At 42.8% G+C, this 112,111-nt stretch overlaps 2 protein-coding genes across 2 annotated transcripts in view; one reads left to right on the forward strand and one right to left on the reverse strand.

The window, feature by feature from the left end:
* Positions 1-1,094, forward strand: part of LOC101918248 (trefoil factor 2-like) — a 3,962-nt gene extending 2,868 nt beyond the window's left edge. The window contains exons 3-4 of the mRNA XM_055801974.1: positions 1-35; positions 1,057-1,094. The exon at positions 1-35 is cut by the window's left edge and continues 115 nt beyond it. Coding sequence (XP_055657949.1) covers positions 1-35; positions 1,057-1,094 — 73 coding nt within the window. The remainder of the gene's footprint in view (positions 36-1,056) is intronic.
* Positions 1,095-10,402: 9,308 nt separating this feature from the next.
* ABCG1 (ATP binding cassette subfamily G member 1) lies at positions 10,403-74,404 on the reverse strand. The gene is made up of 15 exons (XM_055802733.1): positions 74,239-74,404; positions 70,963-71,206; positions 38,021-38,138; positions 37,156-37,288; positions 35,694-35,744; positions 31,806-31,951; positions 31,030-31,153; positions 29,894-30,008; positions 29,049-29,197; positions 28,764-28,865; positions 26,178-26,346; positions 25,310-25,410; positions 24,683-24,841; positions 23,262-23,380; positions 10,403-21,510 (listed from the first exon to the last, which is right to left on the reverse strand). The coding sequence occupies exons 1-15, from the start codon at positions 74,278-74,280 to the stop codon at positions 21,282-21,284; spliced, it is 2,001 nt and encodes a 666-aa protein (XP_055658708.1). The 5' UTR covers positions 74,281-74,404; the 3' UTR covers positions 10,403-21,281.
* Between the last annotated feature and the right edge of the window lie 37,707 nt (positions 74,405-112,111).

Genomic DNA, 112,111 nt, shown 5'->3' on the forward strand with positions numbered 1-112,111 from the left:
CCCCTGGTGCTTCTACCGCCACGTGGTGGAGGAAGGTAATGTCCGGTACAAGACACCGTCCCCGTGTCCTCATGGATGCACCTTGGCTCCTGGCAGGGTCCATGCCGTGCCCAGGCTTGGTGTGCTGTGCCAGCCCAGCGCAGTGGGAGGCCACACGGGAGGGATTGAGCAGGACAGGGTCTCCCCACCTTCCCGGTGTGCGTGCAGAGCTGCCTTGCCCGAAGCGTGAGCAGGAAGGGGCAACTAAACCCTAAAAAGACTGGCTTCTTGCACAGGAGGGGGTGGTGCTGCTGCAGCTGAGCCAGGGCTTGTGGCAACGTGGCTGCACGGCTCGTCTGGGCTCAGGTGTGAGCTCGTGCCCTCAGCTAACGCCGTGCAGCTGCAGAACTCACATCTACTCTATCACAAGAGGCAAAAGGCTTTGCTTTAAAAATGTGAATAAAAACTACAGAAATTTCTGATCCCCTGCTTTTTTTTTTTTTTTTTTTTTTTAATTAAGATTGACCTTTCAGCGTATCTAACACAGATAACCAATAGCATCAGACAATTCCAACCTGCCCCACAGTGTATTTTGTACTGGAAACAATTCACCGTAATTTGTTTTTACTGATCTGAACCGTTAGGAAACGTGTGCAGATAGGGGAGAGGGGAGCAACTGCTAAAAAATTGCCTTTTTGACGTCCTGCATTTAGGCAAAACACCTCCTAGCATTTTGTGTAATGTGTGGAGAAAACATGCCTCTTAATCTGCTTCTCCTCTTTACCTCCCCAGCTTGTTAAAGGAGAAACTTCCATCAAGAACCTTGTGATCTTTGGACGTACTCCAATGGGAAACAACAGCTGGAGACCCCAACTCAAACTTTATAGTTTGCAACAGCTATGATTTCTAGGCCATTTTTACCTTGTATTGACTCCTTTCTGATGAAAAGTTACTTGTATCATTTATTCTTTCAGTAGGCTAGTACTGTGCAGGTCTTCACTGTAATAAAAGAACTAAGATGCAATTTGTGAGTTCTCTGCTGTCTTTATTTTAAAGCTGTGTATTTCTGTTTCCCAGGAAATTTAGCAACCTGCCGACCAGAGAGCAGTCACTAACACTTCTGAAAGGAACAGGGCACTCAGCTTTTTGAGTTACACTTCACACTTGCAAGTGACTGCTTGTATTTGTTAGCTGGTATGTGCTTCACACAGGCCACTTGCCCTTCTGCAAGCTGAAAATATTCTTGGTATGAATCAGGATTGGTCACCAGGTCTCAGGTTTGTTGGAGAAAAAAACGTAATTTTGCTGTTTTCAAAATTTGCAAAACAAATATTCAGTGTTTCCCTTTATATAGCTACAGCTATGGAGTTGGATGGTTTTTTTCCCCCTCAAAACACAGGGAAAGGTACATTTGTTAGCTGACCACTGAGCTGGTCTGACTCAGACACCTCCTGGTCTCTGCATCACTGCTGCCAGTCCCTCAGTGCTGCTACCAGTGGGGCACGGAGTAGCACAGGAAGGCAGGTACCCACCTGGTACCCTACCTAACTCAGCACAGACCCTGGCTGCTGATGCAACATGCAGCTGAATCATAGAGGCATTTAGGTTGGAAAAGATCATTAGCTCCATCCAAAGAAGGACAGCGAAGCTGGTGAAGGGTCTGGAGCACAAGGCTTATGAGGAGCAGCTGAGGGAACTGGGGTTGTTTAGCCTGGAGCAGAGGAGACTCAGAAGGGATATTGGTGCTCTCTATAACTACCTGAAAGGAGGCTGGAGGCAGATGGTGTTCAGTCTGTTCTCCCAGATAACAAGTGACAGGACAAGAGGAAATGGCCTCAAGTTACACCAGAGGAGGTTTAGATCGGATATTAGGAAAAATTTCTTCACTGAAAGGGTGGTTAGGCATTGGAACAGGCTGCCCAGGGAGGTGGTGGAATCACCATCCCTGAAAGTGTTTAAATATGCATAGGTGTGCCACTTTAGTGGTGGACTTGGTGGTCCTGGGTTAACAGTTGGGCGTGATGATCTTAAAGATCTTTTCCAACCTAAATGATTCTATGATTCTACAAACCTGCCTGCCATTCTTACTGCTAACCAGCGTTCCCCCAAGCGGGTCCCATGGGTCATGCTTAGCAAAAGTCCCTGCAACACTAAAAGCAAGGCACAGGTCCCCTGGCCCTGACCTATACCTGTAATAGAGCCTGCTGTGTCTCACAAGTCACAGAAGAAGCTCCTGGTCTCCAGGTGAGTGTGGCTGCTTTCTCCTGGATGTCTTAAATGCTCAGCACAGCAGCTTGAATGCTTCCCTGCTTCAGCTGAGTAAGAGCACAGTGAAGAGCCTCTAAGAACACCCCTGGGAACAAAATGGGTGACACGAGACTGCCGTGGCAGTGACTCGTACTCAGGGCTTAGCAGGAAAGAACAGTTGTGCAGGGCTGTGCTGCAAGGAGAGAGAAAACGGCAGCGACACATGCCTCCTTAGGGATTTCCCCAAGTACACTTCTGTGATGAGTAAGTTTATCCAAGTGGGTAAAAATTAGTCATTCATAAACCATCATTCTCTTGCACTTACAATAGGCTTGAATAGACTTGAATATGGTGGGATATTGGGGACAATATCAACAACCGAAGGTCTTTGCTGAGCAAGGTTTGGTGTTGTAGCCCAGATGAATTTGAAAGGCTCAAGCAGAGTGTAATCATGATAATACTGCACTGCAAAATCTGGTGCAACAATTAGGTGCGTTCACCAGGTAATAGGGCCTTCATAGGAGTCTCATTGGGAGAAAGAATGAAAATGCAGCCACACTGAAAAGGGTAACCCTAATTAGTGCCATGGGGAGTCATCTGCAGGGACTGAAATTAGATGCCAGAGTCAGGGTTCTGCCAGGGCAGAGCTCTCGCTGAGCTACATGCACTTACCAAAAGTCTTTTCCTGCTGCAGAGGGATGGGGCGACATGTGCAACACAGAGTGTAAGGGAACATACGGGTATTTCAGAGGGACAGGCTCAGATGTGTAACTGCTTACTACCCTTGTCACACCCTCCAGACCTCTCTGTTGGGGCTGTGACAGTGAGGCAGGTGCAGGTCAGTGGTCCTGCTGAGCTTCTTCTGCCACAGTGTACCAGGGCTGGTTTTGGCTTTGCAAGGAAAGTTATGAACAGAAATGTCTTATTAAGGGGAGAGGGGGTGGGTACCGTGTCATCCTCTGCTACAAACCCTGACTGGGAAACAGCCCGGCGAGGCACAGCAGCTGAAACTCCTGGGAACTGCTTGAGCCCCTCTGTTTAAATGGTCTGTATCTTGGTGTGGCAGAAAAGAGCAGTGATGGTGCAGGAAAGCCACACTGACAGCAGTCTCACCCTAAAGGTATGAAGTATGAAGTGCTGAACTTGCTCACTTGCTGTCTCTGGGCACAGTGTCCCCTGCAAAAACCATTAAGTGCTGTGTGCTGACCAGCAAACCATTCCCAACAACGTGCTAAGCCAAGGCACTGGGTCATGCAGTTGCTCTGGACATTTGAGGTTATAAATCAGAGTTAGCTGCTCACAGCACAAAGAATTATGACCTAAGGATCTGTCATCGGCAGCAAGTCCTAAGGGATGATGGCTATTCTGGGAATTTACATTAAGTAAATACTTGGGGTCTTGCTATGTAGACTGTTATCCATACCCACCCAAATGCACTTGAAAAAGCTGCCTAGTATTCTTAAAATTAACATTTTTGGTAAGAAAATAAGCTGGCAAAACCAGAATAAAAGACACAGCCACTGAGGACTTGAAGATGGCAAGCAGAGCCAAGGCAGAGCAAAGTGACATCACAAAGCAGGAACGGGGCCCAAAGAGGAGTGTGTGGGACCTGCAGAGACATGGCTGCAGAAGGAAGGACCTTGCTCTCCTCACCTTCAGAGTTACTCTGTGGTCTTCCCTCACCTGAGTCAGTCACCATGGGCCCCATTCACAGCCCTTGGAGAGAAAAAGACACCTCTGGGCTGGAAATCATCTGGCTAGTTCATATGTGCCCAGTAGGGTGAGTTGAACTGCCCAGAAAGGCCTCCTCCCTGCCCAGCTCCAAGGGCTGGCTGGATGAGCGGCTGTACGTACCCGCTCTCCTTCCCTGGGTTTTCTCATCAGTGCCTTTTGCTGCTGGGGAGAGCCACCCAAGGGACAGGAGAGAGATGGGGAACACCACAGCCCCAGCACAGATTTCTGACTTGATGCTGGATTTCCTAGCCAACCTGGTGGCAAAGGCCCAAGAAAGACAAATCACTGCACCAGAGTAGAGGTGTCCTGGTTGCTGGCAACTGATGCTTCTTGCAGCTCACAGCCTGGCCAGTGGATAGACACAAGTAGATATGTGCAGTTTGTTCATTTATTTTGCGTGAATAGATTGACAAGCTTCACTAGCTCATGTGATTGAAATGTGATTGTGTAAACTCTGTCCTTTTCTCTCCTTTCTTCAACTTCCCCCCTGCCCCCCACCCCCACCCACCCCCGTTCTTTTTGCTTCTAGGTAGCTCTATCCAGCACAAGGAAGAAAAATTAAAACAGAGACTTTAGAACTGTTTTTAGTGTTTCAGGTTGGTTACTTTACCCAATTAACCTATATAATAGAAAGAAAGCTGAGTGCAACCACAACACCTTGAGGCTGATGGTGGATAAGCATATAACGAGGCTTCTCTTCTAACAAAATGTGAATCAGTTCTAACAAGCAAATATAAGAAGCCCAAATGAAGACTCACCCTTTGTATCTCCGCAGCTCTGCTTGCACACCCACGTCACTGTACAGTGAGTGCCGAATAAGTAAACAAAGTTCTGAATATTTTTCTGGGGGGAAAAATAGTAGCTCAGCTACATGACTTTCATCAGCAAAGGTACTACCATAACAGGAATCAATTCTTTGTGACACAAAGCACCTGTGCTGATGAGGCTATTATGCCAATAGTGATTGACATTTAAAATCACAAATGCCTGTGTCCTGGTTTAATTTTCTTCTCAGTAGCTGGCGCAGTGCCATGTTTTGGATTTAGTATGAGAATAACATTGGTAACACACTGGTATTTTTAGTTGTTGCTAAGTAATGCTTAAACTAAGTTAAGAACTTCTCAGTGCCAGTGAGGAGGGGAGGGGACACCGCCAGGACAGCTGACCTGAACTAGCCAAAGGGATATTCCATACCATAGAACGTCATGCTCAACATATAAACTGGGGGGTGTTGCCTGGGAGGGGCTGATCACTGCTGGGGGATGGATTGGTTGGGCATCGGTCAGCGGGTGATGAGCAATTGTATTGTGCATCATTTGGGTTGTTTTTTTCCCCTTCCCTTTGGATTTTATTCCTCTCCCCTTCTCTATCCTTTATCATCATCATCATAATTATTATTGTTATTATCATTGTTATTATTTTATTGTATTTCAGTTATTGAATTGTTCTTATCTCAACCTTCACATTTTACCTTGTTTCCCAGTTCTTCTCCCCACCCTGCTGGGGTGGAGGGGAGCGATTGAGCAGCCGTGTGGTACTTAGCTGCCGGCTGGGGTTAAACCATGCCAGCCTGATAGTCCTAAACTGTCTGTAATGATGACAGCTGTGTGCAACCAGTGCTTCAGCTTCTAACAAAGGCTGAATAGAAAATGTTTATTATCATTGCAGATTGATTGCCTGTGTGGTTCTTCAGTGAGTAAGGATATGCTACTTTTATCTAAAGCAATTGTAGCCAAGGAAAAGGTCTCCGAAATGATCCATTTTGAAGCAATGCAGGAAAGCTGTGTTTGGCTGACATGGAGAATTAACAGAGGAGAAAACTAGGACAGACAAGTAGCTCAGAGCAGATGGGTGCTAGCAACAAAGAACAAACCTGCAGCAATGTGAAAAAGGGATGTAACTGAAAACATCTCCAAAAGGTATATTTTAATGTGCCCACTTACTTCAGACCCTATTCCCAAATGTCTCTGGAAAGGGTATGACTCCCGCTAACGCTAGTATCACACACCTCCCCTGGCAAAGCTCCCATTCAAGAGGAAGGTTTCAGACAAGGTGCTAAACCAAAGCAAAAAAAGAATACAGAAACTAAAATCTTCCTCTGTTGAGAGCAGCTAAATTGCATGGTTCTGCCACAAGTCTCCAACGGGCTATCAGTTTTACTAACCAGCTTGGAAAGCAGAAGGTAACACACAAGAACAAATTCTGATTCTCTCTGTTAAAACCCAGCAGAATGATGATCTCAAGACCCAGATTTAGTTTCCAGGAGGTTGTCCTTGCTGCCAGGCTGAGTCCAAAATGGGGAACTTGCTGCTCTGAGTTGCCAGTTGCAAAACCTTCCTTATGAGCAAAGTTCAGATGAGAGTTTCCAAAGCTCTCAGGCAAGAATTTCCCAGGTGGCTCCCTGCCAGAAACAAAAGTCCTCTTCAGGCAGAACCGTCCATCATTATGCTGTAGACTTCTATTCCGTCATCTGAACCTTCTTCTACAGCACTTGAAAGCTATCAGTGTCAGTACACAACTCAGTGAGCTGCCTGACTACCTAAGACAGAGTGCATGGTGCCCGTCCCAGTGCATTCCACCCAATGGGAGGACGGACCACAAATGTGTCCTCAGTACTAGAGAACAGTGGCCAAACAGATTTTGCTTTAAAATATGTGTGCTGCAACATATAATACATTCAAGTGCTAGAACTAAGTAGTAGTGCTCACGCATGCTATAAAAAAGGATGCTGTTTTGTTCATGTGTTTGCAGTCATTTGGTGCTACTTGCCCTGCTAGTGAATGGTAAAATTTCTGTGTGCCTATCAGAAGTGAGATGGGTAAGAAAACAAGTATTTTCTCCTGGAGACCAGCGTATCTGTTCATCTAGCTGTAATAATTTCTTGTGCTTTGTGAGCACCCTTTGTATACCCATTGTGGTACCCTGAAATTTCCCTCAGAGTAGACACTAGACAAAGACAGGCTCCTGCAGGGTCTTGCTCCCACCTGCCTCCAAGTTATGTCTTCCAGGCTTCCTTCAATGTGCGCTTCTGTCTCTGAGCGTAACAAAAGGTTGTTTTGGATTTAATACTGAAATAGTGAAATAAAACTCTGGAAGTGTTGAATCAAATTATTTCACTGCAGCTGAGCTGAACACCTTCATTGCTGAACTTCTTGCAGGAAATTCCCGGAGTATGAAGCCCTTTGTCATGGTTTAACCCCAGCCAGCAACTAAGCACCACTCACTCACTCCCCTCTGGTGGGATGGGGAAGGGAATCGGAAGGGTAAAAAGGAAAAAACTCCTGAGTTGAGATAAAGACACTTCAAGAAGTAAATCAAAAGCCACACATGCAAGGAAAGCAAAACAAGGAGTTCATTCACCACTTCCCATCAGCAGGCAGGCAGGTGTTCAGCCATCCTCAGGAAAGCCGGGCTCCATCACGTGCAATGGTTACCTGGGATTTCAAACCTCCCCTCTTTCCTTCTTCTTCCCCCAACTTCATATGCTGAGCATGACGTCTCATGATACGGAATGTCCCTTTGGTCAGTTTGGGTCAGCTGTCCCACCTGTGTCCCCTCCCCTGTCCCTTCTCGTACCCCCCCAGCCTGCTCGCTGTGGGGTGAGGAGCAGAAAAGCCCTTGGCTCTGTGTAAGCGCTGCTCAGCAGGAACTAAAACATCCCTGTATTATCAACGCCGTTTCCAGCACCAATCCAAAACACAGCCCCATGCCAGCTACTATCAAGAAAATTAACTCTACCCCAGCCCAAACCAGCACACCCATGAGTTTGTTGGGTCTGACTAAACACAGGGGTGGCCTGATGGTTTTTTGAAAGCAGGTATCATCAGTCTGATGGTTTTAGTCTATGGTGTTTCCAGAAAGCTTAATGAAAGGTAAATTTGGCAAGTAAAACCCAGCCAGGGCACACGCTCCTTCCCGCCACAAAGCAGGATTTCCCCTGCTTGTTATCCTTTTTCAGACCTGGCATTATGCCCCATCCAAGGGATGCTTCACCGAGACTTAGGATATGGGTTTCAACAAAGAGGAGGAGCAAAATCAAAAGCTTTACTGTAGCTTTTGTTTCTTCTCTAACTACTTTGGGGCTACTTTCTGATTCTTACACAGGAGAAAGACAAAAAGACTCTTGATAAAGCCATGACATTACTTAATATTTGACTCTACAAATCTGGTGGGGATGAGCAAGGAGGTCCTAGGAATGTGGAGCTTTACTCAACCTGCCCAGCAGAGCAGATGAACTGGCAGCGGGACAAGAGAATGACTACGTGCTAGAAACAAGTGGGGGGAAATAGTGCTACTCTGAGGGGTGTTCTTGCAGTCAGGGGCTGACAGTGGTTGAGCTTCATGTTTTGATACTATTTTCCACCTGTGGAAGAGATCGAGTATTGACTTCCTTCTCAGCCTTCCTATCAGCGTGTGGGCACAGGCACAAAAGTGAAATGGCAGGTATCCAGCACTGCCATCACACAAAGTTAACACTGCATAAAAACATTCACAATCTTGAAAAAATCTTCAAGACACAGGAAAAATTAAAAGAAACCAAATGAAGCTATGCAATCTAAAATAAAATAAAGCAAGAAATTGATGCAGTTAGTGCAAATTTGACTAATCCAGCCCTTGACAGCTTTTCTGCCCTAAATAGAGCTTGCAACATACAGTTCCCCGCCAAGCCCCTTATTAAGGCTCTCCCAAGATAAGATGACAGTGCCAGTGATTGACAGCACGATGGCTGCTCATTGCTCACCTGGCACTGCACAGATCCTCGTATCCTCCCATGCTGAAAGAAGCGATTGCTCTTACTGTTGTAACTTCCCTGGTTCCAGTGCCTTTCAACCTGCACTGCGAAGCATGTTTTAAATGGATAGCCAACAGAAAATATGTGAAGTGTCCTTTATTTTGAAACGCTCTTTATTTTGTTAATCCATTTGGAGTACACAGTGGATGGTAATTGCATGTGAGGTATATTAATTTTTGCAGCATTGCTAATGAGAAATTTATGGTTAGCTTATTTCATAGCATTAACTGTAATATAAAACACTTAAAGTAATTTATGCTGCCACTCAGGCTGCAAAGGACTCCTGTTCCTCCTCTTCCCTTCCTGATCTATGGAGGATCTATGGGGAGGCATCTAGCTTTCTGGGAGCGTGATTCCTTCAATCTAGTATTATTTGTAGGTCTATAAAACATAACATAAAGTATGATCTCTGTTACCATTAGAAAATTGTTTCACTGTTAGTTTTGAAAATGCAATCCTATGGTGTCCTTAGGGTAATTTATCCTTTAAGCATCACTGCTGGTGTTACCTAGGACTGGACGCTAACTTGTGAAAGTTTTATGGCTGTTACCCTTGAACTGTGGTGACCAATGCAGGTAATTTTGTTGCTGTGGTGGTCAGGAAGGGTGGCCCAAGGACAGAGATGTTGTCTAGGCTTGACCTTAAGTCCAATACACAGCTTAATAGCATGAAAAGCCACCCAGGCAAACAAAAGTAGATGGGAAAGCAAGGGACACCTACACTGAATGAAACCCTTTCTCTGACGCTGCTGTTCTTGGGGCCTTACAGGCATCAGGTTTTCCGCACAAGAATATCCCTGCCACTGCAATAGGAAGCAGCAGACCCAATGCCTCACGGACCATATTTTCGGAGACTGTTCAGAATGGAATAACCAGTAAGCACGTCATTTCTTGGACAATGTGGATGTTCAGGAGAAACATGAGAGGAAAATTACTGGCTTTCTTTTTTAAACCAGCTGAAGAGACCTTCCACGACAACAGAAATGCACGGAAGGCTGCAGAAGAACACAGCATGGGTGCTGTGGCTGAACGAGAGAGAACAGTGTTTTGTAACATGGGGAAGGGACAGGTGTGATTGGCAGAATAAAACATGGTTTCTCTTCAGCTGGGAACAAAGGAGGAGGAAATCTATACATTCCGGAGTGCTGAGCAGAAGGTAAAGAGGGAATGATTCTTTACTGCCTCTTGTAATGCAAGAGCATGGGGAACATCTGCTGACACTTGCATATAGCATGGTCAAGGTAAACAGCAGGTAAGTCTGTGGAAGAGAAATCCATCAAAGGCAAGAATATGCAAAGACAATGGCACTGATTCAGGAAGTTCTCAAATTGTGTAGGGTTTGTCAGGGAAGCACTCCCTGATGCTTGCCCTGTTCTTGCACTCTTCTCTGTGTGGTGCTGTTCACTGTCAGGCACTGCACAATACAGACCTTTGCTCTGAGCCAATGTGGCTGCACGTAACATTTTTAAGCATTTTTACTGCATGTTTCTGTAACCTACCTGTATTGGTGGTTAGCTGAAACCTCCACAATGTACATCTGAAACAGACAATGTCCTTGCTGACTGCCAGAACCTAGGAGCAGGCAGTGAAAACATCTAACTAACAATGTACCTGTCACTTCCCTTTAAAAGAGAATGGGGACAAAGGCATCTGTCTGAAAATAGTAACACTTTATTTGATTTTTTTTTTGATCGTTACATTATCATAAATGTTCTCTAGTCTCAGAAAACAAAGCCCTAGTTTGGAAAATAATGCACATACAAATCTCTTCTTACAGGTATTAAGTATACAGAAATATACAAAGATTTCTCTATCATTGTAACGTATCATCAGAATGCCCCACATCCCACATTTTTACTCAGGTCCACTGTACCAGTAAGCATAAACTACAAAGGTAACAAGCAACCTGAAAAAGACATGGTTTCTATAATATAATTATATATATGTATTTTTATATATATATCTACAACAGTGCAAATATATCACAGCGTGCAGGCAGCAATAGTCTCTAGAGAAGCCTAATAAAATTGATTCATAGTAATGCGAATGCATTACAGAAACAAGAGACAACAATGACATATTAGATATACAGAATATGCACACTTTAGCACGCTGATTTAAAATGATACCTTGCATTGACTCTTGCTTTAAAAACAAAAGAACAAATGTTAAATAATTCAGTAACAGATTCATGGGCAGTATCTCACAACAAGGTCAGCTGACTCAGGTAAGATATTTCACAACTCTTTACTAAACAGGTAAAGGCTTGGCTGCACTGCAGGACTTGTCTTCTTTTTAGATATATCGATGTAGTCTTCACCTTAAATATAATTTACTTGTAATGTAATTTAAGTGCATTTTTTCCCATTTGTTTTAAAAATTGCTCAACAACTAATTCACATTTGTAAAGGCGGGTACAATTATTGAGGCCAGGGAAGCTGTTTTTCAGAAGTAATAGAAAGGAGTTTGTATAATGATTACCCTCAACAGGCTATTAAAATAAGCTACAATGGGGTCAGAAAAAAAGACATCACAGATGCCGCTGAAGTAAAAAAACCCAACAACCGTAAAAGTAAAGACTTCCATGTTGCCTTGCGATCTGCTTAAAAAGACATTTCAGATTATTTTTCTTCTTGAAACAGTAAAGCACACCCATAGATCCAGCACATTAGGTATTCAGTAGCTCAAAGACATCTAAAAGTCATCCTTTCACCTCTAACTACCTCGGCACTGTTCCCAAGCAGCTCATTTTTACACCCCATGTGGACAGCAACCACAAATATCCAGTAAGAAGGACACATGCAACTGGTAGGCAAGGGCTGAGTTCCATGGAGGCCCCCAGCAAGAAAATGGGTCGATAAAATCTTGCTGTATCTTGAAGGCATAAATAATGCAGAGAATGCAGGCTCGCAGGCTGGACCATGGAGATTTATTGTGCCAAAGGATACCTATTTTGACTGGTCATCTTTTTTACTGTGCTGGCAATGGGTCTCAACAGAAATCTAAATCTCTTGAAAGTTCTACAGTTGACAACTGCATAAAGTTATGGTTCAGTGTAAGATTTCAAAAGAATAAAAACACTGAAGCTAGATTTTATGCTCTACAGTACCATTACTCCTTCCCAAACTCTACATGAAATGTGTACAGAAACAGAAATATGCTAACATATGCACAGAACACGAAACTTCTTATGCTTTGCAGGCTCAACCTGCAACTTTTGGACAGGTAATATGCAGAATGATTATCTGGGGTTACAAAAACTACTCAGTGGGATACATTACAACGACCTCTTTATATATTGTGAAAACAGGTATTTAAGAACTGGACAGTAGAAGCTGACCCCTGAAAATGCTACTACCTCTGTTCATGAATAGCAGAGCTCATGATTAACTCTGGTGACACTCAGCAGTTAATTTATGCACTCACTAGTGCTGTGTGGCAGCGTCATGCACACAGCAATGATCAGCCTGTCACAAACTGTTTCAGAGGACATGACAGTGTCATTTTCTGCCTCCTTCTAGTTCCCAACAGCTTTTCAAATTATCGTATGTTATAAATGGCTTTCAGTACAGAACGAAAGGAAAGAAATTCCTGAGCAACTGCAGCCTATTAGGCTGTTCTGGAAGGAAAATGGATACACGAGAAGATAATTTTCTCAAAAAGAACATAATGTGGGACAGTATCTCTGCAGCTACCACCGAGATCCCCTCTGCAGAAATGCAGACCAGTTATCTACCACAGTCAACCTGCTCTGGAAGAGCCTAAGGCTAGCTACTGCCAAAACCAGCGTTGATGTTTTCTAATATTCCTGCTTTTGGCAGGAATATCCAATAATATCCTAATACCCAATCTAAACCTCCCCTGCTGCAACTTGAGGCCATTTCATCTTGTCCTATCGCTTGCTACTTGGGAGAAGAGACCAATACACTGCTGCCTACAGCCTCCTGTCAGGTAGTTGTAGAGAGCGATCAGGTCCCCCATGAGTTTCCTTTTCTCTAGACTAAACCACCCCAGTTCCCTCAGCTACTTCTCGTAACACTTGTGCTTTAGACCCTTCACCAGCTCCTGCACCCTTTAACATTTCCTTCTCGAAGAGTGCACAGCCTTCCTCAACTCCTCTGCCCTCCAGGCCTGCCTCCCAAAGGACACTGTCACCCAGTCTCCTCAACAGGCCAAGGTCAGCCCTCCATAAGTCTCAAGGCAGCAGTTCTGCTGAGCCCCCTCCACACTTCTCCAAGAATCGAAAACTCCATCATTTCATGATCGCTATGCCCAAGACAGCCTCCAACCATCACTTCACCCAGAAGTCCTTCTCTGTTCACAAAGAACATGTCCAGCGGGGCGCCTTCCCTAGCTGGCTGACTCACCAGCTGTGTCAGTAAGTTTCTCTTCCACACACTCCAGGAACCTCCTAGGCTGTTTCCTCTCCACTGTATTGTATTTCCAGCAGACATCTGGTAAGGTGAAATCTCCCATGAGAACAAGGACTAGTGATTGTGAGACTTCTCCCAGCTGCTTATAGAATATTTCACTGGGTGGTCTACAACAGACTCCCACCACAGTATCTGCCTTGTTGGCCTCCTTTCTGATTCTTACCCCTGAACAGTCAACCTTATCATCACCATCATTAAAATCTAGACAATCAAAACACTCCCTAACATACAGGGGTACCCTACCACCTCTGGTTCCTTCCCTATGCCTTCTGAAGATTTTATAGCCACCCATTGCAGCACTCCAGTTGTGACAGTCATCAGACCATTTCTGTGATGGCAACTATGTCATGGTTTTCCTGCTCCACAACGGCTTCCAGCTCCTCCTGTTTGCCACCCACACTGTGTGCACAGGTGTAGATGTACTTCAGCTGGGCTACTGACCCTGCCACCTTTTGGAGGGGAGAGGCCTTAATTTCTATGTGACCATTCTTGTGTGCTTCGGTGGTTTCTAACACATCAATGACCCTTGTGTCTTTGCTGCTATGTAGATGTCTATTCCCTACCTCCACTGAGATGGCAGACTGAGGGACCTTGCTAGTACACTGTCCCCTCAAACACTAGCATGCTGGCTTCTCTCTAGTGAGCCTGGTTTTATCCCCTTCCCTCTTCAAATCTAGTTTAAAGCTCTTTCAGTGAGCTCTGCTAATTCCTGCACAAAGATCCTTTTCTCCCTTTGGGACAGGTGTTTCCCATCTGTCTCCAGCAGGCCTGGTGTTGTGTAGACCAACCCATCATCAAAGAATCTAAAATTCTGCCGGTGACAGCGGGCTTGGAGCCAGGTATTGATCTGCTGGCTCTTCCTGTTTCTTCCCTCATCACTCCCTGCAACTGGAAGGACAGAGGAGAACACTGCCTGTGCTCCTGATCCCTTAACTGGTTGTCCCAATGTCCTGAAGTCTCTCTTGAGGGCCCTCAGACTTGTTGCAACTTCATCACTGCCTACCTGAAAAATCAGTAATGCATAATAACCTGAGGCCATACCAGGGTAGGCAGCTTTCTGTTCACATCTCAACCCGGGCCCCAGGGAGGCAGCAGACTTCCCTAAGAAGTGGGTCTGGTCTGCATGTTGGGCCTTCTGTTCCCCTCAGGAAAGTGTCCTATTACAACAACCTGTCTTTTTATCTTTATGGAAACGTGCCATGCCGGTTTTGACGCAGCGCATAGGCCAACTTAACCTTGGCGACACCTCCACACTGGATGAACCATCACCGTCATTACTGTTTGGTTCCACTTGCAGAGCCTCATACCTGTTTATGCACGGGCACCTGGGCAGGCAGGGCAGGCACAGAGGAGACGCGCCTGCTGCACTGGGCAGGAACCTGTCACCATTGCCCCTATCCCTTCAGTCATCCTGTTCAGCCAGGTGGAGAGAGGGTAGGGAGTCCTCCGTGTCATGTCGCCTGTCTGCCTGTTGGGCCTGTCTCGGGGAAAGCAGGGTGCAATTCCAGTAGTCTATTTTAATCCCACTCCCTGATACTCCTCAACCCTCCTCGCCTCCCCTCGGCACTCTGTCACTAAGCGGAGGAGTTGCTCTCCCCGAGCGCACGTCCCACCGAGGTGCTCACCGCTGCCATCCGGTATGGACGTAAGAGCAGGGCACAGCCGGCAGCCCAGCACTGGCTGCGTGGTCCCACCAGAGCTCTGTCTGGGCAGCTGTGCCAGCCACGGTGGGCGCAGAGCCTAGAGAGGCCATGGCTTTCTGCCAGGTGGATACCACTGCTCCCTGGTCAAGCTGGCAGGGCTTCAGTGCCTGCCCTGCCGCACAAACCGCCACACCGTGCCACTGCTTATACGCCATGCCTTGTTTGCCCACCCTGATTGCTCATGCACCCTGAGGGCTTATTTTTTTGGGGGGGGAGCTGGCTGCTGTTGCTCCTGGCCCTGCCCAGGTGCCATCAGCTGCTATCATGCAAGCTGAGGGATCCTGGCAGCATTTGGCTCCCCTGAGGTTTCTCCAATTCAGGAAATCCTGTGTGCACTGTGCTGGAGCACTCCACTCCCACTCGTGCCACCATCAGAGCTGCTTGCCTCAGCAACCGAGTCCTTTTATTATTTCCTATTATTACAGAGAAAATTAGATGATCTGGGCCTCTCATTTTCAGACAGCTACTGTTCTGTGAGATAAACCATCACCAAAACCACTATCCAGTTCATGAAAATTAAAAAGAATTGAATTTCACTGGCTGAATCATGGTATCCATAGTTAGAAGCAGCATGCGTGTAATTTCCTCCTACTCCACAGCTAGATCCTAACAAGCAGGCCAGTGCTACGGCTGGCCACCTGCACCCCAAGCTCTACCCATGCATACAGAAGGAAGCTCTGCCTCGCTGCTACTCCTGCAGCTGATGCCCTTTTCAACCATGTTCATACTAGCTGACAAAGCCTGGCCCAAAACAAACACAAGTCAAGAGAACTGTTCTGTTTGGGAAAGCATTCGAGCTTGTGCTTACACCCCACTCAACCCAAGACAGTTGATGCACTTCAAAATTCTCCCTGAATGAGAATACACTGGAGTAGAGCCACTGCCAGACTGGGACAGAAAATACTGTGCTCAAGCCCTGTGAAGAAGACTCCAAGCCAGCTTCTGCTGCACTGAGATCAAGGAATATCAGAGCAGATCCCCCAAGTAACAGAAACTCACCACAGAACTAACCTGACTCCTTTAAGGAGCTGATAAACAACCCTGCGGTGCCGGTGCCGGAGGGGGCTCTCCTGCATTATGCAGGATAAACACACAAGACCCTCTCTCCCACAGAGCCACCAAATGATACTGGACCTGAAGCGCAGTGAGCAAAGGCAACGTGGAAGAAGGTGCAGCAGGGTGCAGAAAGAGGTACAAACACATCTGCACCCTCTTCACACACATCTTCTGATGAGCTCTGTCTGGAAACATCATCATTGCATCTTAATTCTCTCCCTATGCACTTTGCTATTGTTCCTGAATATGACTGTCACAGAGCAGGAGACAAAAGAATAAAATCGTTCTCCAACAACACTGAACGTTGAAAAATAATTAATTAATATCCTTTCCTGATTAGTTTGTAAAGTAAAAATAAATACTGACATTGCTCAAACGTTAAGCAGTCCTGGATTGGCATTTCTGGTACAGGAATTAGAAAAAATAGAAACTTCATTCTTCCCTACCAAAACTATGCAGGTAACAAAAGCAATTATGCAAAGCAACAGTAAATGTACAGAAAAACATACACACATCTCCATGCTTAGTTTTCCTTCTCCTCTTTCCCTCAAATGAAGTATTTTGTGATTCAAAAAGATCTATTCAAGATCACTGTAGAGCTGTAATCTACTAGAGACTAAGCCAAAGCAAACGGACTTTTCAGTACAGTCTCTCAGTCTGTTTGGACAGGCAACATCTCAGTCTTCCTGTGCAATACAGCCCTCACCCAGCAATGCACTTAAGCCTTGGCTTCATTTTAAAGACATTAGCTGTTCCTTTGATTCACAAAACACCACAGATATTAGAAGTTATTAAGATACTTGAGCGCTTTGTTGGAACAGGGCTTCAAAGGACCCCAATAGTCAAAAATACCCATCTAGTGTTGAGTAAATAGCACAGACAGGACCTCCTCTGTGAGGATCACTGGGGTGGTACAAGTCAGTACATACCACAATTCTTTCCAGAAACAAATGTTTAATGAAACATTCATTTCTGCTGGCAACAGAGACTTTGACACAAAAGAGTAGATCAAAACACCAGTCACCTGACAGATTCAGTACTTGGACCCAAGTGTTCATTATCTCCCACATACATAACCAGCTCTGCCTATTATGTGTATATATATATACATATTCCTCTCCTTTAATGAAAAAAGATACCTTGGGCTCCAAATACTTAATATAGTGAACAGGATTTCAGTACCAGATATTCTTCTGTTACTCCTTTTAATGTATAAAATGTTCTCAATTTCTTATGTGAGGAGAATCTGCTTTCCAAATCTTTTATTTAATGGTAAATAAGAATGTTTTAAGTTCTTTTTAGAGACTTTCAGGGTTCTTCAGATTATGTGCAAGTTTCCGCAAAGAAAAACAACAAAAAACATCTGAAGCACCTAAAGTCTTAACTGATGCACATAGTAATCAAAGCAACATGTCAAAACAAGTTACATTAAAACAAGGAGGCCAACAGAACACTAAAGTCTTCCTGCAATCCCAACAGAAATCATACAGTCTTCAACAGACCTCTAAAAACTTTTAGCCTCTTACATAACTTTGAGCCAGTGTGTGACTCGTTTGAATGGTAATAATGGCATTGATTGCAGCTACTTTATGGCTATTTATATATGGCTATATAAACTGAGGATCTGAAATCTTTAGAATCTGGCTGGTCTTATTATGCTTCTGTGTGAAGCCTCCAGAACTTCACAATGCACTTGCTTCACACTACAGCACATGCATGCCCAGTCCTTTAACCTGGGAATGTGTTTTATACCAGCCTGTTAGAATTTATTTATACATAAACAGAGAAAAGCCAAGCTAGATTATGTTAAAAATCTTTGCAGTATTTGAAAACATAATTGGGATGGACTTCAAATACTTCTGTCCCACAGCAGTGACAAAAGAGATATTACTAGTTAATTTTTGAGCAAAGGAGGGAAGGAATGTTTACCTCATCTATGTATAGCACTGAGTTCCAAGGGAATTAATTTATTTCTTTACTGGGATACTACAGTCTGAAAGAGTTCCTTAGAATAGGAGCTTTCAGCTAAATGCTGCTAGCAGATGGCTGGGAAAAAGCATATCTAACAAAAAAAGGAGTGGCAAAAAATACTCAGAGCATGCATTTTCTTAGGAACACCAGTGGAGGACCAAACTTTTGGCTACCATAATACAATATGAAGTTACAGTATATTGTGATAAACGCAGTCATGATTCATGTCAAAAATAGAATGTAGTGTGGTAAGTGTAATTGTTGTACCCTGTGTAAATCTAAAACCTGTATCCCAATTGTAATGAATGGGCGCGTGTGGCTCTCCTTTGAGACAAAGTAAAAGCTCCCCCTTCCCCTGAGGCAATCGCTGCTTAGAAAAGCCTGCCAAAGGAGATAAGGAAAGCCCGCCAGGGAAAGCCTGCCAAAGGAGACAAAGACCCTGAGGCTTTGAAAAGCAAGCCCGAAGGAGAGCCAACAGGAGGAGAAGACGTACCCTAACGACCCAGTGGGGAAAGAGCGGGACGAACATCCGGCGAGAAGAGATTGGTCAAGATCCGGGCATAAAAGATGCTGCTTTTAGGACTCAGGCGTGCGTGTGCGTGTGGTGGAACTAATTGAGTTCTCCACGCACCCAGCACTGTTTTTGCTTATTGTTTCTCAACCTAAATTGATTGAACCCAAAATAAAATTGTTTTAATTGTTACCGTTTATAACAGTATGAGGACATGTTGCAGACTAAAGAGGTAAAATAAGAAAGCCTACAAACAGAGGAACAGGCACAGAAAACAAGACAGCATCCAAGGAAATCATACTGCTAAATTGGTCTAGATGGGAGAAGACAGCATTGTCATTGTGTAAATTAACAGTCAGTTGTTACTTCACTTGGTACACTGCAATGGATTTTCAATGTGGTATTTGGTAAATGCAAAAGACGAACCCTGAAGGTATTTAATGCCATGGATGTCACGTTCTTTCATACTCAGCTAGCCTACAGCTGGACCAGCTGTGTGCAACAAAAGAGTAATTTGGCCAATGTACTCTTTTGTCTGCTTGCAAACAGCATCTGAACTGCCTGTAATACTCGCAAATATTTTGAGTCATGAAACAATCAGGGCACATTGTGCCAAGGGATTTCAGCTTGTGCCTTATATAAAACAGTTCACAGTTATGAGCATTATTTAGAGTAGCCAAAATTCTTAAAACTTCTCATATCAGACAGCCTTATATATCCATACCTGCTTGTTATTATGCCTGGAAAAGCAGCACAGCTGTACAAAAGCTCTTTTTGGGAAAAAACGGCAAGAACCTATGCAAAGAGGTTGTGTAAGGATTTTTTTTTTTTTTCTTACAGTAAAGACTGACCTTGCTTTCACAGGTCAATCTTATTTTCAGGGAAAGTACAGCTAACCTTCCTAAAACATGTGACTTGACTTAAAGTCTTCCAGAACATACGCTTAATGTGTTTAACAGACACATGCGGTCTGTGTCTGTATTGGTAAATTAAACACAGCCTGGGCGTGGGCCACGAAAACTGGGAAACAATTGTCTTCACTGCTAAATAGCACGGCTGTAGCTCAGCACAGCCAGAGGTCTTCCAGACAATGTTTGGGCTCTACCTAGAAGTTAGTATGGCACAAGGATCATTCCTTTTAGCCCCAGCTGTCTGAGGACTAACAGTCCTTGCCCTGGAACCATTTAGTTTACTAGTACAGACACAGCCATGAAGTTTTCAAAAACAGCCTGTGAACTGTGACTGCTAGTGGTCAGCTAATGCGCAAGGTTTCTCTTCATCTAGTCTACTGTCATGGACTGCTGAGCTCCTCAATGATTTGCTGACACTGAGCTGCTTCCAATCTACAAGACTTCAGCATCCTGATAGGAACAACATTTACATAATTTGTAGGTCTGACGCAGAAGTCTGTGACACTACAGTAAATGCACAGTAATGACAGGAGGTAGTGGAATTCGCACAGAAATTCACCAAGGTGTCCAACCTGAGTATGGGTCCCACAACTTCGTTTTGGGTTGAAAATCCAAACCCATGAAAATCAGGGACAAAATTCACATCAGCTTGGAACCGGAATTCCTTCTGCCAAGTTTACAAAGGTTGAGATATGCAAAACAAATGTATGCTTCTTTTAACAGTTTCATTGGTGTTTAAATCAATTAGCTATTAATTCCCATGTCATGAATGTAGACTTCGGGAAGAGAACAAAACTGCTTGGCATGATCAGACCTGCAGTATTACAAGGTATTTTGTATATTTTGAGAAGAGTTCTACACGTGGTGTGCTGCTGATATAATGAACACTGCCATATGAGGCAGTCACAAATGTTTTAATACAATATGCCAAGCTTTGAGCTGTGCATAGCTCTTGCACTCATCACGCTTTAACAATCACTCAGTCTTTAGGGAAAGATTCTGCTTTCACAATTTAAGAACAAATGAGCCTTGGAGTGCTTTGATGTTTTCAATTGCAGGAGGTAGATCAAACAGATAACAAGCAGAGTTACTATTTTAAATATCACAAATATTGAGGATTTAAAAGACACCGCAAAATAATGTTTTTTCAATCATTCAGTGACAGTTTGAACATGTCTGCCTGTGCTACCTATTGATGCTTCCAAATATAGACCACAGGTTAGGGCAGACTCAGAATCTGCCTTTTCCTCCTATCATTACAGTTTTCAGATATGAGACCAGCTCGACAAGTAAAGCACCAGAATTCTAAATTTAGACAGAAACAAAAATAACGACCTGAATCACTTTAAGTGTGTTTTTAAAAAGTATCCGTATTAAAAAGTTATCTTTACCTTATTAATTAATACATTTACAGGCTTTCGGCCATAAGGGGTAATTCTGTGGAAAAGAATTGCAAAATAATACATAGAAAATTGCAAAGATGAAACTCTGAATTTAGAAAGATGAGAGAATTCTATTGTCTTTGCATCCCCCATTTTGCATCTCATTATCTTGTCAACTATAGATGACATTATACTACTCTGGCTACCAGGACTAGTATCCTAGTGACTTTATCATGAAATTGGTTTTCATAAGGAAGGTTCCTGCAGCCAGGCTTTAAATTACAGTTACACTGCCTTGGTATTTATATTCTGTGGTGTAAAATTCCCTTCTATTTCTTCTTCCTAGTTAAAGCCAGAAAGTGTAATGAAAACATGACCCAACCCAACTGGATTGATTGGCTTAACACTGTATGTCCACTATCCCATTGTGGTTCTCTATGGGCTAGGCTGTAACAGCATCTAGCTGGGCACTGGAGACCGGCCTGCCACAGTGAGACAATGTCAAGTGCCCTCTATTGCATATCTAAAGATCTGCCTACTGCATTGTTTTAGCTGTTTTTCCTTTACCTCTCTGCTCGAATTTTGTATCTGAGAACAAAATAGGCAATCAGGCGCAGAGAGAAGAAGAAAATTCCAAGAACAATGAAGTCCAGGTAAAGTTTGGCATTTTCTACATCCAGTTCTCTCAGAATGGCCTCTGATTTTTGAAAATGGCAAGTGTCATCTTTGTCACAATGCAGATCTTCTCGATCCAGTCCATAGATGGAGAGAATAACTCCTTCAAAGCCATATCTGGAAAGGACAAGGACAGATTACAAGGAAAAGTCCTGATGATCTGTTTAGAAATACTCCAACAGCAATACAATCCCTGCAAGAGCTTGGCTGAAACACCAGGGGGTTCAATATCATTCTGACACGTGCGGCTCAGGGCAAGCTCTATCCCTGTTACAGTCAAATGACATGCCACTGGCATTTTTCACAAGAATAAACAAAGAAGTTTTGCCGTTAACCACTACCAGTTAGCATAATTTCTCCAAAGAAAACCATTAAAATAGAAAGCAGGCTAATTTCAGCTCGTATTCAGAAACTCCCCTTTAAAAAGTGACATAATTAATTCATTTTTAAAAAAAATAAGCAAGAGGGGTACAATTACGGTTTGAAGTCAGAAATATATTAAAGCCAGCATCAATCTAGAACGTCTCTTTCCTTCCACGCGCTGTAGTTTCACTAACAATGCACAGTTCCCATGTCTTCCCTGGCATCATGTGCACTTAGCATTTGACTTTGCGAGCAGATACACCAGCATGGATCCCACGTCTATGACAGCTCCCTCTGGCTTTGGGAGACTCCACATAAACTAGACAATGGCTTACGGCCTCATCTTGAATTCTAGCTACTAATTCAGGGGATGTGGTCTCTTAATCTCTGACAGGTCTCTGTGTAGGACCTCACTTGTCAAAGAAGAACATATTTTAGCCTGGGTTTTCTCAGTAACAGTACAGCTTGGGCAGGGCAGGGAGAAGGCGGATGGAAAAACTCACCTCACCTAATTTCAGCTATATTAAGTGTCTAGTCTAAACTATCCCCCCATGCTAGCCACCAGAGGTTCCCTGATGCCAATCATCCCATCTTAAGATAGCTGTCTCAGACAGTGAGAGTGACAGACGAAGATAGGACGTAAAATGCCTATGGTTGTTAAAACACTTGTTCAGATTAGAGATGACACAGATCCCCTATCTCTCATGGCAGTGCTACTGCAGAACTTAAAACCAGGTCTTTATCCACAAGTCTACCTAGGATACAGCAGTGATTTATACAACATTTTCTTCTGAAATGAGGTGGAGGCATCAGTTTCTCAGTTGAGTATACTGTGCCTATTATTTCAGAACTCCACTACTGCAAAATCCAGGAAGATTTGAAGAGAAGACTGAGAGGGGATCTTATCAATGTATGCAAATATCTCACAAGCAAGCGTCAAGAGGATGAGTCTAGACTTTTCAGTAGTGCACAGTGACAGGACAAGGGGCAACGGGCACAAACTGCAATGCAGGAGGTTCCATCTGAATATGAGGAAGAGCTTCTTTACTCTGAGGGTGATGGAGCACTGGAACAGGCTGCCCAGAGAGGCTGTGGAGTCTCCCTCTCTGGAGACATTCAAACCCACCCGGACACCATCCTGTGCAACCTGCTGTAGGTGAGCCTGCTTTAGCAGGGGGTTGGACTAGATGATCTCCAGAAGTCCCTTACAACCCCAACCATTCTGTGATTCTGTGATCCTGTGATTTGCACACTGTGTGATCCCACTGAATTCAAGGGGACTGACATGGACTTGTGGCCAATAATTTGTACTGAACAGTCCTATATATTTCACACCATATATAGCAAAATGCAGTGAGATAATGTGGTATACATCATATGTATAATTGTACTCTAAAAGAATGTGCTGTGAACAGTCTCTTCAGCACTGAAAACAACCAACCAAACACACAAAGGCAAATAAACAGCATTTGCAGATAGGAGATTAATGACTTCATTAGCAGTACCTGACATAGGAAATGTAAGACATCCACTGGAGGTATGTTGGGATGGTATCAAAGCTGACAAAAAACCCAGAGAACAGCAGCACTGGGATGGCAGTAACTGGGCCCACAAAAGTGGCCACCTGTGAAGAGACAGAATAGACAGTCTCTTGTCAGCCAACTAGAAGAAAAAATTAAAAACTGACTTGCTCTTTCATCTGATTTCTCAACCGCCAGTGAGGAAACCAGCCTTTAGAAGAGCAGACTTTCCTTATGGCAAATCCTCTGTTCTGCGACAAACCCAAATACACAGTGCAAACTTACTCTTCAGGCAGTGGGCAGCTATGCTATTCAAGTTCTTCTTATAATGCTACTTCCCCAAATTACTACAGTTCCAAATACTAGGAAATTATGGATATTTTTTTTAAAATGAGATTTCTTCTGAGGGGGAGGTTTGATCTTGTTAGTAGAAGAAAAGGGGTCCCTCTCCTCTTCCTAAACCATTCTACTAGTTGACAACACTGCTGTGATGGGACCTGTCCTTTGAAGGACTTGAACATACCAAGAAGTTTACAGAGAAAGATGGGCACTGTGATCCCCTTGCTTCTCTGGGTATGAGACCCATCTTTCCAAATATTATCCTCTCTCACTCACTCCCCACTGAGGACACAGACCTCCCTTCTCATTAACCCCATGTGAACAGTAGCTTCAACTGGTCCTAAAACATTGTGAAGAGGATAAGGAACATCTCCAGCTGGGTGGCTCTGGTGGGAAAGTTAGATCTTGACCCAACTCCAGCCTGTCCTCTCTATGTCCCCTCCACGGCAAAGGGCCACGTAGGTATCTCTGGGGAAGGCTGATGCACAGGGATCACGCAACAGGGCTATCTGGTCTCCACCGGGGGGCACAGAGAAGGAATCAAGTCTTCTACTCCAGAAATCTTGATAGCATCAATGTGTATTAATGTCAGTATCATCTGTTATCACAAAACAGTTCTGCTGTGGAATGGTCACCTTAGCACATCTCCTGTCAGGAAGCAGAATGGAGTTACATGGCCAGCTTCCAGTGTGACAGTCATGCCAACAGCTGCCTCTCTCCCTCCCTCTGCAGAATGTTTAGTTTCTGGGCATGCCTCTTCCTACCTGGCCTCCTGCAACCTTTTTGTATGTGTATGAAAGAACCCTCTCCTGAGTTACTGATCCTCATGGCCTACCTCCACTTTGTAGATGCACAGAAATGCATCAGTTCTGCAGTTTCTAAGACCTGCTCAGCCTGGGATGAACATCAAGCGACAATCCACTCAAGCAGGGGCAGGAACAGCCCCGTTCAGATGGGAAAGGAACTTCAGAGCCTCACATCCAGTGTGTGTATATGCTTTTTATGTTGATGCAGTCAATGCTAGGTAGCAGCAGGGTTCCCCTGAGACCACAGAATACTGTCAGTACCTGAAGGGATGTAGAGGCTGCACCTATGAGAAGACCCAGTGACTGAGCCACCAGGGATGTCATGGTTCCCAAGGCTGCAAAGAGGACAAATCGGAGTGCATCAGACGGCTGTGAAGTCATCCAGTACACAATGCTGCAGTAAGCGACAGGAAACATGATCTGCAAGGAGATACACTTGGAGTCAGTCCATTAAAGCCAAACATTCCCTGTTATTCTGAATAAGATAAAAGCATGGTGAGTTTTAGCTAATCCACAGCTCTCAGCCTTTTAATTACATGACAGGCATAGCATAAGAGAATAAACACATCTGCCACAGACTGTGACATCTATCTTACTACTTAGATATTAGAAAATAGATCCCATTCACTTACAGCCCTTTTCAATTCCCCTTCTGCAAAAAAGCAAAGATGGTCATCTGATCCTAAATAAATACCGGGTCAGGTCTCAGTTTTTGTCCTGCTGTTTACTGTGAGGGTGCTTACCAATTTGGACCTGAAGCTTCAGCACACATATCTGAACAATTTCTCCACTACTCAGATGGATAAAATACCAATACTGATCTTCTTAGCAAGTGGACTTGCCATAAACTTAAATGGTTCTTGTTTTATTGAAGAATAGAGCATATACCTGAAAAGGAACATCAGCCATGGTTTTGGCGAGATAGTAGGCTTTCAGGCTGTACCAGTAGTTCAGATGCTCTCTAAGAAATACTCCCATCTCAAGAGGAACTACAGAGAACACAAATTAATAAGTTAGGTTGTCAGCGTGCAATATTGCACATAATAAAATAGTTTATATTTATCTAATCCTGCACTGCTGCAGTCCCACAGTGGGGCTGGAACCCTGAGGCCTTTGACAGACCAGCAGTAGTTTCAAGGATTTGTAACGAAATGTAAGAGGTCAGCCCTGAAAGTTGCTCACTGTTTACACTACGTTCCAATCTATTCAGATGATCTCAGCCTCCCCTAAAGAGGCTTTTTGAATTCAAGAGGTGTCAGAAATTAGAGAACCTGGTTATTCCTTTTGGTCCAACAGGGAATCCAAAGTAACAAGCGTTCCCAGAGGAAGTATGCAACAGTTCATACTGCAGGAGTTTGCTTCTGACACCACATGAATATGCTATCCTGTGCAGGAGTCATGACTTAGAAGTCCTAGGGAAATTATTACATCCTTCCTAAGACCAATCACGAGCTCGTGACACAGGTGAGAAGCACTGAAGCAAGGGGAAATTCCAGCCCAGGACTGTAACATTGACCTGTCCAGGCTGAGAAACACTGGCAAAACCGGGGAGAGAGGTGCCATTGGACAAGCCTATCTCTTGTCTGCCTCTACACAGCAGTTTAGTCAGTGCAAGACTTATCTCCACACCTGTCTTAGAAATACAAGTCAAATGTTTATCTTAACAAATCAAGATACATAACAACACCCTTCCAGCCTACTGCAATCTCCTTCCCTGCTGATGTAATAGCAGGGTGATGTAATGACTGGTACTCACATGTAAGGACAGTTGGCATGAGCGCAGCAAACATAAGAAACAACATGGAAAAAAAGAGGAAGCCAGAGTTGCTGAGGACTTTCTTAGCTTCATTGCCAATGCCTAAGTAGAGCAAGCCGATGAGTAGTCCAATGCCAATGTGTGAGGTGATACGCAAGTGTGTCAGGACCTACAAGCAAGGGAAGAGTAGTATTTCTGAGCAGAAAGTCTGGGCTCAAAACCAATGGCAATATGACTGAAATCAGGTATACAGATTGCAGAAAAGGAGTGTTTATGTCCAGAAGAACTTCCATAAAAATGCTACTTTCCTACTGGCAAACTGGGCTTCAGTTAAGGAAAACTTACTCTAATGAGTTTCCCAGTGTCGATCAGACACATGGCTATTACATTACAGAAAATTTCTTCTGCCTGTAAACACAGGCAGAAACTGTAAATGCCGCATCCTGAAATCCTACTGTCTTTGACAGTGTCATGGAGCCATTTGCCCTCATTCACCAGGATAACAGACTTTGTGACTAAACGATAAATTTCTCTGAGCAGAAGAGAGGCAGAAAAGGTATTTCAGGCTTATACAGACCAAACTAACTTAATCAAGCATAAATTAGCCTTCTGTACTTTCTCTGAAGTACAGTATTCCTAGAAGAGGTATGGAAGAACAATTGGAACAATTACAAGCCTTTACAGTTGAGCAGGAAAAAAAAAAGTATCACATTCAATCTATGCGTCAGAAAATAAGTTAAAGTTTTCCCTTGGTAAAGATGAGGACAGGACCATTATGCTCCATGGTTAGGGCTCGCACACCTCTAGAGATGCTAAGTGCACCAGAGACATTCTGATCAGCTAGTTGAGCAACATACAGAATGTGAAGCTGTATGTAAGCTTTTGGATTACAAGAGCCCTCCCACACAAACATGTCAGTTTATTTGTGACCAAATATTTGGTACGAGACCAGATGTGCAAACTATTCCAGATTGCAGGAAGGCAAAACTCAACAACTTACTTAATCTTTGAATGACAAATGCACTATCTGCAATGTAAAACAGCAAGGGAGAAGAACAAGTTATGGTAAAGAAATGTGCTGGCGAAACAACAAATGGGCATAATATGTATGGTCTGGAAATAAGCAGGTGCTTCCTAACCACTACTATTGCATCATTCTGCGATATCTTCCCAACCAGAGCGGGGGGGGAAACATTTGCTTGCTTTTACTATGGCATTCAATGCAGTGTGTCCCTTTCTGAAAGGGAAGGAATACTGTGGTTATCTGACAGCAGAGGCCTGGACAGAGTGGTCCAGTAGGTTTCTTCCAGGCCTGTGGTTCTGTGTGGACATGTCTACACCAGAAATGGCAGTGTCCTCAAGAGACACCTGCCTGGGTGCAAGGCAAACGCAGTGTCGCTGCAGCACCTGGAGCTCAGTGAAGCCCAGCTTACCCTGTCACAAGGGCAACTTGCTTACCCTGAGCTCCACATGGCTCAACTGCTTTTGGTTTCCAGCCTTCCTCATTTGAATCCACCACGTGCCCACCAGTATAAATATATTCTCTGGCCTTCCACTTTTCTAATGACAGGTATGTCAAATCAATATATCAATATATATTAATGTATATATTGTCTTCCCCCCCCCCGTCATGTAAAGCACTGAAAACCTTCCAACATGCAGGAAAAGCAGACAAACCCTCCTCATACTTATCAAATTCCAAATCTGCCAAGAAAAGCACTTGGCCAACCAGTACCAATTATACTATATACTGGTGAGTTCCCTGGACAGGTGTGCATGTAAGGTCTAGTTGAGGAAGCTCACCTCCTTAACTCATCCCTGTTAATGAAGGGACAATCCCATGTAGAGGACATTTCAAAGCATCAATCAGACAACGTAAACAGTCCTCCCTCTTAAATACACAAATTCCTCAGCTACTTAGAAGAAAAATTTGGAGTAAAAAAAAAAGTCCCACTGCATTTTGTTAATGCCAGCTAGGCATCCAAAACATTTAATAAACATACATGAAAACTGTAGGGTTTGGAATTTGAATGGAGTTATTTTTAAGAAAAAAGGTGAAAGATAGCTTTTTTTCCTTGAGAATGAGAGTTTCATTATGTTACTTACTTCATCTTCATATTACATGTATGAAAACAGAAATGTTCTCTTTTCAAAGAGGTAAACTTTTTATTTACCAAGTTTCTGTTTCAAAAATAAAGACTTAAAAAGTACTGGCCTTACATCACACTGAAATGATTCTCTCTGCCACCCTGGGTTTTCTGGAAAAACTGATTTTGTGACACACCAGTACAACTTCTCACACATTTTTCAGTAGGATAAATGACTGTGTAAAGGACCTGCCAGCACAGAGGGGATTTAAGCTTTAGGTTTTTAGGCCAGATGCTTCTGAGTTCCTCTGAAGAAAAGTGTTCACAATGAAGACGGTACAGTTAATAGCAAAACTTGAAATATCAGTCTCTTTCCTTTGAAATTCTGTGATGATCTTCATGCATGGGCTGTTGGACAGGACCTTTAAGGCATTACACTATCTCACAACCAACTGAATAGACCTTTTGGCTTCAAAAGTTATTATAAAGGCAGCCTTACCGAATCCCTCATGATGGTGAGAAAAGTTCTTTTGAAGAGGATACAGAACTGGGTTAGGCAGCTGGCAGAGAAGCTGTGGCAGCCTTCTGTGGAGGAGGAATCCTGCGGAAACACATAAAAGAATAAACTTCTTTCTTTGCAGTATCTTGCTTAGTTTTCACTCACAAAACCCCACTCTCAGCAGCCAAATGTGCCCAGAAACCTGCTCCATTGACTGAAGATTTGAATTTTTTTCCTCCCCCTCCAGCCTCAAGCCATGCCCATTAGTTGTGGCACACAAAATACCTCTTCAGAAGGACGGTGCCAGAGGAAGGGATTCAACTCATTCTCACCACCAACATCTCTCTTGTAGTCTGTGTCACATATCCTCTCCCGTACTGCCCTTACCAGTCGACCATTCTGGTCTCCATATTCACCAGATGCTACTTCCATAACTACAAAAACCAGAAGGAGAGTTACTGGTTTACACTACTGACTAGTTACAAGCCTTATTATTAGATCCCCTTGATTCAGTAACATTGACAGAAACAGGAGTTTTGTCTAGAACACGCTCTAAAATGCCACATGCTAATTCATATGTATACACACATTATTTACATGTATCTTTCTATAAATCTTCAGAGTTCTCTTCAGCCTGAAAGTTAAATGAACCATTTTAGAGGAAAGACAGTGAATACAGGATAATTTAGGTAATAAAAAAATCACGAAAATCTTATTTTTGTGGTCCTTACTGCTTCTTCGGAACTAAGAAACAACAATTAAAAAAACCCTTAATGCTATTAGCTGTACAATACCACAATGGTATTGGGCAACATAAAAAAACAGAATACTGGAGCCACTTTGAAAGGCCACTAGGACTAATTACTATGAAACACTAAAGAATATGTTTTATCTTTCATTTCCTGGATCTGGGCTTCCACCAGAGAGAAATATTCACTAAATTTTACCACTAGATGGCATTCAAATTACTTAGATCTGAATAATTTTATTTTTAATTTTGGTACATATATGTACACATGCACATATGTATAGATGTACAAAAGTCTAAAACACACCATGCACCATGGTCCCCATGACCCTGAAGGTGCTAATCAAATACAAAATAAACAAACTATTCAAATTGTCCTTACCAAAATCTGCTGGATTGTGGTAGGTTGGGCAATTCAAACCCAAATCGCTCAAGTAAGGGACTAGGTTTAATACCTTCCCACGGTAAATGCACTGACCTTGACTTAAAACATAGAGCTGGAAAACAAGGCAAAGAAAAGAGAGAAAAAAAAAAAAGAAAAATTTGAAATAGTATCAAAATATTTAAATCTGCTATCTGTATGACAGCAATCCATGAATTTAATGACCTCTTTCTTGTCCCTGTGGGAAGAAAAACACCTTGGCAAGATTTATCACCTCTTGGAACTACCTTTGCATGGAATTAAAACTATTGGAAAATGAAATGATTAAGGTTTAAATTCTGCAAACATTCCCTCCGGGACTTAAACCACATTAATACAGAGACAGACTAATTCCAGCCTTTAGACACATGCTGAAAACAGGCAAGCAACTAGAGCTGAGCCATCTAACTTCCACACATTATGGATATTTTCGGCTGGGACACGAAGCTGGTGAATGCACAAATGCAAGGAGAGGTGGAACAGCACAGCAATGGGGAACAGCCTCATTACTCTTTACTCTTACTTTTAACCACACTATTGACTTTAAATAAACCTCCTTGCCAGACTGGCAATCTGCAAGAGTTTATTCACCTATGGTGTAGTAGGTTTTCTTTTACCTCTCTCAAGTGTAATTTAAATTTCCTAACAAGGTTAAAGCACGGTCTACATCCTGCTGTTAAGACTGGAGAAAAGATCTCCAAGTGTCTTCATTTCAATTATAACTATTTCTCCTGAATATACTCTTCTGAATTGCAGACATTGGTACTAAAGTTCTCTTGCTCTTAAACTACTCTACTCTACTGACAGCCCTGTGCCCAGGAGCAGCAGTGGGTGAAGGCATGAAAATCAGAAGTATGACAACCATGACTCCACAAACATATCAGCCACATTCTTTACCAACATTACACATAAATAATGGAAACAGGCAGAGAAGAAAAAAACACAATCAAAAAGTACTATTTTGCTTTTACTTACTTTATTTATTTATTTGATTTGAAACCACAGACTAGAATTATTCACGGTTTTACTTAAAAAGTGTAGCCTTGAAGGTATAACCTACCCAAACCACACATAGGGAAAGAGTCTGAGAATAATACCTGATCGAACAACTCGAACAACTTAGCACTGGGCTGGTGAATTGTGCAGATGATGGACCTGCCACCCTGGGCCAATGCCTTCATCAGAGAGACAACCTGAAAACATGATGCACTATCCAAGCCACTGAACAAAAAAAAAAAAAGTTTGTTATCCACATGTCCACAGGCACCACTCAAAACTAGCGCATGTATTTGCTGCTCTGGTCTCGCACTATTGTCCTTTTATAAATTTTCTCTGTAGCAGTTTAATTTTATGATATGCCAACCTTATGCTTGTATCTCTCCATCAGTCTTTTTAATTAAGTTGGAAGCATGCCTGAGAATGAAAAACAGTGTATTCTCAAAGCTGCCTTAAGGGAGTTCTACATTTTAGGACTACAGATTTAAATGCTCCCAACTTTAATGAATAGATACATATTCATAGCTCTCCCAGCCTCCTCTTAGACTGATCACAGAATCTGATTCTATATATGCTACATTCATTATTAAGTCACACTTCAAAAAGCTTATAGTCAAGCTAACTTTGCTTGAGAAAGAAAACTCATGCCACAACCTGAAAATATTTTCCTCTCCCTTCCTATTTCAATTTGTGTCTCGCTTACAAATTGTTTACAGTCACATGGTCTGGTGGCTACAGCATTGTGGCCTTATTCAGTACCTACAGGCAACACAAAATGAGCCTTTTCCAAGGACTCAGAGGTGAATAACCTTTCTGCAGCACTGTTCTACTATATAAAGCAGTAATTGTCTGTCTTTAATTTTTGGTCTTGAAGTACCTGGTTGGTTCATCAAAAAACATGACAGGAGGATTGTTCACCAGCTCCAAAGCAATGGCAAGACGCTTTCTCTGGCCTCCAGAAAGACTCCCAGTCCTCGTATTGGCACATGTCAGCAAACCAAGGGCTGTCAATATTTCCTTTACCTAGAGGAAACACAACAATGCATCACTTAAATTGGTTAGCACAAAAGAAAAAACCTCTTTACTGATTTTCATGGAGAATGTAAACTGAATGAAATGAAACTTTGTTTCACCATCCATACACCACAGCCTTTTTCCATCTTATGTAGCATTTATTAGATAATTAGATTAGATTATTATTAACAGCCTACACTATTCTGACCCAAATTCTACTTGTTTGTCCTACATGACTCGTCTCAGTCAGGAAGCCTTGCCTGTGAAAATGGAGTGGAAATCAGTTCTTCTATAGCACCCCTTGGATATGGCACAGATATCAAAAGAGCTTTGCAGTATGTGAAGAGTACACAGCGAAACCAAGACGCTTCTTTCAATATAACTTCTAGGCTGTATTTACAAGGGACTGAAGAACTGTTCAGCAAAAATCAGTGATTTCTACAGAGTAATGACCTGCTCTTATCTGTTCTTCACAGTCTACTCTTTAAAGTGCAGCCATTGATTTTAAGTGTTTTCATCCTCCTCAGAGCCAATTCAGTTGTCACATGTGCTCTCAGATGTTTGGGATTTCCTCAAGGCACAGCCTCAGGAAGGGCACAGCTTGTCCCAGGGTCTTTGGAGCAAAAGGAGAACAAACCCAGCTGCTATGAATTCTTCTGTTTCAGTGATTGTAGATCTGGCCTGATAGCCCTATATGAGGAAAACAGCTCTTTGGCAACAGTAAAAACACGAACATAAAAATGAATTAATCCGAGCTACATTGCTCATGTAATTAAAAAATCTACCACTTAAAAGGTAGAAAGAAAGACCAGACATTTATTACTTCACTGAAATATAGGAAGAGGAGACTGTAATTTTTTAAAATAATGGTTGCTTAGATGGAGGCAGTCTTCCAGAAAAGATGACTAACATGGTAAAAATTGGTTAGACTAACCAAAGCCTGACCCTTCACTTGTCCTGATTTTGATTTCCAGGAGCTACCTATCCCAGTAAGAGGGAATGAAAAAGGAACAAAACTCACTAATCCTCATTCTCAGAACAAAGAGCCCAACTACCTCTTTCCCTTTATCTTCAGGAAGGTTGCTAAGGTCCTAGTTGACAAGCTAGGTCAACTAGAAACATAAATGATGATTCACTGGAGGATATTTTACTTGTCCCTCTTTTAAACAAGCATATCTAATATTGCTAACACAAGTGCATGCATTAATAAAATTCATCTATGATAAATACTTACAACAATAAAATGAATGATCTAGTCCAGCACAGGCCAGTAACTATCAGAAAATGGCTGCCTTTCTAATATGTGTTGAATAAATGCATACAGCACAGGTTTTTCCTCCAAGAGCTGCTTGTAATTACAGTTACAGTGTGAACAAGTGAATTAACTTGCTTGGCCTAAATTACTGAAGTGTAAATATCTTCAGACTTTCAAAGTACAAATAAAATTAACACCTGTTTCTAAACAAATGTATTTTCCAATTAATAAAAATATGTGTTTAGCTTATTAAAAAAAAAAAAGTATTTGAGAGAATCAAAGTAATCTTAAGCTACCAAATGGATGTTGAGTCCTGTAAGTTTCCCTCTCTGGAGCTCCTTCTGATTTTCAAGGACTCTCTGAGACTGAAGAAGTGCCAAATGTTCCGATTTGGAAATAAATACAGACAAAAGACTGCCAGAGAAATGGCTTCTCTACCTTTGAAGTTGTCACAGTTTTCACATCTCAGGCAAAGAGTATACTTTTCACCAGGTGGGTCAGAAGCAGTTTCACCTTCTGCTTTATAAACCTCTGCTCAAGAACCACATACCACCTACTGTTAGAAGCATCTTTTACTAGAATAAAAGACTCCTCTGAAATGATTAATTCCAACAAGTTCACATCTTCCTCAGATTAAAAAAAAGAATTAAACTGGCATCTGGGAAAACCAAGAAGTCTCTCATATTCCTGAAAAAGCAGGCCACAATCTTCTCATGTTCAGCCTTCACTCACACTCGTATGTCGCCTCATCTCCTTCTTCCTCCTGCACATCTTGGTTTCAGCTGAGTCCTGCAAGGTGGCTTCTTCCAGTCACCTGCATGATTTCCTAATTTGCCCACAGAGGATCTACTCAGTGCATGACTTTGGGAGCACAAAATGCACCAAAATGAAAATCTCACGCTACTTTCTATTTATCAAAAAAACCCAGTGACAAATCATGGAAAGCCCAAAATTTGAACTTTACAGAACTAAGTATAGCAAAAACATTGCAATCTTTCTATACCAATTGTAACTCCCCTTTCATTGGTGGGACAACCAAGTTACTAAGCCACTAAAAGACTTGTCGAGAGTATTGTACGTGTCCCTAACAAAGACAGAAGGAGCAGCCAGCTGTCTTGGAAGGTAAATCTCAATATTAGCCATGGGGCCATGTTATCACATGAGCCCCATTACCCCTCAGTGTAACTCCCACATAACAGAGGCTTCCTCCTTGAGGAGGCAGTGTATGAGAGATCATACGGTCTCCTTGCTGGTGCTGTCTTACGCTGGACTGAAACACAGCTTGAGGCCAGACAAAACACCTCCAAACAGTTTCTGAGCTACCACTTCACTTTTCATGACTCTCAACAACCTGAACCATCTCTGCTTTCACCAGTGCCATGATCTTTTGTCTGTGTTTAGCTCCAGGCATCATCCTCCCTGGGCATATATGGTTTTGAAACACACTGTGCAGCACCAAACTGTTCCTCTCCGAGTCTTTGGCATGCTCTGATAATGCTACCTAAGCACAGACAGACTTCTCAGCTCTGAGTGTCCTTAAGAATACACAGGCTCAGACACTTTCAGTGCAAAAAAAAAAAATGTGTACAAAGGGCACATTTCCAGCCTTTTAAAGTGTAACAGAGGTAACCAAATTTAGTTCAGAAAGCTGCCTCATGCACAAGCTAACACATCAGAAGCCATTCTGTCTGGTCACACACCTCCAAGGTATCTTCTTTAAAAGGACAGTTCTGTGTCACAACAAAGGATGAAAAGGAATCGTGGCAGTAAGATGGGGTGGAAGAAGCACACTTCCTAGTGCAGGTCCAGCTGGGTTATAGGTCTCCATGGGCAAAAGCACACCAGGACTTCTCTCCCACTCAGGAAAGTCATACGTCAGCTGCAGACCCAGGACAGTGCAGCAAACGTGCAAGAGTAAATTGTGCAGCTCATTTCCGATGTTTTAAAAAAGGCTATGTGCATGTTTTAGCTTGTTTCCCTACTTGTCCAAACCTCAGTTACTCAACACAGCTTCAAAATGCATTATTCTGCACCTTAACTACATTAACTTGCCCAGTAAAACACGTCCACCAGTACAGCCATGAAGATCAACACTTTCAAACATGAGCACAGAAATTTCTGCAGCAGTTACAGGGACTGCTAAGTTTTTTGTTAGTCCTTTGAAAAATTAAGGTGTATGCTCCCTAGTGCCAGACATGACTGATTTATCTTGCCACACACACAAGATGTCTGACCCCTCAGACATGCATGTAAGAGAATCTAGTGTTTCAGTAGATCTTTTACAATTCTCTACTCAGTCTCAAACAGAAAGCAACTTTCATAGAGACTGTAGTAAACATTCCTTCATAATGATACCTGTCAACTTTGAGGTTGATTTATTCTATCATTGGAAGTTCAATGCAATTCAATGTTAGATAAAAATGCTTTACACAGCTCACTTCATGGAACTCTCTTGACACCCCCAAAAATTCTCAGTTTGATGGACAGTATACATACCATTTCTCTCCTGCCTTCATCTTTCTCTTGAAGTTTCAGATGAGCAGATACCTGAAATGCAATACAATAGAATTTGATTTTGAATTGGTCTGAAGTGCAACGACCAGTTACAGTGGATGTTTCAGACACAGCATCCCAATGTACCATTAAAAAAACTTCAACCCAGTCTGAAAAGTTTAAGTTGAACTGTATGTTCAAATCACAAGCATCACATATTCCTGTGCCGTAGGTAACTGAGTAAGATCTGATTTAAGCCATCACTCAGGCATCTGACAAAAAGCATATTAGAAAGAAAGGCCACTTTGCAAGTCAAAGAGCTTAAGAGCAAGATGACAGAATCATGTTTTTTGCACAGCCACCAACTTCCCAGGCAACACTAGAATCACAGTTTATTTGTACTTCATCCATATCATAAGGGTAACCAAACTCTGCCACTCTCCAGGATGTGAACAAGTGAGTACAGAAATAAATAATTTTGCAAAAGATGTAATCTGCTGTCTTAAGAAGCAGCTCCACAAAACATTATGATTAACCCTTATTAGAAGCAATTAAACTGTTAAGCAATTATTTTTGCCAGAGACTTGATTGATTAATTTAGACAACAAGTATCATATCATCTGGGCCCAATTCTACAAAAGTGGTCCTACAGGATTCTGACTACAGTGTTCAAGTAAACAAAATAAAATAAAAACATCCTCACAAAGAAGAGCCTTTGCAGAAAATGAGCCATATAAAAACCACAGTGATTTCTTCTGGCCTTAAAATTTGTGAACTGATGCCGGCATACAGTATGAGCAACCTTAGCCTTATTTTGAAAACACCCTCTGAGAAACACTAGCTTGTTTCTCAAACTGAGCAACATGTGCTTCTAGACGGATCGGTCCAGCTGGCAATTAGTAAACTTCTTGATGCTATGAAAAACAGTAAGAAGAATTTACATTGCCTATAAATCTTGGGATTGTTCTTTCTGTTGTTTTCCTGTGAAGAACTGGAAGAGATATTACACAATGCCTTTATTAAAGAAAAGGCACAAAAGAGCAGATGTAGCAGATAAACCATGCTGAAGTCAAAATAGCACTTTGCAGTCAGGACATAGAAGATGGGGAGAAAGGGAGAGAGACAAGGTTTCTCATCCACCATCCAGGAGAAAAGACAGTCCCTACAAAGGCTCATTCTGTGCAGAATTTCAGGTTCCATTGCCTAGGAAGTCTAAGGAATAGAGCCTTAGTTCTTCCAATGCTGGCCATAAATTGAAAATGATAAAGCTAAATAAGCTCAGACAACCCCTACAAGGATAAGCCTCAAATGGAATTCAAGGCATCATCAAAGTCTAAGCACTTTCATGGATTAGGATCAAATAGAGATAACAGCTCATAGCATTACCCGAAATAAGAACATGTGCACACTGAGATTTTTCCATTTTCTCCTGCCCAAATACATTAGAGTGAGAAACAAAACTCACCATCATAGCTTCCTGGACAGTCAGATGAGGAAGGAGCATGTCATCTTGCATGATGTAGCAGGAGACTTTGCGAAAAGAGCGCAGGTCACGAGGCTGCCCATTGATGAGAATTTCTCCTTTCATTCCCGTCTCTCTGAAATGCACCAAGAAAATAACCAGGGGTAAATCCTGCCTTCACTTGTACTGCCACAGGCCTCAGTAAGTAGAAGTCTTAGGTAATTACTGTCCACTGTGGAATAAAACTGACACAGTAGATAGAAAATAATTTATGCTTTCTTTCATAACAGGCTTCATGCGACTTTGCTGAAAATTTTACTCAAAGTTAGTAAAAAGTCTGTGCTGTCTTATATGTATGTCTGAAAAAGTATCAAGCCATTCAAGCCATTTTTTTATGCCACTTACGCCTTGAGAACAACACAGGTACACTTGGTATTTGGCCATACAATGGGGGGTTCAGGCAGATGAACCACAGCCACTTCACACACTGCACTTTTGTCAAGAAGACATCAACATTGTAAAAGTGGCGACTAAAAAGGGTCATTTTTTCCAAGTATTTATAAAATGTGATTTTAAAAAAATATCACAAATATAAGGCACTGAGTCCATTTGTTACACAGCTAGAACAGAGACTTGCTTTTGTATTTTGGACTTCAAATTGCTTCCTGTTTTTGGATCAGAGTTGTTAACAGACAAATCCTAAATGACCAGAACAGGACAAACAGAAAAAAATATAAGCAGTAAGAATCTAATTCAAAATCTGTGAAATACTTGTTTTCTACAGACACTGGGTAAGATTTCTTCTCATCTCCAAGGAGCCATCAGGCTATGTGATTGTATCTTACTTGGGATTTTCATTGTTACTGACCTGTATCCTGCCAGAATGTTCATAAGCGTTGACTTCCCAGCTCCTGAAGGACCCATAATTGCAACAAGTTCTCCACTGCTGAACTTGCCTGAAATTCCTTTCAAAAGGGTCTTATAACCTGAAAGATGAAAGAAAAGTTCACTGAACCCTTCACAACTAGGCCTGGGGAGCAATGAAAGCTCATTTCCACTGAACAATGATGACAAATAAGCATTAGCAGGTACCTACTGGGAAGCTGACGCTGAGATCAGCACACTGCAGTAACTATCAAAAGCCAAATTCTGAGTGGGAGCAGCAGCCTCCTCCCACTACACTGCAAGTAGTATGGTGGGATTACAGGATCACACACTCTTGATTCTCTCTAAGAAAATTTTCAAACAGGGCTAAGAAGCCTTCCTGCCATTTTCTAAGTGCCTTCTCAGAATATTTTACTAGGATGCTGGCATCTCCATTAAAATATCTTAATATTCCACAGCTAATGTAACTCCACTGCCTTGGAGCAGACTGCCCTGCAATCACTGCAGCTTCAGTGCCAAAACTCTGCCCTCGTCTCAAAACAACAACTTCTTGGACATAGTAGTCATGATCTCAAAGGCAAAGCCCTATGTTTTTGTTCCTTCCCCACTGAAAGATATATGACAAGAAACACAGCAAAAGGAGACATGCAGGAAAAGACAAACCTGATTCAATCTCTTACCGTAACAACTCTCTTATCAAAAGAACTCTAAAGGTTTGTCTAGACAGGGAGACTGGCCACAGTAACTCTGTAAAAAATAATACCTACGGAAATACTTATTCCAGACTCTGAACGTGTAGGGTTTTTTTCTCATTTAGATTAATCCGCTTCAGAAGATCAGGCCACAATAACTATGCCCTCAGGCAAAGCTGTTCTAGAATAACCACAACACCAACTTCAAATTTCTCACCTTATTCCTGAGTAAATTACCTTTATCAGTAAACCTTAATGTAAATCCTAAACTCCATGTTACTCTAGGTGTAAGCACACTGGATTACAATGAGAATCCCAGATGTGGATTTAGTTATATCCATTTTATCCTGCATGATTCCCATTTTAAGGCAAAAGGACTGCGTGGGGAGGGTGGAGAGAGCCCTGACCAAGATTTAAACTTTTCAAGGTTTCTTTCCCTTTTACTTTTTTGCTTGCTTACTTTATTTTATTTACTAGCGCTGTTAGTTAAAACTTTTAATAATAACAAAAAAGTTAAGTAAGGTGTCAAAGAACAATCTCATATGTTGAAAATGTTTCTGTAATTAAATTACAACCAAAACAGTGTTGCAATTTGGCAATCCATTTTGCCACACTGGTGCATATGCAAGCAGCATTTATATGCCACGTGTAAACTACCCCAGCCCTGTGATTATCATTAGCATAGGCTGCAGCTGGAATGTTGAAATGCTGTAAAAAAATCACATTGTCTGCAAGCTCCTAGAAAATGAATGGTGGGTTATCTTCTGATTTCTCTTTCTTCCTAATTCTGTAATTTCTTGTTTTCCTTTCATCCCTGCTTAGCATTCTCTTTAAATTTTCTTCTTCACTCTAGTCTCAGTTCACACTCTTTCAATGCCAGAGAGCAAACTTCTGCACCAAATACATTAACGTCATGCTACCACAGCATCTCCCAAATCCACAGCAAATACTATTCTCTGAGCATTCCCCAGCCCAGGAGCAAAGAGGTAGCCACACAACCTCTCTAGAAATATCTGACCCTACTGTTTGCACGGCAAATGTCTTAGAAAACATAACTGACCAAATGTATCAAAATAATAGTTTTCTCAAGTGCCTTTTTTAAACAGGCCAGTCATTTTTCACTAAAATCTTGTCCTGGACCTGAATGAAACAACTTCTTTGGAAGCGACAAAATACCACGGGTGTATTCACATTGTTTGTTTATGGCACAAGTCCCAAGAACAAAAGCAAAGACAATCTATCAAATGGAACAGCTATTTCAAAGGGAGAAATCTGTGGCACACTGACAAGATCAATGGTGGCACCTCAAGCCAGTGTCAACATCCAAACCAGCATTCGAAGGAAAAGTGCAAGGAAGAAATCAGACTTTTCAAACATAACAATATTTACTAAATGGGATCTATAGAGACAAAATCCTTCACACTGCCCCTTAAGAGTAATGAGAACCAGCTACCTCCCAAGCCTATTAAATTTTTAAAGCACTGAAACATCAGGCTATACCACCAATTATTTGTATTATGCACCCACCCACTACACACACAAGTTAGACGCAGCTAGGAAACTCCTTCTCACACTGGTCAAAAGCTGGCCAAGTTGGCCTGTCATTAACTTCCACTAGGACAGGATTTCTTTCACCAGGTCCCACATGTAGTACACAGGGTAAAGTACTTGTCAGTGACTGTTCCTATTCCCTGTCTGTCCTGCAAAGCAGTTCAATGTGACAGAACATCACATGGCAACTCCATTACAACAATTTCTATTGTTACCCAGATTTCCAGGGTAAAGGGTTCTTATCAGAGTTTTGTAGCAGTCAGCTCATCATGAGTTTCAAGATCAGGACAGTAAATATTGTACAAACTTACAGGAGTGCATAAAGAACGTGTACTGCCATGAATACTGAGGAAGGTACAACCAAAAATACACACTCATTGTCTGAAAACATGTATCAGTATACATACCGTTACCTAAAACTGAAGCCTTTCCTCTCACTACATGACTGTGAGATTTAACATTACTTCCATTAGTCACTTTTCCAAATGTAATTTCACAAATGATAATCAGTTTACCTTTAATTGCAGTATCTGCTCCCTCATTAGCTGCAGTTGTTTCTGCCCCTCTGATAGATTTCCATTTTAAGTATCCTGTATGCAGTGTTACATCAGAGCACAATGTATCGCTGCAACTCATTTGCAAAACAGTAGAGGAACATAATTTAAGAAGAAATAGAAAAAAACTATGAATTTTAGATCAGGATCCCAATCACTGGCGGTTTGTGTTGCTACAATCTTAAAACCATCTCTTCTTTTGACTGGAAGTACATAAGAAGCCCTTCTATTACAAAGGTTAATTTAGCAAACCCACAAAAAGATTTGACACTGTAGCAGTAGCATGGTGCCCACTATAATCCTTTTTAAGGAATTAAAAGTCCGTAAGTAACTCCAGTCTTCACTTTCAGAATATTGAGGCTAATCTTTAACTGAATCAGTTGACCTAAAACTTCTATATTGGGCCACATGTCTTTCATGAGAAACAGATTACCTATTTGGAGGGGACTGTATCCTTACAGTACAGGGACTGTTTCATATCCGTCTGCTGTGTATTAGGAATTTCTGACCACCTTCAATTCTGGTTTATCTGACCCACCTCATTTTCCTCAGGCCACAGGTTCATGATTCGTGCAGCAAGGAGTTTTGGTCCCCCGGAGTTTAATGAAAGGCTGAACCTCAGAGAACTCACCCCAAGATGGATGCATATGATGGGCCATTCAGTTTGAGCACCACAGCAGCTGTGCCCATTTGGAATGGACTTAAATCAACACTAAGTCTAGCATTGCGATTTTGAGATGTTTCTCTTTAAACTGTTTTGATTTCCAATGAAAAATAAGTTGGATTGTTTCCGTTTTCCAGTGTCCCCTCCTGGAGTTACTGCAACGTCACCCTTAAAAATACATCTAGGAGCTGATGCCCCTAAATTTGGAATCCAAATACCGGTTTTCAAAAACTACTTATTTATGAATTTATCAACAGGACATTAATACATCGTCACCAACCAGAACAAGCACTCAGCAACTTTCTCATTCCAATCCACTAAAAATAGAACACAAAAAGTAAGAAATCGAAACTGAAAAAGAAAACTCAAGTAATGCAAATTTTTTTTGTCTTTATTTCACCCCACATTACATTTCAGAATTCAACTGCTTGTCCCGAGAAGCGAAATGTGTTTTGTTTTTCCATGTTAGGATCTCCCATGGAAAGTAAATTCCAGGCACAGTGATATTAGACCAGACTCACAACCAGAAACACATGACTGGCCTGAACACAGATGCCCATTCAAGATGTGGATTTCCCTGAATACCTGGCTGCAGTCCAAAGCTCACAGCAGCCCCTTGTTTCATGAGCTGGTAGAGGGTGACCTCTTGTCTTTGATGAAGATGCTAAGGGAGCTCTTGTTGCTCAAGTCACCAAAATTTTTGCTAATGGATTCAGCAAGGGAGAAACATGTTGATGGTTTTATTTGCTTCCTCGCGGATTTTACAAGGATTTCTGGGAAGATGTGGGTTTACCATTCTCAGAAAAATTGTATTTAATCTGGAAAGAAGCAGAACACCCCTTCCTCATACTTAGGGTAGGAGTGCATACTTCAGAATGTGTCTGAACAGGCACCAAAAAATCCAAACCAAATCTCACTCCTACCCTTACAGTGAATTTCTTCAGGTAAATACTTGTTTGTGACTAAAATGCTTCAATCATTTGCATTTCATTGCTGGTAATACACTCATTTGTTACTCAGAGAAATGTCACACAGACTCCTAGAAGTTTCTAGGTGGTGTAGCCTAATTCTGCACCCATCAATAGGCACCATGAGCCAGTGTCAGGTCCTGGGTTAGCACAGCAGGCTTTCCCTGCTCGCTACAACTGGAGCAGGATTTGCCCTTCCCAATATATCTGAACTGTTTCATCACAAGCTCTTCTGAAGGAAGGAAATAACTGCAAGTACCACTGGCCTGAAATTGCTCAAAAGTTTCTCAGAAACTTCACTATAGCAAATAGTAATATCAGAAATTTCAATTCAAACACCACAAAATAAGCAGCATTTGGCACTTCAGTGTCGAAACCAAAGACATTACAATCTGCTCTTTCCACACCCTTTACCTGCAGCCAGGTAGAAGTGCACAATTTCCTTATTAAAAAAAAATGTACACAAGGACTGTACTTCTGTGTCTTTTTGTGGTGCTTTTTTAATTGTTAAATCACAATGAGAAACCACAGCAATTTCTTGGCACTGTATACTGACCCTGTTCCATTAAAGAAACACCATTACATTTCCTATTCTGGAATTTATGGGTTTATCCCTTATTTCCTCTTGCTTCAATCAAAAAAAAAAATATGCCAAAGTCCAGGGGATTCTCCAACACAAAACCTGAACAAGGGAAAGTGGAATAAAGACGTCACATCCACATCTTTCCCCTTGAGGCAGGAGTAGGGAGTCCTTCTATTATGGAAAAATTCTCTTGGCAAATTCATGGCTTTGCTGCTGCCCCTGAGACCCACCATATGCACACCTTGATGGCTACAGACCATTCCCTGGACTACCTACTGTGCAAGAACACAAGTATGGGAAAAACAGTCTAATCTGGTCACATATCACATTAAAGGGAAAGTTAGTGACTTATGCATGAGAGAAAGAGCTTGCAAAGTCCATCCAGACATGGAAAACATCCTCATGATACCTGGCAGATATTTCATTTGTAGACATTTTAGATTTGTATCAGAAAACTGAACAGCTGGGGAATGCTGGCACAAACTCTGCAGAGAAGCACAAGATGAGAAACATACACACACAGAGAGATAACAGGCCAAGGCCAGATTTATACTGAAGCATTTGTAGGAATTAGCTAGGAAACATATTTCTTTATAATTTTTACATCAGCAAAAAGCCTTTTTGATACACTTACATGTAAATATGCCAACAAAAAATCCTCGTCTGATCCTTCTCAATCTATTATCCTCTTTCTGCATCTCAGCCCTTGTGCTCCACTCCTAAGAAGCCACTGTCATAGCAAAACATCTACACGTTTACTGGTAGAGACTACTACAATCTGCTTCATCTGACAGTTTTAATTTTGTGGAGCAGGGGTAAGCAAGGAGTGGCAGCACAGAGATTTATGTGAAGTTCCTGCAGAAAGCCACCCTGTATCACCATCCCATGGAGTCTCCTCTCAGCCTCTTCATGCTTTACTGTCTCTGTCCCCACCTGCACTGAGTGAGCCCCTTCCTAAACCCCAGAAGCAAGTAGGCACTTATAGAAGACCAGTATGCACTTACAGAAGACCAGCAGGCTGGTGTTGCAGAGCACTGAAGGCAGGGACAGTAAATACTTTCCAGTGCACAGTCATGACCACATTGTCTATTTGCACACAAAAAGTGGTGCAGGTTCCTCCTCTTGGCACATAAATAATTGTGCATGTAAATTAGTTCCTGATGATTTACAGTTTGATTTTACAACTCAGCAGTCACACAGCCATCCAGTTTGTGCATGTGAACATGACGGCTGTACATACGCCAGGAGATGCATGGAGTGACTACTAGCCATCGCAAGGTCATGGCCCAGTTTGTGGGTCTGGGCTATTCGGAGCATATAGTTTCAGAAGCAGCTTACAGCAATAGAAGATGATGTTCTTACAGAAGTGTGCAGTGGCCTTCTGCCCTCTCTCCAAGACACCTTCCCATCACCCTCCCTGAGCTGGCTTTCAAGTGCACCTACACAACCAGTGAGGACAGCAAGCCCATCTACCTGAAAACCGTTCCTGGGAAATTAAGAACAAAGAGTGCTTGTTTCCAGCTACATGGGCTGCAGGACCATCACTGCCAGGACAAGATGGCACAGTCTGCAAGCAGGGTGGGAAGGTGGGACAGCTCTTTTAGCAGCTGGGGACCTTCCAGCAGTTTGTTGGACCCAGGAATCTGTCTCTTGAGAAACCTTTTATTTTCCATTCTGAAACACAAACGCAACTTACAGTTACATGAAACTACCCCTTACACACAATTCATGCTGGGCCATTCAAACCATTTCGTTCCAAACTGGATTGCCTGTTTGCTTTGTTTTAGTGTAAGACAAAAATTAAAACACTTCCCAATGGTAAGATGAAGATACTTGGGGCTTTTCACATAAATCAAAGTTAGTTCAAAGCCAGGGTGTTTCTGTAAGTTGGCATACTGTCAGGGAGACGTTTTCCATATATTTCTAATTCTGCTGTTAACCAGCCAGGGTGCTGTGTGCCCCACTCACTGCATGAGCACAGAACACTTTCCTCTCAGTGGTATGGACAGGGTTCATTAATGCTTAGTTTACTAAGAATCTGTAAATTCTCAGATGAGAGGGATTATCTGTATCAGTTGATAATTATTTAAATAATTTGAGTTTTAAAAAAACTTCTGATGGGGATTATTTAAATGGACATTTCTTTCCCAGGCTCCTCACCGAGTTCAAACAGGCTTAAGTTAAAGTGAATTACAGATACTGATACCTGGGAAGAAAAAGCCATCTTCTAACTTCCAGAAAATGCACGGGACAGAAACAGCTTTCCTGACAGAGTGAAAAAATATACCGATTTAATAATAGGAACTTTCCTAATTGTACACTGGCCTGAATTGTACCTCCTCTATAAAGGCTGGGAGGCAGTCACACTAGAAACAGTAACATGTTTAAGGTAACTGTCTACCAAATAAAACCTTAACATAAACTCACAGATAATTGGTTCATTGCTTCCACCATCGTTTATGTATCACAAGTGAATAAACCTTTTTGTGAGCAGTTTTTCAACTTTAGCTTTAGAATCCACACATCCATACATTTCTATTCTATTCACATGTCTCTCAGGGACTTAGAACAATAGGATTTTCCATTGTCTAAGCTCTGAGCCCTGCTTTAGGACAATTAAGGGAATTTACAATTGTAATGTATTCTTGTACCTTGCCTCAGAGAAACGACCTTCATTATGTAAATGTCTATAAAACTGCATGCCAGGCACCAAAACAACAGGGCAGAAAAACTAAGTGAGTGCATGAAGTAACCAAATCAAACTCCTTGGCCTCAAAGTCCATTCCAACTCAGAAATGAGGAGTCCATGCCTCCCAACCTAAAAATATAGTAAGTCTTTCATGCTTTAACAAGAGAAAAAGAAAAAGGAAAAGAAAAAGAAAAAGGAAAAGATAAAAGAAAAAAAGAAGGAAAAAAAAAATCCCCTGGGCAGCAAAGCTCTTACTTTGCAGTGGACTAAACTGCATTTCTTCATATAGCCCACACCCAGGCCTTCTTAAACATACTGCTCTTGATCTACAGATGATGCCTCACTCATGATCACTGGACAGATTATTCATAACTCAGATGGAAAGCTTGACTATGCTCACAGCAAGCCCTGTAGTATTCAATCTACCTAATTTCATACAACTAGAAGTTTGACGCTTAACCTAAACTGACTGTTTAGGACCCATAAATTACCAATAGAGAGAAAAAGGCACACCTAACGGGTAATTAATTCTACCTATCTTGCATTTCTATTCTGGGAAGGGATAAATAACCCTCTGGAAGTGCATCTTTCTCTTAACTATAATGGGAGTGGAAGACAATTTAGCTTAGACTAGACACCAAACCTCTAGATGCCGTGACCAATCTCATCCTTTGCCAACAAAATCATGGCTGATTTCAGTATCAGTCACAAATAAAACGGGTATCAAGAAATTTTCTGTGTTTTTAAAACGTCAGTTTGATCAAGATGCCTTGTTTGATTACATGATTACAGTAATAAAGCACACAAATTGCACAGTCAAAGTCTTCAAGTTGGATTGGCACTCCACATGCTCAGATGCTTCCTACAAACATATTAAGAAGAGCATCCTGTCTGTGTTCAGAATGTACAAATGTATCAAGATGTGGTTTTACTTCATTATTAGTATTTAACATTTACTTCTCACTCTGGTAACTGGGGACAGTTCAAAACTCTGTGATTTTTTTTTGCTTCAAGCTATCTACTAGATCAAGAACACAGCACTGTATTGGTAGCACTTCGTTCAAACTTAACCAGAACATCTCAAAGCTTGAAAAATCCAAATGTGCTTTGGAAGATTACATGTTAATCAAAAGCAGTTTTTGAATTTTGTCTGCATGGGTGGCTAAGATTTTACTTCTATCAGCACACGTCCTTTACACCAAACTTATCAGCTAACTTCCGTCCATACCAAGTTAGCAAAAATAATACAGTAAACTGGAGCCTAAAGAGAGATCAAAAGCCCCCAAGCCAAGATTTATGTCATGAAATCCCTAGTTACTGTAGGCCATGTTGTATAATAGAAGAGAATGCATTCATGAGAAGATGGCAATTGAGTTCTAGCAAAGTGAGAATCTTAAACCACACTGCATATAAAGAATATGAAAAGTTCTTTTAATTTCATTGTTCTCTCAGATCCCTGGACTAAACTTATGAAAGACATTGGCTCTGACATTGTACAGTCAAACAAAAAAAGCCCTAAGTAAAGATTTCACTCCTCTGAAACTCTGAAATACGAGTTGTGTGCTCTTTCTCTATTATGCAGGCTGCTCATCGCATTATTTTAGTATCTGAATACTGCTTTTCTTCAGAATAACTGATTAGGTACGTCAGCCTGTTAGGCTGCAAGCTCTGCACCCCCCTGATTTTGAGTCTGAAGGTTTACTAGACTATACAACGTCACTCACCTTGTCTGGCTGTATCACACCTCCTGGCCAGGCAATGTTTCTCTATAAACAAGAAGGGGTTTACGTACACAGAACCCATACCACCAAGTAACATGAGACTGAAGTGCCTGCAGGTGGACACAGAATTTACAGACTTTCTTGAAACATGCATTTCACCAGCAGGACAGGGAAGCAGAACTGGAGTCAGCAGCGTCATGGGCATGCCTCCTTGCTCCTGCAACTACTGATTACACCTCCACACCATGCTGTGAGATGAATGAGTTTTGTGCGAGCCCCCTTTAAGTTTACACTCTTCACAGCTACAACCAGGCAGAGTTGAAGTAATTAAGCAACCCACTGATGCAACCTGAGCCATTAACAGGCCTAGGTATCTACTTCTTGAAATATCTTTTTGTTAAAGAAGTATCTTATATTGATTGATACTAGTCCCACTGACCTGCTGCTCTAAGCCTTTCCTTGTATTCACCTTTTGTATATAGCTCCCTTTATTCAGTCCTACAGCAAAGTTACAGCCTTCTACTGAGGTTTACAGGATGATTACAATTATATATGGGTCCTGCCTATTAATTTTAATCAGACACATCCATGGCAAGATTTGGTTCTTGTCAGTTTCTCTGTTGAATGTTTCTGCCCGAGAGAGTTAAAGCTGTTCATCTTCCATACGCATGCACATGAAGCCATATGCCTGCAACGGAGGATAGAGAATGACAACTAAATGGGTCAATGAACGAAAGTAACCTTCAAACATGAATGCAAATAAATCTGTACTTGCAGCAAGACCTGATGGCTTCAGAAGCAGTATTTACACGTTGAAACATTTGGAGATCTGGGGCATAGCTTGTACTTTGCCTGCACAGAAAATAGCTACCCTAATTTATCTTCAACCCTCAGGAAACATCAAAGAGGGGAAAAAAAAAAAGTATAAATGACACACAGCTTCATCTTTCTTTTGAATCTAGTGGAAATGTCTTTTCAAAGCAATATCCATAGCCTAATCCTTGTTTGATAATTGCTTTTTGCTGCCATTTTTTAATTGCCTTTGTTTCTGTTACTTAAGAGCGCAAGAAAGGTCTTTCCTGACAAAAGAAGAGCCAACACAATTTGAAATAAAAGACTGACACATTCCCTTGAATGACAAACTGAAGTCACGAGCCTGATACATACATTTAGAGATGAAAGCTGTTTACGTATACCAGTCAGGCAGAAAGCAATTTCTCATAACTGCAGTACCTTTCTATTTCAAAGTACAAATAGTATTATTCACAGTCTAACAAATACATAAAACCAGAACCCCTCCCAACAGCCCTTCCCTTTAAAAAAAAATCTTTTAAGTAGGAGATACTCAAAAAATAGCCAGCAGCTGTTAGGAACTGAACTGCCCCATCTGCCTTAGTTTTGAAGTGCAGATCCAGCTGGATCACTCTGCAACAGGGAGACAGAAACCCTTCCTCCCTCAGGGAAGACTACTTCAGGTCTCCTGTGTTGATATTCTGAGTCTTCACCACATTCCTCCTCCCACCCTCTCGCCCCACCAACAAGCATGCACAGAGTAAGACAGCAGGAAGGAAAAAAGCAAAAGCAAAACTTGGGCTCTCTCACCTCCTACCTACCTGTGGAAGGGCTAGGGAGGAAAGCCCTGGGGCTTTCTCGGAGTTACAGCAGAAGCAGCTGAAGTTATGTAGCACATCTTTCCTCCAAGCTGGGCCTGATGGCAATAGGTAGTCTGAAGAGCTTGGTGTGTAAAGAAAATCTTTCCTTAATACTTCTGTGTACATCTTTATCATAAACTCTAGATTAAGCTGGAATGTGATGAAATGTCTCCTGCAAACTGCATAGGAAAAAACCATACCTCTGCCCAAACTATCAAAACCAAGAGCTGTTGCTGAAAACACATATTTCTGTGACAACTTACATGCTCACAAGACAACATTTTGTCCCTAGCCCTTACAGACATGAGAAGCCACATTTCTCGTATCCTGAAAAATGTTTTCAGTTCTGGACACTGCAATTTAAAAGCTGCTACAGTGTTTGACCTTTAAAAAAAAAATCACAGTTCACAAGTCTGCTTCAATAACTCAAAATACTACATTTTACTCCAAACAAAATGCAGTTTTTCACAGCAGTCTTATTCAACTGCAATAGTGATGACATTTTGGTGCAGGAACTTTCTCTGAAGAACAGGCAACTTCTGAGCACCTTGGTCATCCAACCTTCTGAACTCCTTCTCCTGCATCTCCTCCTGAACATCCAACTCCTGCACATACTTCTCCTGCCTCTTCCACCCTCTCAAAAGCAATTCTGGGCTGCAAATTGCAAGAAGCACTTCCATCTCCTCACATTCCGATTGCTCCCATCCCATTCTCTCCCACAAGCAGGCTGAAGAACACTTGGAGCCAGGAGGACCCTCTGAAACACACTCAGAGGCAAGCAACAGAGGTGTTTTAAAAAGTAAATTTTAAACTCATGCATTGAGTCTTTAATTCTACTACATACACCCAGGAGCAGAGACGTGGATAGAAACTTCAACAACTGGCCGCCAAAACTGGAAGAGTTCTGTGAATGAGAACAGCAGTCACATGCAGAAGAATGAGTGGCTGAAGAAGCTCCTTCAGCAGGACATCTCTGTGGCCAGCCATATAGATGGCTGGAGCATATGTCCCGGGAGACTTATTTTCAGGAACAGCCATACCGATTCTGCACATTTCTCCTCAACACTCTCAAAGACTTTCATGAAACAGAAATACAGGACGATATATTTACTTTATTCTAGCACTAATCTAGTAACAGATATAACCTATGATCCTGAACATAAAAATAAAGAAAAACCTGAAGTGTGTGCAGAAATAAACCCTGGATTACCTCCAATTCTCGCGTTTTACTTAGAACAACTGTGTTTTTATCTCTCTTCTTGAATATTTACACTAATGAAGTTGCCCAAATTAAAATACTTTTTGTTGTCAGCAAACTAAATATAAAATCCTCTAAACACTACTGAACTAATTATCTTCTGTAGCATGTCAGTGCTGAATATGTTACAAACAAAACCCACTGCACAGGGCATTGCAGCTTCTGGAATGAAAATGAGTTAGCATGAGCGCCTTTCAGCAGTCTGATTTCTGCTTTTTTCGCAGTTCAGAACTGGAGAAGTTGGCAGCCTTGCAGGGGCATACATCCATTGAACTACCCTAAACTACTAAATTTCCATCCGTTTTAAAAAGCTCCAGCTGACCTACATCTTATATTATGGATTAACTGAAGCTTATAAAGTAGCATGAACAAAGATTGACTCTTGCTGCTAACCGTATATCCTAAGCACTTAAATGTTTTATCAATAATAGGTCCTGTGTAAAGATGAGTTTTCAAGACAAAAACTCTTGGACTCTTCATGCAGAAAATAGAAATAATTATTTGACAGATGCACTTGGATTGCAGTATGAATATCATCAAATCAATTAACTCTTATTTCACATAGTAAAATTGAAATGTACACTTTAAAATTATTTGAAGTTTAAAAAAAAGGCTAATGAACTTTAATTCATAATTTCAGGACATGCTCAAATAAGGCATCAGAGTCATTCAGCATTTGAAAATCCTGTCTCTTCTGAATTATCTACAGAATGATTAGTAAAGCAAGGGTGGGAAGCAATAACTCATTTCACAAAAGCATGACTTCCACCTCAGGTTTCCATTTTGTTCTTATTCTGAGGCAGAGAGAAAACTCAACTTTGAGATTTCGTGGTGGATTTTTTGTGTGGCTGTACTTTTTACAAACCAGTAACAAGTCATTCCAGAGGCCAGTGGAACACACCGAGATGAGAGTGAACCAAGTCTAAGTCCTTGAGTCAGATCAAGAACTCCATCTTGGGTCTTTTATATTTTCAAGTGTCCTGGTCATCAGCTCGCCTGGGTTTTCTCTCTTCCTAACTAGAGTGTACTTGACCTAACAAATCTTCACGAAAATGTAGTCAGAAAAATACATGAAGAAACATCATGTTTCTATTCTGATGCACTACCATTTTCCAACAAGAACAGGATACTGAAAATTTCCAGAGGGATTTTCATTATAGGCTCATCAGGAGACCCTCTGTGTTAACAGTCCTTTCTCTTACACTTCATCTCTGCATTGGTTCATTTCCCAGTAACACCTTTTGACACTTCCTATCCTTTTTTACAATAGGTTACTTAAACCTTCAATGAAAAGGTAAGGGGTGAGCTATGGACTAACATAATTAAGCTGGATGTCGGTTGACCCAAGTGCTCTATTGGGAGAGGAAAAATCCAGCAGTGAAAGCAGTTGCTTCCTCCACAAACTGGAAGGCCATCAAAAGAAATCAGCCATGTTAATGGCCTGAAGGCTCATGTATACCACTAGCAAGAGAGACTCACAAAAAGTCTTAGTCTTCTCACATCTTTCTAATTAGACATTCCTGTCTAATTACATCTGGGTTTTTTTTCCATCCGTTTTTCATCCAAATTATATCTGTTTTTCAAAGTCAAGACAACATGTTTCCACTTTTTCCTGACCATCAACTAAACTGACAATGACATTTCAAAAAAATGCCAGTTGGATACATTACCAGAAAATTAAATTTGACTTGTCTCTTGAGGTTTCGTTATTCTCTTACTGCATGAGTTCTATATGACTGGTCTATCTATGCTTAACATAATTCTGTAAGTCATTTATCTATGCTACCTATTAACACACCAGTACACACAGGAGAGAGAGAGGATGTAAGAGTTCAGGCTGTTTACATGGTTTTCTTCACAAACACTGTCACTTCAAATGAAATAATGAAGGGACACAGAACAATATCCGTGTCACCTCAAAACATTTGCTTTGATCCAAAAAAACACAGGCACTCTCTGGACTCAGCTCCTGCAAATCACAATGGCACCACTGAAATCAATACAGCAGCACAGCTTTCTACTGGCTCAGGAGCTGACACAGGCTAAGGGATTCATGACAATCTAGACACACAGCAATACTGCAATATTCTAAGACTGGAAGGTGGAAACCTTCCATGTAGGAATAAATACTGATATATCAGGAACCCAAAATCTCAAGATGGGATTTATTTTAACCAGCTGCAAACACCTACAACGTAAACATTTGCATGTGAGCTATTCTACTGGCTGTCTGGGATGGAGTTAATTTTTCTTAGCAGCCCCTATGGTGCTGGTTTGGATTTGTGACTAAACAGTATCGATAACACACGGTGTGTGTTGGCTATCGCTGGGCTGTGCTTCACAAAGTCAAGGCCTTCTGTTTTTTAGAGTAGGCTGGGGTGTACAAGAAGCTGGGTGGGGACACAGCTGGGACAGCTGACCGAAGGGATATCCCATACTATATGATACTGTGATCAGCAATAACAGCGGAGGGAAAGGGGAAAGAAGGGGAGGATGCTTGAGGTTACAGTGTCTGCCTTCCCGAGTGACCCTTCCCACATGCTGAGGTCCTGCTTTTCAGAAAGTGGCTCAATGTCTGCCTGCTGATGGGCAGCAGTGAGTAAACTCGCTTTGCTTGTGCACACAGTTTAGCTTCACCTATCAAACTGCCCTGATCTCAATCCATGAGTTTTCAGCGTTTGCTCTTCTGACTCTGTCCCCTGTTCTGAGGGGGGACTGAGGGAATGGCTGCGCAGGTGCTCAGCTGCTGGCCAGGCCAACCCCACCACAGCTACTTCTCCTAGTAAATGTGGAGAGTCACTTGTTTGGCTCATTCTGGATGAAATACACTCCACTGACAGCCAGTGAAATCTTTTGTCTACGAAGAGAGCCTAGGTTGTATAACTTGGACAGACTCTTACACAGTAAAAACCTACATGGACTCAGATGAAACTATCAAGTGTGTCTCTCTGCCATGAGATGTTCAAGGGATAAATATGGTCTACTATCTATTAGGTGTAACTGCTCATGTAATCCACACTTTCAAAAATATCTGATATACCTAAGTATAACTTAAAATCCCACCGTGATGAGCAGCTTCATTGTACACAGTGACAAAGAAACTGCAGTCTGCTGGGCTGCAGAGTCCTTCAACAGGCAGTGTGTTCAGTGCCATACAGGAGATGCACAAGTTCAAAGTCTTCATGCAACTTTTTCTAAATGTACGTGACAGAACAAGGGATAGTAATGACAGTTGTAACCTGTGTGCAAGTGGAAAAATAAGCACATCTCTAATACTGCTAGTTTTCATTTCAGTGCTCGTTAGATGTTTTTGAACATTATGTGCAAGTGGTGAACGCACCACCTGAGTCTTTTTTTGTCTTTGTGCCAACAGATGAGATTACATTGTGCTGACAGGGGCTGCAACAACCTGGCTAATGGCACAAGTACAGAACATTGCTCTGTCATCAGATCATAACATTTTCAAAGTATTACTATCGCATAAATTTCTGTATGTATGTGTCAAAACCAAGTCACCACTTCACTTCTAATGAAGACCTGAGTCAAACTCAAGCTCTGCTATATGCTCCCAACAGACAAGTTGCCACTTATGTATTTGTAGTATTTGTAAGAGTTCTTGTGTGTTTTACAGTTGATACCACTGTTAGCACAGTGGCCTCCACATGCCCCGGTCAGACTCATGTTCCCATGGTCTTAAGTCAACTGACATCAAATATTAAGATCAAGATCTTGGAGCAGGGACAGAATCTGATCTACTCTATCCTTCTCTCCCACACTCTCCATTTATTTGCTGATGATAAAACTGTCCCAATACAATTAAAGGGTTTGCTACAGTATGTTTTCCTACAGGAACCCACAGCACTGATCTAAGACCTTTCTATGTCAGTAAAGTGAAGGTCACACCAGGATTAATTCCACATAGAGGGTAAACTCCAAACTTAATCAAACCCAGTTTGGCTTTGCCCACAAAAAACCCAACATCTGTTATGTTAGAAGAATGCTTGGGGTCACTGCTCAAGACATGCTCCTCTGGAAGGATGTTTGCTGAATCTAAACTAGAAAGTTATTTCAGAGCTGATGCAGAACCAAAATCAGAAAATCAAGTGTGAGTCCCAACGTATATAATGGGACGTGTGAATTGTTTAGCAACAGTCCCAGCTGCAGCATCTCCACACATTTGAACTATCTTGGTCATTTTCTGCAGTAAGGCAGAGCAACTACTGGGTGACAAGAGTCCATGTTCAGATGAAGGACCTTTTCCAGCAACTGAGAAGAATTCCCCGCTCCCTCGCATTCCCTCTCCATCCAGCTTATCTGAAGCACAGCTCCAAGTGTCTGATAAAATCTGCCTATGCCTGTAATAAAACAGTGTGAATGACTCAAAACTAGCAGACCCTCTCCTCAGGGTCTTACCCACTGAATTTCAGTGGAGCTGTTCTGTCCCTGCCCCAGCAGCCCACAGACAGGAAAGGCAAGGGTTACCCACAGGAATCATCCAAAAGTCAGTGGTTCAGACAGGCAGAAGTCTCTTTAAAGGCAATCCGCATAAGGAGAACATGCAACTGCCTTTGGGGAGGTTTACATCTGTCACTTTTTCCATCTTGCAAAGCCGCAAAGAAAATGGTGTAGGTGGACGGCTGAAGATTGCTCTTCTCAAAGGCTTCCTCCTGAAATGGGTGCCTACGCTCTAATACTGACTAAGCTGCAAGGCTTTGCTTCTGATCTAATTAGATAATGATACTGTGATACAAAAGAAGAGGTTAATCTTGACTATATCTTCAATCGCCTTTCCTTGTGTACAGTTGTAAACACCCTGGAAGCATTTGGAGCTACTTCTTTCTATGTGTTTTAGTGTCAGCACTGGCACGGAATGGGTAATTTGGGGAGCTGGGGAAGAAGAGACAGGAGAAAGTCTTCTAAAATGCACTGGGCAATTCACACAAATCCCAAGGTGCATTAGTGCCAGGGCAGCTAGCAAAAACGATGGTGACAACAACGCAGCTCTTGCCACCCTTATCCCACTCCTCTCATCCCTGTGATGAAGAGACACAGAGCACTCCTGTTCATACCTCTGAGATATGTCAGGTGTAAGGGGTACACAGTGCGGATCCCCTGAAGGCTGACCACAACCAGACAATACCCTCACCAGCCCTTTCCCTTCTCCACTTCACAGATGCTCAGGTAAGGCAAATGCAGCAACAAGGGAACGTGGGCACCCACCATATGCACAGAGCTGTTTCTGGGAAGTGCCCTCCATTTGTGGATCCTGGGTGCTGTTACTTGCCTTGCCTGGTGCTGTCAAGGGACGTTTCTAGCTCCCAACAAAATCAGCCAGAAGAACATCTCTACCATATTCCTGTTCTTTGCACCACTCTCTCATTGGCTCTTGCAGATCAAAGCACATGTTCCTATTAGTTTACATAACACCTTGGTATTTTCCTTCTGCACCCCAAGATACACACTCCTTCCAGTTCTCTGTCACCAGCAAACCACCATTTGAACAAACAGAAGTAGCACACATTTATCTGGCATACAAACATACACTTCTTTAAATCCAGCAGGAAAGTGAGTTGCAATAATGCTCAGCTAACAAAGAAGGAAATTCAGACAATGATGCTGGCAGTTATAAACAGGCAAAATTGCCCAAACATGTATGAACTGGACCCATCATTGATAAACACAAGAGCTCCAGCCCATTCTTTCTTACAACTTGTAAAGAAAACAAGAACAAGGCACAAGCAATCTGATTACAAGAGAAATGACTGAGAGTAGATACTCAACTTCTGTAATGCAATAGGCCCCTATTGAAAAGCATCAGCAAAATGCCGTCTTTTCTTTGTACCATTCTTTACACCACACGCATTCAGGTGGATAAAACAGCTTCCATTTTACAATAAATTTCCCTGCTATTTTACCTTGTTATGCTGTTAATCCAGTAGAAACAAACTTGAACCACTTCTAAGCAACGGATATTCTTTTGCTTTTCACTTAAAAATCAGGTTGTTACTGCTTTTCTATTATTATATCATCTTGTCACTACAATGGAGGAGGAATATACACCTCTATAAACTGTTACCTTCAAAATATTTGTTATATTGATATACAGCCAGTTTTTATACATAAGTAAATATACCTGAGTGTATGGGCGTATGTGCATACACACACATACGTCTATGAAAACAGAGATAATATATACATATACACTTACACACATTTACACATATTTATATGAATATATTAGATGTACCTGTATATATTGAACATATTTTTATATATATATAAAGACAACACACATACAATATACTCATAGATTACTAAAAAGAGAATTTAGACATCTTGTAAGAAGCAATACATTACTCTCCACCCTGAAAGGGGGCCTCTGATGCTTTGCAACATGCCTATACTGGATGTTGTCTGCTGCACATTTCCACTACCAAATAAACAACCCTTGCACTCCCATTTGTAATACTGATGATCAGGACAGAGTCAGAACCCAAGTCAGGACAAGTTTTCTTGTTAAAAATGGGTGATGGGAGGGAGAGGGCAAAAGATGGCCTTTGCTTTATTACCCTGGTAGTCAGAAGTCTAATTTGGCCCAAACAGTGTATTTAGCTGACATTCAACACTGACGTCTCCCATGAACTGTATTTGCTTCTGTATTTTTTTAGAACACAGTTTTAGCAGTAAACTATACTAATGAGTGAAAAACTATCTTTTACGTATTGGGCCATACTCTTCCTTCAGCAAGCTTTATTCATTTCTATTAATTTATATCAGAGATGAATGTGGTCCAAAATGTTCTATCATAAGATAATGCTTTTAACAGACTGTCAATACCTGCTCCTTGAGTAAACTCTATCCGTTATGCCATCGCAGCGATTTCAAGGTTCATTTGGCCCTGTATTTTTAAAGCAGTACAGTATGAATGCCTGAGATGAGTTGTAGGTCAGCTTTGAAGTTAGTTTTATTTATTGCAGAATATGGGTCACATTTTGCCCCAACTCACTTTGCTTGGGGGGGTTTATTTTTACTACCCGTCTGTAAGAATGAAATGCTGAGCATTAAAATGGTGCAGCCATGCCCTGTATGGGAAGGCCTGCTTTATTTTTATTTATTTGGCTGGTTTTATAATGTGTACATGGCATATTTAGAGTATATGGGATACAGGAGACTGATGGCAATACTTCTGTTTGGAGGCTAAAGAGTAAACATGTTAAGTCTTATTACGCGTACTCTGAAGTTTCACCTTTCTTTTGGTGTCCCCTGGTGTCATACTATTACTAGGCAAGACACAATCATTCTCTATGAACGCGCAGTCTTAGTAATCGCAGGGTTCATGGACTTGTGACAGCTTCAGGTAATGTATTTCTCCTTCAGGTTCACATTGTCTTTCTCCTAGACAAGAACTCAAACAGTCAACCTTCTTCAGGAACGTCTGTCAAGCTCCTCTGACTGTGATACAGTGGCTTGTACACAGTCATAACTCAGCCTTTAAGACAGCAGAACCTGATTTACTATAATTACAAGTGGCAGCAGCTTCATTCCCTGTTTGCAGTTACAACTTTCCTGAAACTTTCACATGTGACGGTAAAAATGTGCCAGTGTGACTTCCACTGCAATGATGATTTACATCATGGGGAAACTTCCCATGGGCTTACGCAAGTGACTGGCCAGCCACATTATTTAATTCATTTTAAAATAGAAAGCTTAGAAAAATCAAATTGGCCACGAAGGTCTAAAAATGGTCTTTGCAGTGTTACACGATAAAAGGCCAGTCACACTGAACACGGAGACCAAGTCAAGGCTCAAAGAACCAACCCTCCTAACCTACTGAGTGCAAACAGAGCCCCCCGAATTGGCACTCTGAAGGCGCTCAAAAGTAAAGGACAGGAGTTCCTAGAAGAAAGCCCACCAAGATGTGTCAAGAGGGAAACACTTCCTGCAACAGTGCAAGCAAGAGGGAGCAATGACTTGCTGGGGAATAGGACTCACCATGTCATGCAGGGGGAACAGAAGTTTGGGATGGTGTAAAGCCAGCCATGGGGTGGCTATTGGAATTACAGACAGTGAGAAACAGTCATCACAGGATTTTTAAGGGAATTCCCAAAGGAAGGGAAAGGGGTGGATCAAGGACTGAGGAGGATCAAGCCTGAGAAAATAGATGGAAAAGGGGATTAAAGGGGCCAGACACATGTGAACAGGCAGCTCGTCAGTACACCTGTCTGACCTATCCCTGCCCCTGATCACTGCAGTCCAACATGTGCTCCTGCTAAACACTATTCCCAACTATCTGCTGTGTGAGTGCACTCTCTACGGTGAGTCTATATTCATCAACGCTAGCAAGTATCATGATGGACTCATCAATGAGTAGCAGAAGTCTGCACATCACCCGCTGGAGTGAGAGGTTGCAAACCTGAGGGCTTGTAGGTGCAGGCATCAACAGGAGGAGACCAGAGTCTGGGCCAGTGACTGGGTTGACAAGAGTGCGCAAAACCCACTGGTGGGGAGGTCTGCCTTGTGTGCGTCTGCAACCCACAAGCAGCCAGCAGGGAGGAACAGCAGCAGTGGCAGTGAGGCTGGCGTAAGTGCTGTCTGTGTTTAGGCAGGTGCCAGAAGGGCATTTCTGTCTGTGCTGGTCTGTATGGCTGGCTGAGTATACTGCGTATATGCACATGTGTGTCTACTGGGAATATGCGTCCTGCCTCGTTACTAACTGGACCTGTACATACCGAACCAAGGCTGTCACTTACCAGTTGAGCTGGGGCAGGAGGAACCCCCTCAGGTCCTGAAGCCCCACCAGACTTGGCTACTACCAATGGTCTTGTTTTACAATCACAATTAGAAACTCTTGCAAAGTTCTTGTGAAGAACTCGTAGTTCTGATTACAAAACAGATCTGACCCAACTGGTTTTCAGAAAGGTCTCTGATCCAGAACCTGCATGCTCAATATTTATTTACTGTCAATTTGCTCCTCGGGGGCAAATTCTCATTCAGGTAACTCTTAAGACCCAGGGTCAAAGCCAAAACCCAAGAGAGTAACTTCTAATGGCCTGATGTGTACAGATGCACCCCTTTGCATTTTTCCTTTCTTTCTGACACTCACATTTCTCTGATGGCAGCAGATGACCTTCACTTCTCTGAGCAGAGAAGGAAGAGGAACTCAGTTCCAGCCAGCCACCCACAGGCTTCAGCTTTATAAGCCTCAAACAGTTACTTTAGACAGTCAGGCCTCAATATTCATATTCAATAAGCTGGCTGAAGTTCGTAGCTTTTTGACCCATAAAAAAGTTATTGCCCTTTCTCTTAATAGCAAATACTTACCTTCAATCCCCTTCCTTTTAATTGCTTATTCATTTACCAATTCTAGACCTGCCATGCTGGTGCTGTGAGCGTTTAATTTCAGAAGCACTATGGTAATTACTAGTTCATGTCCAAAAAACTTGTACTAGCCATGCTCTGTCAATGCAGCCTCATCCACTTGGTGGCTCCCACATGCACAAAACAGATGCAACAGGGCAGAATTTAACTCCATTGCTTAACAAGAGTACTAAAACCTTCCAGTAGTTTCTGTTTGGGGTTTTTTTTGTCAAATTTCATATTAACTAGGTGCATCACTTCATTTGAAATTCCTTTCTTTTCTTGTCTGGCATAAAAGCCTGCCCGCTGAAGATCAGCAAGAGACAGAGCAGCGGTCTCATTCTCATTTACCCAAGAATCTGACCACTGCACATTCCATCTTCTCCTCCCTCCTGCAGCAGATGTATTGCAATTATAAACAACATTTGTTATTATTCTAAACATGCAAAGCAGGAAGAAATATGATTCTTACACAAAAGATGTAGGCTGTAGATACTAGATGAGAGGCAGATGGTAAATTATCTTACAAAGCCAAGGTCTCTGCCATTTATTTTTCTTTGCAACAGATATGTAACAAAAAATGAACAAACAAGTGGTTAACTCAGTTTGACTATTATGTAATTCCAAGTACTCCTTTCTGGTAAGAATCTGAATGGCTTCATCCCTGTCCCCTCTGAAGAGAATTAACTCTTCAAAGGGCATCTGTTTCTCCCCCTGAAATCAGCAAAGTCTAAATGAACTGTAAATGAGAATACAAACCTAACAGTGATAAGAAAGTCCGATCAGGAAATGCAGTTACAAAAGTTCCCGCAGTGTGACTCAAGACATATTGCAGCATGCATCTCCAGCCACACCGTTTCCTAGACAGAATTATTTTGTCCTCATTCCACAGACGCTCTAATCTTCTATACACTAATCCTTCTGTATTTTATACCACCTTACTTACATTCTGTATCAAATATTCATTCTAATATCTTCGTTTCTAAGGGACAAAGTATGCAAAGGCCAAATTAAACTCAAATGTCTGCACTAAAGCACATAATTCACAATGAAGCCATTTTCAAATATGTGAATCATCACCAATGGGATATTTCAACAGGCCTCCTGATAATTATTTCAGGAACAAATTAAATATGTAAGAACATCTACTTGTAGTAAGCTACTGAGATTCAAATAGTTGCTGAGAACAATCAAAATTTCTTGGCCTTCTATCTATGTGCTGTGACCCTTAACATATTTTGGGGATGAGCAAGTTAAAGAATTTCTTGAAAAGGGCAGTAATTATTCCATATATATTTTATTATATATTCTTTTCATGTATTTGAAAGTTGGTGAAAAAATGAGTATATCTGGATGGATATGGGGACCCTTGGTCTTTCCCTCTCCTAATCAATATAGGCTTTGAGATCAAGAAGATGCCTGCTACAGCTTGGTCCTGGGCTTCATGAGGAGGACTCTGCCAGTCCTTGGCACTAAAGCTGTGCTTGTAAGTTACCTTCATCTTAGAGAACTAAATTTGCTACATGGTACAGTCCAAGTAAGGGCTGGTGGTTTTGCTGTCCTCTGCACCAAGGTTGTTAAACAAAAACTGCTAGCTTCTAGGTTCAAAGCCAGCACTGTAGGCAGACAATCTAAACCACTAACATCTCAGCTTATTACTGTCCCAATGCTTTTGACAGAGGAAAAGAAGACAGATCTTGTGCCGAAGATTCTGATACAAGATTTACTAATATAAATTGCATGTGACGTCTTTTGGAGGAAACACTTAAAAAAAGAGGGCCATTTTGTCATCTTACATGGACCTACATCTTATATTAACAAGGTTTTTATTAAAGTTCTTCAATAAATGATTCAAATGAGAAGGTAGATGGCCAGTTCTCAAATAAATGAGAAAGCAGATAAAGCAACAGGAAACAGAGGAGTAGGAGTCAGTGGTCAATCAATGAAGAGATTGTACCCCTGAGTCTCAGGGAATTTTTATGGGGCTATATACTGTTCACCTTACTCATGAATGGTTTGGAAAAGGAGGTGAACAGCAAGGTGGCAGCATGAACACTAAAAGCCTGCTTAGGTTCAGAGAGCAAGTGAAGTATTTTACAAAAGAAAAATCCATTGAGAGCTAGTAAACACAAACATACTACACCTAGTTCAGGAAACCTCTGAGCCGCGAGCTGTGAGAACCCAGGGAAACACTACTACACACTCGTCTGCACTTGAACTCTTCCCCAACCATTCAGCTCTATCTCCTGCCAGAGAAGGGACACCAGGCCAGGTGGACCTTCTCTGACTTCATACAACAGCAAGCTGACCTAAACTCCCAGCTTACTCTTGTCAGAATCTCAGTCTTATGTTAGACATATACCCTTACACACCTCGAGAGTACGCAAGTGCTGTGGTTTGACCCCAGCCAGCAACTAAGCACCACGCGGCTGCTTGCTTACTCCCCCCTGCCCCTGGTAGGATCAGGAGAATTGGAAAAAGGTAAACCCATGTGTTGAGATAAGAACAGTTTAATATTTGAAATAAAGTAAAATATACTAGTAGTAATAACAATATTAATATTCATAACTGAAAGAGAGACACAGAGGAATAAAACTCAAGAAAACCCAGGTGATGCACAATACAGTTGATCACCACCCACTGACCGATGCCCAGCCAGTCCCCCAGCAGCCATCAGTCCCTCCTGGCCAAGTCCCCCCATTTAATATACTGGGCATGATGTTCTGTGGTATGGAATATCCCTTTGGCTAGTTCAGGTCAGCTGTCCTGGCTCTGCTTCTTCCCAGCTTCTTTTGCACCTCCTCACTGGCAGAGCATGGGACACTGAACAGTCCCAGACTTAGGGCAAGCACTACTGAGCAACAACTAAAAACACCAGTGTGTTATCAACATTATTCTCCTACTAAATTGAAAATGCAGCACTGTACCAGCTACTAGGAAGAAAATGAACTATCCCAGTCAAAAGGAGGACAGCAAAGTCACAGAGGTTCTGGGGATAAGGCATGGCCTTTTTGGCTAATACATTTAGGTTTTGCCTCAAGGACATTCATCTTGAGATTGAACACCCACCCTCCAGTTTGCAAGACTTTAATTTTAAATCCAAATCAGTTCATTCCTGTGTGCTAAACTATCATGTAAATTTTACCAGGATTCTCCTTGCATGTTGTTTGGAGTAAGTCTTGAGAGGTTAGTTTTAATAGTAAGACCAAACACTGCTTTCTAATAAAGGATAAAGATAGCTATCAGTTTAATGAGTACAGTTGTGAATTATAGTGCAGATGAGTATTCCTTGTGAGGGTCTGCCACATTTTGAGTACTATCATATTCCCTGAACCCGTCTTCCCAAAGTCAGCCAGTTTACCTACAAGAACAATGCTACAGGGAAGTGTGAGTAAGTTCATTTTTTAGAGATTACTGTTGAACTCTTAGATACTAAATCCCCTGAGAACAAAAGACCTGCCTTAGTAAGCAGGTAAACTGAGACCCCATGGGCTTCCAAAAGGCACTTTCCAAAACAGCATGTAATTACATAAGTAAAAATGGACTCTACCACCATTTTAACTTTTCAGCTAGCTTCTATTCTTGGTTGCCTTTGTGATTTCTTTTCTTTTACCAAAATTATGAAGAACCCTGATCAACCATCTGATGGCTGAAGCCTTCAACTGCAAAACGACTCTTGCTTCATCTTCCTTCAGATGTATCTTCAGACTACAGACCAAACTCTACTTGGAAATGTGAAAAAAGCACACCCATATGATGGTACATGCTGTCTCTACCTCCTCAACACCTCAAACAAGACATGACTGCGTACGGGCAGAGGACAGCAAAGCATTTTATCAAATCCCACTCAGTGTACAGAAAGTTGTAGCTCAGGGCTGGCAGGGTGAGTTACAGCCAGCCCCCAACACATGCTTACTGTGAGATGTCAACAGCAGAGACCATAGCTCAAACTCCCGACAACTCATCATCACTGCCATCATCACTTCTCTGGCATATAAATTCTGAAATGTTTTAATTGGTATCTCTCTAGAACTTCCCTCCTCAGCCAAAGTTTTCCAGAACAGCAACTATTAACACTTATGGCATTAAAATACTAGCTAGAGTGAAAAACAGCCAGGTCATTGTAATGTTTAATTTTAATAAACAATATGGCAAAGAGAAAGAAGAAAAGCATGTTCTACTCATACAAAGACTCAGTGACCAAAACTCACTAAGTTAAACTCAGACACATTTCCAAAAAACAGCTCCAGGTACAAAAACAAACCCAGAAGCAAACTCACAAAAGTAACAATGGGCTCCACATGGAGGAAAAGAAGTAATGCTGAAGTACGGTCATACTCAGCTGGGAAACAGTAGAACAAACAGACAAAGGGGCTGACCAAGATTTGTCCCCAGTAACCTCTATTTTATACAACCCATGCGTGAGGACACTAGGAAGAGTTATGTATCACTTAATAAGACGCTGTGAACTATTCCGGTAACAATGACTACTCAGTGTATTTTTACCATCTTGGGACAGCTTAAGTGTTAAAAAGAAAAACTGCATGGATCCTGTCAAGGTTGAAACATGCAATTACAAATCCTCTGCTAAAAATCATGCTTTGTTTTCAATAATTTTGCTAACATTTTAAGTCACTGAAAAAGAACCCACAAAATATTTTGCTTAAAGAGCTTTTTACTAGGACTGCAGTTCATTTCAATCAGCTTAACTTGTTTATGCTTTCTAACATATGGATCTTAATTTGCATACATCCTGCTCTCTGAGATGAAAACACGCTCTCAGACAAAGCAGGCAAAAATGGAAAAAACAATACAACCCATCTGTCAGAAAAAGGCGGAAAAAAAAAAAAAACCCACCACCCAAACCCTCCCTCGGAAAGTGGGTTTTGCTCTTTACTGTTCTGCATCTTTTCCTCCCATCTTAGCAACAGCGCCTGGAGCAGCCAACCAGGGCTGGGGCGGCAGGAGCATCACCGCCGGGTTACTGCAGTGCATTGCCCGCCAGTAACCGCGCCGGGCCAGGCCCAGCCGTGCATGCAGCACCTCTACCGCAGTGCACCTGCTGGGGATGAGGACAGGCTTGGTACGGCTCCTCCTGCAAGGATTAGCAAATAATTTAGGGCAAATCCTCTCCCCGCCCCTCCTCCCCTCTTTCATTTGGGTCTTCGGATATCTGGGGGGGGGGGTGTGTGTGAAATCTTTTAAATGAAGTCACAGGAAGGATGCAGCAAAAAAGCAGCCTAATGAAATAGAAAGAAACAGGGCTGTCCAAGTGCTCATTCGTAAGAGAGCACCAAAGCAAATCAGCCTGTTTAAATCTCTGCTGACAATGTGGCAGTGGGTTGTTTCCATCTTATGCAGGGATCAATATTAACATAATATATAGGCCTCCTCACTGAAATATAGGTATCTAGTTCTGCTGACACTATCTCGGACTGTGATGGCCACTCTTCATGCTTTGGGAATATCAAGCAACTTGCCAAAGACTCCTGTCTTTCCCCATCGGACGTGACAGAGCCATCCAGACTAAGCACGGTCTTTCATTCATCTCCTTCCGCTCATGCCATTTGATGTGCTGAATCTCAAAGCTATGAAGCAACAGCCTTGGTAGAAAAGACAGCACCTCTCTGGCTTATTGTTTCCACAGGGTCTGAGCCACTAGAACAAGCCCAAAATAACAGAAATACCACATTTTCTGCTGAGCATGAACTTCTGTACTACTACTAAACCACTTAAAAATACACAGCCACATTTTGACTGGCTGGAACCTGTTCCCTCAGAGGTTACTAAAGACCAAATCCTACCAGAACTTAGACTCGAACACAGCATAAATGAGTCATTACAGTCCTAAAAATAACAACGGAGAAATTTCCAACTAAAATGTTGCCTAATTAACCATGAATACTGATGAGTATGAGGAAAAAAAAGTAATGCCTGAGTTGTGGAGTTTTGAAAGCCAATTTATTACTACAATCTTCCTGGGTGCACTCAAGTTACATAGGAACAGTATTTCCATTTCCATCCTACGTTACAGCAAAACCACCTAGAAACAACAGAACAAATGTCCTTTGGTGAGTATATAGAATGTATGTATCTTTTCAAAGTAAAGCTGAAAGAATCTGACCAAGACAGATGACTCCAAACTACTTTTCATGCCCTCTTTGTATTTGGGACTATCCGTAATTTTATCCCCAAACCATTCATTCTATTCAGGTTACTTTATGGTGCTTTTAACAGAAAAGGCAAAACCCTAGAGCACTGACATTTCTCCAAAATCCTCCTGCAAATAGTTTTCAGGCAGTCCTAGTATTAAAACTTAAACATCTATAATTTTTCTATAAACTGGTAAAAACAATATATGTTTCTGTGGTTTGCATTTCAAACGGCAGTTTAAACAAGCATTTCAGAAGCCAAAATAAGATCCACTCCAGATCTTTCTCAACCCTTACATATTTAGCTTTGTGACAAGACAGTAAAACTTTGGCCACATTTTGCACTGAAGCTCTGCAGATCTTTCTCTACCACACTTTAGGAGCCTGCACTGGATCTAACGTAGGGCTCTCCACTTTCTCTTTCCCTCCAAGCCAGCTGGCTCTCTTATCCTAAAAGAAAGGAGAAGGTATCCTCGGACTAAGCGGACATATTATTTCTTTGTGTGCTGAAGTTTCCTTTTTCTGGCTTGGCCGGTTCATCTTAATCTTACAACACAGTAAGGACTCCAGGAGTCCTCCAGCTTTCTTAAGCATATCTTGTACCTTGCTGACCCACAGGAGGCTCCTGATACATGCTTGAAGATAGGCTGGATTCAAAGACTGAGACACATTATCAGTTCTGGAAAATCCTTAACCTCACAAGATCTGGATCAAGTCATTTATCCATCTCTTTCCTTCAGAACCGAAGAAACAGTTGATTCTACCAGTTGACTAATTCCCTAAAAGCTTTATGGGGAAAATGCTGAAGTCATCTGAGACCTTCTGAAACTTTTACCTCTGTAACCTTTTCCATATTCCCGCATTGGTAAGAACTCCTACTGAATGGAATGGATCAGATACAGCTGCTTTGATCAAGGACTCACCTACCAGATTCCTTCCCGGTTAATACCAACTTCAAGAAGAATTACAAAATGAATGAATCACATCCAGAGTCATACCAGTCTTTGCTATGAATTTGATAAAACCTCATTAAAATTATTAGAGCAGCATTTATCATATAAATCTGAGAATGAAAATGTCATTTCTTATTTTTAAAGAGAAAGAGATTTAATAGATAAACTAGACATTTTAAGGCCGAGACCCAATCACTGAAAAATTCTAATTTGAAGTCTACTGTGGCTTATTTAGCTTCTTTGTTGTTGACAAGCAATCCAAATTCATGTTTCTTTGTGCTTTCAATAAAAAGTAAATTATGTTATATACCATGAGTTTCACTGTCTGAACAATAAAGCTAAGTACAGAACACAATAGCAGCATTACTAATTACTCCTCCTTTTGTTAATTTAGAGCCTAACCTTAACATTGCTTTGCAATACCTTTATTACTGAAGGGAGTCAATTTTTTTGTTGTTCTCTTTAGTTGAATTCCTCTCCAACGTGCTGGCACAAATTGTCTTTGCAAGGAAACTATGCTTCTCCCTTTGTGATCCAACACTCATAAAAGCTTTTAACTAATTCATTACAGTCATGAAGAATGATGTAGAAATAGAAGATTTTTTTCCAAGCTCTGTTTCAGAATAGAAACACTATTAATTTAAAAGGCACATTTTCATAACAGCATCCCTTATCACTTATTGCCATGACCAGCACCCAAGAACAATGTGAACTGAGAGACGAGACGTCTCCCTTTTTTGCAGCTTATGCATAGAAGTTACTGTTTTTTAAAGATCAGTTGCATTTCCTGCACCGGCCTTTGTACTTTCAGGATTGCATTTTCTACAACTCTTCCCATAAAAAAGTTAAGGTAAACATTTCACATCATGGCAATGAGATGTGAGGCAGGGAACCCACAAGGAGTGTAGAGCTATAACAAGCACCAGTGTTCGGAGGCAGAATATTGCCCTTGTGTTGAGCACAGACAGACTAAAACCCTTTGCAAAGTCCCATTTTCCCACTGGAGAAGAAACCAGTAAGATTCAAATACTCTAAATACCCAAAATAGTTTTACATGTAATATATGCATCTACAAGCCCATTGGTTTTAAACAGAGATATCCCAAATTACATACAAACAATTCTACCTGCAGAACTACAAAACAAGCCAAGGAATCTGGTAGTTTGGTCCTTACCTTCACTTGAGAATATTTAGGCAATTCGGTTTTCTATTTCTCTAACAGAAAACCTTTCCTATTATACCAATATATTGGGTCAGTCCCTGCAGTAGGCAACATGACTGGGAGGAAAGTTTGTTTCTAGAAGATTCTATAATCTGACTAGCAGTTCACTGACTCACAGAAGGAAAGGACCTCTGAAGGTCGCCTAGTCCAGCCTTCTACTCAAAGCAAGAAAATCACCAACACCAGATCAGGTCAGCTGTGGCTCTGCCCAGCCAAATTTTCTACACCCCCCTGGCAAACAGAAAGAACACCATCTCAGGGTGACCTGCCTCCAGTGCTGCACCAACCCCCTGGTGAACAGGTATTTCCTAACGTCCACCGTAAGCCACCCAAACTGCAGTATGGGGCCATTGGCTCTGGTTCTGTATCATCTGGCACTACTGACACAAGTTGGCTCCACTGCCTTTTTAAACTGCCCTCTACGTAGTATTGTATGCCAGAATGAGATCGTTCCCCAGCTTCCCCTTCACTAGGCCAAACAAGTCCAGCTTCCTCAGTCTCACTTTGTAGGTCCCCTGACCAATTTTTTACCCTTCTGACAAAGCCTTTCCAGCTTCCCACTGCCTCTGTTGATCTGGACGGCCCCTAACTGGATACAGTATTCCAGTTGTGCCCTCACCAATGCTCTGAAGAGAAGGGTAACAACTTGCCTCCATCTGGCCATGGCCTCCACAGGTAGCACATTATGTGCTTCACCTTACTTGCAGTGAGAGTACACTTTGGCTCATAGTCAGCTTGGCATTAACTGTACACCTCCCAAATCTGCTTTAGATCCTTGGCTAGCAGAAGAGTGCCAAGACCTGCTGGCAGACAGCATGCCTCACAACCACTCAGAGGCAGAGGCTGTCCTCAGTGGTCTGAGGAAAGACATATGGTGCAAGACCAGGTGAGAAGAGCAGAGTATGAACTCCTGTTCACAGAAGCCAGAAAAGTGTAATCTCCTCTTCTACATCTAAGTGTAGTGACACAATCATAGCCATGTCCTACAGCTAAATACCTCAACAGGTCCTTTTCAGCAGCAGGACACTTTGCCAGGATGTGCCATTTTGTTCAAACCAAGTCACTCAGTCATGTCAGCAAATGTGGACTGAGGTTTTTGGTATAGAACCCCTTGATCATTTCTGGCCAATGAGAAAAAGATCCAGTTAGACATATCAAGTTTTTAAACCTTGCATGAGACACTTTGGCATAGTTCCATTTCCTGGGGGGAAGAAAACTTCAGTGTTTGAGTTTTTTCTGATAAGATAAAAAATAATTTTGCATGTATGAAAATTGCTGCCAAACCCATTTGTTCTCCTATGGATAGCATAGCTACATGCAATTTTAATAAATAATTAAAAGAAGGGAAGTATGTGTACATACAGTTTTGACTTTGAAAAACGCATTAAAGCCTCAAGTCTGCATATCATTCAACAAATGAATAATTGTATGCACAGGCTGTTCACACTCAGTAGCGCTTCCATGGCCACAGCTCCAGTGTTTTTCATACCACACATTTTTAGACTATTAAAACCTCGGTGGTGTGATAATGACACAATTTCCAGACAGCAGCAAGGTACTTTGTGAAACAATTTCAAGTGGAACCTTTAAGCCAGTGGATTTAAAAATTCAGAGCAAGTGCAGGTATCAAGCATGGCTCAGGTGAGCAGGGGCTTATCTCTTAGAAAGAACTAAAGCACACAACCATACCAATTTATGTTACTAAGAGAGAATTCCTTGAGGAAGAGCAATTATGTCATTTAGTACACAAGATTATCCTGAAGATTTCAGTATTTTCTCTTGGGCTTACTTCTCTTCACTAGCAGGAATTTACCGCACGACCTAGTCTTCCTTTCAGAGATAACTAGTCACACATACACACACAAAACAAAAACTCTCTAGGAAATGCATGGCTACACGAAGTAGATGAGGTACAACAGGAATGAATACAAAGCAGATGAAAAAAGACAGAGCCACCTTACAGTCACCTTTTGGAACTAGAACAGACCAAGATCATATAAAGAAGAATACTGAATATGCCCTCCTTACTCCCATCAATAAATCAGCACCAGAACTGTCTCAGAGCCAGCCAGATGTGAAACTGGACTGTGAGAGCAAAGTGGTAACACTTCACTTCCTTGAGATATCAAGTATAATATCATGTTCAATATCTGTATTGTTTCGGAGTGCCCTGTGTTGTAGGCTGTGAACCCTTTGCTGTGTATTATTAGCAAAGTAGCTAGCAAAAGGACAGCCTGGATTCAGTCCTAGCAATAGCCAGTGATTTCATCAGTTAAAAGAAATGGTAAGCGTTAGAGAGACCCACTGTAGAACACCAAGAGACATGGGTGGGCTGACATTCACATAGCTCACAGTGTTTATTTCCAAACACAGCATTTTAAGAAAATATATTTTTTATCTTGGTTTCAAATGCCTTCTGAAATTCTCAGATGCTTGCTACTCTGAAAGAGTAGTGGAAAAAGTATCCATTTCACAAAACAGACAATTACGAAAGTGAAAAAAGCATCCTTTTTCCCCCTACCCCCACCTTTAAACTACAGTATGTTCTACCCACCCTCAATAAATTGTAGACATGCAAGATCACAGGACAGATATTTGGCAGCACAGCAATGCTATATTTACTTGAGATTCTTTAGATTTGGGAGGCAAAAATAAGCAGTTGTATGAACTACTGCATCTACAATTTCGTGGAGTACAAGGGGCTGTACACCCCACTGCATCAGGCTGTGGGAAAGTTCCCCAGTGCCAGCTGGGGGGCAGCGGATATATCAAAAAGCCAAGCAAAAAGCAACTGTGAAAACATGCTCCCTTTACTCGCTTTGCTTCACCATCCACAACTGACTCATTCCACCTATCATGATCACCAACATGGGCAATAACATTTGTAAGCCAAAACATCTTTTCCTCACCTTTCTTCCTCCACCATGGCCCTTCTTGGATAGAGTATGACAGTTCTTTAAACTCAATATTCACAGCTGGTCTGCGGGGTAGGTAGGAGAAACGATGAGCTTCTGTCAGAGTATTGTCCACTTTTTTTAAATGTCCATTCATCAGCCGAATGTCTTGGTTATCTGTGCCATTTGAGACCACTTCATCCACCGAAACACACACTGACTTTGGCTCAGCCATGGTACAAGCAGAATTGCTGCCGTTCTGGAGGGAAAAAGTTGAAGAATGGACAAAGTTCACAGACTTTTGTTTAGGAACATGTTTCAAAACCTTCTGCATTAGAAGAATTATTATTTAAATAACATGAGAATCCAACACAGTAACACACCGAAAGGTGAAAAGGGAAAAAAACCAAAATCTTTCAGTTGATCTGCCAGTCTTGACCCAAGAGGTGAAAGAGCTTGTGCACTTGCAGCACAGAGGGCAGTTCCTTTAGCACCAGTTTCCCCTCAAACGGTATATACACAGCACATTAGGAACTTTAGAACAGAGTAGCTCTTGCACCAGAGTAATACATTTGTAAGTTTAGTCCCCACTGTACTTAGTTTCTCATGCACTCAAAGAATTTGGTTCTAGTTACTCCGATTCCAGGGCTTGTATTGGGACAGAGCTGAAGGGCGAGGGAGCTCGCTGGCCAGACAATTTGTGCAGACATTTCAAAAGACAGCCACTCAAGAAGTCTAGGGGTTCTTATTCCTTTACATCAGCATATACTTCTGTAAACATGAAACTGCACTAGTTATATTTCTGTGAATTTTAAAATTTACTGGTTTGTGCCTTATTTGCTCCTGCACTGATTGTTCTCGAGACTTTGCAACCTGGAACGGTACAACTTCTTTCTTAGAGGTCTGTACAGAAAGCACAGCACTTTCCATCTGAAATCCTTGCATGCTTTTCTTACTTGACAGTGATCACTAATGGAAATCTTATCAGCTACATAAACATATTAAACCCTGCTCCAGTACTTGTACCTTTGACACTGTAAGGTCAATGCTCTATGCTTACAGCCATACCTTACTACGCTTCTCTCATCGTACCGCTCAGTGCAATTCCACTTGGCATATTTTGGATTGAATCTCTTTCCCCTCCTCTCCTGACCATGACAATGGCCTGCCACATGCCTTTCTCTTCTTTTATTTATGCAGATAAAAGCTGAACTTTTTCCACTCCTTTTAGCTGCACAGGCACCTCAAACCAGTATCAACAGGATGTGTATAAGGTCAAAAGTAAAACAACCATGAATTTTCTTCAGCTAAACAGAATTTTGAACAGTTCAGAGGGTGTTCACTGTCATCTGTGTTTGCAGTATGTCATAAGCGTAACATCTGCACAGTTGTCTTATTAGAAAATTTACTATTTTTAATGCAGTTCTGTATTGGAAAAGACTTCTATAGCTGCCTTACGTGCTAGGCTTTCCACCACCCAAAAATCTACATGCCCCCACAGGTATCTCTTGGAAACTGTATGTGCTGCACTACTTTTCAATACATCAGCGTTGAACACCCCCAAACAGACAGATGTGCTCATGCCACTGTCTCCCCCTACTTGTCCTCCAATGCAACAAGTAAGTCAAATAGCACCATTTTCGTCCTCTCTGTCATGGTTACTGGTCTTGCACTGTAAAAGCAGCACCGCTCAGATCAGTCACTTGTCAAGAATGCTGATGAAAAACATAAAAAAAAAGTCCTACATAACCAGTGATGAAAAAAATATTTTAAAAAGCAATCCTACATAACCACTATATAGCAAGTGTCTCCACATTCTTCAAGCACAAGCCCCACATTCTGGATGTAAAAATCAGCTCTGCTTACCACATTTTCTCAAGAGAGAGATTTTAATCGTGCTCTCAACTTACTCAGAGGTCAGGTATCCAGTAACACTTAGTCCCAATTTCTTAAATAGTTGACTGTAATGGTATGTAATTTGAACATAACAAGAGTAATGTGAAACATCTTAGAACTGAACAACTGAAGTAGGGGAACCTACCTCTTCCTTAAAAAATAACATAAGATGTGTTGACACTACTATTTCCCGGATGTTTTCAAACCTTACTTTGGCACTCATAAGCTGTTTGCTTCAGAGGAACCACCGAGCACCTTCACATGTCAGAGAGAATATCCAAAGACTAACTCTCAATGAGCAGGTCACCTTGAGTATTCAGGTGACAGTTGGAGCTTTTCCAGTTTAGATCAATTCAAAAAGAAACATCCTTGGGACAAGGTCCCTGTCTCTGCCTACTTAATCATCTGGGAGTAAGAAGCCAGACACTTTTGTTCCTGGGACACCGAACAAACCATTTCAATCACCCAGTGGACGGAAATGCCTGTTTTCAGCAGAGGGTGACGAGTCCTGCCAGCCCTCGGCCACCGGCCTGCCCCCTCCGGGGACCACCGGCTAGGGGCGAGGGTGTCCCCCGAGCGCCTGGGTGGTGGCAATGGCTCCCACTGGCAGGGCCGTCTTCGCTTGCCAAGAGGTGGGCAATTCCCGTGGTGGCAGCCCCAGGCTTGCCCGCGCCCTGGGCAGCCGCCCCTCAGGCACGCCCGGCCTCCCCCCGTCTACCTGCCCACACCGACAAACCGTTCGCGTCTCCTCCGGCGCGCACCTACGGCGCGGGTGTCAAACCGGAGCCCGCTGCAGCCCCCTGCCCGCCAGCCGCGAGGAGCCCGAGCTCTCACAGGCTGCGCTCACGTCTTGCTTGGTTTCATACAGTTCTATTTCCCACACAGTCCCATTTCGCCCGTAAGGCGCTGGACCGCTGGGGTGGGCCTGTCCCACAGGCTCTGCCCGCTCCTTCCCCGGCCGCCGCCCCCCCCGCTGCCGCCCCTGTGTCCCGCGCCCCGGCTGTTATGCAAAGGTGACGGTCCCTCCGCAAATCTGTTTTGAAAACGACGGGGCGCAGCGGCGCAGGGAGCATGCTCGGCGCGGCCGCTAATCCCCCTGTCTCAGCTACAGCCCGGAGGTAACTAGCGGTCAAGCCCCGCCATGCGCCGCCGTCCCCTCACACGCCCCGCCGCGGGCTGCCCCGCACCCCGCACCTGGCGCCCCGCGGCGGGACGCAGTCCCGGGCCCACCGAACGGCCCCGGTTTTCCCTCAGGCAGAGCGGGAAGGCGCTCCCCGGGAGCCCTCGCTCCGTCCCCCCCAGCGCCGCTCCCCGCCCGCCGCGCAGCCACCCCCGCCCGCCCGCCCGTAGCCGCGGCCCCGCGGGGGGAGGCGAGGACGGCAGCGTGCGCCTTACCAAAGCTCTGCCCAGGGAGAAAGCCGCCATCAGACATGCCATGTGCGCCGCTGCCCGCCCGGCTGCTGGCGGCTCCCGCTCCGCCGGCGCCGCGCGGAGCCCTCGAGTGTCGCCTCCCCGCCCAGCGTGGCTGCGGGCGGCGGGCGGGAAGGGAGGGAGCGGCCTCCCGCCGCGCTGGGGCCGCCTCCGCCCCGGCCCGCCGCCTCAGGCACGGCCCCCGCCCGCCCCCGCGGCCCTCGCCGGGGGGCTGGGGAGCGCCGGCGGGCCGGGGCGCCCCCCCACCGGGAGCGCGGGCAGGGCCGGTCCCGCGCGTGGCCGTGGCGTTCCCTGCCCTGAAACGCGCGGCAGACACTTCCCCAGGGGGCTGGGGGCCGAAGACCGCTCGCCGAGATATCCCTTCGGCCGGGCTGTCCGACATCGCCGCCACACTCGCCGGTGGCACAGCTCAGGGCCCCGCTGGCTGGCGAGCTGCCCGAGGGGTGCGCGGCGGCGTGCCCTGCGGAAACGGGAGCTGAAGCACCGTCTGATTGCCATCGCACCTGCCTGAGACAGCTTTCCCGGCCCTGGGACTCGCACGCCATTGATTTATAAGCTGAGCAAGCCCATGTTGTTCAGAAATTGGGAGCAAGGAAGGTTGTCACAGTTTTCGTTTCATTCGTTTTTTTCCTGGAATCAAAGACCTGCATTTCAGCATCGTCCTGCAGAGATGGGGCCTCAACCACACGCTTGCCCGTGAAGTGCAGTGGGCGGCCTTCACGTGCCATTAGGCTTGTGTTGGCACTGCTGACTTGACTCTAGATCCATGGTTAGGTTTTGAGTTAGATTCATGAGCCATGCTACCCGGTGGCAGAAAGCTCGGCCCAACCAGTTCACAAAAAGCCAGATACTGGAAGACCCACCAACCATCTGAAGTGCCTCCAAAGTTAACATACCTGCTGGGCCTGGCTTTGGCATGTGCTGAGGCTCCCTCTCCATTCTTCCGGAAGCAGCAGAAAGGGGGGATAAATTATAGCAAGGGTCTGAGAGCTGGCTCCAAAGTATCTACCAGAGACTATATACAAGAGTTCATAATCTGTGAGGAATCTTCTAACCAGGGAGCTTGCCATAAAGCTTGGCGTTCGCCTAGTGTTGTACAGACACTGAGGTAATTTTCACAAAGCCCCTGGAAGGCAGGCAAGTGTTAAATCTTTACTGAGCTGTGGAGGGGTGTTTACAGCAGGCAGCACAGCACTGCAGGAAGGGAACTGCTGCACAGAGCATCTGCACTGGTTTGGACAGGGGCTCATCTCCCACAGTACCCTGGCAGTGGCTGGGAGCTGTATGCTCACAGAAGAGCTTAAGCACAGGGCTGGCTTGTATCAGATGTCTCCCTGATAACTCTTTCAGCCTGCAGCTGTTTTTGGCTCAAAGACTTCCTGAGGTAGTTGTCACCTCTCAATGTGCTACTAACCCTCAGTAGATACTTCCCTGAGAGAAGACTCTGCCTTGGAAGCATGAACTTTCACCATGCACTACATCCTATTGCCAATGAATAGAGTGTGGAGACTCACTGTCCTTGACCTTGGATTCAGTCTGTGGATGTTGCAGAAAATTATTTACTTAAAATTCACGTACTGAGGAAGAAATGCCTACCTGCTGTGGAATACCAGACCAAACATGGATGGGCCTGTCCAGAAGTCCTCACTGAATGCTTGAACTGTGTTTGAGAAGAAATCTGAAATACAATTACCTCCTAATATTAGAAATAAACAGTAAATATGAAGCATTCTTCCAGTGAGGGTACAGGGGTTTAATCGACTTGATTTGGATTATGTGTCGGTAGCATCTAAAATTTATTCAAGTTTGTCTCCTTTATTTTCCCTTAGAAACATTGAGAAGGCTGCATTATCTCCCTACAGGACCCCAAAATGGCTGTGAAATGCTGCCTTATATTTTTAAGGCATTTACAGAGTAAAACAGACTGCTTAAAGACATCGTGTATTTTGACTGTGAGGTGGAACAAGATACAGAGAGAGAGCAAGACATACCCTGATCTTAGTGGAATGTGTGATACAGACCCAGCATGATGCTTACTATCCTCTGTTTTAACTTCGTAAAGGCTCAGGAAGAAGCAAAGAAAACAACACAAAGGCTGTAACAAAACTTAAATGAACAGTACTGAAATCTGCTACACAAACAAAAGTTTTAGCTCCTCCGTAAGCAGCTTACGGTACTAAGGGCTGAACTGCACCTTTCATGAACCAGTCCTTTGCAGGAAGGCATGTGCTGCCTGTCAGCTGTAGGGCTGCCCACCTACCCACCTGGGCTCACCCATGCCACCAGCGAGGCTGGGTTATCGCCCCTCATTCACAGGCCAGCAGCATGCAAGGAGGAGCATTGCACTGAGTTCATGACCCCGATCAATAAAGTGATGGCTTCTCTATCAATATTATAGCTGAAGTAGTGTGGACTCAACCACGTATTTGCCATAATGCTTTTAACCGTTTCTGTGAAAACTACCCTTCTCTATGAAGTGGCACAGAGGCACAGGTTTGAGGCATGATATGAAGACAAATGATGGCTCAACCCTGCACCATCACCTTCCATGAAAATTTTTCCTGAGCAAGAGTACGTGGTCAGATCCTGAGGACTTTTTTTTTCATGGTGGCTCTAGTATCAGTATCTAGGGGAGCTTCTTGTAAAACGCTGAGACATAAAACAGGTTTCTCAGAAACCAAGTTCTATTTGGTATCTATTTTGATACCACACAGGAAAAAAATGATTACATAAGACGAAGCATGCTAAAAATAGCAGTCTCCTGCATTCCTACATTCCCTCATTAACTCTTCCATTAACTTTACAGGTGATCCCCTGGTCCCTATAGACAAAAAGATCAAGAACACAACTCTGCAGAAAAAAAAGAAAAAAGAAAAAACGGAGGAAGAAAAAGAAAAAAAGAAAAAGAATAGAGGTATAAAACTGTGTTTAAAAAAATCCAGGACAAAAAAAAGTGAAGCTAAAAATGAAGGTGAGGACAAGCAGGCAGGGACAAAACTCTGACTCCGAAAATAGAAGAGGAAATAGCAGTAGCTTGCAGGCTTTACAGCAGGGTAAGCGATACAGACAGTGGAGTTGTGCAGCCCACTGGAAAGAAAAAGGAGACTGCAAGCAGAAATGCACGGGGAAAGGCAGGGCAAAGTGGAAACACACCAACAGCAAGAGAGAGCAGATTTACAGTACAGGTATGGGAGGTATTTTATTGCAGAACTGATAGCTTGATGTCTCTGTACAAGAACTAGTTCATGTATAGAAGTGCCATAGCCTGGGGAAATGCAGAGGCTTAACTTAAGCATGGACTTAACTGCTGAGATACAACATGCAGGAAAAGTTCAGCTGAGTAGCGTGGAAGAAGCAGGTGAGAAAAAAAGTCTTAACTTAAAAAGGCAAGATATTTTAGATAGAGCTTTCATTTAAAAAGTACCTCAGCTTTAACTATTTGCAACTTGCTGTTAATTTAATCTAGTCTGGGCAGAGTTTAAGGAATTCTATGCAAAAGATTTAATGAGCTTTTGAGAAAAATGGCTTTTTTTAAAAAAAAGAAAGAAAGTTCATCAAATAAAAACTTGGGGGTTAATTTCAGAATTATGTTTCTAAATCTACCTAAAAAGTCAAAGGAGCTGAGAGCACAAAGAATCTGAAATGCTCATGAAATTATTGACCTAAATAAAAATACTAAACCAACAGTTTATCCCAGACAGAGTGTCACTTTGCCATTTGAAAATATGCACTATTTTGGGTTGGTTTTGGAGTATGTTTTCTCTCTTCTTATGCCCTACCCCAAGTATTTCCATAGATTTAGTGAAATAAGAGTGGAAAGAGTATCAGTAGGTTTGAACAGCCTAAAGATGAAGTTGAGAAAAAACTTATGGTCTGATCCTGAGAAAGGCTGAGAGCCTGGGCTTGACAGCTAATAGCTGTGAGTCTGCATTGTGCTTTGAAGAAAAAAGGACAGGGAAAAGGAATAGTGGGGGGAGAAAATCAGTATCTTAGTTGGAAGAGAATTATTTTAACTAAAGAGATTATATTCTCTGTTTAAGTTCCCATGTATTAAGATTTGAAAGACATCAACATACATATTACTTTCAGGTGTTACATCAAACAAATAACATATCAAACTTTACTACTAGGTAGTTATTAGCAACTTTGCACACAGTCTCCAACTAAAAAGACTATTTCAGTACTTTTTGGCAGTGGGCTGGAAATTTGAAGAAGCATCCTATGAAAATACAACAAATCCTTGGCATAGAACCCATTTTTCTTCTCCCTTCCTGTTGTTCCCCTTCCCTACGTATTGGAACAACAGTCATAACCCCTCTCAATATTGTCATGCCTTTTTGTACGTGACATTAATACTTCCCTATCTATACTGGAAATATTCACATAATGCTGTTTGAGAAGAACGTGATCAGTCAGTTTCAACAGATCTGCCTTCAGATCTATTTAATATTGAAGAACATAATCAGTCATTCCTTTCATGTTAGATATATTCTGTAAAATGGGTGGGATTCATCTCTAATTTTAGCTGCCTATAAAATTGGTATTTAAGCTAGTCATGCAGACTGTCTTTCAGTCAGTAAAGAGAAATGGGCATCCCCTAAAGAAAATTTAGTTTTCTTAAATATTTTACCTTGATCTGGGATGGATTCTGGCTCTGTCTTGGCTTCCCTATCAACTGGAGAGGGCTCCAGACACCTAACTTGGAAAAGCCATGGCCAGACAGACAGACACCACCTAAGCTGTGGTCTTATGCCACTTCTGTTCGCAACTAACACTTCCATGAATAACACAAGGGGTTTCACGTGTTTATTTTATATGAAATTTAATCAGTATTTTTATGCCTAAGAGCAACAGAGAGAGAGAACGTGCACCCAGGATGAGGAGAGACAAGGAGAAGGCAGCAGAGGGACTGGCATGAAGAGTATGTTGGTATGTGATGGTAAAAGACGATGCTGCAGCCAGCTAGTTTGGAGAGTGCTGCGACAGTTGGTGCCCTGTGTGAGGCCCTTCAGATTATGAGACTGAGTGTAACGAGTGGCGACAGCGGTGATGACTGTGCTGGGGGATGTTTGAAGTTTTGAGCGGTGACAGCAGCGCCCAACAAAGCAGACAGGCAGGGATAGCCTGTGATCCAGATCATGTTGAGATAGGGGGGGAGAGCCTGGGGATCTGGATCAGACACCAGTAAAGGTGAGCTGCTGGGATCAAAGAGAAGGAAGCCTGACTGCCGTGGAGTTAAGAGACTGAGGGTAACGGGTGGTAGTGGCAGAGTACATGGCCAGACGTGACAGCAGCCCGCAGCGGTGGCAGGTCCAGAGCGGGTCTGGCCAGACAGCAGTGATGGCTGTGCCGGGGGAAGGCGCAAGAGCAACACGGTGCCACGGGCAGCTCCTGCCGTTGCTGCTGCTGCTCGGCCTGGTGGTATTCTTGCAGGCGTTTATGTGCTCGTTGAAGGTGTCTCCAGTCGAAGAAATGACGACCACAAGGATGTTGAGAAGCTTCTTGGAACATGGAGTAATGTATTAGTGCCATATTCTAGATCTGCTGCTGTTGAAAACTCATTCAGGTTACTGTCCGGTGTGTCCCAAGAGGTGAAAGGATGAGGTACTATAAGTTCATCAGAACCCCACTCTGAAGAAAACAAAATCCTAGATGTCAAGAAAGCAGATGAGAAGAAAGGTGATCAGCCCCTAGAAGCTGAAAAGCCCAAGATAAAATGGAAGAAGGGGTATGTGTATGAGTTCAGGGACAAATTGTCTGGACTGTATGAAAAGTTTATTTGTGAGAAAGTTGTGATGATTGTTAAATACCTAAGGCATGAAATGTTAAGAAGAAAAAAAGAGTTCAGGGACAAGTTGTCCAGACTGTATGAAAAGTTTATTTGTAAAAAGGTTGTGATGATTGTTAAAAATATAAGGTATGAAATGTTAAGGAAAATAAAGGGGGGGGGAGGAGGGGCAGGAATTTTAGAGGAATGAAGCTGGGTTAATTAGCATTGATAATATACAACTGTGGGCTTGCTTCAGGGGCAGCGGATTGGCTGATGTAGATAAGGTGCAGCTGTGGCTGGTTCTGTTAAGAGGTTGGGCAGCCAATGAAGAGAGAGCAGCCAAGGAAAAGAGAGGGAGAGAGAGAGAGAGAGAGAGCGCGCGCGCGCGCGCGAGCGAGCGAGCGAGAATGAATGAATGCATGCATGCATGCATGCATGCGCACTTGTGTTGAGGAGAGACAAGGAGAAGGCAGCAGAGGGACTGGCATGAAAAATGAGTATGTTGGTATGTGATGGTAAAAGACCTTGTTGCAGCTGCCTAGTTTGGAGAGTGCTGTGACATCTAAGTACTCAAATGTCCATCTTCTGAAATCCACAGACAGGAAATTCAAGAGCAAAACACCAACTTATTGCTGATCGGTTTTAGCTGCAATTTATTTCTATAGCTACTCACTGATGTACTCATGGTAATCAGTAGGGCATACAGCACTCAGATGCAAGGGGGTTATTCAAGCATTTTGGCTCAAGCAAACTGAAAAGAAGTAATAATAGGTGCAATGGATTAGCTTAGCTCTGCGAGAGATGGTGGTCCATTAGTCTGTATCTAAGTAGCCCTCAGTTGCCATAGTAAGCTGATCCCAAGACGTGCTAGGAGAGAGCAAGAAAACACATTATCAGTCTTTCTGCTCGAACAAATAAGAGTTGTTTTGTCAGTGATTGAGCATAATTTATATAAACTCACTACTTTCAGTTGATGTCAACATAGCACGCTCACAGCAAATTTACTTTCCCTCAGATACCCTGAGAGGTGATAGCGCAGTTTTTTCTGTAACGCATTTATCATGCTAGGCTCTAGAGAAAAGGTCCTCGGCACAGAAGCTATTTCAGACACGTTTCTGCATTCCTACAGTGTAGCCCCCCTCAAATCATACTGCCCTCGTTATACCCAGATGTGTGGACTCATGGCTAAGACTAATGGCTGGAAATCACAGCTAAGAGCAGCTGGATTTTAGAAATCATGTCTCCCTAGACCTAAACCTCAGGGTCAGAGTACAAGGGAGCAAGTGGTAGCACTTGTGCAGTGATAGCCAAGGGGAAAAAGGTTCAGTAAACCCGTTGTGAGCAAAGCAGGTTAAGAAAATATTCTTGCAGTCTGATGAAAAGACTGCAGTCTGAATTCACAAGGCAACTTGAAAATTAGACATGGCACAATCTTCTGAAATCCTTTGCCAGCTTAGTCTCCCCGTAGAATGCCAAGGGAGAGTCAGGCACCTGGGAAAGGGATACACAGGCATCAGCAGGAAAAGTTAAGCAGAAGGAAATACCAAGGAAAGACTCGTGCCTGGAGGACTTGGACTTAGCCTCTGAAAGCTGTTTCCAAAGGGGATTCTCAGCCGTGACACCAACTCGTGCTTTTTTCACAGAAAGCTGCAAACGGCACCTATCCCATTACACCCAACAGCCCTGGCACTGAGCACTCATCCTGGTGCTGAAAAGTGAGTTTCAAATTCAGCCTCTGCTTGGTTTCAATAAAGGTTTTGAGCATGCCTGTTGGGACAGGACAAGGTCTGAGTCACTGAAACAAAGTATTCTGCCGGGAAAGCACTGGGTATTTCTCCCTTCACAGTTTTTCTGCTTTGAAAATGCAACTGAACACCAGCTGGAGAAGGCATGTGAATGCCACCCTCCCCTTCATTTCTGTGTGAAGTGGAACAACTTCATGGAGTCTGGAGTTTCACCCCAGCATATACAGCTCTTCTAAAAAAGACAGGAGACTCCAGATACACCCCCCTGGTCCAAGTTAGGTGGAACAGTTACTGTGCCTGCCAGAAAAGCACTCTAACCATCCACATCAGAAGGAAAAACAGTCCGTTGCCAAACCCTGTCCACCTGAGGTGGTTTTTTACATGAGGGGCAGCAGAAGCACAGAAGATTTGGGATTTTAGACTCTTTCTGAGAGATGTGAGACTCAGCAGAGAAACCTTGATTATTCTGCATAGCCATGCTGTCTGGCACATCTCAAAGATAATTTTGTAAGGAACACAAACCTCCCTTGGTGCTCCCTGCAGATGTATACATTTATTCCTGTAGCACTGAAATCTCTGGGAGATAATGACCGTTATTCCCAGGCAACAAAAACAGCCTGTTGGAGTCTCAGTCTCATAGAGAAGTTGCACGTTCTGCTTCAGCTCAGGGGAAGAAAGCCCCCAAACCCCTCAAAACTGTACAGTTACTAACAAGGCATTGGGAAAGTTGTCCAGCTAGCTCATTCTAGTAGCCCACATGAGACTGACAGGGCAACAAAGCACCAACACACTTGTACCGGCCAGCTGCCAAGGCTGTATGCAGGAAGGAGCATAGCAGGAGCTGGTAAGCTTATACATACTTGTTTGTTTGTTACATGTGCTTGGTAATGCTTTTGTCCAGAACTACATCTAGAAACAAGAAATGACAAGAAAACACTGCAAAAGCTGCCTGGTCACTGGCAAGCCTCCCAAGGAAGCAGACCTGTCATTACCTGTGAGGAAGACAAACTGTAGGCCCTGAACTACACTCGAATTTGTCAGTTATCGGAGTGACAGTCTGTCACTTTGCAGAGAGGAGCTCCTTAGAGTCCCTGGCACAGCTGATTGAGGCTGGAAAATGGTGCACTTGGAACGCTGCACGTAATTTGGCACGATCACAAACCTCACAGCCATAGCATTCAGTAGTGCCTGACTTCCTTGGTCAGTCCACAGGCCTGACATTAAAGCCTTTCACAATGAGCCTTTCCTAATTCATACATATTTGGTCATTGATAGACTGATACACATCAGACTAAGAGTCCATATCTGCTAGTCTGGTCCCTTGTATCTCACCGGTCCTTCAGTCATGCTCAGTTACCCTGTGTAGGAGTCAGTAATGCTCAGCTGTGTTCTGGACAGGCATTCTAGCTTTATATGAAGGTATCAAATCAAAGAAGGGCAACGTTACCCTTGATAGTTTGTTCCACCAGTTTGTCATTTGCTATAAAATAATTTGTGGAGTATTTATGTGTCCACTCCAGTTTTCAACTATTTGTTTACATGTGTAATTAACCAGGTTAAAAAGCCCTTTAAAGTTTTGTACTTCGCCCCACCGCACCCCAGTCCCAAGAAGGTAGATACTTAGGCATAGTAATCAAGTTGTATCTAATCTTCTTTTTGATAATCTAAATGCACTGAACCCTTTAGGGCTCTCTATAAGGCAGTTTCTCCTGCCATCTAATAATTTGTGCTTCTTTCTTTTCAGCCTCTCTTTAGGGCAGTTGGTGCTAAAATTTGATGGAGCATTCCAGCATTGATCCCACTAATGCCATGTTCAGAGTTAACATTACCTTACTTCTGCCCTGCTTATGCACTGTTAATCTAAGTGTCCCATTAATAATGTTTTTTGGCCACGGTATAACTGTGGAAGCTCATGCCGATTTGCTTATGCTTCGACTGCCAAATCCTTTTCTGAGTCCATTCCTGCTGAGATGCAGCATCCTATTCTGTGGGCACGACCTTCATTTCTTATTCCTAAAAGTGTATCTGTGCTGTCAACTACTTAAATACATTTCACTGAGTCAAGCTTGTCAAGAAGTCAAGATCATTACATGCAACAATTCTAGCCTCTTTGTTTACCATTCTGCATAACTCACACACCTTAATCAGAAGTGGAGTTATATTTACTTCCAAATCACAGATGCAAATATTTAATCACTTCAGGCCTAACACTATCTCCAGTGCAATCTTAATCAAAACATGCCCATTAGAAGCTTCCCCAGTGGTAACTGCCTTGAGGTATGTTAGTTTACCAGTTGCTAAACTATTTGTCTTATTTTACGATACTGTACAGTATTGGAAAGATAGTCTTAGGATAGTAAATCAAACCTCGCAAGAATGTAGCTGTATCACACATGAGCGTGCATGTATTTTCATAAATCAGGCTTATACCTGCTCATAGAAAAGGGCGGGCATGTCTAGGGCAGACTCGGAAGAGGACAGTCTTCTCATTGCATGTTATTACACATCTTGTTTGATATTATAGTTCATTATTAAAGCCATTCAGGTATTTTGCCTTGAGCTGGTGTCACAGACCCCAACCTAATCCAGTCATTGCTCTGGACTTTTCTGGATTTTGGTGCAACATTTTTAGAAATAATGATGTTTTCCTAGGAGTCCAAATTTTATTCGACATGACCAAGGTTTGTAGAGCTATTTTTAGGAATCGCAACTGTAAACTATCCAGGCCAATGGTGTACAAGTTTAGTGCCCGCAAGTGCTATGAGCATCATCTTCCATTCTAGGGGCCTGAAAAGTATTTCTTTGTCTTCACTGATTTACTCACGCTATGCATCACCTTTCCAAATTTTATTGAATTACTCTGCTATTTTCTGAAGTGCTATGAGTCACGTCAGGTTCACAGTAAGTCTGTCCCATATACAGAGCACTACTGGGACTCTTCTCTTGTTGTTTTACTTGTAAACAGACAGACTGGCATCAGTGGTTCCTCAGCAACCACTGTCTTCTAGTTCAGTGAGACAGAAAGTACCTAGCTACTCTGTGTTGGGCACAATGCTTATAAATGTTTCCAAACTGATAGTTTTTACAATTCCGGCATTGGTTCACTACTGATGGCTGCAGAATACAGCACATCTTCCATGTTAAAATCTTTCTGCTTTTATTTCCACCAAGGTACATTCTGTGTAGTATATGGACAGTAAGCATCCCTCCATTTCCATTTCCTTTTTTCTACTTTGAACTGGTCAGGTGTACTTTCAATATCATCTGTGCATGCACTGTGGACATCTGGAGTTTTCAGATGTAGAGCACCCTTGGTCAGAAGCTCCTTGCAGCTGTGCATGCATATACTCATAGTATAACATATGCTCAGTGGCAGCAGGCTGTGTCATTAGGGGCAAGACCACACATCTGGGCATCCTGAACTAACTGAACAATTCCTCAAATTCAGCTCAGATAATTCTCCTGGGTAGAAGAGGACAGGCCTGACAGACATGACAACGTAACCCCACAGTGGATGGAAATGTCTCAGCATCACTTTGTTCAAGATACACTTCCAGTTTTGTAGCAGCCTGTTAGCTTTTTATTGGGAAAGGAAGGTGAAGAAGAGGAAAGGGTTAGGGAAAGACAGAGCCTTCAACCAAGTAATGGATTGAAGTTTTCACTGCCCATCTCCCCACCAGCCTAGCTGGTGCAGTGGATTGAAGGCCAGCACCTGAAGCCTCCCCAGCCGGAGTCTGAGCAAGCTGAGAGGAAAACAAGCAGGATCCTGCAGAGCTGTTTGGCAGTTTTCCAGTGTAATGCTTTTGGTCTGAAAAAATGACAACTAGTTGTGTACTCTGAGTCTGTGTCAGAGGTAATTCCAAAACTGAATAGTCATTTCACTCCCTTTTAAGCCCCTCAACTCCCCCAGCTCTTTTAAAAGCTGACTAGTCAACTAAAAAAATAAATAAATTACTAAATGTTCTTGTAACCTTAATGAAAGAAAGACAAATTAATGCCATCATGAAATAATTACAAACTGAGTTGTACAATGTAGAGAATGAAAAGAGAGGCTGTTCCTAGCTACCCATGGAGAGACCATTTAATGAAAGAGAATAAGACAGAGACAACCGCAATACAAGCTGTAGGACAAAGCAGGAAACTTCATTTCCTCATATTTAAGGTATCAATCACTTCTGACATTGCACAAGCAGAATAAAATCAGATTACCCCTTACAGTGACCCGAGAGCTTTCTTTGCTAGTTTTTCTTTCAGCAGTGACAACCTAGACTAAATTTCCCTGTAAATGAACTGTAAAGACACCCTGCATACATTTGCACCACCATGTTGCAAAAGGCATTAAGAATGATCCAGGCAACACCAGTGAAGCAGGAACCAGTTACTAGCATGAAACTGAATAACACAAGGTAAAGGGAGTTTTCGAGCATGGCATACACTACAAATTCACTCTCTCTTCTAAGTTTTTCACCACTTTTTGCTAGAATTGATGAAATTGTTCACAGAGCATTGTGACCACGCTCATTATTAACAACAGGCCAACCACATGGCTTCATGTCCATACAAAATATAAAAGGAGGGGTTTATCTGGTTTCCATCACACTATCAGATGAGGCATCTACTGCTGCCAGCTTGCTTGTCTGAGGCAGACCGGTCACTAGCAGCGAGAATCAGAGCAGGTGTCTCTTGTAAGGCTTGCACAGTAATCGCATGTCCCTGCTTTCTCACTGCTCTGAGGATCCCATGCAGTAGGCACAACAAACTCGCAAGGCAGCGTTTTGTCAAGTGTTCTGTCATGGAGTGAAGCAGTCAAAACTCTCCTTACCTAGTTTCCTTAGCTCTACCAGTATGTACTGACAAGTTAGCATTAAAGGAATTTTCAGCTTGTCCTTGCTTTTACTCCTTTTCTTCTGTCTTCCTCACTCCTCTTACATAATCTGCACACAAATTTACCTTTGTTAGGTCCTGGGTTGCCCAGTCTTTGCTGGTAGGCATGGTTGGCTGTAGCTTTTGATGCTGGCTGCATAGGATGGGAGGCAGCAGCACTGTGATGGAGGCAAGGGTATGGGCAACAGTGCGCTGGTGCCACTGCATACCTTCTGTAACGTGTGTGTTGTGGTCAAGATGCATTCTGACAGGCATGGTGAGAGGGATATGGGAAGGAAAGACATGAGGAATGTATATCCTATCCCACATGTCTTCTTCCAAGGCCACAGCCTGTTAGTGAGACCTCCATCCCAGTTACACTTGAAGAAAGGAGGAAAGGCACCATTCACAAAAGGCACTGTGGTAAGTAGACTCTATGGGCCATTATTTGCAAAATCCTGCAAAAGAGAGAAAAAATCCTGTGCCAGCTATGTGCTGAACTGCTCATGCTTGCAAAAATTGCTGCTTTTTCTCCATGACCCAATATAATGCCCTGTCCAGGCCTATAATACCACAGATCTGCTGACCCACCTCACCAGGTGTTGGCATGATGGAGAAAGCTGGTACCTTCTTCCAGGGCATGGAAGTTGGGGAGGGGGAGTTTCTTCTGAGCACCTACAGCTGTCTTATAATGTAGGTGTCTATGAGTTAATGTTGCTCTAGGTTCCCTTCAGAGTCATTAGAGAGAAACAGAGATTTCTGGGTGATTTCATCTCATCTGAAGTAGTAGACACCTAAAACAGGGCAGATGAATCATGTCCTGAAGGTTCTCTTTTCTTTTTTTTTTTTTCTGCTAACAATAAAAGCAAGCCCAAGGCAAGACGCATGGCCTCACCCCTGTCACAACATCACACAGCAAATATAGCTGCATCTCTGGGAAGGGACAAAGCTGGGGTTCCTGCAGGGAGGGCTCCCTCTTCCTGGACAGCCCTGATAGGTGACAGCCCCCTGTCCCACCCCTGGCCGAGGGTGAGCTGTTCTTCCAGAGCCCACTTCTGGAAAGACAGAAAGGAGAGCCAAGAGATTTTACCACATGTCCCTGTGGCCCTGTAGGGCCATTCACTAGCGTGCAGCCGTAGCGTTATAGCATATTACTTGCCCTATAGGCTGAGCGACACAGCAGTGACAAACCTGAGGCAAACAGATAGCCTCCTGTTGCTGTATATTACCAACCATGCATTCTTATTTCCTTCTTCCAAGGCAATGGTTTAGGCACTGTTCAGCAGAAGCAAAAGAAAAGGACTTTTTCCTTAAACACTAATTAGCACTTAAAAACTAATGGCACAATATTCAGACTTTTGTATGTGACACTGAAGAGCAAGCACGCTCACTGATAGCTGGCACTCTGCAGCTGTCCATTTCCTTAGACAAGGGGAATGATTAGACATGCAAAATTACCTTAGTGATAGTTAAGGAAAATGACAGTTGGAATATCACAGTTTTTAATTAGCTGAGAGCTAATATTTAATTACATTTTTGATTCATAGGGTGTTTTTTACACAGATAATTTGGCTATGCTCATAAAATTATATCTTTTTTAAATTAATTTGCTTAAGTTGCTGATTCAGTGACTCCAATGTAAAAATCTCCACAAGGAACAGCTGAGAAGATGAAGAATCCACACACTGCATAAGCCTTCTGAATGTGAGAAGAGAAATCGGATTAAGATTTTGAATGTACTTGACGTACAATTAACCTTCTGATCAGAAGGATAGAAAGTTTATTGTGAAAATGCAATGAATAAAATTTAGCAGCTGCTATCAATACCGGGCCACAGTGACAATAAGTTAGTCATTTGCGTTGTCACAACACCATGGCAAAGTCCAACAAACACATCAGTCCCTTGCCTCAGACTGCAAGTGACTGCTCCTTGCTCTCTGACTGCTGCACTGGCTCCATGCATTCATTGCCCATGTTCTCGCTTCACCTTGCACCCACCCAGAACATACAAAAGTAAGCAGAAGAGGAGTGTGTAGAAGAAACAAAACCTTTTTCTTCAAGTGTTTTCCCAGAGTTCAGGGCCATGCTTTAAGGTGGTGTTCAGGTGCTCAAAGAGGTAGGATCACACTGAGATTCCCACAAACACCTTTATCCCTTCCTTTTTTGACTGCAATTCCCTCAAGAACTTGACAATGGCTTTTTGTGCCCGTGACAGCATGGCCATGGACTCTGCTTCCGGGGCATAGCCAAGATGACCTGCAGGCAGCAGAAACCTCTGCATCTCTTTGCTCTGTGTCACCTCAGTGATGAAATTTATTTCCCAACTCATATGCCATCTCATGTGCTGGAAAAGAAGACACCTGGATAGATAGTGCACCTAAGCATTGCAAAGGCCATTGAAAGGGAAGTGCGTTTCAAGCTGCCCTGTCCCGCAGAGGGAGCCAAAAATTCAGGAATTATTGAAGATTTTAGGGCAAACACGCCTTGGAGCAGCTGATACAGGTACAGGCAGCACCATCTGGTGGCTGCTACCGCACAGTGCGGCATTTTCTTGGTTTGATACCTGCATGAATGTATAGTTTTCCATTCATGTCTAATCAAGGTATTAACAAGACGTTTGGAAGCTCAAATGTAGTGTTATGCTCATCCAATCTCCTAATTTAAATAACCACAAACCTTTCTTAATTAAGTTGGAAGTGTAGGAGGGGGAATAATTGCCACTAAAGTAGCTTTGCAGTCCTCCCACACACACCCCCTTTTCTAATTAACCCCATGGATTTCTTTGTTTGACTGCGCACAGCTGCTGTGGGATGACATGCTGACTCACTGCAACATCTCGACCAAACTGGAAGAGCACAGAACTGCAGAAAAGTAAGATGAAGTTGTCTTCAGTGTCTTGAGTGGTCATGTAGGCAATGCCTTGAACTCCTGGCAGGACCCAGTCTTCCTAAAATCATCCTGAGTTGCTTATAATCCTGACTAACCTGCATTAATGTTGCTGCCTGCACAGTATCACGGTGAGCTTATAACAAGGCATTTACAACACCGCTATCAGAAGCTTATATTTCTTTGAATTAAAACATCTGTTATTGCTGCAATTTCACATATATTTGACCATGCAAAGATCAGGTGTCCCCCAGACAGAAAGTGATGAGAGATGTGACCTACAGCACAAAAGAGCTTCAGTTGTTCAGGGCAAACTTTTAAATGGGAATATGAGGCAGCCAAATGGGTATGAGCTGGCCAAATCCCAGTTTCTCACTGCAAGCTTTCTAACCACAAGTTCAGCACAGCCCTAAATTTCTCAAATGTTTGGAAACTGAGTCCTTAAAAGAACCAGGTAACACTGGAAACAATTGGCAGATGAACATGTTTATACAGCAAAAATGTTTAAACTCAACCCCTTTTCAGGAGCAGCACTTTCTGGTTCTGCTCATAAAGTGGAAACTGCTTTTCCAGCAAGTAGGTAAACCAGCTTGATCCCGTTAATGGTAGCTGAACAGGTATGTTATTGATTTGGGTCCCCAAAATGCAATGTCCTGGGACAACTTAGCTTTCATAAAGAGGAGTAAAAATGCTGCAGGTCTGCTTGGATTACCAGCAGTAATATTTCTATTGCTAGTTTTTTTCTACGCTATTACACTTTAAAGCAGATGTCAGCAGGTTTTTTATTACAAAGTCAATCATAAGGACTAGCCACAGCTCCTAGTCAAGCCAGGCAATACCATGTGCAGGTAAGGTAGGCCTGATGGTCTGGCTGTCTGACGTGTCTGCAGCTTGTGCATGCTTCCTGGCAGCAGCTGCCAAGGTCCGACACAGACCCCGACACAGACCCAAATCACGCAGTTCATTTTTCCAGGCCATGATGCATGCACTCCTTACTCTATGGGTCAATATATACTTAGGATATCCTGAAGTCCTACAGCATCTTGCTGTTTAGGAAGAGGTAAGCGAGCAGGTAAGCTTGGGTAAGGCACATCACTATGCTATTGGCTTAGATCATGTGCAGCTTTGGTCCCTCTTGTTGCTATTTTGTCTAACTTGAGTGTCTTTAGATCCTTTAGCATCTCACTTCACTGTCTTTCAGCACACTGTAGAGCCAGCTCTCTGCAGAGGGAACTTTTGGCCCAGTGGCTTCGCCGTGTTCATCAGCCAGTTCCTTCTGTTCCTGGCTCACAGGCTGGAGGAGAGCTGGAGACAGATGACATTCCTGGTATTTTCCAGGCCTCTTTTGATCAGACTGAGAGCATATCCTATTGCTTTGCTCCTCCTTTTAAAGAAGGTGTAGTTCCCACTCTCCATCACAAATCTACAATGAGAAGGGGACTAAGGGAAATTCCTAGCAGAGCCCACATAATCCCAGTTGGATAGAAGATTGTGACTGCATAACCAGCTCTTCCACAACATGGCTAGATCCAGTCCTGAACTGCCTGTGCCCATGGAAATGCAGTGCAATAGCTGGTTTCATAAAACCATCATTTTCATCACAACATCTAATAACTTACTTATAAGCTGGAGCAAAGCTTTTGGTTAGTGGCAACAACTGGAATAATAAATTGTGGAGAAGGGAAATTATTTAAAAATCAACAGAAGCTTAAGTGACTAGCACTTAGAAGCTAGCTAAAAACTCAAACAGCAGAGACTAATACCACCCACCATAGGATGAGACCCACAAAAGAGAGAGAGTGCCTGTTATCTGGAAGCTGTTGGAGCTGGAATGCTGGGTCAGATGGGTCTTGTCTTCTGAGCCAACATAGCATTTCTCTGCAATAGCGAGCTGAAATATTTCTCTGGATACTTTTGCTACTGACACTCATGGAAAAAATAACATGTCATGAACCCGTCAGAGGCTGAAGGGCTAACACTGCCAGGGAAGAGAACATCCAAATCTTGGAATTGTTGCAAAATAGGCTAGAAGTTTAATTGATGTGGTAAACCTTATCTAATACTCTCATTTGTGTGCCAGCTCAAAGACTCAGAGGGCACACCTTGCAGAGGTTCAAGAGCAAAACATATTATCGTTATCTGGTTACATTCCTCCTGTCTCTACAAAAAATGGGTGATACAATGAGCTATGGTTAGTATGCACTGGTCAGTGTTCTACTTTCAGACTAACATGCATTTCATGCTGTCCTGCAATATATGTTTTCTAACATTTTAAAATTTCCACTTACTGCTTAGTTTATTATCTCCCACATTTATGAACTTAAGCAATTTACCTGTAATACTGTTTTGTAGAGAATCCCCCTGGGCTGGAAGCCCCATCAGTCCCACAGGGGACTGGTTCCAGAACCCTCCTGCCCTCTGCACCAGTATCTGTAGAATTTCTTCTGTTTGAAAACACTTTTATCTCCTCCTGCATGACAGACCATATAACTGGTGAAAGACTCTGACCACCTGCATCGAAGTGATGTGATAAAACACATACAGAGGGCTGAGGCACTTTCATCAGTCTTCAGTGAAACATGAGGCAGGAGAGGTCCAGGTTGCTTCTCAGATTGGAAACAATAGTGCCTAAGGGCCGAGCATGGTGCTGCATCCCAGAAGACACCGGCCCCAGTAACCCTTGTTGGCTCAGTTCCTCTCACAGCCAGGCTGCCCAGCAGGCTCCACATGAGAAATCCCCAGCATGGGAGATGCGTTTGAAAAGTCTGGGAGCACTGTGTAGCTCCCACACTGATGTTTAGCCAGGTATCGTTTAGTTTACGTGCCTAAGGAGATAAGACTTGTGTGCCTGAGCTGCCAGTCTACCAGCCCATCTGTCTGTTCAGCTGTTGATCTTACAAAAAACTGGCAAATGCTGGCCAATTGCAACTAAACTTGAAATGATGCAGAAGCCTCCAAAGAGAGGCTCAGAGGTCTCAGGGATACTGAGGTCACTGAAGTATGGTGAAAATCAGAGGCTTTTAATATTGCTTGCACTAAGAGAAAGGTCAGCCACTACCCAGACTATGCCATGTCTTGCACAGCTGAACAGGTCTAGAGGATGAGGGAGGAGGCAAGACTGGAGGCATTATGGGGGAAAAGCTGGCACCATGGAATGACCTTGGACGGAGGGCAGGGGTGGTCACAGAGATGGGAATGTGCATGACTGCAGGGATGAGGTATAGAGCATGCAGGAAGCCAGTCCCTCAGAAAACAGGCTTGCGTAGTTCTGCTGTTCAGACACCAGCTTATCCCTCTCTCTTGAAGCCAGAGCAGCTCAAGTTTTTCTGGGTAATAATGTCATTCGGTTCCAGGGAAAAATATGCAAGCCTTAAGCAGGCAAAATGCCTTTCTTCAGTCATGCAGGTGATGTAGGGGCTGCTTAAATCCCACTGATACCAGCAGGAGCCAGCTACTTAGATACCTTTCAACATCTTACCATCAGCCATTTATTTCCCTGTCCTACTTGCTGGGCCTGGATCTCTCTAAGTAGGGGATATGCATGAGTGTCATGGTTTAACCCCAGCTGGCAACTAAGCACCACTCACTCACTCCCCTCTGGTGGGATGGGGAAGGGAATCGGAAGGGTAAAAAGGAGAAAACTCCTGAGATGAAATAAAGACACTTTAGTAGGTGAAACAAAAGCTGTGCGCACAAGCAAAGCAAAACAAGGAGTTCATTCACCACTTCCCAATGGAAGACAGGTGTTCAGCCATTCTCAGGAAACCCAGGCTCCATCATGCTCCATAATGGTTACTTGGGAAGACAAATGATATCACTCCGAACCTCCTTCTTCTTCCCCCAGGTTTATATGCTGAGCATGACATCTCATGATACGGACTTTGGTCAGCTGGGGCCAGCTGTCCTGGTTGATTCCCTCCCAGCTGCTTGTGCCCCCCCAGCCTGCTCGCTGTGGGGTGAGGAGCAGAAAAGCCCTTGGCTCTGTGTAAGCGCTGCTCAGCAGGAACTAAAACATCCCTGTATTATCAACGCCGTTTCCAGCACAAATCCCAAACACAGCCCCATGCCAGCTTCTACGAAGAAAATTAACACTATCCCATCCAAAACCAGCACAATGAGCCTGTCTAAATGCTGCTTGAAAGCAAGGAAGTGATCCTTAGTCGCTCAAAGTGATCCTTCCTCGCTCTCAAGAGGAGATTTGGCTACTCCTGCTCTCATTGTCAGAGAGTTCCCAGAGTCTAAACACTAGAGGGATTTTTATTGGAGTAGGGGAAAAAATAAGGCTAAATTCATTAGATCTAGCTTCTCTTGTTTAATCTAGCTTAAACAGATCATGCCTCTGTGTAATCGTATTAATCATAATGACCAAGGTTAGCTCTGTTGTTGATAATGCTGGCCACACTCCCCTCCTGCAGGTAGAGGAGGCTCCAAATTACATTACAAAATAGGAACAGCAGATGCCTTCAGAATGAAAAATTGTAAAAATAGAGATATTACTTGTAAAGCATTTCTGAGAAGATCATTTAAAATACCACTGTTCTTCAGAGCATTTAAATATATTTTGCATGAACAAGTCCCAGGATTCCATAGTACAAGCCTTCTGTACACAGTCTTTATTTCAGCACTATTTGGAAGTACATCAGAAAGGTTTGCTAACAAAGAAAATTTGCTATTCAAAGTAGACCCCTCAAAAAAAGAAAGAAAAAAGTACTAACATAAGGAAGAGTGCCCCTATATATTTTCAACACATAGCTCACTGGAAAACTTCTATTTACTGACAGAATACATTGTCAATTGACTGCTGAGTGGATATAGCACCAGAGCTAGCTACATTTAAAACCCATGTAAAGTAAGTTTAAGAAATATCAATCACTTTCCCTCAGTGAGGTGAGCTGTGGCTCCATACCCCAGGCCTGAGCAGAAGGACAGCCAAGCTGATACTACATGGAAGGAAAGGGAAAGCAAGTCATGCAAGACCCCTCTTTCATAGGTCCCTGCAAAAAAAAATAATTAAATGTTCCAGACAGGAACATAAACCACCAACACAACTTTGTGTGCAGAGGTGCCCTAGTTACTCACACAACCTTCCCTTCTCAACCAGCGCAGCCCGTTGGCCTCACACAGTGACACTGGTGCTAAGCCAAGGACAGAGCAGCAAGGCTGGATGTGACTTCCCCCAGCAGGGTGATGATACACCCCGAACCACACCAGCCTTTCTGTAGTAAGGCCAACACATAAGGTGGTGTCAGCTTTCAGCCTTCTGTCCTCAGCGAGGTACCTCCAGGATCCATACCACAGCACAGGAAAGGAGGTATGAAAAATTAACACTGGCTGCACCCAGAGGACAGCAGGGTTGCTTGTGCACCAGCATGCTGCTGGGGTCCTTCATCTGCCGATGTCCCACAACATACTACAGTTCTGGACACCTCCTTACTCTAGCCCATGCCAGCTAACCATAATCCACCAAGGCAAAAGGGCCTGAACCGTTCGGGGGGTGTAAGCCAGGGCTTCAATATCACAGGATATTCAGTGCCTCAACATGAATGCTGAGCACAGGCACACAGACAAAATACACAGACACAGGGAGAACTGCTTTGAGGTGAAATACATAAATCCTACTGAAAAATAAGTACAGCAATGCACTGCCCTTTATCATTTGTTCAACAACACGTTCCAAGCAGAAAAAATACACTACAGGAGAAACGGACTGTAACTTCACCAGGACTGCCAGCTGAGTGGTGAGAACAGATAAAGACATTTCTTTTCATTGCTCTAAAGCACAAGGTCTGGTCCAATCCCACAGGATCCTTCAGGTTGCTTTTAGCAGTCTCGACTTTGGGATTATCAAGAGCAAGGCAAAATGGCACTGTATGACGCACCCCTTACCCAAACAACCGTTTTTGAGAGGCAAAAATAGATGAGTAAAATTCTTTGGCCCAAATTGCCCAAATTAACCTTCTGTCTCACTTTCCCTGTCTAGTAACATGTTAAAGCTATGCAATTACTGATTTCCTATTAATCCACACCTGTATTTAGCATGCTACCCATTTGTCCCATAAAGGCAGTTGTTTCTTCATAGCCCAATAGTTAAAGACACAAACCTTGAATTCAGAATCCTCCAGATCAATTTCGTGCTCTGCCAGAGACTCCTATAGCAAGGACATATATCCCAGATCTACTGCACTTCCCTTCAGACTCTTATCCAGCCTGCATAGGCTAGAACACCAATTGTCCTGGGCTCATTCTGCACTCACTGGAGAGAGAGAGGCATCTTTGTATGGTGAGGAAAATCTCAGGTGAGGTGAGTCACCCTTGGCCAAGTGCATAAAGACCAACAAGATGACTCTGTGCTCAGCTGTGTATTTGGGTGACCTGCCATAGGTACTAAGATAAGATCAGTCACTCTGCTGTGTCATCTAAACGTAAGTATTGACTAGTTCAGATCTTGCCCTTGTTAGGGTTAGGAATGGTTAGGAATCATTGCAGTACCTATAGTGACTAGTCTGAACAGAAGTTTCTCTGCGCCTCACTCTACCACATGTACAATGGGGAAAATTCTCTGCCCCATACCTGAGAGCAATATTTAAAGGCTGATTCATTAGGGGTTGTTAGGAGCTCAGGAATGTGGTGGTGAACATTGGGAAGGAGAAGGTAGCGTTGTCTTAAGTTAATATAAACAATTAACATATAATTTTAAGACAAATACATTATCTTTTCCCCTCACCCAAAATATGTAAATGCAACTGATGGCTTATAAGTGCTTGTAAACAAAATTTCCCAGGAGTCCTTTGGGTTCAACCAAATATTTACCCTCTCTTTTCTTCATATAGATGTAAACCAATGTTACCAGAAGAATCAACACAAGTGCAACTCCAAGTAAAACTCCAAGAACAATCACTGCCACTTTCCAGGTGGAACTTTTTCCAGTTGGTGTCTGAGCAGATAGAGCTGGAAATTTAAAACACATTTTAGAAATGTTAGCTGGAAACAGAAAAAAGTAGGTGTAAGAAAGCCTGGAGCCCTAAGTGACAGCTGCATTTTACTGTTTGGCAGCTTTGAAAATTTTGAACAATATTAAAATGTTTTTATATGTAGTAAAGATTTGTTATCTAGAAAATTTTTGGTCTCCTCTCTTTCTCTGAAGGTCCTTGTGATCTATTGGTGACATCCATAATTGGCAGCTCTGAGAATGCGCTTGGTGGAAAGTGTCTGGAGGGTTCTGGGAGGAGAGAACTCCAGGCTGTACTTCAACCAAGAGTCACTCCAACAGGTAAAAAAGAGCCATGAAATGGAGCTCTACATAATTTAATCCTCGCAGTCCTCCTTATACTTGCACAAGCAACTTTGTGAAATTAATTGGGACCTGATCCACCAGCTGTACTCACACCTACCCATGTCTTGCTCCACAAGACAGTCCACTGAAACCAAAGTCTCTAAACGGATAGACCAAAATCAGGAAGCTTCCTGATTGCCAGATAAAGACAATGAAAAGCCTGTAGCACATGTAAGCATACTTCATCTCTGTGGTAAAGATGCATGTAGTAATGACAGAAAGGCACACAGACTGAATTATAGTGCTCGCCAGCATTTTACAAAGGGAGGGTATTAACCAGGGCAGGAGGAGCATCTGTGTTGCATAGGATATGCAACTCATAGGAGCTCAAGGCAATAAGCACATCACCGCTACCATGAGCGTGACAGATACTGTATTTTGGATTAATATCCTTCTGCACAATTTTTGCTTTCCCTCTCAGCCTCTTTGCATCTCTGCAGTATTTTGTGTTGTTAAATCCACACTGCTTCTGGCCAGGGAAGCAAGGGCAAAAGGTTTTTGAGGGTCGTTCAAAAAGAAGAGGTGTACCCTTCCATCATGTCTCTGTCCAGAGAGAAGTATTGCAGATGCCACTAGAGAGGAAGTCTCCTCAGTCCCCTTCTCCACTGAAAGCCAATCTTTTGGGATCAGTGTGGAGGGTTCAAAGGTAATTACACTGCAACAAGAAGCTCACCTAGCCTTCCTTCTATGTGATGAGAACCCATCCTTTGAGTCTGGAACTTATAGGAACTGGGTATGTGTAGTGGCTCTTTAAAATAGATCCATAATCTGCATATATCTGGACTATCTCTTCTATGAATGTTTAATTAGGTTATCTGGTATACTTGAATCTCATGACAGAAATTTATTTATGAGCTTTTGTGAAGAGCAGGAGATCTGACCCTTTAATCCCCACACCATTACAGAGAAACTGTTTCAACATCACTTACATTGTACAGTTACTTCAGTTTGGTCACCAAACTTGCTCTTTAATATTTGACTTAAATGTGCTTGTATAACATTTACACCGATGGACACTTGTTTTTGCAGTAGAGAAATAAAATAAGCAATCACACTCCCAGGTCTGAATCCAAGCATAATGATATCGAAGTGGTCATCTTTCAGTTTAATACGCATTTCTCTAACAACCTGTGTAAATTGAAATTGATATTTGTTCCATATGTCAGTCAACTGAGACAGAGCAGGAGTGCACACATCATAGACTCAAGAGGATATTCATATTCTGCACTTATTCTTTCAGGATAATTGCTTTGGAATAACAAGTAAATGAATAAAGGCAGTAATTTTTTTCTATACCACTAAAAATCTTACTGAAGGAGGATTCCAGAACAGTGCATGGTTTGTAACTGAAAATACGAAATCAAAGTTTGACTTTTAAAGCAGTAATTTGTTTAGCTAGTTATCAATGAAACAAGTTCTCCTCCTCCGCAGACTCTAAACCCATATGGGACCCCAATTGTACAAAATTTGGAATCTACAAAGTGCACCTAACATTTCTAAAGTTATCTTTAGCATCCCTTAGCTTTTTTAACACGTACAACTAAACTTCAAGCATGGTCATGCACACACTGCCAGTGCAGAACTTGACATTAGGAGTTTAGAACAGAGAACATGTTTGGGTTTTGATTTTGTTTATTTTTTTGTTACCAGCTTATCAAAATCATGATGTTACAGTATAACTACACAGAGGCAAGGACCTGATTTGTCTCTCAATCATTCTGGCATAAACTAAGTGTAATACCATTATACCAATGGGAATGATTTCAGGTTTACATTGATATCGCCAAAAGTACAGTCTTGGCCAGTGCTTTCATGCGGTTATAGGGCAAGAACAAGCATCCCTCCCTTCTAAGTAAGACTGGTTGAAACTTTTCTGTAAGGACTAATCTTTACAGAAAATTAGGTGTTTGATTCAAACCACTAAGGTATCTTCTTGCTGTGGATATGTATATTTTACCTGAAAAGTGAAAAATTACTATTTTTTATAGATTATAATGAACCTTGTTCTGAGTCCCTGCTCAGTTGTCTCCCTCTGTCTTTCTCTGTGGGATAAACTCCCACCCACAACTACATGTTGCATTAAGTTCTCTGGCTAGAGACTCCAAAAATGCTTTTCTTTTCCTCACTATGATGAGCAGTGTAGATGGATAGGAAACCGAGCCTATGCAGGCAAAGTTGTAAAATTTCAAAACTACAACTACAGTGTGGTAGTACTGTGGAATTTAAAAGAAGTAGTTTAAATTACAAAAAAAGAAAAACCAACCAACCAACCAAACAAACAAACAAAAAAACCCCAAAACCAAAACAAGAAAACCGCCACAGAAATTGACTACATTTTCAGTTGTGTTAGTACAGCCTTTCTTTGGTTTTGCCATTTTTTTTTTTTAAAAAAGGGTGGTAAGTCATGCTGACATGTTGCACAAGCCCTGAGTTAAAGCTTATTAAAAGACAGTAAAGGGATTGCTGTTGGATTCAGTCAGGTTGGAGGAATCCTTTTAAATTCACTAAAGTAAATGGTCTATCCATGAAATGGAGATGCTAGCAGTCATAAGACAAGGTTACCTCTGAGTTGGTGTTATGAGTACATACTAATTTCTGCTTATGAAATCTATGGAGATTCTTAGCTAAAAGGTATGATAAACACACTAAAAATAATTTTCTGTGTTGGTTATTTAAAACAGTCTACCCCAATCTTACAATTGTTTTACCTTTCCAACAGGCTTATATATACCAGGATTCCTGAGAGGTGTGTAAATTAGTTCTTTTCTTTAACAACCTGCTAAAGACAGCTAAGCAGCAGACTGCTGCTTCTGCATGTCAGCTTTACTAGGCTCACCCTCTGTCTCTGAGCTTCCACTTTCTCTCCTCAGTTCCTCCCTGATACGGACCTCTTGATATTTTCTCCAGTCCTGCAACCACTACTGTGAAGCAAATTGTCAATGCTCTGGAATAACAGTACACACCTGTAAAGATCCCTTCTTTCCAAGTATGTTTTGAAATGTTATTTGTGAGTACTATTCTTTTTTCATCTCCACAGGCATCTTTTTAGTAAGGGGGGAGAAAATAAACAGATTGGTGTGTTCCTTGTGCTTATAAAAGGGTAATTTACAAGTGTCTTTCACTATCTTGTATTTGAGGATGAGTTAGGGAATATACCCCTCCTCATTGGACAACATGCTTTCTGTCCTTCAGCCAAGATAGTTCTTGTGCTTCCTATACTGTTTTATCACGGAGAGATTATCTTTTTCTCCTGTCACAGTCTTGGTTTAACAATGAGTCTGGGAGACTGATGTTGCCAATCTCAAAACTTTTCCTAGTTCATTCATGATGACAAAGAAGATTACAGCAACTTACTTCTGTTTTGATACTTTCAGACATTGTTTTGTAGCCTTCACTATCAGAGTTATAAAGCGTATGATTAAAAGTCTGGCTTTTTAACAAAACACTGCAGGCAAATGCTTGATAATCTGGGGAAAAAAAAGTGAAACCATTAGGTGAATCCCAAGCTGTCACTCCATAATTGCTTTTTGGACTTTATTATCTCATATATGTATAATACAAACTGATAAAACCAGAAACCAATCAGCACTGGCTTCTGAACCTTCAGAGTTGAATCTCTTCCTCTTCAAATTTGTCACCCATCACAATCCTCACAACTTATTAGTAATTCCTATATTATTCAGGGTGCATCCTACTCCCTAATTCAACAGCCACTCTCCCATTAATTTCAGCAGAAGCAAATTCAGTCTATTAGATTTTGCAAGGCACTGAATTTGTTTAAATCCTCCCGAGTAGGTGGATGAGCCCTAAGCTAAAAGAATTATGCTCTACGTAGAAAAGTCCGGAGTAAAAGTAGAGCTGGAAGCTGACACTGAAGTTTGAAGAAGGCAGGTTCCTTACCAAAGAAGTGTGAACTTTGTGTAAATTGACACAATACAGCAGATGGCAAAATACTCATGCAAGATACTATATTGTGGAATAATACCCCATAGTTATGAATAAAAAAATTTTAAATTCTATAAAACTTACATGCACATGCAATATATTTCAAGTCAGGACAGCCAGTATTTTGTGGTAAGCAAAACTCAGTTCTGTTGAAACAGGAAACAGGATCTGTAAAATAAATTAAAAAATCAGGATAATTGTCTCTGTGCATGAGTGATTGTTGCTAGTAAGAAAATTATGAAATAGGTGAAAGCATTTTATCATTGCCAAGGCATCACCTAAGCAGCACTTCCTTTTGCCCAGTGAGAACTCAGAACTGCAGATCATAAAAATGGAGCGTATCAAACGAAAGGGTGGTGGTGGCTGGGTAGGTGATATTTGAGAACTTTACTGAAATAATGTTGAAAACTCTTGTTTTTACAGTTTCTTGTAAGAATTAAAGATACAGGTTTTGCTGTTACATGCTTGTACAACTCAGGTAAATTAGAGTTTTCAGAAGTAAAAGTCACCTGCAGTTTCATTCAAAAACAGTATACATCATGGATTCTCAAAATTTCAGTCTGTGTCTCTGGACTGGCTAACCTGAATTATTTTTAATGGGTCAAAACCGTAGTAAAGGGTGGTACAGCAGTTTTTATATGGTTAGCTCACTGGGTATAGCTCTAGTTCTCACAGAATTGAACATAATCTTTAACTCCACATAACATCTAGATAACTTTGTCTTTATTGTTCTTTTTAATTAGCTCACAAACACTTTTCAGGTAGGCCAGATGGCTTCAGATTACAAAAGGAAAGAAATTATATTTTTTTTTAATATTTAAAATAAGCAAACTAATAAATGAAAGCCAATGGACTGAAGTATTAAAAGATTTGAATGAAATGTATGATGAGAACTCCTTGGCTCTGTGGTCCTAAAGCTTAAGACAGAGGGTAAGTCTCCAAGAAGGAACCCCACATTTAACTGCTAGAATAATTGCCCTAAAAGGCGTTTGAGGATAACCAGACAATGCACTAAAGAACTGAAAAAAAGGGTTGCAACAAAGATGGCAGTATTTTAGAGGTCAGGAGATGCTGGAAGAAATTACAGTTGCCAAAGGTCAAGTCAGATCTTTCAAAGGATATTGAAACAAATCATGAGAAAGCATGATGAAGTGCAACAGAGTTTTATCAAAAGTGGATAATGCCAAAATAACCTAATAGCTGCCTTTGACAAGCTGACTTTCAGATCTCTTCCAGTGATAGAAAAACAATATTATACAGTGCCAAGTGGTAAATTTTGGTGGAAAAATATTTGTCTAAAGAAGCTGGCTCACAGGGCTAATGGGACATGGCAATGGGTAGCATTCAATACATTTCCAATAGAGATGGGAATACCGATATGGTAAGCACACTGGTACGACTTTGACTGGATGGCAGTGTATAATCCCAGTTACACACATTCAAGAAGGGTGACTTCTATTTCAAAGAAAGAGAAGAGTGATGGGGGCCCTCAAGGTAGAGAAGTTTACTCCTTGGGAAAGGAAACTAGGAAAGAATGTCTTACCTAGTCTAGCAAACAAATTGTGAGAGCACTCTTTGTAGAAAAGTTTGTAATTATATCTGGGAGGAAGAGCACAAAATGAGGAAAGGAGGAAAGGTTAAGCTAGAGGACAATGTTAGCACAAAAGCAAATGAGTAAGTATTTGTCATGGATACTTTTCAGCTGGCAATTTGACAAATGTTTTCAGAACATTTCAGCTGGCAATTTGATAAATGTTTTCAGAACATCAGAGCATTGCAATTCTGAAACTGCTTTTCGTTTGGAATAGTGGAGGGAAAGTGCCTGAGACCTTCCCAGATGGCTTATAAATGAGTTGATGAGAACCCACTATAGTTCCTACCTTATAACTACATATCTATACTTAACAGACCACTTGCTGTCAGCCTTGTTAAGAGGCAGGTATGGATCTCAGGCTCAGCAGTGCTCAAAGGGCACTAAACAGCTTTTGTGTGGTCAGCAGTGGGCAGAGGAAGATTTTTCAAGAAAAGCAAGCTCCTGTCTGCCTGCAACATCTTTTTTCAGAGGTAATTATCAGTGCACAGACATTTCAACTAAGAAGGTCCTGTTGAGTGCCCTAAGTTAAAATAGCCAGGTTACATACCTGGTTATATGTACAGTCCCTAAATGGCTTGTAAGGAAGACAACGTCACTTCAGAGGCCCCATACATGGTATGAAAAGTTTAGTCAAAAGCAGTTGGCTAAGGGAAAGGGTGTAAGCATCCAGGACTATATAATTCCCAAAAGATATTTTCCAGGTGTATCTGAATTTTGAAAAAAATATAGCATATATTCTGCTTTTTATGCTTTGGTACAGTGATACAATTAAACAGACTGTCTTAATGTCTATATCCTAGGATGACATTAAAAAGATAACAATGACAATTAAGGGCTGTATGCATTCACAAAAGCACCTAAACTTCACATTACCGGACCACTTCCTCGTAAATTTACAACCAAAATGTCCTGACTTTTGTACAGAATCATCTGGTTCAACAATACAGCATGGTGAGAAATTTTACAGAACAAGCACTTACTCTTGCAAGCTCCTGTTTAATCCAAATAGTCCTATCCAAGTTTAGGGGATTAGTCAAATAAAGATGATTTACAGAAATAATAGTCTGTGAAATCATATCCAAGTCATATTGTGAAAAGATATTCTGTGAGTATGATCATTAAAAAGAAATTGCAGGATGATTGAGGAAATACCTGTTCGGACACTAACTGAAGTCCAGCTGTTCTCAGCACAAGATAATACTGCCACAGATACTGTGTATACATGACCAGGAAGTAAATGTTTAAACACAGTTTTTGTCTCTTTTGTGATCATTTCCTTTGTATTCTGGCTTCCATCCATGAGGGAGATGGTGTAGAGGCTGCCTCTCCTGCCACCAGTCCAGCTGAATTGTATTGCTTCCCCAGTCACATTCTGAACTTTGATGGACACTGGCACTGCAAAGTGAAAAAGTTTCATACAGCTGAGAGTGATTAATTTCAGTTCTGTGATTCTACACATTTAATATTGAACCAGAAAACCACGATTCAACCAATATAAATTTTTGTAAGTTTTCTTAGAGCTGGTTTCAACCTTTCACCTCATTTTCCCACAAGAGCAGAAATAGACTACTTGCTCTATAGATGTAAATCATACATTAATGTACTTTATTTAATGGCTCCAAAACACAAATGAGTGACTTTATACTTATTTCTGGTCTTTCTCACCTCAGGCAAGGCAGCTGCTCTGATGAGCATTCTGAGGTGGACTGCTGTTGGACTCATACTGATATCATCAGGAGGATGGATTACTAAAATGTCACCAGGAAACCCCAAGTTCAGAGCAGCAGATAGGCATTTAATAAATGTGCTTCATAACAACATTAAGAAAAAATCACCTATCGCAGTGGTCTATCACTGAATGCAGGCTCCCAGTGGAACCTTACTGAGTCCAGCAGGGCTTTACCAAGGTGCAGAAACAGCCTTGGTTTATGTTTGTATAATCATGTATTTTCAGTGGGTCTCTCAGGCTTCCCTTTCTAAAATTATATCCAGAGATTTTACTTCACAGCTGATATAACTGATGAACAAGAATGTTGTATCTGATTTTAATAACTCATTTTGGATAATCTTTATTCTAGTATTCAATATAAAATATTTGCTTACTGCAAGATCCTGATGTAAATGTGTTAGCGAAAATGGAATCAGCTGTTGGTCCTGTAAATCTAGCTGTAGCACTTTTTGGAGTGAGCGTAGTCATCTGTTCTGTAAAACAGCAATTTGGAGGCAATGAAAAGAATTTATTTTAAAGTTTCATCAAGTTTATGCTATTTATTTTCATTGACACTCTCCTTAGGGAGGGTCAGGAGAGGGAAAAGACTTTATATGCAAATTTTTAAAGATTTATCATTATTTTTTTAAATATAAAGTGGTTACGTGAAGGTAGATTCTGCTTTTGCTGACAAACTCTCCCTGGAACTTGGGGACTGTTATCTGTGAATCCTTTGTTGCATTGACAGGAATAGCTGCCTCCAACAGTAGTGCAGGTAGCATGTTGGGAACAGTCATTTAATCCTGGCTGACAACTGTTCCTTGCTGCAATGAAGTTAAACAAAACAGAAAAATAACAAGGTTTAAAATCAGCATTGGAAAAAAAGAGATAAACTGAATACTATTTGCTATTGCTTTTCCCCACCTAAATCCCATTTCTCTGGATGTTACCATCAGTGAAATATCCACTAGTGCTTGAATTCACAGTGACAAACAAATTCATACCTTCTATAACAGTGTTTTTAAGATCAGCTTTCAATACTGTACTCCTGTTAAGGGCCTCTGTAAAAGCATCTGAAATCTCCGGTTTTGTTATGTTTTCTCCTATATCCAACACGATGTTGAAGAGCACAACCACACTGCCATTCTTGATGCTATTAATCACTATATGATTTTTTTTTCCATTTATTAATCCTAGGATATTCTGTGGCAGATGTTTTTTTATCTGCAAGGTAAAAGCTTTAAGTTATTATCTATTTTTCTCCTTTAACATAAGGAGTTGTTAGAGTAATATGCTGGCCATAATTCATTTAGAAGCATCTCTCATAGTAGGGGAGCATTTATAACTCCCAGACAGAATTTCATTTAAACCAGGTTATTAGAGGACCACAATATAAATAAGAATAAGGCCTTAATAAATACTACTTTGTTTCTAGCCATCATACAATCTTTCCCACCCACATTTATGATTATTCAACCCAAATTCTCATGATTATTTACATTAGGAAGAGCTCAACAGAAAATAAATTTTGGTTTAGAATTCCTAAGCAAAATACCTCCTTAATGAATTTAATTTCAAAGTCCTTAAATGCTCTGCTTGATTTGTTCTTATATTCGGGTTTGAAAACTTCATTGGTAATCCTAGTGGTTCCATTGAAGACTTCAGCAGCTGTGGAGATATTAAAGACAGAATGACCAGCCCAAGTATAAGTATTGTTTAAAATTGTTCCTCAGCTAAGTACCTCTAAGGATAAAAGCAGATCAGAGGTGAATGCAGACAGGTTAACTCTCTGCAGCACATTTGGCCACAATATATCTCATAAATACTCTGTACCATGCACTGACCACTGTATTCCTCACCTTTTACTTGATGTGTCTGAAGGAAGAGGACAAGCTGTTACATGATATTAAGGGGAAGGACGTGGGTTGTGTGTCTTACAACAAGGCGACTTTGAACACCAGTCCATGCAAGAGGCCTGCCCTTGGCCTACAGTGCATTGATTCTGCTCCTTCCAACATATCGCTTCATATACCAGGCACCATTGCTCCCAGAATCACAGATGCTGTCCCATGGGAGGACAGTGCAAGACTCCACATTATAGATAATAGAATAGGTATTTAACTTGTGAGGTTAACTAGACTGGTATATCCTACTGTAAGCATTTGCCATAGTGCAGCTGCTTCCACTGAAGAAGCAGCTGGGATATGCAAAGCAAGAAAACAGTAGGAGGTACAGGACTCTCAGCTTTCCTAGGCTGAGTGGCTACAGGAGGACTGTGACTTTAAACCTGCTGGCTGCATGTGACTGGGAACCCAAAAGTGGGCACAACTTGTATGTGAGCATATGGGAGCAGGACAGGCTTGGGAAGTAGAGTATGGAGCTGGGAGAGACCGGCATGTTGAACCACTGTGGTTTTAGTTCAGTAGAGTTTTGAATTTTGTGGGAGGGCAAGGGAGGCTTTGGATCTTAGCCTCACAAAAAAATTGAAGGCTGGCTTTGTCTGAAATCTTGATCTCCCTCTCCCTATTTATTTCAGTATTTAGCTTATTCATATAGGTCCAGGTAGGTGCTCAATGAAAAAGGGCTTAATCTTCAGGCCACGTATGTTAGTCTACTAATGGAAAAACAAAAGGTTCCTGAGGAAATACCTGTCTGAACTGTCAAGGAGGTACTGACGTTCTTAGAGCAAGTTGAAACATCCACTGATATTTGGTATTTATGATCAGAAAGCAGATTTTCAAATGCAGTACTTGTTTCATTTAGGTGTCTCTTCTCCATCCCTCTAGAGTCTCCCCACAGACGCACTCTGTAAGGACTCTCTCTTGTGCCACCCTGAGGTTTCCAGCTGAACTGTATCATTGTACTGGTCACGTCCTCCAGCTGTATGAAGAAAGTGATAGGAGCTAAAAAGTAAAAAAAAAATAATAATTCCTGTGAGACATGTAGTTATGGACCGTGTGTCTTCAAGAAAAAAAAGTATTCGTGTAAAACTGATTGCCTAAGGATAAATTGAAGTCTCTGCAATGTTTTTATAAAGCTGTGAATCATAGAATCTTGGAATGGTTTGGCTTGGAAGGGACATTAAAGATTACCTAGTTCCAACCCCCCCTGCCATGGGCAGGGACACCTTCCACTACACCAGGTTGCTCAAAGCCTCATCCAACCTGGCCTTGAACACTTCCGGGAATGTGGCATCCACAACTTCTCTGGGCAACTTGTTCTGGTGTCTCACCACCCTCATAGTGAAGAATTTCTTCCTACTATCTAATCTGAATCTACCCTCTTTCAGTTTAAAGCCATTACCCCTTGTCCTGTCACTACATGCCCTTGTAAAAAGTCCCTCTCCAGCTCACTTGCAGGCCCCCTTTAGGCACTGGAAGGCTGCAATAAGGTCTCTCCAGAGTCTTCTCTTCTCCAGGCTGAACCCCAGCTGTCCCAGCCTGTCTTCATAGGAGAGGTGCTCCAGTCCTTTGATCATCTTTGTGACCCTCCTCTGGACTTGCTCCAACAGGTCTGATATTGGGGACCCCAGAGCTGAATGCAACATTCCAGGTGGGTTCTCACAAGAGTGGAGTAAAGAGGAAGAATCATCTCCCTCGACCTGCTGGCCACACTTCTTTTGATGCAGCCCAGAGTACTGTTGGCTTTCTGGGCTGCAAGCGCACACTGCCAGGTCATGTTGAGCTTCTTCTCAACCAGCACCCCCAAGCCTTTCTCCTCAGGGCTGCTCTCAATCATTTCTTTGCCCAGCCTGTATTTGTGCTTGGGATTGCCCCAACCCATGTGCAGCACCTTGCACTTGGCCATGTTGAACTTCCTGAGGTTTGCACAGGTCCACCTTTCAAGCCTGTCAGGGTCCATCTAGATGGCATCCCTTCCCTCCAGCATGTCAACAGCACCACACAGCTTGGTGTCATCAGCATATTTGCTGAGGGTGTACTCAATCCCACTGTCCATATTGCCTACAAAGATGTTAAACAGCTCCAGTTCCAATACTAATGCTTGAGGAATGCAACTCGTCACTGCTATCAACTTGGACATGAAGCCATTGTAAAAGACTAAGTTGTATCTTATCATGCATGAGCATATCTCCTATTGAATTCCATAAGAGCACTATGACTCCAAATCAGATAGGACTAACACTTAGATTTGTATTCAGATTAGAATACTGTCACACTGTAAAAATTGAGATCGTATCACCAAATAAATTTTGGTGCAGAATACTAAAAGTCTTCATTTTCCTCTTTTAAATCTTTGCTTTACTTTGTATCTATTACAAATTGAAGAAAAATTAATAACTACATATTCTTTGATGCTGCATGATAGCAATGTAGCAAAAAGTAAAGATACGTTAGAAGAGAAATAATACTGAAAAAACAGAGAACTAGGTTCAGACAAATAAATTTCATGGAATACTCCCAAAAAAAGAACAGCCTCCAATATTTCATAGACTGGAATTTCAAAACTCAAATAAAACCAAACAACAACAATTAAAGTTCCCTCAAACATAATTTTACTTATGAAGCTAACTGTGGCATGAACACCACTGCATAACCACAATGTGTGCCATTTTGAATACAAATGGAGAGTGGAGCTAAAGATTTTGAAAAATTTATATAGATGTAGTAATTCATATTAGAGAATAAATTACCAGACTTAAAAGTCATGTTGTACAAACTAAAAACTCTAACTGAAAATAGAAAAAATAAAAGTAAAATCTACACAAATCTTCAAATAATAATAATAAAAAAATTTGATAACATCTATTTAAATACTCACAGCAAGCTCCAGAAAAAGAAGAATTTACAGATGTTGTTTTCCTAAAAGTCGAAATGGCTTGGATCACCAAAGATGTAGCAGAGACAGAAAGCGATGCCTTTGCACTGCTCTGAGATATAGCGCCACTCCCCGGACCCACGGTGGGACTTTTCTCTTTACTGAGGGTAGTTAAGAAACAGCAAGCAGCAGAGGACATGGACGAGGTGGGCAACGGCATACCCCTGGAAGATGTAGGAGGCCTCCCCTCCGTGGGGTCCAACCCCTGCATGGTGAATGTAGAGGTCAGGAATACTGCCTGTGACACCGAACTACCAGAAAGAATGGATGAAAGGCTTGTACCAATGGTATCTGAGGTGTCTGCGTTGGGGGACGTGCCGGCAGTGGAATCTGATGGCTTGGGAGTGGTTGTGTCTGAAGCTGGGCTGTGTGTCGCGGAATCTGCTTTCTCAGCGCCCGACCCAGCACTCGTCACAGCGGGAGGGGATGAAGAAGTGGAGGGTGCAAGTGCCATGGGTGGGTGGGACGTGATGTCCACGTCCATCCCAGTGATGCCGCTGGCGCTGCTTTGCTGTGGGCTAGGAGTGGCACGTGAGGAGCCCACAGGCAAGGAGGTGGGCCTGAGAGGCAGATTGGCAGCACTGCCACTCGCTGTGCCCACAGCGGTGTCAGTGGTGTCGCGCATCATCGTTGTGACGGCGGGGCTCTGCCCTGCCCTCGCGGCAGTCACTCTGAGGGAGCTCCCATCGCCACTTGGCGTCATGGGCACAGTGTCTGTGCTGCCTTCTCCGCCTGCCATGCTCGACATGGAGGCGGTCACCAAAGCTGTGGCAGGGAGATAAAGGGAGGACTTGGCGTCGGGCTGTGTGCTCGTGCCACTCCCCTGCATTGTGGTCGGACTTTTGCCTTTGCCGGGAGCCGTCATCTCGTGGCTTGACACAGAGGCTGTTGCCGCGTCAGGCAAGGGGCTCCCCATGGAAGATGTAGTGTCCCCCACCTGCACAGTGGCCTGCCCGTGCATGACGACCGTAGAGGCGAACTGTGCTGCTTGCGTCTGCGCACTGCCAGGCGACGTGGGTGAAAGGCTTGTACCAATGGTATCTGAGGTGTCTGCGTTGGGGGACGTGCCGGCAGTGGAATCTGATGGCTGGGGAGTGGTTGTGTCTGAAGCTGGGCTGTGTGTCGCGGAATCTGCTTTCTCAGCGCCCGACCCAGCACTCGTCACAGCGGGAGGGGATGAAGAAGTGGAGGGTGCAAGTGCCATGGGTGGGTGGGACGTGATGTCCACGTCCATCCCAGTGATGCCGCTGGCGCTGCTTTGCTGTGGGCTACGAGTGGCACGTGAGGAGCCCACAGGCAAGGAGGTGGGCCTGAGAGGCAGATTGGCAGCACTGCCACTCGCTGTGCCCACAGCGGTGTCAGTGGTGTCGCGCATCATCGTTGTGACGGCGGGGCTCTGCCCTGCCCTCGCGGCAGTCACTCTGAGGGAGCTCCCATCGCCACTTGGCGTCATGGGCACAGTGTCTGTGCTGCCTTCTCCGCCTGCCATGCTCGACATGGAGGCGGTCACCAAAGCTGTGGCAGGGAGATAAAGGGAGGACTTGGCGTCGGGCGGTGTGCTCGTGCCACTCCCCTGCACTGTGGTCGGACTTTTGCCTTTGCCGGGAGCCGTCATCTCGTGGCTTGACACAGAGGCTGTTGCCGCGTCAGGCAAGGGGCTCCCCATGGAAGATGTAGTGTCCCCCACCTGCACAGTGGCCTGCCCGTGCATGACGACCGTAGAGGCGAACTGTGCTGCTTGCGTCTGCGCACTGCCAGGCGACGTGGGCGAAAGGCTTGTACCAATGGTATCTGAGGTGTCTGCGTTGGGGGACGTGCCGGCAGTGGAATCTGATGGCTGGGGAGTGGTTGTGTCTGAAGCTGGGCTGTGTGTCGCGGAATCTGCTTTCTCAGCGCCCGACCCAGCACTCGTCACAGCGGGAGGGGATGAAGAAGTGGAGGGTGCAAGTGCCATGGGTGGGTGGGACGTGATGTCCACGTCCATCCCAGTGATGCCGCTGGCGCTGCTTTGCTGTGGGCTACGAGTGGCACGTGAGGAGCCCACAGGCAAGGAGGTGGGCCTGAGAGGCAGATTGGCAGCACTGCCACTCGCTGTGCCCACAGCGGTGTCAGTGGTGTCGCGCATCATCGTTGTGACGGCGGGGCTCTGCCCTGCCCTCGCGGCAGTCACTCTGAGGGAGCTCCCATCGCCACTTGGCGTCATGGGCACAGTGTCTGTGCTGCCTTCTCCGCCTGCCATGCTCGACATGGAGGCGGTCACCAAAGCTGTGGCAGGGAGATAAAGGGAGGACTTGGCGTCGGGCTGTGTGCTCGTGCCACTCCCCTGCATTGTGGTCGGACTTTTGCCTTTGCCGGGAGCCGTCATCTCGTGGCTTGACACAGAGGCTGTTGCCGCGTCAGGCAAGGGGCTCCCCATGGAAGATGTAGTGTCCCCCACCTGCACAGTGGCCTGCCCGTGCATGACGACCGTAGAGGCGAACTGTGCTGCTTGCGTCTGCGCACTGCCAGGCGACGTGGGCGAAAGGCTTGTACCAATGGTATCTGAGGTGTCTGCGTTGGGGGACGTGCCGGCAGTGGAATCTGATGGCTGGGGAGTGGTTGTGTCTGAAGCTGGGCTGTGTGTCGCGGAATCTGCTTTCTCAGCGCCCGACCCAGCACTCGTCACAGCGGGAGGGGATGAAGAAGTGGAGGGTGCAAGTGCCATGGGTGGGTGGGACGTGATGTCCACGTCCATCCCAGTGATGCCGCTGGCGCTGCTTTGCTGTGGGCTACGAGTGGCACGTGAGGAGCCCACAGGCAAGGAGGTGGGCCTGAGAGGCAGATTGGCAGCACTGCCACTCGTTGTGCCCACAGCGGTGTCAGTGGTGTCGCGCATCATCGTTGTGACGGCGGGGCTCTGCCCTGCCCTCGCGGCAGTCACTCTGAGGGAGCTCCCATCGCCACTTGGCGTCATGGGCACAGTGTCTGTGCTGCCTTCTCCGCCTGCCATGCTCGACATGGAGGCGGTCACCAAAGCTGTGGCAGGGAGATAAAGGGAGGACTTGGCGTCGGGCTGTGTGCTCGTGCCACTCCCCTGCACTGTGGTCGGACTTTTGCCTTTGCCGGGAGCCGTCATCTCGTGGCTTGACACAGAGGCTGTTGCCGCGTCAGGCAAGGG

This window comes from Falco peregrinus, chromosome 4 (genome assembly GCF_023634155.1).
Source record: "Falco peregrinus isolate bFalPer1 chromosome 4, bFalPer1.pri, whole genome shotgun sequence".
NCBI classification, from domain to species: Eukaryota; Metazoa; Chordata; class Aves; order Falconiformes; family Falconidae; genus Falco; species Falco peregrinus.

Bases quoted from the DNA above. Each gene is read 5' to 3' on its own strand.
- ABCG1 (XM_055802733.1), bottom strand. From the start codon at position 74,280: ATGGCATGTCTGATGGCGGCTTTCTCCCTGGGCAGAGCTTTG. The intron at 31,154-31,805 runs GTACTTCAAGAC...TTTTTTGTTCAG, and splicing joins TTTTTTGATGAACCAACCAG to TGGCTTGGATAGTGCATCAT. The intron at 26,347-28,763 runs GTAAGGCTGCCT...CCTTGCTTGTAG, and splicing joins TCACCATCATGAGGGATTCG to GTCCTGACACACTTGCGTAT.